Here is a 109,377-nt window from a genome sequence, read left to right as displayed (position 1 = left end):
TGAGAGCATCCACATTACACTCTGCTCGCAGGCTCACATTTTGCTGCTTTATTTGTTCGCTCTGGCGTGCTATCTGGATGGCTCTATCCAGCGTGAGGTCCTGCTCCAGCTGTAGTTTTTGTGAAACTTCACTGTCTGATATGCCGATAACAATCCGGTCTCTGATCTGTTCCTCTTTAATTTCTCCAAATTCACAATACTGTGCCAACTCGTATAGTCCTCTGACAAAAGCTTCCACGGACTCTCCTGGCTTCTGAATTCTCTTATGGAAACAAGCTCTTTCGTGTATAACGTTTCTCTTCGGCACGAAATGATTGGTAAACTTCTCCATTACCGTTTTGTAGTCGAGCTCCGGGTGAGCGTTGTCCTCCGCCTGTTCCTCGTCGTACACAAACGACTCATAGACAGCCTCCGCATCTCTGCCCAGGGCATACAGCAGCGTATTTACTTGCACCTCCCCGCTGTCCTTGTCCAGCTTCGACGCAATCCTGAAACGGTCGAACCGGCGGCGCCACATCGGCCATTCAGCTGGGCGGGTGAAGTCGAACGGTTCTGGCGGTCCGAACTTTGCCATTCTTACTCCGTAGGCTTCCTGTCGGCCACTTCTGACACCATGTCATGAGTTTTACTCATGTGCGTGGAAATGAGGACTCAGTTGATCGGCTGCGGCATTCAGTGCCATTTATTGAACTCACAATGACTCTCGAACGTGTCCACAACGGCGGCTCGGTACACGGGTGACGTCACACTCCCGCGACTACGGAAGCCCGTGATCGCGTTTCACCACAATGCTTTAATACAATTCCTTGTGATTACTTGTGATCCATATTCCCAGATATGTAAATTTTCGGGGACTGATTTCAAAAGCGATCGGGAATGAGAATTGACGCTGCATGCGAACTTAGGGTGGGAATGTCAATATTATGAAAAAATTGTCTCCAAGTTTGACTTACTGTCAGATTTAGAGGAGCTGTACAGTTTCTGATAGTATTTTAAAAATATTTTGTTTATTTCTAGATTGTCAGTACATTTTAAGCCCTGATCATTTTGAATTCCCAGGGTCATTGGGTTTGTAGTTCTCTGACGTAAATGATGAGCCAGAAGTTTCCCTGTCTTTTCCCCATGTTCATAGGAGTAACTCCATAGTTTTGAAATAAAATATTCTGCTTGTTTGGTTGATATGAGATTATATTCTGTTTGCAATAATAGACGTTGCTGGTGTGGGTGAGGAACTGCGTATTGCATCCAGATCTTGTATTTCTTCTGCTCAGTGGCAGAGCCAGGAATTTTTCAAAGGGGTGGCCATCTGAGGAGGTTGAAGAGGGGTCGGCGACGAGGGGTCAAGATCAATATATGGGCATATGGCAATAATTCACAGAATTCGGAAATGTAAATAAAGTGGTTTATTCACCCTAATTCTTTTGTACAATGGGTGGCATGTACTAAACAGCAAATACAATTCTGCAAAAGCTCAAACTGCTCAAACTCAAACTCAAAAATAAAGTGGGTTATTTACCATAATTTGTACAACTATGTAGCTCTTTCCTAAATATTTATAACCATTACAACAACAAATGAAGCACAACACTGTTACAATTAGACTGAACAAGTTTCAAGAGGATATGCAGATATGACCTATGCACATCCAGTGTAATGCAACTCAGTTGAAATGAACAGAAACATTCACAAAAGCAAAATTCTGCAGTTTTTGTGGGGCAAAGCAAATTATTTGATAAAATCCTCCATGTTAAAGATGCATGCCCTTCTTGACTCAACACTGAGAATGCCAAGGTGACTCAATCTATCATCAGCCATTGTTGTCCTGAGGTAGTTTTTGATTAATTTAAGGGCAGAGAAACTAACTGGAATTACAAGTGAAAACCTCTTTGAAAGGTTCCAAAAATACAACAAAATCAAGCAGAGTAGATGGTCTCGCCAATTTTCTCCTTTCTTGAAAGAAGCCACCTTGTTTGATGAACCTCGTGCCTGAGGTCTTCTAAATCTGACCCAAATGTTTTTTTCAAAAGCTAGCAAGGGTTCCTCCTTCAGGAATGATGGGCCTTTAGGGTTAAGAGACTGCACTCCTTCCATAATCTCACAATTTTTTGGAGGGAAAAAACGCCTCTGTACTTATATTGTGAGATTATCAAGTACCTGATTAAAAATTCTTATGCTGAACTTCTCATTATTTACAAACTCACAGTGCCGTTGTCAAACAGTACTCATGACTAATGTGTCTAGAAATTTAGAATTGGCCCTCGGCTGTCTCTTGTTTTGAGGTTCTTTGAAAGTCTTGCAACTCTCTACAAGTTTTTCAATGCCCTTCCATAGTTCGGCAGATGTAATTTAATTTCTGTAACTTTTTAACGTGTCAGTCAGGGTGCCAACAAATTCTGTAGTTCTAGCCAGGTCAAGACTGCTAGACTGGAGCATGTCAGAGAGGATTTTAACATCCCCAAACAGTTTACAAAAAGTAATCAAAAGACCAGTGAATTGTAGGTCCATTTGTGCTAGCAGACCTTTAGCTTCAATTTTCCTGTCTCCGCACCTCTCAAGTGATATGACTTGTAAAAAAACTGCTGGAAGCCTGTCTCTCAAGGTACGACAAGCTATGGCAAGCCCACCTAACAACTGAAAGTCGCTGAAGACTCGCTGGAGTGAAGCTTCAAGGTTCTGCCACAGGTTGATGTGATCATACCCTTTAAATCATCCAGGTAGCCAAGAATCTCATTTGTGTGGACTGTTTCAAACTACTGAGCCAGAGGCAGAGGGTAGAAGAGGGGTGGCTGTTGGTGTACAGCAAGATCAGACTGGATGAGGACACATGACTTTTTGTGCATCTCACAATCAGTGAGGTAGTCAATAATCCCTCTTGCCCACTCCTAGCTGTGAATCTCCTGCAACGCTTGTTTCAATAGTTGAAGCTGTTTCCTTCTGTGCATAGTCACAACACTGTGACACACTTATTGTTCATTGCCAGCTTTACTGTTAGGGCAGCTGGAAACTTGTCACGGAGAGAGGGAGCCAGCTGCTGCAGGATCTCATTACCTCAAGGGCAGACAGGGATCGTGCAATCACTGCATCTTGGGTAGTCTCCATTTACCAGATGATATCTCGAGTTGACACCAATCACCTCTCTCACGCTGTTGTATATGCCAGAGTGGTGCATCTTCTTGTTGCATTGTGTGCATTTAAGAGGGATTCCCCAGGCACTCATTGGAGTTCACAGGAACATTCGCGGCCTAAAGTAGTGGAGTGGATGTGGAGGTGAGGTGGGTCGAGAGGGGCTTGGAGGATGGTACCCATTCTGCGAGAGTTTTTGCTGAAGCTGCCCTTTTTAGTAAAGAATTTGTGGTCAATCTGTGTGATTTTTTTTTTTTAAAGAACTGCTTCTTCAGAAAACTCATCCAGTTCACTTGAGGAGGCTGCAGAGTGAGTAGGTGTCGTTGTGAGGCCGCCAGTGTTGTCTCTTGGGATGTTGGAGGGGCAGGAGGAGGAACGGGAACAACTGGTGGGTTGCAGTAGTGAAGGTGTTGTCTTGCTCTGTTGGTGCCAGAACATCTGTGGGTTCTGGTGGACAGCTCAAAAGGCAAACACTCAATGCGCTGTGACAATCCAACAGCTCCCCAGGCTATCGCACTGCACTGCTCCAGGACGTGGTAATCTAACAAGTGTTGAGTGAAGTCCTCACATGTCACCTCCCACCTTCACATCAAACACATGATAGACTTCTCCTCACTGCCCTTTGAACTGGTGGATCATCCAGCTGCTGCAGCTGCACGGGCCGGTACATGAGGAAGAGCTCTTCCTGCTGCAGCATTTGCTCCTGAGGCACTCAGCTCATCTGAACTGACTGATTCTGTGTCAGCCTTCTCTGGTGACTGGGGAGAACAAAACAAAGGTTACGTATGTAACTACGGTTCTATGAATCCTGGATGACCGCCAGAGGTGGTGCTTCATGCACTGAATGATCATTCTATGTCAAGGATAAATAACAACGTCACCTGGTGACCTCCGGTGACCTACAGGAGTCTATATAGTCACATCACACCGGAAACTCAGTCCCAAAAACCTCGCGCAGCACGAGGATTCCGAGGGAATGAACACTCTGGCGGTCATCCTGGATTCATAGAACCGTAGTTACATAACCTTCGTTCTATTTCATCCCTCCTGACCACCAGAGGTGGTGCTTCAAGCACTGGACCACATCCCCTGCACCACACAGCCCTGCCACGTCACACCCCAGCCCATAGACGATGTATCCATGTACACAACTTTGCGGCATGCCGGTAAGGCCCCCAGCTGCACGCCCCGGTTGAGCCATAGGCTGTCCCTCCATGGAACCAGGGACAGGAAACACCCCCGTGACACCAGCACCCTTGTGTGGTTGTGCGCGAGCCACGTCGGATCCAGCTGTAGGCCATTCAGCTACATCTGCAAAGGGCGCAGGTAGAGCAGTCCCAGAGGAACAAAAGACGAAACTGAAACCAGTTTCCCCAAGAGGCGCAGGTCCTGAACAAGCGGCAGCCACTGTCTCTCTTGGAACATAGCAAGGGACTCCGTGACGTCCCCCACCCGCTGAGGGGACGGCTGTCCCGTCATGGTGACAGTGTCGAGAGCAACCCTGAGAAAGACCGTGCTCTCCGTGGGGGCCAACCTGCTCTTGCCATAATTCACCCTGAGCCCCAACAGACGAATATGATTCAGGACCATCTCCTTGTCTCGTACAGCCTGCTTGCGCAATGGAGCACAAACGAGCCAGTCGTCCGGGTAGGGTAGAATTTTCAACCCTCTTTCCTGCAACGGCGCGAGGGCAGCTACCACCACTCTCGTAAACACTCGTGGGGACAGGGACAAGCCAAAGGGGAGAACCGTGAACTCGAAATGCCATCCCTGGAAAGCGAAACGCAGGAACTTCCAGTGGGGAGGAGCGATCGGCACGTGAAAGTACACATCTTTCAGGTCGATGCTGGTGAACCACTTTTCTTCGCTATTGTGTGGAGCACATCTTTTGTGCGCAACATGTGAAAGGGTAAAACTCTTAAAAACTTGTTCAGACCTTTTAGGTCCAATACCGGTCACAGAGCCCCGGTCTTTTTCAGGACCAGGAAATACCCCCCTGGATCCCGCAGAAGGTTCACAGGCACTATTGCGCCCTTGTCCAGCAAGGTCACAGATTCTTGCTGTAGTGCCCAGGACTTTGCTGGGTCCGGAATGTGAGTGACCTGGACGTGGCCCGAAACAGGAGGCCGGCGACAGAACTACAGCCTGTAACCTCCGGAAATCCTGTGTAACACCCAAAGATATTGAGTGCTGGCAGCCCAGTACTGGAGCTGCTCTGGGGTAAAACAACCCACCGCCGGCCCACCAGGCTCATTTATGACCTCCACGGTCACCACCCCCTCTGCCCCGGTTGAGACGAATGAGAAGCTGGGGCTCCAGGTAGATCGCGCTGAAACATATCCGACCTCGAAACAGGAAGCCGAGGAATGGCAAACGGGTCAGAAGAAGAGGTGAAGACCCTGGGGTTAGGCCCCTGCAAGCCTGCCGGTGAAGACCAACCAACTGTTGCCGCGTTTAGGTGGCCTGTGCCGTACACTGCTGAGCCTCCAGTGCAGCAGAGCCTAAAAGCTCCCCTGGGAGGACAGGCAGACCTCGCAGGGTTCTCCTGCAAGACTCCGTCAACCAGACCTGCCTACGAGCCTGTGCCAAAGTAGACAGAAGGCGAACTAACTCCTGGGATATGAACACAAAAGGCCTGTAGAGAAGTATCAACAAGGCCTTGTGTACGGGAGTCCACACCCACATCTTCCAGACATGAAGCCAGGCCCAGTAACAAATGGGACATGGAGTTACCAATCCGTCCCATCCGAACCCCGGCTTCATAAGCCCTGCAGAACAGCTCGTCAGTAGCTCGACAGCCTTCACAAGCCTCAGGGCTCACATCCGGTGGCCTAAAAGACTGCGAGTCAGAGTCTTGAAAATGGGAATCCGACACCGCAACAGAGATGGCATCCTCTTCACAAAGAGAGGCCGCCTCCTTAGTATAAAGTGCAGGGACCTCTTGGCGACTCCCAGCACCCTGAAGGGCCTGGAGGAGAGTCTTCATCTGAGCCAGCTCAGACGTCAAATTGTCGACCTTCACTGCTAACGCAGAAGGACGATCCCCCTTGGGCCGCTTCCTTGAAGCAGTGAAAGCGTCACCCGTAGCGGAACGTTTATGCGGAGCGAAAGAAATGTCTCCAGCAGTGGAGCGCCATACCGCCTGTGCAGAGGGGAGCGGAGCAGAGGACAACGCCGACGTCCATTCCATATGCAATGAAAGGGGCATAACGCTGCCGTGCAGACTCGCATTCTCAGTAAGGCCCTCTTGCAGGTGGGCCACCCCCAAACAGGAAGGGCACAGATTGTGCCCATCGACCTGTTGGAGAGGAGCCCAACAGTGCCGGCAACAGGATCAGAATCAAGCACAGTAAAGCTCGAACAGGAGGTCAGACCAGGCATCAACGCCACTATGACCGCAACAATAACCAACAAAAACAGCCACACGAGCGAACACACTACTCGTGGAGACCCCAATAGGGAAGAAAAAAAGATGAGCAGGCAATAAAAATGCTGCTGATATACCAAAAACGAGAAAACAATCAAAAGAACAAGCCGGACACGGCAATAACCAAAGTGTGTATCAAATATCACGAGACAACAAGCCAAAAACAGCTTTACTAAAACATAAATTCAAGCTGAAAATGACAATAGACGAACACAATTGGCTTCCAAACCGTAAACGGCAGTAGGAAAATACTCACCAAATGCTGAGACAGGATGCACCACGCTGCCAAAGGCAGCTCAAGCAGCCCAGGAGGGCGAGCCATGCTCGCAACACCGACTGCACGCACCTAGGTCACAGGGTGCTTTTAATATTACATTGAAAAAAATCAGTTCAACTCAATCCTGCTGTTCTTTCTTCAGTGTTTGGTGAAGAGTGAATTTGACTGTGTCAGTGTGAACACTGAGAAACTAAAGCCAGGTTTACACTTGCACGATTCTGTGGCCACGAATCGAGTCGCAAACGGTTGCAAACCACTCGTAAAGTGGTGTGAAGTGCACGTAAACCCGTCAGGGCTGCGTGCCATGTCGGGACGAGAATTTTGAAATGTTCAAAATTTTGGTCACGACAAAATATCGCGAACCGGCCGTGAACTATGCGCCAACTGTCCGTGAATTCCTTGTGAACGCGTCGGGACAATGCGGGAGAATGCGTGCCAGTCATGGCCACCGGCGAGTACCCGGAGAAGGGCCCCATGCGGGGGATTTTCGACCCACTGTCGTTGCAGCATCAAGTGTAACGCTTTGAATTTGTCATTGAAATTGACTGATGTCAGTCGTCCGTCAGGGCCCCCTTCAGCTCGGGGCCCTCGGCAGCGCCTTTTCTGCTGCTCTTCAACTCAGAGCAGCTGCAGGTACAGGATCTTCTCTTCTCCGCAGTGATGGAGTCTCTGGCAGTCAGCATGTTGTCTGTTCCACAGCAAATCCAAAAATGACCTGGGGTTGGGGAAGCCTATATGACGCGTGTAATTGCGCGCGCAACCACGTCGTGCGGTGCGGGAAGCTCGTAAACTATGCGTAAACTATGTGTGAATATGCCGTGAATGCGTCGTGTCAGTTCGCGACACTACCGGGCGCATTCGTGAACTGTCCGTGAACTGTGCGCCAACTGTCCGTGAACTGGTCATGAACTGTGTGTGAACTAGTTGTGAACAGTGCGGGAGCCTGCTGGTTCGTGACACCAGATTGGCACGCCTTGCCACGACAACATCGTGGCAAAAAGTCGTGCAAGTGTAAACCTGGCTTAACTAACTAACTAACTAACTAACTAACTAACTAACTTGAGATTGACTTTGAAGAAGACTTGCTCTGGTGATTCTCTTGTTAACAAGAGGATGAGGAGAAAGAGAAAGCTAACATAGGAGGAATTCATTTTTCTATGCTTCGCAAACTGGCATTCTTAGCAAGTGAATGTCCATGGATCATCACCTGGACACAGCAGAGTGGCGCAGCGGAAGCGTGCTGGGCCCATAACCCAGAGGTCAATGGATCGAAACCATCCTCTGCTAGCAATGCACAGGATTGCCTTTCAATGAAGCCAAAGTTATATTCACCTTTACTCAGATTCAAAGAGTGGATGAAAAACTTCTGGAAGAAGAATTAAAAAACTGTCTGTGATCCTGTTGGACTTGTAGGAGAACAACACTGGCTCCACAAAGAATTATCACAGAGAGCATGAGGAAAAACTTGTGTACTAGCATTGCAATTTTCTATGTTTCATAAACTTTTAGTTGCACTGCTTAAAACACATCCCCAAAAGAGAGAAAGAGAAAGAGAACACTAAAATTTTATGTCTGACAAACTTCATCAAGCAATACTTCAAACACTTCCCAGAAAAGCATTCAGATGTCTGAGTGATGTCCTCTGCCACAATATAGCTGCTTTCACCTCTGCATCACTTTGGGTTGTGACTGTTTGAAACACATTTCTCTGGGATTGCAGTCTGCGTTTTACATCTTGGACAGTTTGGTTTGTTCCCAGAAGGCTGAAATCAGCATTCTTTTCTCCATGTTCTGTATGAAAGTACAGATGTAAAGTGTACCTCTCGATCACTGACACCACCTGGTAACACAGAACACAGAGGTTTATCTAGTTGAAGCACAAGCATGTATTGTTGCTTCTTGGCTTTTCATAAACTTGTTTCCCTCATTAGTTGTTCTTGTTTTGGTTGTTTTTGCAAGATTGAGCATGAGGCAGTGTATAGTTTGAATATGACAATGGTAATTTGTATTGGCATGTGTGGTTTGAAGATGAAGTTAGTTGTTATTGAATATGTGAGCCTCTTTTCTTTGAGTCTGCTTCAACACCAGAAGTTCTTCTGGATGTGATGTGTACAATTTGGTCTCTCTGAATTTTGGAAATCCCATTAAATGTAAACATTTTTCCAGCCCCAGTGGCCTAATGGATAAGGCACTGGCCTCCTAAGCCAGGGATTGTGGGTTCGAGTCCCATCTGGGGTGGCAGACATTTAGTTGCATCAGATGGTCAACATTGCTGGCAGCATGACCAGTTTCAGTTCAGCTCCCTATTATGGACAAATCAATCCAGACAGTGGGCACGTTTACATGGACCACGTATAAGCGGATTGTAAAATGTGTCATGTAAACGACTGTGTGGATTCGCTTCACTTGGAGCGGATTGTAATTTGGAGCCGATTGTACGAGGTGGTCTACGCCGATCGACAATCCGCTCCGTGTCCCTTATAAACGAGCCTGACAGCGGAGCGGATTGAACTGCGTGTTTGTTCTGCGCATGCGTTCCCTCATAGGTGTGATGTGCCAGTAAACGGGAAGCAGCACAGTCAAAAAACCAGCAGAGAACGCCACGGTGGTGGAAAAACACTTTTTTAGTAAAAAACCCCGACAGAAAAAACATTGGTGAGGCGAGATGGAACCAAGTCGCGCAATAGCGAGTTGTATAAAGAGCTCTATAGCAGAATACAAGCGATCGCTGGCTGGTGTTATGGATTAACTGGTTCCTGTGTTAACGAATGACGGCGGAGGTCTGTGTGAACACAGGCTCATTACAGCAGTTGTTAAAGTAAGACTCACAAATAACTTTAAACGTATACACTCACTGTAACTGTTGATAACCGACGTTCGCCAGAATGACCACATGTTTCAATCATGTATTGGTCACAAGTTAACACGGGCACCAGTTAATTCGAAACATCGGCATGCGACCAGAGCTCACACCAAGACGTACCGCTCGGTGCAGCGGTGCAGCAGCCAGGGGAGCAGCCGCTCCTTCAGCAGCGTATCATGGACTTTTGGGACATTATTTGAGCAGATATCAGCAGATAAAAACTCTCTGCTCGGCGCTGAGGACTGCTGCTGCAGAGCTGAAGACCTGGAAGTTCCTCGTGAGACTTTGTGCGCATGTCACAGGACGCTGTATAATCCGCTTCACCCAGGGTCCTTGTAAACGAGGATTCATCATGGATCACTACATGAATACACTCCGTTTAATACGATTGTTTACAATCGGATTGAAAAAAACACCCATGTAAACTGGGCCAATGACTGACAGGAAAACCGCCATCAGAACCTGAAACAGTTGGAGTTGACACAAAGCAAGGAATTTGCTCTGTCGGTTCTCTGGTGTGCTGTGGTGCTTGACTATCACTGAACACAAACAAAACACTTCTCTCACCGGTATTTCAGCCGTGTTGAGGAAGTTTCGTACTTTCTATGAGGGTATTACTGTAGAAAAACTGTGTCAATGTGTATTTACAGTTGTCTGTCTGTCCAAAGATAGAGCTGTCAATTTATGAAAGAATTTGTGAACCAGAATCTTCAAAAGTTGTCTGTATGCAATTAGGTTTTTAAATATGTAAAAATCATGTTACTCTGTATTAAAATTTGCTCATGTAAAGAGAGTTGTCAATGCGTACAAAGGTACTGAAAGCCACAGTTGTCAAGGAAGCAGGCTGCAGCTGCAAGTGGAGAGAATCTGGCCTTGCTAGGATTTATAGGAAGGAGCTGAACCTTCGTTCCAGGTCGGCTTTCATTTTATCAGCCAGACCATCAAGTCTGTATGACAGGACTCCAGAGCAAGCTGGGAGAGGTGAGTTTTCAAATCCAGTAGGGCTGGTACAATCAAAGACAGCGACACTGTGTCACTCTGAAGTGTTTTTCTGTGGTCAGCAAAAGGCAACAACAGATCCCTGACAGCAGCCATCTTCATCCATTCACTTGGGAGGAGGCAATCCCATCCCATCCCATCGGTGATCTGGGCCACAGAATCCTTCACCTGAAGAAGGCGTGAAACCATTTGAAATGTGCTGGACCACCTTATCATACAGCTGGTAGTTAGTGTAAGTCCATAGAGCTGGTGAAGTTTCTCCGTTGCAACTAAAGACCTACAAAACTGTTTCACAATGGCTTTGACCTTTTCCAACAGGTGTTTAACCAAGACATCCCTTTGGATCATGTTGACGACCAGCTGGAGGGTGGGGACAAAGCAGCATGTCTGCGTCATAAAGCCTCCATACCTGAGAAACAGAGCATTTAACTAATTATTCAATGGAAAAAGTATAGACATAACTCAAAGTACAATATCAGAGTATTTTGACTGACAAAGGTATCCAAAATTTAATTAAAATAGCTGATATAGTTTGTTTAAGGTTAGCAAGAAATTCAGTGCTTTGAGCTAATAGTATGTATTACATGGAAGAATAACTTACATGACCACCCTATAAATATTGCATGAGTTGTCCTGTATTTCCGATTTTATTATGTTCTGTGTATTTTGCTGTGAAAATATTTTACCCCCATGAAACAATAAAATGAACTGAACTGATCACACAATGGCTCTTACCTCTTCTCTTCGTGCTCTCCATCACTGCTCCCCTCGTCTTCATCTGCAGAGCCAGGCTTCTCTTCCTCATCTGGTCTAAATGCAGCAACCATGTTGCTCCCATTGTCAGTGATCGCTGTAAGGATCTTGTTGTCTGGTATCCATCATCTCTCAGTGCACTTGTTAACACACGCTTTGATAGAACTAGCAGTATGTTGATGAGAGATTTGTTCAAGACTTAGTAGTATCTGCTCAGGTTTGTTCTGGACAGTGCAAAAATAAGATGCACTTATAGCACGGAAGGAGGCATTAAGTCCCTTGGTTGTCCAAATGTCAAGGCCAATTGTAATGTTACGTGCAGAGGCCAGTCTCTCTTTATACTTGTCTTTTTAATCCATGTAAATACTCAATGAGATTGCTGATTTTGTCCCCAGGCTGTTGTGTAACATTGAGCATAATGCAGTGTACTGTTTGAATGTGACCATGGTAGATTGTAGTGGCATGTGTGGTTTGAAGATGAAGTTAGTTCTTGTTGAATATGTGAGTCTTCTCTCTTTGAATCTGCATGAACAGCAGAAATTCCCAGATGTATCATGGACCCTTTGGTCTGTCCGAATTTTGGAAATGTTCTTGACAGCAACTGTTTTTCTGGCCCTTGGCCTTGGCCGCACCTTGCAGTAAATGGCCTGCCAAATGAAGTCCTAACAGTTCCTAACAAGTCCTAACAACTCCTAACAAAGTCCTAACGCTTCCTAACAAAGTCCTAACACTTCCTACCCAAGTCCTAACACATCAAAGAGATTCCGAACAAGGTCCTAACGGTGGGGCAAAGGAGCCAATCAGCTTCTGATTAGTGACGGCTGTCGTCCAATCGGATGGCGAGCTGCTGTTTGACTGACAGCTCACTGGTCCAATCAGAAGTGCAGATTGGTGCAACCACACGCGCTGACGGAACCGCTGCAGCGCTGTCAACAACTCTGCACGGAAGATTTATTTCATTCACAACGTCAGAAGTAAGTACTGAAATGAATATAAACGTGTTTCAAAGTGTATTTTTTTAAGTGGTAGTCTGTTTATGTGTGTGGATAAGTCAGTAGTCTGTACGTGTGCTGGTTCAAGTGTTTTCTTTTATCACTTCTACTAAGTGTCTATATATAGTTACTGGCGATGTGTGATCCTGTTAAAACATCCAAAACAATGTTATGATGTATAAACGGAAGAACTACTGCTGATGTCTTTGAGCTTTAATATTTATATTCCCCAATGTATTGCAATATATTGGAAACAGCAACCATTTCTATATTTTGTAATATATTACAGTATATTTTTGCAATATATTGCAATTCCAGTCCTTTATGTGTAAATGCATTTCCTGTTGACGCTACAGATTTAATTTCCCAGTTAGAGCTAACAGAGAGATCCATCAGTTTTCTTGTTGACATTTACAGTAGGACCATGTTCCAGTGTATAAACATTCAGATGATGAATGAATGAGTGGTCAGTGATGGAGGGCCAGGACATTTACAGACTGGAACCCAGGGTCATGCTGGGAAGGAGTGGTGACCCTGTCAGCTCAGGATAACGTGTATTTTTAACAGGCCAGAGACCAAGAGGCAGGAGCTGGAGCCTCCTGACTCCTGTGTTTGGTCAGCCTGTCCACAAATACGACGTTTTTGAGGGACAGATGCTCTGCAAGTGTGGACATCAGGAGGGAGGGGACATGACACTGCAGCTGGGGTCTCTGGAATGTTTCACTGGTTTCTGATTGGACATGAGATTCCCATGAACTGGAATTTCCCAGGATATTCCCACTCTGACTTTTTCATATCATAATGTGGCATTGCAAGGTGAATTTGTTCAGTGGAATTGTTGTCTAAAAGCAGTACAGGACCTGTGATCATGGACTCTGTAATGGATAGACAAGGGTCCAAACAGTGATTGTGCTGAGCTCAACAACAAATGAATGGATCGTCATATCTGAAGACAAATCGAGCATTGGACATTTGATCATCAGTTGGTCTGGAAGACGGGTCCAGACTAGTTCCCGGCTCTCTCCTCAGCAGCCTTTAACTAGTTCAAAGCAACAAGAACAGTTGCTGAACAATACTGTATCAATAACCAGACTGTCAGATCATGATGGTCGCACCTCTGTTCTCTCACTCATTCTCCTGTCTTCTTCTTTTTCCAGGTGACGACTGATGGCAGGTGAGCTTGTTGCAGTGGCTCAGTCCACCAGAGAAGATCTCCTGAGTGCACCTGATGGAACTGGAGCCGATCTGCCAGAGATGCTGGAGCCGGTTCAGGAGGATGAGTATCCTGACGTGACAATACCTCCTTATTCTCTTCCAGTCTTCATTCAGGTAACGATCTGATAGCCCAGTATTAACCCATTTTAATACATTTTTACTGTAAACCTGATCTGCAGAGGGCCTCTAACTCTGTCCTCACCAGTGAGTCCTTTGGGACGTTACAGTTGAAAGTGAAGTCCTGTCAGCTCCCCATTGGAGGACTTCAGTTCCAGTGAAGCTGCTCGTGTCTGACCATGAAACAAGCCGGTCTCTTGACTGTTTCTCTTAAATGAGCTGCATGAACTGTTCTTCTTTTCTTCTCATGTGACAGGACGGCCGATGTGATCTCAGAGACGTTCCCAGATGGGAGGCAGTCGATGCCTGACTCCACCGGATGATAACTGCTCTTTCTAACATGGAAATAGCAGAAATCCTGAGGCTGTGCTCCTGTCTGGATCCCATCAACAAGCTCCTCAGCAGGTCCTCCTGGAACCCTGAGAAGACCAGCTGGCCAGGGCCTGCAGATCCTCTATCAAGACCAGCAGCTCTGCTCCAGGCCAGCAAGCAGTGAGAGGTGTCTGCCGAGAGTCTGCTTCTAATGTGTGTGTTGCTGTGTTTTCACGTGTAACTTACACCACTTGATGGTGTGTGTGTCTGCATCTAATACACTACTGATATAGACATCTGGATGTGTTTGTACATGTGCCTGTAACATACAGGGGTGTGTTCTTTGTGTATACTTTACACACACAGTGTGTGTTATGCCTTCCTGTCTGTTCTGTTCTTGTCTAAATGATATGTGTCTCTGACAGGATTTGATGTTTCATCCATTCAACATATTTTATTCATTTTAGGTGTTAAATCAAAGTATTATTGTGTTAAAATTGCATTTTGCAGCTTTAAAGCAAAGGCTAAAATAGCTGATAAGTGGTAACAAGTCAAAATAGTGTTGATTTGTCACTGAAAACAAACAACAAAAACACAACTCTTGTGGTGTAACAGCAACACAGCCAACCTTTGGGCGGAAGATTCCAGGTGCAAATCCTGGCAAGAGTGTGCAACTTGTTGTAATTTTTTGTAATCATAGAGGATTATCAATAATATTAATAATATTAATGGATTAATACAGCAATAAATATTTAACAGAACAATAATAGAGGAATAAGTACTTTTTCTGAGCTTCAGCGTCTGATGATGTATGATTTTATGCTGAATTTTCTCATTTTTTTCTCCTTTTCTCTTCCCCCCCTTCCCCTTTTTCCTTTTTTTTCTTTCCCCCACCGTAGCAGTCCCTTTTGCCCCATCCTTGGCCGAATGGATAAGGCACTGGCCTCCTAAGCCAGGGATTGTGGGTTCGAGTCCCATCTGGGGTGGCAGACATTTAGTTGCATCAGTAAGGTCAACATTGCTGGCAGCATGACCAGTTTCAGTTCAGCTCCCTATTATGGACAAATCAATCCAGACAATGACTGGCAGGAAAACCTCCATCAGAACCTGAAACAGTTGGAGTTGACACAAAGCCAGGAATTTGCTCTGTCGGTTCTCTGGTGTGTGGTGGTGCTTGACTCTCATTGAACACAAACAAAACACTTCTCTCACTGGTATTTCAGCCATGTTGAAGAAGTTTCATACTTGCTATGAGGGTATTACTGTAGAAAAACTGTGTCAATGTGTATTTACAGTTGTCTGTCTGTCCAAAGAGAGAGCTGTCAATTTATGAAAGAATTTGTGAACCAGAATCTTCGAAAGTTGTCTGTATGTAATTAGGTTTTTAAATATGTAAAAATCATGTTACTCTGTATTAAAATTTGCTCATGTAAAGAGAGTTGTCAATGCGTACAAAGGTATTGAAAGCCACCTTTAAGTATCAAAGTATCTGGTAGTAAAATGTACTTAAGTTAAGCACCAAAAGTTGGTTTGATTTCCAAAAGAAAGTTTATTCTTTACTACTCGCTCTGTTTTCTTTACTATGTGTTGCAGGCTTGATACTTCTACTTCATCCAATTTCACAGTAGTGTTGTAAAAATAAAAAATTCTTTTAAATAAATGTCAAATAATTTACCTTTTCCTACTTCTGTAGATATCTTGCTAGTCTACTTTTAGAACCTAATCAGAGCGCTACTCTCTCTAGGGTGACCATCTGTCCCGTTTAAGGCTATTTTGTCCTGCTATTTCAGTGTTTGTCCCACGTCACGCATATCAGGACAATGTCCTGCTTTTCCATTCATTAGCAAAAAAAACCCAAAAAAAACAAAGAATACAAACAAAATGAACCAGCCCAGAGCGGGTCTATTCCTCTATCTCTATGCTCTGGTCTGCGCGAGCGGAGAGCATTTCATTTCGACCAATGGTTGCAGGAGACAACGATGACGTCCGTCTGATAGGCTGCGTTTTAAGGTACTACGTCAAATGTACACGCCCCAAACAAACACACGAGGGAGTGAGGGAAGTGAAGCGGTGGGAGTCCGAGTGATGAAAGTAGAGCGGCGGAAGAAGATGTAAATGAAATGATGAGTGGACCACAGTCAAAAAAGAGAAAGTGTTCTTTCAAAAAGGAATGGATGTCTTCACACGGCTGGGTGAGACCAACTGACGAGCCCGACAAAGCCCTGTTCAGCTACCTGTGCAGCAGCAGCTTCTCCTGGTGGAGAAAATTATGTCAAACCACATGCTGGATGTGATTCTCATCAAAAAAAAGGTCCGACAACAAGAGACATCTAAATCAATGCAGTTGTTTTCATTGAGCCCATGGAGTGAAAGAGAGGACCTACTGGAGGCTGTAAGGTCAAGCAAAAAGTATAAATTCAAGAACTCAGGTGAGAGTCATATATTTATGTATTTAAATGGTCAAATAAGCATGTTTTATTGTGTATGTATCTAATGATGCTAATATTTGTTGGCTGTTTTTCCTTCTGCGTTTCAGAAATGTGTTCTGGAGCCTCTCCACTGTGCTGCAAGAAGCTGACCTACCGAGAGAAAAGACACAGAATTCTTCTTCTTCTACCTTGTACATTACAGTTAAACATGGGTATGCAAAATATATGCAATATATATATATATATATATATATATATATATATATATATATATATATATATATATATATATATATATATATGTATATATATTTTTTTTTTTCCCACTGGTATTTTATTTAAGCCAAGATTTTCACACAGTGTGCTAGTTGAATTCTGTCAGTATGGGGTATGTTGGAAGCGCATATAGGCCTGTTGGTTATTGTCCTGCTTACTTGAAAGGCTTTATGTTCGGCCTTTTCAGTGCTTTTAGATGGATTATTAATGTCAATGTGTCAATATATGTTTTACTTAAGTAAGTAAAACTCATTTGTTACTTAATTCTGTGTGATGTTTCCTGAAAATGTATAGGCTACATATTAAATATTTTGTTTTACTGGTCTTGTGGTCTAAACTGTGAAGTGTATGGTCAGGGTTTACAGATAGTTGCGTCCATCCCACCTTGTCCCTCCAAAACATGCCAGGTGTCCCACTTTTTGTCTTTCTGGAGGTGGTCACCCTAACTCTCTCCCATTTAAGGCCTCAGTATACTTCCCCGTCGCCGCTACGTCGTTCCTACGACGTAGACGTCGTAGCCCTACGACGGGCTACGTCGGGCTACGTCGGGGCTTGACGTGCGCCTCCCGAAAATTGTGACTTCGCGTCGTTTCGACGCGTGGTGACGTGAACGTCGAGGGCTGTGATTGGTCCGCTTTCGCGTTCTTTATAGAATAAAGTAGAACTCACCCGAAATGCTTTTCTGATCCGAACAGTGCTTCGGGAGAAATTGAGATCCAAAATTGAGCGGCGCACATCCCTATACTGTTAGCAGTGTTAGCACTGTTAGCAGACGGGGCTATGTGTATAGCCGCTCCTCAAACGGCTTTAATCGTCCAAAAGCTCATTAGTTTCACCAATATTTCATTACAGTCCGCTCATGCCTCTCCTCCACGACAGCTCGGTGTTGCCAGATATGTCATATATGCAGATATATGTTCGGTAAATGCACGCGTGTCTAGATACGTACGTCTAGAAATCTATTTCTATAGATCTATGTCTAGGTAAAGCCGGAGCTACGGAAGCCGCATTGTTGTTGTGACTGCTAGCGGCTTGGCAGAGGAGGGCGTTCCCTTGACGCAGGAGCAAGATATGTTCAGTAGCGGCGTAGGGTTGTCGGCGTAGGAACGCTGTGGCGGCGACGGGGGAGTATACTGAGGCCTTTATACTCCCCCAATGTCTTTTTCTGGTCGAGATGTCAGGGCTAAAAACATTCTTATAAAATGGAAATGTGAAATCATTCAACCCGTTTCGCGTTGAGCTGAGCAACTTGTCTTACCTGTGATATGAGCACAAATCATGGCCTGTCATTATGATTGCTTGAATGTTAGCTAAACTGAAACATTAGCTGTTTGCTTGCAAGTTAATTGCTATCATATTCTCAACTGGTGTAAGCACACCCGCGAATCAAGTTTTAGTTTTAATGTTGGCTTAACAATATTTAGGTCTACATTCCATTTGATTCTAAAAGTCACTGCACATGCCGTCATATCAATCCCCATTTTCATATTTACCTTGTCAGAGACTGCGGAATGGAGTGTCTTCAGGTGCCTTTTTAAATTTGTTGTAATTTTTCCGCCAAGCTTGAATCCACAAGGCTCTCCATCCTCGTTGGGAATGATGTACTCAGTCTTTTGTTCGGCTGGAAGGTAACAGAAGTCTTCTTTTGGTGAAGACTTTCCGCTCATAACTACTGTCGTTCGGCTCTATCACACACGGGGTCTGACCAGACATGTCTCTGGTCAGGGAGGAGGGGTTCGGAGGTCGGGTCGGGGTCAGGGGCGGAGATATCCAATCAGAACGAAGACAGAGTATGAATGTGAGTGAAAATAGTCAATTGGTTGACTACCAGCAGATGGCGGTAATGTGATCAACGGGATGCAAGCTGCCGTAAAACATCACAGAAGAAGAAGAGAAGCACAACAACAATCACACACTGAGCATGGTTGTAACCCAGACTGTCCGCCGGCCAGCGTCAGCATTTTCGTCACACTTCAACTCGTCAGTTCATAATATCCAGAGATTTTGTTTTAGTTTTTTTTGCCAATACTTAATAAATTTACGTTCTCGTCACAAATCAGTCACGGAATAAAGAGTAGTCAACAAATAGTTTTTGTTTAAAGGTGCATTAAGGAGTTTTTCAACCTTAAAAATACTTATTTTCTATGATAAATATGTTACACATTTTTAATGATGTGTACAGTGTGTCCTGACATATTCATTGCAAGTACCTCTAACAGCGCTAAATTGTCACTTGAAAGTTGCAGTGCCGGTCCGGCACCAGAATTTTTTGGGGGAGAATTTGAAAGGAATGCCGTAATGCTCGCTTCGGCTGGTTAGGTTTCATTTTGTCCGCCATTACTCCGCCAGATGCTTAGTGAGCAACAACTGAGCAGGAGCTTCCAGAAAGTAAGAAAAGACTGGCTTCTAGCACTGCCACAGCTCCACACAGACTCCACCAGGTAAAAGAAACTTAAATCTTACCCGAGCGCTACAAAAAGAGCGAGGAAGGAGTTCCCCTCTTCCGTGCACGCGAGCCACAGGGACAAGTTTTTCACTAACCTACATTACGCCCAAGGCCTGCAGGGGGCGCTGTTTCGCATAAAACCTGCAAACTCCTTAATGCACCTTTAAGTTTTAGTTGACAAAAAATAAACACTGACCGTTGCTAAGTTAGTTTTCTCTTTCTCCTCATCCTCTGTGTAGTAATTCTTTCTGAAGCTGCTGTTTTCCTACAAGTCCAGCAGGGGTCGACACTGCCTATTAGTGCTTCCACCAGATGTGTTGCTACTTTCTTTGAAACTGAGTCAAGGTGGATGTTATATCAGCTGTATTGCAAGGTAGTCGGGTTTTGACTGATGAATCAGATAATAAGTCATGCAAATATCTGTAACTGAATCATTTGTCCAGTGAATTAAGCAGACATGAGAATGTTCCTGCTTAATTAAAAGCTGCTAGCAGAGGATGGTTTCGATCCATCGACCTCTGGGTTATGGGCCCAGCACGCTTCCGCTGCGCCACTCTGCTGTGTCCACCTCTTCATGAGATATCTTCTTAGGTTCTAATTCACAGTGATAAAGGTCATGAAAGCAGATTTCCAAACTGCCAGAAAATTCTCTACGAATATTTGACAAAAGTCAGCAACTCTCCCAACCGGCCGCACAGAGAAGCAGTAACTCAACCTCAAAGAGCTGCACAGCAGCAGCAGCGGTCTTTACAGAGGCCTTTATATATATCAGGTATGTTTTCACCCATCTGCAGTTTATAATGTGAAACGGTAGTAAATCCAGTGTATAAGTGAGGCCTGGGACGATCAACACTCAGCATGTCAGATCAACTTAAATGATGTGACTTAAAAAGGTAACAAACATGGATTAGATATTAAATGTAAAGTCAAATAACTCGAGCTGAAAACTGTAAAAATGAGGAGAAAGACTTCCGGCAGAGGCCCCCTAAGCACCTGGTCAGTCTTCTCTGCATCTGAAAGTAAAGGTAGCCACTCCACTGGGTCAGTTGTTGCTGATCCAGAAGAAAGAGTGGAGATTGATGAAGAAGTAGAAGTTTGATCAGCCTCAGTGACCACAGAAGAAGGCCTATAGGGAAGATACAGGAAAATCTAATTAAATTAAATTTCAAGGTCTTTCTTTTTGTCAACTTACCAGGTAAATCAGTGGAGGTTGTGAGAGGAATTGGGGCAACAGACGGCATCGTGGATTGAGGTGAGAGACTCTTGTAACGCTTATCAGGGGGTGTAACAAGGGAATTAAAGCAAATAAACGTTAGGGCTGAGTTATTGTGATGGAGGGGTGTATCTGACTTAACAAAAGAAACCAGGTTCGCTAGTGGAGCTCGGTATGTGAATGAAAACCAGTGGAAACAGGAATTGAGTTTGGAAAATGTATTGACAATGACAGACATAAACAATAATAATAATAAACAACAAAGGGCCCAACACAACAGAAAATTCACAGATGGGGGGAAAAAACCCAAAGGGAGGAAAAAAAACCTTCAACCTTAGGCACAGTTCAGGTGTCCATAGAATCTTTGGTTGGTTTGGAAAGTTTATTTCAGTTCATGCGATTCTTCGGCTGGTTCGCAGAGTTTAGTTCAGTTCATACGATCCTGAGTTTGTTCGCAAGGTTCAGTTCAGTTTTTATAATCCAGGCGAATTGGAAAAAAAAGAAGTCCTACCAGGCTTGGGCAGCTCGCCACCTCCCAGAGGAGGAATCTTTTTCAGTGTTCTTTTGGTAGGAGGGAAAAAAAAAAACCGTCGGATGTTGTAGTTTGTAAGGCACAGAATGAAGTGGATTTGAGGCAGGAGTGGATCGTGTCTCATTTGCAGGTATGATTTCTGATTTCAGCGCATTTAGTTCTGTTTTGCCGCAGCGAGGGCAATTTCTCACGGCAGAGAGGGTTCGCCGCAACAACACAGTCACAGCCTGAGAAACCGGAAGTGGGCTCGGCTCGGCCATATTTGTTTAGTGCCCTCTAGTGGCCTGGGCCAATCAGTGCGTGGTGCGTTCATGGGCAGTCAGGCGACATGGGTTACACTCTTCTGAAGATGGAAGAGTCAAAAACAAACATTGGCCATATCAGAGGTCATAGGAGACATTAAAATCTGGAAAATATTACACTAGAGTAATTTTCCTTCATAATGTATTTTACATGAACCTAAAAACAAGTCTTGTCATGTGATTATGCATGACAGTAAATCTTAATTACCTAATTTGAGTAGAGAAGAACAGTATACACCGACAGTTTTTTTTCCTCAATTGATGTTTGAGTCTCACTTGAATAAAGAGCACAGTCTGCGTCTGCAGCAAGGTGTGTAAAAACCCCACAGGTCTCAAAATCCATCAGACCAAGATGGCCTGCTTGAAGGAAGGACGAGTGAAGCAACGCACAGGTGCAAGGGCCAGCACTTCAGTCGAGGTGCTCGACACAGCCCCTGGTCAGATGGAGGAGGAGCCGGGCCCAGAGCCACCCCACAGTACCCGAAACCCTCGAGCTACACCAGACCTCCTGCAAGCTGGGACGTCGGAACAACGTCGGGTTAAATGGCCTCCCGCCAACAACAAGGAGTGACTTCAGCTGGACGTGGACATTGACAAGATTATGGAGACAGCAGCGAATTACGACGTGGACCACAAACTCCAGGCCATGTGCACCCTCATAACAAACATTGGTGCAGAACGGTTTGGGGTAATAGAAAGACCTGTGAGTAGGCAAGTAGTGAGACCTAACCGGGAGCTCAGGATCCCTCAGCTGAGGCATCTGTTGTTTACTCACTTGTCTAGGGTTCAAGCTCCTTCCAGATGGTCACGTTCCTCCATTTTTCATCAGATCACTGTGACATTTGCTTCCTGGTCACTGGTACTTTGGCTCCATCTAGCGGTGCAGATATGTAACAACAATCTAGCCCTTCATTATAGTACGACCACATTTTGAAAAATACAGTTTCTGAAAAAAAGTTTCGTCTTATATTCGGGCCAATACGGTAATATTGTTGAGCAGCGACTCATAATTTCAGCAAATGTAAATTCTGCTGGACTTTACAAGAGGTAACAAGAGAATATATATGTGTTTATTTTGCACAGACAGAGAACCATATACTTCTGTCAACATATGAGGGTTTTAGCACAGCTGTGTTAATTTACTTCACAGAACTTTATCTATAATTAGAGTGATGATGGAATCATTGGAAACATGAGGAGAGGGAGATGGGGGAAACAGAGACACTGACAGCAGGTGAGGATGGGAGACACACAGAGACCACAGGCAGGGAAGGGAGGATCAGAGGGAATCTCAACAACTGCAGTGCGATCTAGAAATAATTGCTATATATTTATCTATCTGTGTTGTTCACATACCTGTTCATGTTGTCTGAGCTCTCCGTCCACCACGGACACAAAAGGATAATGATGTGCGTATTCACCCATTGAATGTCTGTTGGCAGCATGGACACAGCAGAGTGGCGCAGCGGAAGCGTGCTGGGCCCATAACCCAGAGGTCGATGGATCGAAACCATCCTCTGCTAGCACGATTTATGATCCTCCATGTGATCATGTGATGTGATTCACCCATCAAAACCCTCCTCCCTCAGCATCACTGCCTTGCAATGCAGCTGATACTATATCCCCTGGACTCAAGGAAAGAAGCAAAGACTTCTGAAAGACAAATTTAAGAACTCTGCCGGCCCCTGCTGGACCTGAAGGAAAACAACAGTGGCTCCCGAAAGTCACAGAGAAATTCCAGGAAATCACATAGAGGATGAGGAGAAAGAGAAAACTAATGTAGTAGCATTTAAATTTTCTATGCTTGGCAAACTTTCAGCATGCTCTGCTTGAAAATGTTCCCAGAAAAGTATTTGGATATTTGTCTGAATGATGTCCTCTGCCACAATATAACTGCCTTCACCTCTGCACCACCGCACGACGTGGACATTGCTGATTTTGTCCCCAGGCTGTTGTGACATTGAGCATAATGCAGTGTACTGTTTGAATGTGACCATGGTAGATTGGAGGGGCATGTGTGGTTTGAAGATGAAGTTAGTTCTTGTTGAATATGTGAGCCTTCTCTCTTTGAATCTGCATGAACAGCAGAAATTCCCAGATGTATCGTGGACCCTTTGGTCTGTCAGAATTTTGGACATTTCTTTGAAGAAAAGCTATTTTTCAGGCCCCAGTGGCCTAATGGATAAGGCACTGGCCTCCTAAGCCAGGGATTGTGGGTTCGAGTCCCATCTGGGGTGGCAGACATTTAGTTGCATCAGAAAGGTCAACATTGCTGGCAGCATGGACAGTTGTTGTTGGGTTGTTCAGTGTCTCTCCTCACTTCCCATGTCTCCTCTGGCGTATGATAGGAGCCTGGGATTAAGTAAGCCGCTTGTACCCGCTGGGTCTGGGTTGTCACATTTGATCAGTGGATCAGCCAGGACTGATGTTCTGTTTGCGATCCCTCAATCACGGCTCTAGTCCCCCTAAGAGACAACCTCTTCCTCTGACCTTTTTGGTGTTCTGACTTTTTAGTGTCCCATAGTAGGGCTGCACGATTATGGCCAAAATGATAATCACGATTATTTTTGTCAATATTGTAATCACGATTATTCATCACGATTATTCATTATGTTATGTAAAACATACCTTTTTATTGCACTTTTTTTTTTAAACAAACAAGTGTCAAATTGAAGATGTGCGTCTTCAGCACTTCAGCGAAGTCTGGTGTGCATACGCACATAATTGAAGATGTTTTAATTAGAATCTAAACAACGATTAAGAACCATGTCAATGTTGTGAACGATCGCTTTCCCTTAGAAACGAACATATAGACGCGCCGACTGTGAGTTTTTACAAACGTTTGACCAGACCTCTGTTCTGAAAAGAGCCGGATTATGACTTTGGAACCTGAACGCCTCACAGCTGAGCGACTGTCACTTGCTGCATTCTAACCCCTGAGAGCAACACAAGATCACTGAACAACAAGATGAAGATAAAACAACAAGAGAACAGTAAACAGCCACGCTAAACCCAGAAATGAAACCTACCAGAACAATGATTCCCTCTTTCTCTCCAAGCCGCTGCTACGCCACTCACATCCTGAACTGTCCGTCAATAACAGCTTTTCCCGTTCTGTCCGAGACGCTCAGCGTTTACATCTTCTTTCCACCGGTACAGAAGTTGAGATGCGTTCCATCGACTGATGTTTGAGCATGAAGGAATCGTTCAAAGCCAGCTAGTTCATCGGTGGCTAACAGCTAAGCTAACAGCTGACTGAGACACCGCAGTGGCGTCCATCAGCAGCTACTTTTACGGAGTGTCCCTGAAGGCAGCAGGAGCTACACGGCTCAGGTCGCCCCCTGGTGGTTGGCTGATTGTTGGATTAAAAAAGTGCTTGATTTGACACGCAACAGAGCCCGTTTTTTCAATTTAAAAATCGCGACGATCATCTAAATTTAATTGCAGCTGCCAAAATCGTGATCATGATCAAAATTCGATTAATTGTGCAGCCCTATCCCATAGTGGAATGAACTGTCAATCCCAGGGAGAGAGAGAGAGAGAGAGAGAGAGAGAGAGAGAGCGAGAGAGAGAGAGAGAGAGAGAGAGAGAGAGAGAGAGAGAGAGAGAGAGAGAGAGTTCCAGGCCGACAGTAACACCCCTTAGAAAAAGGTCCAGGAAAGCCTGAACCAGCTCAAATTGTAGGCTTTATTAAAGAGAAAGGTCTTAACCTGTAGAAGCAGAGACTGTATTAGCCTCCCTAACAGAGCTCTGCCTCATTTTCTACTTTTAGAGAACCTAGGAACCTCCAGCAGACCAGCACTCTGAGAATGAAGCGTTCTCCTAGAACAGTATGGGACTAATAGCTGTGATGTGATGGGGCCTGGTTGTTCAGGGCTTTATAGGTTAAGACAAGGATTTTGAATTCTTTTCTAGATTTAACAGGAAGCCAGTGAAGAGACGCTAATAATGGGGTGATATGATCTCTCCTACTGGTTCTTGTGAGAACTCTGGCTGCAACATTTTGAACCAGTTGAAGACTTTTTAGGCAGTTGTTGGAGTAGTCTAGTCTGGAGGTAAAAAATGCTGTTTTTCAACAGCTCCCTCGCTGTGTGCGCTGTTTGTGCATAGGATGAACTGAGACAAATCAAAAATGAAAACTTCATTGCTTTTTGGTAATTTAGTTCATTTTTGAAGATTTGAGGCAGGGTTCTCTTTTCTTTATCTATCATCTGATTATAATATGAACAACCCATTAGTTTGTTTTTATGTAAGTGATGATTTTTCACCCTTTTTGTTTCATTATTACTTTTCTCTTTTTATTATTTCTTTCTCCTTATTCTCATTTCAATCTTTTTCCACTCCTCATTCTAGTCAGGGTGATCGGTATCACTGGAACCACTTTCAAGTGGTTCCAATCCTACCTCACAGACAGAACAGAATATGTGCAACTCGGTAAATCCAAGTCTTTCCCTCATTCTGTAAGCTGTGGTGTACCACAAGGCTCAGTTCTTGGTCCTACCCTCTTTTCAATATACATGCTTCCCCTTGGTCACATCATTCAAAAGCATAATGTCTCATTTCACTGCTACGCCGACGACACTCAATTCTACATAAAAATGGACTCCACACTCCCCTCAACTCTGCCGTCAGCACTTTGTGTTTGCCTGGAGGAGATAAGGGCATGGATGTGTGAAAATTTTCGTCAACTAAACAGCAATACAACAGAAGCCATCCTGGTTGGTACCACACATCAAACTCAGTCCCTCACCCTCAGCAGTCTTCCCATTTTTGGTCATAACATTTCCCTGTCATCCTCCGTTAAAAATCTTGGAGTTATTTTTGACCCTCAGCTCACGTTCGAAACCCACATTCGCCACCTCTGTAAAATCTCTTTCTTCCACCTCAAAAACATCGCCAAACTCCGCCCCTCCCTCTCCCAACCAGATGCTGAAAGGCTGATCCATGCCTTTGTCTCCTCCAGGTTGGATTACTGCAATGCCCTCCTCGTCGGGATCCCTGGCAAGAGTCTGCAAAAGCTGCAGCACATTCAGAACTGTGCTGCCCGGATCCTGACGAGGAGGCGCAAATTTGATCATATCACGCCCATACTGAAAACTCCACTGGCTGCCAGTTAAATACAGAATCCATTACAAAGTCTGCCTCCTCACTCACCAGTGCCTACATGGAACTGCCCCTGCCTATCTCCGCGAACCACTTACATTCCACACCGCCACACGAAGTCTCCGCTTCTCCTCCTCCACCTACTGCCTCCATCAACCCAGGACTAAACTCTCCACCATGGGAGACAGGGCCTTCCAGGCAGTGGCCCCTCGGCTGTGGAACGCTCTCCCCGAGACCCTGAGGGCTCCACTAAGTGTGGAAACCTTCAAAAAAGGCCTCAAGACATTTCTATTTAAAATGGCCTATTAGATACACCTTGTTTCCATTTTAGTGACTTTGAAGTTTTAATGTCATTTTGTTTTTGTTTGCTTTTGCTTTGTATTTTTGCCTCTGACTATTGTTTTTAATCTCACCCTGTAGCACTTTGAGATTTCTTTGAAATGTAAAGTGCATTACAAATAAAATTAATTATTATTATTATTATTATCAGGGGCAACCGCCTCTCATAAAGGAAAGTTCCCTGTCAAACAGAGAAATGATCTGTCCCGAATGCCACACCCCATTCATTGAGTTTCTTTTTCTTCAGATGAAAGGAGGAGAAAGCTCACATCCATTATGTATCTTTTCATCTGCCTCTTACAGAGACGATGCTGCAGAACGTTTCAGAGGGAAAAACAAATGTCCCACCTACTGCTCAGCCCGGCGCACCACCAGTTAAAGAGGAGCCTAAAGAGCCAACGGGACCCGTTGTGGAACCATCAACCTCATGCGAGGTTTCACCCAAATCAGCCGGCACTTTGGCACTCGAGCCTCTGTCGCCCCCAAAACCAGAACCAGGACTGCGGCGGGAACAAGATCTCCAGCCATCGGGAAAACCACACCAGGAGGGAGCAGATGAGGAGAGACAGGCCGATGTCGAGGCTGGCGGTCAGGACACTCGCATCAACAACAAAGAACCCGTGAGCGAGGCAGAAAGGCAGCTGTGGAGGAGACCACCGCAGAGGCTGGAGCGGAAACAGGGATGGAAAGTAGTGCGAGCGCTGAAGAGAAGGGGGAGAAGCAGAAAGACGAGACGGAGGGTGAGTCAGTGATGGTTCCTCTGCTGCACGGCGAGACGACGACACGCACTGACGGTAATCTGTGGAGCTGCAGTCTAACCAGTACCGACTTATTCACCGCAGTTAACCCCTTCTGACGCTGTCGGCTGCGTTTCTGGAGGACACACGATGAGGGCGTTTACATGACAGTATGTCTGTGTGTTGGTGTGTTTGCGTGTGCAGACAGGTGCAGGTGTGTGTGTTGCAGGGCAGCAGGAGGAGGCGCCTGCTGCTTCGTGTCAGCCGTAGACGGGTGTTGCATGGAGGGTGAGTGTCTCACTGTGTGGATGAAGCATCATGAAATATCTTCAGTGGCTTGAACGTCAGCTCAGCAGACCCACGATGCAATGGAATCATTTAATGATCTTCCACCCAAAACTGGCGCAAGAGTTATGAGCTGTCATAAAAACCTGATGTTCGCACCAAGTGAATAAAATTGTGATTTAAATATTATATTTTTTTCTCTTTTTGATTGGCTGTCTGCACTTTCAGCTGCGTGTCGTCGGAAGATGTGTTATTCTTCTTAATTGTGCCAGAGGCCATAGTTATTTCAGTAAGATGCAGCTTGGATGTTAATGTATCAACCACTCCGTGTTTCATTTGTGTGTTTTCACATGACCCTCTGGACAAGCACCAAAACAAAGTCTGTGAAGGATCTATTTAATCAAGCATGTCGTCTAGCTTTCAGTCGCAGCGCTCAGCGCCTTCTGTGGTCCCGTTGTGGGTCATTTCAGGGTGAGTCCGGTCTCACAGTGTCTCCGTCCCTCATGTCTGCCCCATAGCTGTGAGACAGTGACCTCCAACCCGGCAGATCGTCCACACGGCTCCGCACACCAACATTTCCAACTGGGAGATCATGAAAATGAGTCATGTCCAGATGGGGTAGAGGCAGAGAACCTTTCCCAGAATCAGAAGAGGAACCCCTGATTTCCCCCAGTGTTGGCATTTCACCACCCACAGCCTTCTCTGACCCCGCACCAAGTCAGGTAACCACTGACGAAAAGGTTAACATCTCCAACACATCTTCAAAGGAGGCACAAGGTCTGAGTCTGGTGGCAAGTCTGAGACGGCTGCCTGTTTGCTTCAGTGAAGAAGATTTTAACTCATATCTGTTAAAACAAAACAAAACAAAAAAAAAAAACAACAAAAAAACAACAAAGCTTTTACTTAATCATTTTACTCTTGACTTACTGAGCATTTGACCTTGGTGTGTATGTATATATATATATATATATATATATATATATATATATATATATATATATATATATATATATATATATATACACACACATTTGCCTTTGTCCTGCAGTGGTGCATGTGAGACATGCATGTTAACTCCCAAAGAAGTCACAATCATAGCACTTCTGGAGACATCCCGTGGATTTTCTTTGCATTTTTTTTTTTTACATGAATTGAATTGAAAGCCTTTGTGTTTTAATATGAATATTATTTTCTTAATGTATTGCTATTATACGTGATAACCCATCAATCTCCCGTCCCAATTGTACTTTGCTATTACGCTCATAGACAGTTCAATTACCAGTATCAATATGAGCTTCAATACAGGTTATAGTTATGGTACGTATGAACAGAATTTTATTGAAGTGTTTTTTTTTTTCAGTATCAGAGTGATTTTGTATCTAATCCATAGATAAATTAGAAATGCAAAGTTCTTATTTCCATTGGTTGAGGAAATACATATTTAACATTTGCATAGAGTAAGAGTGGAAATAAAAACTGTGGTTCAGTTTCTTCTAAGTTATCTCAGTGGTGCTGCACGGAAAATATGCATGTGATGCTGGCATGTATGTCTGCTCTGCCTTTGCCCCTGATTGCTGACATATATTCACCCCTATGGTCATTTAGCAGAGCTTGTAGCAATGCAGCATGCCGAGGCTTATTAGTGGATGGATAGATTTCTGCACCACTTCAGCCAACATGTTTCTACTTTTTTTTTTTTTTTTTTTTTTTTTTTTTTTTTAGAAGGAGGTGTTTCTTGTGGCAAGTTTCTGTAGTTGGTAGTGCAATCTCACATCGCCAGACCTCTGCTCCAGGTGTACTCTGGGTGTCATGGGATGAATGGTTTTCAGTAAACCCAGATGTCACGGCCTTGACACAGCCATGAAATAAGCTGAGCCAGAATCTCGCGCCACACTGATTTCAGATGATGATGACAGAGGGATACGCAGCATAGAGTATCTAAAGACGTTGATTTGAACATTCAGTCCTGTATCAGCCCAGGCGATCCGTCCCCCGCTGTGGCCCAGACCCTTTACTCCCTTTCGGTGAGCAAATTCCCTACGAGAGCCCGGCTGTTACTGAAAACCAGCAAACCTGAACTTCCCGAATCCTTAACCAATCAGACAGACAGTCCACATCTGAAACCTCCTCTGGCTCCTCAGCAGAAGGAAGCATTTAGTCACGCAGTGCAGCCAGAGTCTGCACCTCAACACAACGAGCCACAAGAACAGTCACAGGAAGGACAAAGAGCTGACGCAGCCAGCAGAACTGGTCACAGCCTGGAGGTAGCAGCCCAGTCTTCTCTGGTGCCTTGGCCTCTTCCTACCAACACAAACAGCAGCAGCATGGAGTCGGACTCAAAACACACCAAGACAGTACAGTACATGAGGAGAACTGAACAGCCACGTGTTTGGAAACAGGTCTTGAAAAAGACACGAAAAGTCTCTCCAATGACAAGAAGCTTCAAGGAGAAGAAAGGTTCCTGTTGGCTAAAATTCCACAGATGTCAGGCGGTGCGTCCCCTGACGCTGCTCCCCGCGGCATGAAGCGGCTGGTTCCAGTCCCTGGTGACACTGGCGGTGATATCTTGGACTCGGAGAGTGGAGGATGTGTAAGTCGGGGTCGGCTGGACACCAGAGCTGCTCTCTGCAAATGACATGCAAAGGGTTCCTTGTATTTAACCTCGCCTCCTCTGCATCAAATTGCTTCTATTTTAATGATTTTTTTGCAATATTTACACAGTTTCCCATTAAAATCATGAAGATGTGACATTTTATTGCCTGTTTTAGCAGATGAAGCTTTAGTGGAAACGTGAGTCAAGTAAAAACCAGCCCAATCCTGAGGTTTGTTTCCACAAGAAAAGATAAAACATGCATGACAGACACAGAAAGGCCTTGTTTCTCTCCACAGCTGGAATGTTTCAGTATTTGTCCTGCTGGCTTGGAAAGCCCAGTGTTCAAGCACCGTCTCATGTTTGAGATTTAACTTTGCCTTTCCTTGGCTGACACAAGGCTTGTGTTGAACTTACTCCAAACAAAGCAGCTCTGGTATTTGTGTGTGTGTGTGTGTGTGTGTGTGTGTGGCCGTGCTGCTCCAGTGTTTCACCACTGTTTGGTGCAGGACTCAGCCAAACAGCACAGACCTGCGTTGAAGCTCTCCTGCTACATGAGTCAGAGCTGTGTGTCCCTCGAACATCCAGTCAGCACTGAGAAGTGTCCGCTTGTTTCTATCACGTAACAAAGCCTGCATGCCGCTTGCTGGAAACACAGCTTGGATATTTTTCAAACCAGATCGCTTTATAATCTTATTTTACCAACTCTTATCTGTCCGTCTTTATTCTCGCCTTCTCTCAGGCGAAAACACCAGCAGAGTAAGGTCGACGAGGACAGAGAGAAGAAAGCATGGCCTGAGCCTGGGAACAGCTCCATGTCTCCTTATCGCTGTGAAACGAAGTCATCTCGACTCCCTAACTTCAACAGAAGAAGAAACTCCGGCTTCGTCCAGGAGGAGGCCGATGGGAAGGAAAACACCAGGGAGGTAAAGGTTTACAAACTGACACCAATTCCTCCATGTTTTTAAATAATACACCGTATAAAAAAAATGCAAACACACTTTCCTCTCACCTGCTGACTGAGGATGTGGTGAACTCCAGCCTGTCGCTGCTCCAGTGGTGTCAGAAGGGAGTGAAGGTCAGCAGCTTCAGCAGGTCCTGGAGAAACGGCCTGGCTTTTGTTTCTGAGCCATCCTCCACCACTCCCATCCAGAATAAACGTACTTTATCTGTTTTCATTGATGATGCGTGACAGTATTTTACATGGATTTTGTGTGTTGAAATATCTAAATTGATAATATCAGCTCTGTTTAAGTTTAGATTGTGATGCAAATTCAGCATTTTTCTTTCTTTTTGCGCCTCCAGACACTTTGACAAGATGGAGTCTCATGAAATCAAACTCAATAATTAAAAGGTGAAGACTAAGTTTGCTTTGACTTTTTCCAGGAGTGGTGAAATAAATAAATAAATAAATAAATAAATAAATACAAATAGTTCACATAGTGTAGAAGCATTGTTTTGTTCTGAGATTTTTTTTCTTCATTTTTTCTGTGTTCTTTCAGGCATTTGATGGTTTTGAAAGATGACTATAAGAAAGTTTTTCAAGAAATTAAGTATTGATCACTGCTGGTAGTGACAGCTAGTTAGCTCCAGTTACCAGCAGAAAGTCCCATGTTGTTAATAAACCAAATGCTTCTTGTCTGACAAATAAAAAGCTGGATTTAACATTATGTACCAGAGTTCTCAAACATTTAGGATCCATGAACAAGGGGAGAATAATTTTCAAGGACTCCTCATAATCCTCATGTTAATTAAATTCAATCTGCCATTTTGAACTACAAATGCCAAATAAGTTATCTATTTTTGAACGTTCATATCTAGATATTTAAGATCTGTGGAGTAGAAAAGAACTGAACTAAATTAAATGTCAATACAATTTCTATAGTTCTAAACAGGCAAAGTCTTACTGAAGCTGCAATTTCACTTCACAACATTCAGAATTTTAAATTTACAGCTTTTAAGCTGTCAGACCATGAGCAGTGCTGTAATGTGGATGTTGCGTTCTAGTCAGGCAGGTCAGAGGTCAGCTCACATGTTCCAGTGGGGTCCTGGAGTTACAGCGGGCTGCTGGAAGTTGTTAATAGTTCTTAATAGGAGGCTGTTAATAAGGTGTGTAGTTCTGAGGCTTCATAGCAGAGAGTTTCCTTCATCTTCAGTTTACTCCAGACAGTAAGAACACTGACTCAGGCCTGATGAACCCTGTTTGTTGAACAAACAGCTCAAAACTTATTGAAGTGGTTCAACGCGTCTTTGAATCATTGGCAGAAAACTGATAAACATGTAACAGCTGCTCCACTGATTAAAGGTGCTGTAGGCAGGATTTTGCTAGTCAATGCTAATTTTTCTGTGTTTTCTTTGGATTAAATGTTAGAGTATCCATTGATAATCCTTTAGGAGTGTAGCATAACTGCACTACCGTGAGGGCGCAGCGTTTCCATCTGTCTCTGTTCTGAGCTGAAAAGGAATCTCGACAGCTCCAGGTATCTTTGACCAATCAGAAGAGCCCCTGAGGCTCTAACCGTGATTGGTCGAGGGGCGTTCGTCACACGTTCTTGTGGGAGGGGCTTAACTTGTGTAAGGGCGTGATGTCAGAGAAAACAGGACAGGATTGGCTGTGCTGGGTTTCAAATCGCCATCTTAGATGGGTCAAATCGCCATCTTGCTTAGGTAACCCTAAGCAAGATGGCGGAGATGCCGAATCCTGCCTACAGCACCTTTAACTGAGGTAACCCGGACCCAGTGGGTGTAAGCGTTTACTTAACCCTGGACTTTACTTTTACTTTTTACTTAACCCTGGAACCGGTTCCCAGCTCTGCTCCTTTCTCTCGTTTCAATGTAATTTCATTCTATTACTACATGTCATTGATGATTGTTCCTCTTGTAGCCTATGTTCTCTCTGTTTATATATGAAATGTATGTAGATACAAGAAGCTATCTGTACTGTCTCCTTCTCTTTCTGTCCCCTGACCCCAACCGGAACAGCAGAAAGCCGCCACCTCTGAGCCTGGTTCTGCAGGTTTCTTCCGGTTAAAACTGAGTTTTTTCTTTCCACAGTCGCTTATGCTTGTTCATGTGGATCTGTTGGGTTTTCTCTGTAAAGAGTCTAGAAATGACCATGTTGTAATCGGCACTTAATAAATAAAGCTGAATTGAATTGAATTGAATAACAGTTGTAGACATCCAATAAATATATAGTCTTATCACACACATCTCAGTCATTCACATCACTAACAGGTTAAATTAGGAAGAAGGTGAGCCTGGTTCTCACAACACAGTTTCTATTTTCTGGAGTGATGGAGGACAAACAGACTCTAAGATCCTCCTCCACCCCTCTGGGCTTTTTCTGAAGTTGCAGCCAAATTCAGTATTCTGATTTTCTCCTCACTCTTTCCTCTGTTTAGTCTCTGAACTCTGGTTGTTTCTGTGATGCAGAAGCTGCTTTCACTTTACAGTTTCGCTTATCAAACACTTTTGTCCAAAGTGACGTACAACACACACACATTCACTCACCAGGAGAGGCAGCTGCCCTGCAACGCACTCAGTCCGTCCACTGGGGGCAATTCCTGTGCATCTCCTTGGGGCTTAGCCCCCCCCCCCCCGGACCTAAAACCGAGTGACGCCCCTGCTGCTCATCATAACAGACTCCACCTATAAGGTTAGAAACCCTGTTTGTTAATTAACTGCTTTCACCAGAAACAAACAAAAAAACTGAGGCAGAGAAAAAAATGTTCAATAAAAACAAAACAGAGGGTTGAAAAGAGGAGGTTAACCTTTAATGCGCCTCAGGGGCAATCAGGAATCTGAAGTAGCAGAGTTCCAGCTCTAAGCACAGATAAACACGCCATAAAACCAAGTTCACGACACCTCAGGTACAGATTGAGCTGATTCCCCCAGAGCTTCTAAAGATGCCAGATGTGTGCGCTGAAGAGGAGTGTGAGACTCTGGTCTGACGCTGATCGACCACTGTCTGTGTTGAGTAATGTGATATTTAAAGGAATGTAAATATTTCTCGCAGCATGTGGCCGTAATGCGTTTCGCTCCAGTACAAATCCTCTGAAACGCCCTCAGCTTCCTCACATGGAAACAGCACTGTCTGAAGGAAAGACCAACTGTCATGATGTTAGATAATAGTTTGCTCTTTTTTCACCCAACGGTTACGGTAAATCACATTTTCTCTCCAATGAAACTTAGAGTTAGTCATTATGAAATCCACATCTCCAATGAAAGCAGTGTTAATGTTAATCTGTCTCCTGTGGCTTCAGTTGATGAGTCTGTAGCTCGAGCCCCGCCTCCGCGGTCAGCTGCCAAGACGTCAAATCTGGTACTACTCAGGTAAAAAATGCTTTATTTTCCTTCTTTTCTCCGGCTGTGCAAACAATGTTAACACAATAATCTATAAATCATGTTAGCTTCAAGGGAAACACTTCCTGCTTTCACCTTTGTTTAACCTCAAGTTTAAATACTTATATGATTTTTCCAGGATGAAGACACAATGACTTCCTTTAAAACTTAAAAGGTCGACACACCAAAGCTTTCCAAGAGCTACACATTTGTAACTGTTCTTGATTCACCCTCTTTTTCACTTCGATGACTTGATTTGCCCCTCGTTTGTTCACACTTCCAGAATCACAGACTTCGGGAAACGATGGTCAGCGTCAGTTTCTCATCCCTGCTGCTTTTCTCCGTCGCTGCCGCAGAAATGGAATCACATGTCAGTCAGTATTCTGGGTTCCTTTTGAAGGAATCATGCGTTTTCTCCTCCTTTTATGCATTTCTCTAATCTGTTGACCCTCTTCCTCTGCTTGTGCTCTTGTTTCCCCTTCCCTCAACGCCGCCTGTGTGTGTTCATGCGTGGTGGCTGAACGTGTTTGGATTCATGTCTCTGTAGGACGGAGGCTGCGGTCGGCGTCTGCAGGACTCCAGCCTGCCGAGTGAGCCGGCGGCTCTGGAGACGGAGCAGAAGCAGAGCCTCATGGGAACGGGCGAGTCGTGCACGGCAGCAGGCGCAGCCGTGCAGAATTCAGCCAAACAAAGTGGAACCTTTATGAGGCACTCATTAAAATGCTTCAAGTGGAGTGTATTCACCTCTGGGTGTTGTTAAAAGCTATTCTAGGACTTGCTTTTTTTTTGATTTTGTAACATTTTAATTTCAATAGAATAACCAGTCTGTACTATTTTTATATATTGCAAAAAATATGATGGTGATGAATATATATGATGTTTAAAGTTTTACAGTTCAAGAAAAATCCCACAGTGTTGCAGAATCCCGAGCTGGATGTCTTCAGGTCTGGTTTTCACATCCTAACACTGCTGGGCAACAGTGTGCTGCCAAGAATGTGTTATTTTGAGAAAGTGATGTTTTGTCATCGTCTCTAGTTTATATTGGTGACTTTTCTACCCAAATAAGAGAGAAGACTGTAATGACCGTGTATGGTCGCTGGCTCAGACTCTTCTTTCTTACATTCCGTCTTCAAACTGAGGTCCGTTCATTTTATGTGACGTTACTTGTGTGGTCATAAAATATCTCCGGTCCTTAATGTGTATGAAGCTCTATTGTCATGTGGCCCTTTAAAAACATACTAATAAACACATATGGATCAAAAACTTCAAAAATGCATCTAAGTAAATCCAGTAGTTCAGGCTGTGCTGTGTCCTGCAGGCTGGCAGCAGAGGTCCGCTCAGCAGCAGAGGGAGCAGCTGCTCCTCCAGGAGCCGGAGTCTCCGCTCAACCACGGGACGAGACCATCGGAGACGTCCACGTCGGTGTGTGTGTGTGTCTGTTTCAGCGCCAACATTTATCACATGACTATCATGAATTTCTCATTATTATAAAAAAAAAACCATGTAAATTCCACATCAGAGTCACTTTGCCGTTCCGGGGTTGATGCACTGTCGGTTAATAAAATGGCAAAAACTGGCTCTGAGCTGTTTGTAATAATGTGTGTATGTGCGTGTGTGTTTCAGTGCACTGGAGCATCTGGAGCGAGGTTTAAAGGAAATACAGCAATAAACTGTAGCAACGTGAGCTACAGTGAGAAGACTGAAAAGTACTTTCAGGACTCCCATTTTTTTAAGAGCTTTTGTTTTTCCAGAGAACTCTGAGAATCGCTGCGAAGAGCGATTTTCATTCTGTCTTAATATATTATTAAAATTGAAATCCTGTTGTCTTATTTATTTAAATGTGTCAGATTGTTATTTATCTATTGCACCGTTGATATTTTGATAGTGTGTTATGTGAGTTTTTTCACTATTCAAACCCCGGCGTTCATCTTCCTGTGTTTCTGTTTTTGGTGGTGATGTAGGTAAAGCCGCAGCATCGTGACATTAGTGTCTCACCGTTAAAGCCAAAGCCTGCCTTCTGACTTTTCTAGTGAATACTTTATGGTGCTTTATGATTGGAATTGTTTTGCTGAGGGTCATTTCGCACCTTGAAAAATTTTTATTGACAAGCCAAGACATATCAGATATAGGAATATGATGGACTCAAACCCTCTGTGTTATTAACGCAGATTATGTGTAAACAAAAAAAAAAAAACTAGCTGCACAATTCACCGACTCGATGCTACGATGCTCCGCCTCACACCTCACACCCCTGCTGTGTACCTGTCACACACTGGCTGTCTATTTATGAGCTGATGTTGATAAATGTCACGAGAAAGAATAAATATCAGTTGCTTTCATTTGTCATGAATAAATTCTGCACGTTTTCGTTAAGTGAAATAAAATGCATATTTGTTATCAAATATCAACACCATCGGCTGTTACCAGCATGTGTTTACCCAGAAATCTGTCACTCATTAACAAGGGAACCAGTTAATCCATAACACTGGCTGTGTGGCACGCTAGTTTTCTGCTATGAAGCTCTTCGATCAACTTGCTGTTGAGCGATTTGCAGCCATTTCTCCTCTCCAGTGTTTTTTTTTTTTAATTAAAAAAGTGTTTCTCAACCACCGTCGAGTTCTTCTGCTTGTTGTTTTGATTGTTGCGCTTTCAGTTTACTGCACACTTCATCACGTCACTACGTACGCGACACAAATAATCCCCCGTTTAATCCGCTCCCCTGTCAAGGACCGTGTATATGACCATGGAGCGGATTATCCATCTGTGTAGACGACCTCGTACGATCAGGTCCGAAATACAATCCGCTCCGAGTGAAGCGGATCCACTCGGGCGTTTACATGACACATTTTACAATCCGCTCCATCCCACAATTCCATTATACAGGGCCCGTGTAAACGAGGCCAGTGTGGTGTGGCGGCAGCTCATCATTCATACTACGAACAGCTGAAAGTCCAACGTTCAGATGGAACGCTCCCTGGTGGTCTGATGTAAGGATTCAGTGCTCCAGAGGAGCAGGAGGGGAGGAGGGAGGATGGTGGGGGTCATATTCTCAGAGGTCAGAGGTCATATTGGCATGATCACGGACAGCTTTAATCAGTCTGTGCTCTTCATATTGTGGATCTGCATTGCATTAGGGTGCCCATGTGGCTCCCTGGTGGTCTAGTGGTTAGGATTCGGCGCTCTCACCGCCGCGGCCCGGGTTCGATTCCCGGTCAGGGAACAGGTGCTTTTCCTCCACTAACAGCATGTGCACTGATGAGCATCCATTCTCACCTCTGACTGTACTCTCTCATCAACTTGTCCAACAAGTGAAATTCCTCAACTTTACATAAAGCTCCCAAAGTTTACAACACACAAGAATACTGTCAGTCATGGAATGTTTACACTGTATGTATAGTCCACCCTGTCGATATGAAGTATATCCCTAACAACTGTATATATGGACAGACCAAGTTCTGACAAAAGAAGAGTTCTTTAAAAACCTGTCTCATGTTTTAAATTCTTGCTTTTCGTGTCTACGGCATCAAACTTTGCGTCTCTGAGCTTTGGCTTTGGCATTGATGGTTTTTACTGCTCTCCGCCAGAATGCAAACTATATTTGTCAAATGTAGAAAAGCATAATATTTCCACTAGATCACAATGTCACAATCCCTCCCATCTTCTCCGTCAAAATCTTTAATCCAGAGAGCGTTATGTCGTTATGTCCATGTGGTTGTGAGTGCCTGTGTGTGTGTGTTTGCATGTCCCTGCTACGAGGAAACAGATAATGGTTCTCAAGGTTCATTCATTGTTTTCTATGTGTAGTTTTTGTGTAGAAATGTGCAAACCCCCCCCTCCCCCCCCCTCCAGGTTTGCTCCGTATAAATGCACACCACACAGACACACACACACACACACACACACACACACACACACACACACACACACACACACACACACACACACACACACACACACACACACACACACACACACACACACACACACACACACAGAACAGCAAGTAATGCTGCGAAGAAACAGAAACATGAATCTTCATCAAGGATCCAGTTGTCAATAAATGCATGACTGACCGGCTTTTTGTTGCTTTGTTCACACAGATGAGGTTTCTGCGTATTCATCAGTGGAAATACTGTTTTCTTGCCTGGGAAGATGGAGGGAATCTTTACACAAGAAGAAAAGTTTGGACAAATTAATGAAGTCTTACTTCCCGGGGCGTCACGAGGCTTTGAGGACTGGGGGTTTTAGCTTCCAGGAGATGCCAGGATGTGAGTGAATATAGTGCAAGAGCACAAAACTTCATGAACACCTAACAAAGACCGAGTGATAATGAAAAAAAACATTTCTTCCATTCTTTCTTTTAATACAGTACACCAACAAATAAAGGTTTGTACATCAACACTATATTTCCAGCATCAGTTCTTGAAGTTGGGGTCCCTGGACCCCCAGGAGTCCACGAGCCATAGCTTGGGGGTCCCTGAATTTTTATAATGTCTTTAAAACAAATTAATAACCACATAGTGTCGACAGAAAAGTGCATGTGGGGTAGCAGCGCACCAAGAAGAAAAACTGAGATACACATCACATGCCGGTGTACATGCAGCTCCCTGGTGGTCTAGTGGTGCGGATTTGGTGCTTCGGAGGAGGGCAGGATGGGAGGAGGGAGGATGGTGGGGGTCATATTCCCAAAGGTCAGAGGTCATATTGGCATGATCGCGTTCATCTTTAAGCACTCTGGACTCTTAATATCTGCATTGCATTGTCAACTGTGCAGCTCCCTGGTGGTCTAGTGGTTAGGATTCGGCGCTCTCACCGCCGCGGCCCGGGTTCGATTCCCGGTCAGGGAACAGGTGCTTTTCCTCCACTAACAGCTTTCACACTTATGAAACTGCATTCTCACATAAACTGTGAAAGGAAAAAAAGAAAACTTGTCCAACATGGTGAAATCAGAACTTCACAGCTTCACATGAAGCTCCCAAAGTGGTTGGGGAAGGGGGGGGGGGTGCTTGACTGTGGCGGGTAGCCGGTTCTCCTGGGTAAGGTCAGGGCCCTCTACCTGAGTTGGGGGGCTGGCTCTTGGGCCCTGGGCTCTCGGCTCTGCCTGCCCCAGGCGTCCGATGCCGGGGGGGGGGGGGTCCTGCTGGTCTTGACTCCCTGGGACCGAGGCCCCTTGGCCGCTGAAGAGCCACGCAGGGGCTTTCCTGTTCCCCCCTCTGGGCCGGTGTGTGGACGTCTGCCTGGGGGAGCGGCTCAGATCTGGGCTCTGGGATGGCCGCTGGTTATCTGGGCCCTGAGGGCCTCTCTGGCCTGCTTTTGGTCTTCTCAGAGGTCAGAGGTGATATACATGAACACTATTACTATCACTATTATCTGTTCACGTGTTTGTTTCTTTCACTTCCTCCCCCCGTCAGGTCCAGCAATATCATGTATCAGTACTCAAAATAAGTAAAATAAAGTAGGAAAGCATGTTAACAAGAGGAGCTCGACACTTGAAAGCTCCTCTTGGAAGAGCAAATCTGTCAGAGACAAAAAAGCAGCCAGACCTCCATTCTGCTGCTTCCATGCTGGACGGGACAGGTTAAAATAAATAAATAAATAAATAAATGAATAAAATGTTTACACTCTGCGTGACTAGCAGAAAAAAGACACATTCAGTAAATGTAGCGTCATCCACCCTATACACTGATGGTGCTTTGTATGAAAGTGGCCATTCGGTGTGTCTTGTCTTTCAACTCCTCCACACCTCTGTTTCCTGTTTCCTGTTTCCTGTTGCCGCCTGGTGTGGATGGAGGACACAGTCTCCTGGGGTCTGGGCCAGGGCCGGGGAGCGACTGCTGGCTTCAGCTGACCCCATATGCATGTGGTGGGGTCGGGGTGGCAGTTCTGGGCGGTGGTGGTAGTGCTGGCCCAGATGTGGGGCTCCTGGTGGGGCGGGGGGGGGGGGGGGGGGGGGGGGGGGGGGGGGGTCTCCCACGAGACATAACAGGTGAGTGGTGCAGGAATGTGAGGCTGAGTGAGTTAAAGCTGGTGACTGGTGGTGTGATGTGGGGGAGGGGGAGGCAGGATGGTGGGGGTCATATTCTCAAAGGTCAGAGGTCATATTGGCATGATCGCATTCATCTTTAATCACTCTGTAGTCTTCATATTCTGCATGTGCATTGCATTAAGGAGCACATGCAGCTCCCTGGTGGTCTAGTGGTTAGGATTCGGCGCTCTCACCGCCGCGGCCCGGGTTCGATTCCCGGTCAGGGAACAGGTGCTTTTCCTCCACTAACAGCATGTACACATATGAACATCCATTCACTTTCACATGTTGACTCAATGAAAGAAAATGCTCCAACATGCTGAAAATGGGATTTCACAACTTTACACAAGGCCTTCAAACTTTAGAACTCTCAAAAATCAATCATAAAATGTTTACACTCTGTGTGACTAGTGGAGAAAAGATATCCATTAAATGTAGCATCGTCCACCCTATACGCTGGCGGTGCTTTGTTTTAAAGTGGCCATTCAGTGTCTTGCAGTGGAGTATTAGAGCTAATCAGCTTCCTCCTGCAGCTCTGCTAATCTGAGCTGACAGGCAGGATCAAGACGGCCCAACGCAGGAACCTGTGCAGCTTTCATAGCTCTCTCGCACCCGAGCAACCTCCTGAATCTTTTGCAGCGAGTTGCGTGGCGTTACCATGCAGGGAGAGCACACCCACACCAGGTGCTGGGTGTGTGTGCTGAGCTGCCTCCTGCTGGCTTGTTGCTATGTCGGGAGTCTGTACGTCTGGAAAGGAAACCTTCCAAGGTAGACAATCTCTCAGCAACCTCAGTGACAGAGCTGCAAGACCCCCCTGTGGACCTGTGTGTGTGTGTGTGTGTGTGTGTGTGTGTGTGTGTGTGTGTGTGTGTGTGTGTGTGTGTGTGTGTGTGTGTGTGTGTGTGTGTGTGTGTGTGTGTCTGTGTGTGTGTGTGTGTGTGTGTGTGTGTCTCCAGGGACCATCCCAGTGTGATAAAGCGCCGCTGTGTCAGTGTGCTGCTGGTCGCTGCTCTGTCGCCTGCAGCGGTGAAGACGTGGACGCACTGGGCTGAAGTCAGAGTGAGTTCATGTTACTGCAGAACCGCGCCAAAATCTATTCTGGTAGCAGGAGGAGGCGTCGCATGTCATTATGGAAAAGTGCTGAGAGAAACAGGAACAGGTACTCCACTAAATTAGAGACAGGAGCAATAACAAAGACTCCACTCTTCATCATTTGCATGTCGGTCACATCTGAAGCTGTACAGGAACTCCATGAGAGCATCAGTTGTGTGATAAGGATCAATTAGAGTACATTTATTTCAGACTAGTCAATATCAGAAAACTACATCTGAGGAACATTTCCTCCACAATAACAAACCTCCAGACAGGAAAAGAAAAGGTTTCAGGCTTTAAAACTCACATTTTACATGAAGAAAAAGGGCTGATCAAGATGAGCGGATTCAGTGTCTCATTCATAATACGACCCCTGACCTCACAAATGAAAGGATATGTCTGTGTTCACACTCATTTTGGAATGGTAAAAATTCACATTTCCCCTGCAGGTGGATGTTTCTGTGTTGGAGCTGATGGGGGTTCGTATGAAAGGTTTGCTTCCTGCACTCATACTGCCGTTACTGCTAACAGTGGTAAGTCAGGCAGTCCAGAATCACCCTCGAAATGAAATGAAATGAAGCTTACAAAAACAAAAAAAGAAATCCCCATTGTATAATTAAATCAGCCCGATATCTCTGAAATTAAAGGATAGACGAGCAGAGATTTCACACGACTCTCAAACCGTTGATGCAAAAGGGAAAAAGTGTCATTATCCCAGTCAGACGAACACCCAGAATTAATGTGGTCAGAAATGAAAGTGATCACAGCCAATCAGCCTTTCGGGCGCTCCAGGAGCGACCACAGAGCCAGAGTCGTTTCACTCTTACAGCACTTTTTAAAACGCTGCTTCAAGTCAGGTCTGACTCTTCTGAGATTCAGTTTCAATTCCCACCATGAGGCTTTCCAGTTTCCATCACCCGCTGCAGCGCCGTCCCGCAGGAATGTTTAAACCGCACACAAAGAAATGACCCCACAGCTTCCACCTCCACAACTGCAATCGTTTTATTTACTTCCTCTGGGTGTTTTAAACAGCGGATTTCGTTCCCTGCTCCAGGTTTTTTATCTGGGCCCGCTGGTTCATTCTGCCGTGGACAATCCGGACGGCTTCACCGGAGAGCTGAACTCAGCACTGGGTGTGTTTCTCTCCTTAACACTGAAGTGTTGTGATGAAAGAAACGGGGGGGGAAGGAGACTTTTACAAGTGTGCCTCCATATAATGTCATCATGAGGTTTATTTTCCCAGATGGTGGGTCGTGGAGGTTATGCGTGAGGGACGCAGTGTGGCTCAGGAACCAGGTGGTGGCGCCACTGACAGAGGAGCTGGTGTTCAGGGGAGCCATGCTGCCCATGCTGGTGCCCTGCACTGGACCCACAGCGGCCATCTTCACAGCTCCACTGCTGTTTGGTGTCGGTACGACTTCTCAAAAACTACTTAAACTTGCAAGCAACTTCGTTTAAACTGTTCAGTGTTCAATATTCGGGCTGAATTACAGTTTCAACAATGATTTTTGGTGGTATTTTGCCCAAGTTACATGTCAGTTGCTGTTAGATGAGATGTTTTCTGGTATTTCTGTGCAGTTCATAGCTACTTCACTATGTTCTCACAGCTCATTTTCACCACATCATAGAGCAAAGGCGTCTCGGCAAGGATAGCATGCAGGTCATCCTCCTGGTATCAGGTCAGTTTGCTTCAAAGTCTGTTTAACAATACTAAACAGTCTAATTATAATGAATCTGTAAAACCTTTTGTTATCACAACATCAAGATGTACTTGACAAATATTACATAAAGCTGACTGCACTGACTTTTTTTTCCTGATACACTGCGATTTTGCGCTGGTTGTTAACACTTTTGGACAATCAATGGGAGCACTGCCCTAGAAACCAGCGCACTGGCTCACACTGTGGAAATTCAAAATGACTTCAGACAAGTCTCACTGAATACAGGCGCTAACTCGACTGAAGCATTTGTATTTACTGGAAACCATATCTGTTTTCTTCCCTTCCAAAACAACACGACATCTCCTTCAGTCGGTCACTCCTGCATTTATAGTAGAAGAAGATTTCATTTGGATTTGTTGTTTTTGTTGCTGTTTTATTCCAGGAATGCAGTTCCTTTACACATCCGTGTTTGGTGCTTTTACTTCCTTCATATTCATGAGAACAGGTGGGATGAGTGCAGCGCTCAGTACATATCTAATCTCTTCCCGCGCCTCATGAAATGTGTGTTTTGTTCTGCTGAAGGTCACGTGGCGGGTCCAGTGTTGTGCCACTCCTTCTGTAACAGTCGGGGCCTACCGGACATCGGCGCTGCCCTGCAACACCCGCAACATTCGCTTCTGCTTTTCCTGTATGTCCTGGGCGTAGTGATGTTCCTGGTGCTGCTCTTCCCGCTGACCGATCCCTTCTTCTATGGTGCCATTCCCGTCTGCAGCCTCGCTCCGCCGTCAGCGTCTGTATGCTAAGTTACACGAAATAAAATACATGTTCATGTCTGCACAGGATTAAACACGGATAGACTTTTAAGTGTCTTCGTCGTGTCTGAATGCATGTGTGTGTGTGTGTGTGTGTGTGTGTGTGTGGGTCGGCGAGCGCGAGAAGAGAATGGCTCTAGCAGCTTAGACATTTCCTGCATGGTCGAAAATATTTCCTACTGTATTGAAACTCAACACCGGTACCAGAAGGAGGTGTGTGTGCGCGCGCGTGTGTGTGTGTGTGTGTGTGTGTGTGCAAGTGAGAAAAACAGATGAGCTGTGAGAGTGAATGAGTGAGAAGGAACGGCGACGGAGGAGACGGAGAAGGGCATTTAACTCGAAGGAGAGAGACGCAACATCGGCAAATCATATGCAAAAGACAAATATGGTGCAAAAAAATGAAACGAGTGAGAGGAGAGGCAGAAACCACCCGAAGCAACGACCAGAACAATGCCGAGAGAGAGAGAGAGAGAGAGAGAGAGAGAGAGAGAGAGAGAGAGAGAGAGAGAGAGAGAGAGAGAGAGAGAGAGAGAGAGAGAGAGGAAAGGCAGAAGGGGAGCATGAGGAAAAGGTTTGTGTCTCCCCAGGGAAATTGAAAATGTGGAGTAGCAGAGCAGAGAGAGAGGACAGGAGGTTATTTAGGGTGCATGGAAATGATCGAGAGGTGAAAGGTTACGTAGGACAATTAAGATTTATGAGACAGCCCAATGAGTTACTGACGAAAACCGTGTTTACACCCCGTAAGCAGAGAAGGGAAAGAAAATCCATGTATACTTCAGTAGCAAACAAATCAGGAATGAAACTAGAATCTACATATCTCCTCAATTTATTTGGCTAAATTCACCATTCACTCCCTGTTTTTTTACGTTTTTTACACTCAGACAACAGGTTTCAGTCGCCCCAGGCTGGTTTGGAAGCTGAATGGAAGAGTCCTCCAACAGAGTCACAGAAAAAAAAAATCAGACACGCCGAGCGATGCCGAGAAGTGCGGCGCTCACAAGGACCGCCAGAGCGGCGCAGAGCGGTGTCACACGGAGCGTCGGGGCGCGCCTTCTACGACCAAGGTGCCCCCCCCCCCCCCCCCCCCCCAGTACGTGGCGCCCAAGGCAGGAAACTGCTTCGCCAGTAGGACGGACATTAACATGGTAATAGTTTATTTTTGGCGCTAAGGAAAAGTCATTTTGTGTGACATAAAAGATTTTCTGGTGCTAATTCTGAAACCCGGAAGAGAAAACGCTCTGTTTCACTGAAATCCCGCCTCTCCCCCTGTGGACTTTAACTGACAGCGAACTTCAACCAATCAGCGCTTCAAAACAAATACGTGACGCGTTAGCTTCTCTAAGGGTTAGCTTTAGCTCTTTAGCTTTAGCTTCTCTACACGCAAAGACACGCAAAAACATCTTTTCCTGTGAGAAACTCACCAAGCGCAGACCCTTCAGACCCTTCAGACCCTTCAGATTCTTGCTCTTGCTTGATTGTTGCTTTCAGATGGTTGTGGGGAGGGGGGCTCAGGGGAGCCATCTTCTCCGTGTGACGTCAATATGGGAAAACAGACCGTTTTCACGGGAGGGGCTGCCTCTGTGAGCAGCAGAAAAACGAGGGAAGCTCAAACACACAGGCACGAAGGGAAAAAACGCTTTGGGGGTGTTTTTGGTGAGTACATAACTATATAACAAGGTTAAAACATTCAAAAAGTGAATTTTGCATGATACAGCCCCTTTAAGGTTTGTGGTGTATTTCTAATATTTATTTTAACTGCGAAAAACTCTCAGAAATGTCCTTTAAGTCAAATCAACAACAAGCTCAATATACTTCCTGATCATATTACTTTCTGCTTTTTTTTCATTGAACTTGTGTTTTCCTCTCTGTTGCCTCCATGGACGCTTTATCCCTGGAAAAAAAAAAGATACCAGACCATAAAAACCTGTTCAAAGACCTCACTATTCACAGGCGCTATAAGAGACTAAACATGATTGTGCTAAATGTGTGATCAATTCAGTGTATAGAGAAAAGACTGTGATGACATACTGCTTGAATATCAGCATGTTTTCCAGCCTCGTCATCAGTTATTCTAAGTTGTTCCTCTAGTTAATCTCGGCCTAACAGTTTGCACTCCCCTTAGCTTTCTTTATCCTCCAACAAAGACAAAATGTGGTTTTAATCCCTGACATCCATCTCTATTTGTCTGTTTACTGTTTGTTGAAGAGCAAATAGTTTATAATGGAGGCGAATCCTCGTGGCGTTCCATGTCAGTGAAGTTTCAGTGAGACGGTCGGACTTACTGACTGGTCTCCATCTGATTTCTATCACTGAAATGCTGCCGTGTAACAATATAATATCCTCCATATTTACCATATAAAGTCATCGCTGATGTCAAAGAAGAATCCATCTCCTGCTTCGCACTGCTGCACTTTGAAAAATGTAACTTTTAACAGGATTAAAGAGGCTGTTTGTGTAATCTTTATTTACTGAAGGGCAGACGACTGATTTGTCATCGTGCTCCAGCCCCACTTCACACCGCAGACTCACCTGGACTCTTTCCAGCGACTCTTCAGCTTCTGGCTGCTGAGAGTTTAGAGTTTGAGAGACATTACTGCACTGGATCAGCGCTGACAGCTGCTTAGACAAAGGCCACTGTATTTACTACTTAGACTGTGTGTGTGTGTGTGTGTTTTTTGTTGTTGCTAGAATCTAACAGCTTTTGGCAGCCTGTAGTCACTGCCTAATGAGACACTTTTTTGGAGCTGATACTTCACAGTTGGGAGTTTGATTTGAAGACAGGCGAGTGAAAGAAAGGAAGAGAAGAGGTTGTGTTTGGACTTCTCTACCGACAACAAATCTGGAGGAGGTTTTTAACGTTCCCCTTTGGGAGCAATTCACCTTCTTCTGTATACGCTGAGTCAGACACTGCTTTTAGTTTCAGAAATGCAGTGAAAACCGAGTCCAGGGCCCGTGAGGGATGTGCGTGTGCGTTAGAACCAAGGGGGAAACAGGAGCAGGGATGAGGAAATGCTGCCGAGATAAATCAGGCCAGTCGGTTTATCCTAAAGGTCCGACGCGTCAGACGCCGGTCTGTCTCTGCCGCTGAGCTCAACCTTTGTGTCCTGTCGACTTTTTGTGAGCCGTCGTCATCCTTTCTGCTCACTGTTAATGCCTTTACCATCACGGACACACACACACACACACACACACACACCAGACACACACACACACACACACACACACGGGTCCATCTCCAGAGAAAGATGACTGTAGCTTGAAAGAAACTACAAAGCAGTGTAACGTGTCCGTGTGTGCACACACATCGCTGTGCCCATGGAAAAGCTGAGCCTATCATCTGGTAAAGGAATAATCTGTCAGGAATGATCCTCTCCCACTTCTCTCCGCTCACTCTTCCTGCCTCTCAGCAGTTTTTAAACCTTGACTTTGTTTGCCTAAGGCTTGTTTATACACGTGTGATTCTTTATGTGGTCCGTCCTGCCGGCTACTCGATCGCACATGCATCGCCGTCACCCGAGCCTCCTGCTTGTCCCGTCGCTTTAGTCACTGTTTCTCTAAACCAAACTGAGTTTTTCAGGCAGACAAAGAGCGAGTTATCTAGCTTTTGGGGTAAGTAAATGAAAGGACTTATTAGATTTTCTGAACTATGCTGGTGCTTATCCAGAGATCTCTTTCCACTGGGTAATGGCAGTAGCCTGTGTTTGCACTGGGCTTTTCCCAGGTCAAACTGAGCAGAAAGGAAGCTGGACGAGGATCAGTGACCTGCTCTCTTGGTAAATAGCGCTCAACTAATGCTATCTAGCGATCAGTGATCACGGCGCTGTGATGGAGCGCTAACTATCTTCCAGCTGCCACTGAAACCCTCCAAACATTTCTAGCTGATGGAGTCAGTAACTGTAGACTTCAGCTGGCAGGCGTTTATGCCCTCTGGATTTTACAACTGGATTGCGACCCCGGCTTGCTCAGATGTTTGTGGTCAAGATTTGTTGACAGTTTGGGCGTGGAAGGACGGCATTGATGTCTGCTATGAAAGATGAAACGTACGGGCTTCGGAGAAGAAATGGACAGAAGTATCATCTTTTTCCCTCCAAAGAAATCACCAGGAATGCCTACCGTCCAATCTTCAACCACAAGGCTGCTGCTGCTAATTGCTTCAGTGTGTGTGCGTGCATGTGACTGAGGACACCAGTGGTCGGGGAAAAGGAACAGCTGACGTGTCCGTCTGACTTTGATGGGATGAAAAATTGCTGCAGTAGGCCTGAATGGTTTGAGTCTGCTCCCAACTGACACAACACAAGAGGAAATAACAGTTTCCTTTACATCAGTGGAGGGTTCAGTCTTAATTTGTTTGAGAAATGCTGTCTTTAAATTGCTGCGATTTGTTTTGACGTGTAATTACAGGAAGTATGACTTGTACTTGAGTTTCAGCTCCATGAAACTGAAGAATCCCTTTTTTTTCTGTGTACTTTCCTTGTTGCACATTATCATAACTTTAAAAAGTGATCATCATGAGGATTGCCAATATGCTGCATGAAATAACAGCTGCACAATATTCTGGCATTGCACCAAAAACACATCCATACATACATTTCATTCATAGAGCTCCTTCCTTTTCCAGTCATGGCTGATAGAAACTCACACAGTCACATTTATAATGCAGCCACATGCTGGTCGAAGAGGTGAAGAGGTCAGGGCACATCAGTGGTTGCAGTGACGTCAAACTCATCCACTACCGAGTCCGATTCTTTCACTGCACCCACCCTGACAATGAGGCAAATATTGTCTGTTAAAAAAAAAAAAAAAATCACAATGAATAGTTCAAGGAAACCGTGACTTAAATAAACGCCTGTGACATTTCAGTGCAGCAAAGTAAAGTTTTTTTTTTTACCAAAGTAAATATCAAACCCTCAGTCAGTGTGATCTGATGAGCTCATCTAGTTTAATGTTACAGTTGGAGTCTCTTTCAGCCGGCGTCAGGTGGCTGCTGAGCCCGTCCAAACAGCTCATCTCTGAGCAGAACTGCCAGGATGATTTTCTTTATTTTTCACTTGATTAAAAGTGTTAGCAGTTGCTCCAGCTGCTCTTCCTGCGCAGGCACAGGCAATGAACTCGCTTTGGCTCCCTAACTGGAAAATATGTCAGAACTACACAACAACTTATTCAAAATCAGCATCACTTACTGATTTCTATTTAAAATGTGGTGGGAGGTACTTTACAATTTACTTTAACAAACAAACAAGCTCCTATTCGGGGCCCATCAGCCATCAGTTTGATCTTGAGTGCGTCCGCACTGTAAAATGAGAGCATGAGAGATCATAAATCTATATACAACCACAACTCCAAGTGTTTCCCTTCTACTTCATACCAACAGCATACACGTATTTGAAAATGACACAAGGTTAAACTCACAAAGAGAAATGAAATGTCAGCTTTATGTAGATTCCAACAGCGCTTCCTGGTAAGACGTGGTTTTGGTTTCCTTGCAGCTGATAATATAACAAGAGTGTTTTGCCGTCCAAATCATCAACAGCTGTGGCCTTAGAGTAACAATACTCACCATTTACGTGTCAGTTCCATTAGAACGGTTGATAATGTTTGATCAGAAACACCAGTATCTGTTTGTTATGAGAGATAATTTCATTAAAACACTTTGTATTTGCTACTCATTCAGTAAAGTGTTTGATAAAACACTCAGATTGACCGTCTGTGGCTTAAACACTGACAGGATGGATGACTGTGGTGTTTTGTTCAGACTTTTTTGAACCTCAGATGATTTAAAAGCGCTGAAGTGGCTGCCCTCCTCTCCACTGTCACCCCCTGCAGGGTTCCACTCGCTCATTGAAATATCTCATTAAGTGCTGAATGGATTGGCGCAGGCTGAGCCATGCGGGTTCCCGTCCTGAGCTTGGCTGTGCGTACACTTCTGTGTCAACACCATCGAAAAGTTCACATTTTTTTGATGCCAAATAAAAACAATACTTGGGTGGTTAGCAGCAGGATTTCGTGCAGACATTCATTTTCCCCCACAGTATGAATTCTAACTTTTCCATCTGATCCTCCTTTATTTTGTGAGGCAGATTGATTTTGACCAGACTGAATACAAACAAAAATAGTGTTTGACAGACTGTCTGTCTGCTATTAAAAAAAAGAAAACTGATTAATTTCATGTGTTTTCTCAATAAACAAGGGTAAATGATACAACTTCTTTTTTCCAAATGCAGATTTTTGTCACTTTTTTGACTGTATTGACTGTATCACCAGGATTTCCTCCGTTTCTTCCAAGATAATAATTATAAATGCATGACACTGATGGGAAACTTCACTGGAACAAGCGTTTCTTATTGAGGTTTTTGTCTGTGTGTGTGTGTGTGTGTGTGTGTGTGTGTGTGTGTGTGTGTGGGCCTGTTTCCAATTCACATATACGTATATTAAGACAGATATCGTCATTAGTCTGCTGTCAATCTTTCGATCATTTATCAGAATCTGGTCATTAATATATGCAATCCAGGGGATTTCTGCTCTTGAAAAATCAGGATTTTATGTAATTTTGGTCATCTTCATTGTATTTTATTCTATGTGAGTTACTCATGAGTGTGTTTAATCTCACATTTTGTTCCAGTAACATCTGAGTTCGACATTCTCGGTTTCCAAGTATTTCCATGAGTGCAGTATTCGGGGTTGAGCGTTGAATGGAGAACAAGCTATTGGGTTGCTAAAAACAGGATTAGTGACTGAAGTGGAACCGGTTCAGCCGCTTGGAAGCAAGAAAGTGAGAATGTGTCGGAGCCAGAGAGGACATGTGGCGAAGGGGCCGCGACCTCGGAGGCCGCGGTGGAGACGTCTGGGAGTCCCATCAGAGGACCGAGGCCTGGGAGATGCAGCAGTCTGGATGTATTGTGTGTAGATTAATGTGAACGAGGGGAATTGGGGTGCAGGAGAATGGAAAGAATTGGTTTTCTCTGTTCTATCAATTATGCTTCAGGAATGCGCCTCTCGGGGCGTGGCAGTCTGAGCAGGAGGAGGAAGCAGCCCGGCCGAATAATAGAAGAAACTGGCCGAGAGTGGGAGGATTAGGATGAAAAGAAGGAGATTCTGGAGGAAAGTTTGTAAAAGTTGAAGCTGGAAAAAAAAAGGTGAATCTGAAAGAGAAGAGTGGGAGAGAAGTGGGGAGGAGAAGATAAGGTGAGGGTGGAGAACGGGAGGATGAGAGGCAGGAGAGGAGGGACGAGGGGATGGAAGAATAACAGGGAGAGGGAAAGAGCTGAGGATGGGGTAATCCAAGAAAAGCAGGGAAAGATAGAATGAGGGATGCGGAGGAGGAGGAGGAGGAGGAGGAGGAGGAGGAGGAGGAGGAAGAGAGAGGGAGCGGGAGGAGGGGGAACAAGACCAAAAGGCTCTTTAGGTTCTGCTGGATCCTGAGGTTTGATGTTTGCTCCCCTCTAGTTTCAGTGATTGTTACATAACGGGAAAAGACTGCTGAATAGTAGATTGTGTATGTCTTTTCTGCCAAAACCAACAAACCACAGCCAGTCGACTCGTCCGCTGTGCAGAGAGAGAGAGCGAGCGCAGGCCCAGACGCTCTCTGACTGGCTGATCACTGATACAGCCGCACATGGGACAGCACGACTTTTCCATGTCTTCATCCTTTGTTAAAAAGCTACAGCGGGTGAAATCATCCTGCCGTTTGTGAATTAGCGTTAAACAGCCCCTTGGAGGAACGCTGCAGACCATAATGACGACATGAAGTCGTGATGTGGCAGATCACACTGACTGAAACGAGATCAGCTTTTATGTGAGGTTAAATTGAGCAGCAGTTATTTGCAGACTATTTTTTTTTCTTTTTTTTTGCTGAATGAATCAGTCATTTGTCCTCAAGCACATTTAAATTTACAATTTTCCTTTCAGGATTTCATTCTTCGAATCACAAACCATCGCCTTTATTTGATATACATTGGCTTTACTCGCTACATAAACACAAGGATGATAAAAAAACGATCATATTTTTCTTTGGAAAACTTGAACTCAGCTCCTGACCGTGCGCCAGCATTGTGGCTGTGGAGGACAGAGCGGCGGAGGTGGAGGTACCCCCCAGTTACTCCCCGCTCCCCAGTTACCGAAAGGTCAGGCTGATGCACATCTGGCATTTCCTGTTTCCTCTCCTCCATATGCCCTCAAGTGGTGGCCACTCACACACACACACACACACACATATACGTACAGACTTGCACACACACACCAAAGGCCACTTACTCACACACTTAAACATCTGGGCCCATATGAAGCTATTTAATAACAGCGTGAGAGCGAACCTAACACACATGTACACACAGAAAGTGCACGTGCCAACAGGTATTCCATACTCAAACCTTTCCGCCGGACTGTAAAAACTTCCAGCTGCACGGCCTTGGTAGAGGGGCCAGAAAAAAAGAGACGGAATTAATATGAGTGGTAGAAAAAAAAAATGAGCATAGAGCTAAAAAGATGACAAAGAAAGAGATTAACAGAAAGAAAAGCAGTGAAAGGCAGAGAAAGAGATTTGGAGGATCATTAGAAAGGCAGATGTGGAGACAGAGAAGGAAAGGGAGAAGAAAAGAAGGGGGAGACAATCTCTGCATCTCACAGGGCTGACAAACACTTTCCACTCCTGTGGATGCTATGCAGCATGCACGACTTAAAGTGGGTATGTGTGTGCGTGTGTGTGTGCGTGTGTGTGTGTGTGTGTGTGTGTGAGTGTGCATGAAAGTGCATTTGTGTGTGTGAAGCCATGGGCGAGATGAGGGACAGAATGGTGCCGTATGGTTTTCATAACTCTCTGAGGGTTTTCAATTCTCCGACCGACCGCCCCCCCCCCCCCCCACCCCCCCAACCCCTCAGCCCCTCCAGCCGTCCCCTATACACTCACACACTTCACCAGCCCCCTCTTCCAAAAACACACAATTCTTTTTCCTCTACGTAGACTCCCCCCTTTTCACCCTCCCCCATCTTTCTCTCATTCTGAGATTCAGTCAGAAAGCCAACTTTACAGAGGCAAGAAAGACACAGCAGGATTAGATGCAACGCAGGGATTCTGCCCCTGGTTTTTAAAAATTCATTAATGGACTTTATTTTACCTTTCTGGACTTCAGTTGAAGTGCAGACCCTTTCTGGATCTGGATCTATTGGTACCTCACTGGACTGTACAGGACTCTCTGGGGACACTTCACTGGTTGCAGTTTTATTTAGGGTAGATCTGCTTTGCTGTGGCGGCAGGACTGACAGTTTGAATGGAGTTTGATCTCCTCTGAACAGTAGGGCTTTCTGTCTGAGGACTTGGGCCATTCAAGGTAAAGTACACAGATGTCAGCTCTGAATTCAGCTCACCCTAAATTGAGTAAAAGATCACTGAGGCAAACTTATTTATTTATCAAATTCATCTGAAAAGGGAAACAACAGAATATTCTCAATCTGAAACAGGTTTGGCAAAAGAGGCACTGTTCTGTTATTAAGTAATTTATTTTGACCATTAAGTTTGGAAACTCATTTGAATGTTGGAATAGTTGTGAGCTGCAGTTCAAGCGGAGGATGAGGAAGATGAACAGGAGCAGTAGCAGCAGCTGCAGCAGCAGAACGAGCCTCCTGTGCATCCTGTGGCTGCTGGCCGTCTGTCTGGCTCCTGGGAGCCGGGGCCAGAGGCCGAGGGAGGCCGACGGAGACCAGGAGGCAGGCCGAGCCCAGCTGGAGGAGAAAGACGCCATCTGCCACCAGGACGGATGCTACGCTGTTTTCCTCCAGAAGAGAAGCTTCAGGGAAGCGGGGCGGAGCTGCCGGGAGCGAGGTGGGACCCTGGCAACCATGCACACCCTGGAAGCAGCGGGTGTGGTCCACGAGCTGCTGTGGGCCACTGAGGCGCAGGGGTCCAGGTTGAGGCTTCGGCTTTGGATCGGGCTGCACAGACCTCCACGGCAGTGTTCGACCACCAGGCCCCTCAGAGGATTCGTCTGGGTCACAGGTCTCACCTCTTTGATATTCGACCTTTCTTTGTTATTGACCGTGATCCTTACAGCCACCTCAGCCCAGCATCCTCCAACGAATTCATCACACCTTATTGTCAGATTATGGAGCCGAACTGTCATCCTACTCCTTGACTTCTTCCACTGTGGTGTGGAAAGTTAAATTCCATTTTGACCACATTGCTAAACCTAATTCTGATTGAGTCACACAGATCTCCCTCACACTCCATCGGATGGACAGGACACAGTGGAGCTTCTCAAACATTGTTTAAAAGATAGATTTAACTAAATTCCAAATGCTTATTACTCTCTTATCCGTAGTGCTGACTGGTCACACAAATATTACTGTTTCTTATGTTCACGGTTTGTAAGTGAAGATTAGATTTTTTTCACCATAGAAAGTGTGGATGTGAATGGAAATATCAAAGTTACCTGGATTTAATATTTCAGGGTGAATTAACAAACAGTTCTTTGGATTAAGTAAACTAATACAGTAAACTTGCTGTCATAATGATTGTAAACTGCAGAACTTACTAAAGTTGTTTGTGGTCATTCACACACATAATGCGGCAAAAGAAAAAAAAGTGTCTTTTGCTTACAAAGGAGTAAGTACAGCTGTAGCATTTTTAACAGACCATAAACACATTACTTGCAGATATACAGCTGCTGACCGTCTGTGCAGAAGATGCTACATTTCTTTAGGGAGGGAAACCTCAGCCCATCAATAAAGACAAGAGACGGGACACATGGTGCAGCGGCCACTAAAACAACTGGCATTTTACAGCCCAGGCTTATTGGTTTCGGATATTTCTGACTTTAGTGACTCCTAGTGGTAATGTCAATAAACAGCAGCACCAATGAGCCTCATCAAGCATAAATCCACCAGAAAAACTTTAAACACCATACAACACACTGACACACATATACCTGCTTCAGTCATTAGTCCAACCGTGTTGGTGTGTTATCTCAGCTTGAACAAACATTCTAACATAAACCTAAACTTGTGCCAATACTTACTGGTTTTTATGCTCAACAGGTGACCAGGATGGCCAGTTCACTAACTGGCTCCGTGAAGACACCCCGGGAACTTGTGCTGCTCCCCGCTGCGTGGCCATGACGGTCCACACGTCTGAGAGCGGCCGTGAGAGTAAAGACAATTTCCGGTGGGTTGACGGCTCATGCGCTGTGCCTTTGGACGGATATGTTTGCCAGTACAACTACAAAGGAATGTGTTCGCCTCTGGGGGACGAGGGTGAAGGCCCGGCTGTTTACACGACCCCGTTTCACCTCGTCAGCACTCAGCTGACTCACGTTCCCTACGGGTCTGTTGCCACTATTCCATGTTCCACAGACGTCTCAGACCCAGAAGCTCCCACCGAGCAGACAGTTCTGTGTATGGAGAGAGATGACAGTACAGTGGGCTGGTCCAGGGATGCCCCCCTCTGCTCATCCGCTTCTGCAACGCAGAGCCAGGACTGGTGCAGCAGGGACCATGGATGTGAGCATTTCTGCCAGAACACGGACACCGATTACTACTGTTACTGCTCTGAGGGCTTCACGATAGACGAGGACGGGTACAGCTGCAAGCCTGACCCCTTAAGCCAAACCGATCAGCCGCTGTCCTCTGATGCCGCCAGTCCCACTGAGGAACCACAGGTCAAGGAGGTCTGTGTGGAGATGGGCTGCGAGCACAACTGCATGGAGACGTCCCGGGGCATCCGCTGCACGTGTCCCCCGGGATACCAGATCAGTCCCGACGGCCGTAAATGCTCCGACGTGGACGAATGTCAAATGCAACCTTGTCCACAACTTTGTGTCAACATCCCGGGAACCTTCCACTGCACCTGCCACTCGGGGTACCAGCCGGACGACGAGGGCGAGTGTGTGGACGTCGACGAGTGCCTGGACGAAGGCAGTTGTGAAGGCACTTGTGAGAACACGGTGGGATCTTTCACATGCCTGTGCAGCCCCGGCTACGAGCTGGGGAGCGGGGGAGAGTGTGTCGATGTCGACGAGTGTGTGGGGGAGTCGCCCTGCCAGCAGCAGTGCCTCAACTACAGGGGAGGGTACCAGTGTTACTGTGACAACGGCTACGACCTGCAGTCCGACGGACTCACCTGCCAGCCCTCTCCTGATGATGAAGAATACTCCACGTTGACCCCTGACCCCAGTGACGCAGCTCATATATTTGAATTTGACCCAACCCGCAATGTTCCCTGGTTTTCGTCTTTCACCCCCGATCCAAACTTTGAAGTTGACACCAACTTTGATGTTAACTGGCTGACAGCAGCCCCTGAAGGAATCTCCCCTGAAATGTCTCATCGGTCGGACAACGACCTCAACCAGTGGGATGCCCTATCGCCGCGGCGCTATCACACAACCCCATGCCCGACACAAAAACACAACACAGGCAACGAAATTGACAATGAGGCCGAAGCTAAATCTGGTGGTAGAGCAGCTAGTGGCGGGGTCGGAGGTAAAAGCTCTCATGGGTCACGTGCTGGTACTAGGGAGGCAGAGGAGCCCAAGCTGGACAGTACAGAGGAGACACCAGGGGAAGGAGCTGGATCTACGGCAGGTAAAAAGAAGCATGACAAGAGCTGGCTACTTGTGGCCCTGCTCGTTCCTCTCTGCGTCTTCCTTGTGGTGATGCTGGCTCTGGGCATTGTTTACTGCACCAGCTGTGCAGTGGACAAGAGCCTCAGCTTTTCAAACTGCTATCGCTGGATACTCCCTACAACGCCTCCCGACAGAAGGGACGGCAAAGCCCAAGCATGAACCCTAACATACACAAACACGCTCACAGATGTGTTTAATGCTCGGATGTCTGTTAACATTTTTCTCGTGGAGCTGGACTGCTCATTAAAACATACAGTTTGGATATAGTACAGCTGACTGCTTCTCTCACCCGTCAAGGAAAGCTTCACTCTCTCTGGTGCACACATCGTCTTTGTAAATAATTCACTCTCTTGTCATGTTTTTAAAATTCAATAAAACCTTTAAAATGATCAATGCTGTGTGGTCCATAAACCAGTCTTGGCTCTAGCGAAAATGAATCCGCAGTGAACAGAATGAAGAGATGAGTGTGCGCGTGCATAAGGGAAGGGTACAGCAGGCGGGTGTCCATGGACTGTCTGCAACAGTTTATTGAAAATGAAAGAAATTTAGACATTAAAGCAATGAGAACACGTATATTCAAATCCCACCAAGAACCACATCCAATGCTATTTTTTTTCTTCTTGCCTCTTTCTCCCCAGCTTGGAGGCCAGGGCCTCATCGTTTAGGCCGCTGGGGCTTGTGAACGCAGTACTAACAAACACATTTCAACAGAGCGTGGGCCTTTGTGCCAAAAGCAGCGATAAAGCAGGACTGTCAAATTCAGAGTCACAAGGATGTGGAGCTGATAGCAGTTAATGAGGGAGAGTGGGGGTGAGGGGAGGGGTCTCCAACCCTGTTCCTGGAGAGCCCCTATCCAGCATGTTTTAGTTCTCTCCCCGCTTCAACACACCTGAATCTATTTATTCTCTAATCACCAAGCAAAGAGCAAAGTCCAGTAACAAACCTGCTGATGCCAGCAGGTGTGTTGAAACAGGGAACGAAGGAAAACATGCTGGATAGAGACTCTCCAGGAACAGGGTTGGGAACCCCTGCTATAGAGTCAGAATCCGTCTATGCATTTAATCTAATGCTAATCCTGTTCAGAGGCTCAGTCTAGTGCTCAGCATTTCCATGTGTGTGCCGCTCATACCCCTCCATACACATGCTGTTTGATCACTTCCTGCACCATGGATACGAGGAATAATGGACCTTACTGAAGCAGCGGAAGCGTGCTGGGCCCATAACCCAGAGGTTGATGGATTGAAACCATCCTCTGCTTGCAGCTTTTACCAGATAATTTAATTTGGTATTCTCACTCCTTGTAATGCATCAGCTGCAGTTGTTTGTACGGCTTACTATGGAATTGTGCAGTCAAGGTCATACTGTCAGCATTAAAGTATTAAAAAGCTTGTGGCACAATTGTTATTATACACAGAGTCAGGCCTTTTCAGTCCATTCAGCGCACGAGCAAAAACATCTGGAGGAAGTACCTAAGACCCGTAGCGACCCCTGCTGGACTTTTAGGAAAATGACAGCACACGCTACACAATAACAACACTGTCTGTGGGTGAGGAGGAACGAGACAACTAATGTAATAACATTGCAGTTTCCTATATGTCACAAATATTTAGCTTGTACAGCTTCAGAAATGCTTCTGAGAAAAACATTTGGGTGCTTGAGTGATGTCCTCAGCCACAGCATAGCTGCTTCCCCCCCACATCACTCTGAGTCAGGATTTATGTAAACACATTTCTCTGGGGTTTCAGTTTGCCCTTTAAATATTGGACAGCTTGATTTATTTCCATCAGGTTAAAATCAACACAGTTAGCTCTGTGTTACATATCAAAGTGCAGATGTAAATTGTACTCTTCCATCACTGACGCCACCTCGCAGCACAGAAGACAAACTGGTTTTATCCTTCACAAACATGGATTGGGCTTCACCGTTTTCCTTAAATCCCCTTCCTTTTGGACCAGTCTCTCTGTTTTTGGTCATTTCTAGACAATTTTAAAAGTATTTTTAATATAGTCTCTCGCACCAGGATTTCATGAGCCTCCTCTTGTTCAGTCTGCATGAAAACTGTAATTCATGCCTTTGAAACACTTGTACAGCCCCTGTGCTCTGCTAAAATATGTGAAAGTACTCTGTTAGTAGACTCCTTCCAAGCCCCAGTGGACTAATGGATAAGACACTGCTCTCTGAAGCCGGGGATTATGGGTGCAAGTCCCACCTCGGGTGTGCTTCCTTTAGGCCAGCTTTGTTCTTCGCCATACTAACTAAATTCTGCTACTGAGCATGAAGGTCATTGACGGCAGGGACTCCACAGTTGTTCAGTTCCCTGTTCTGGCTCAGCGATTGGCAGGAAGAACATCTGCTGTGCCATTACAGCAAACAGCATTTCTGTCGCTGCTGTTTCAGCCACATGGATTCACTTTTCATAAGCCGTTTCCTTCAGCCATATTTTTATGGAACATCAGGGAAACATTTTACCACTGACTAAACATTCATGGATTAATTTGTTTCATTTGTCTTAACAAAGAGTTTGAACAATCGTGAAACACCAGTCCTGCTGCTTCACTACTGTATATCTCAGCTTGTCTCTTGTCACCAGTGTCCAGCATTCCTGTGTCTGCCCTACTCATGTCCCTCCACCACTGATCTGAACAGTGAAGACCTGGCCTGTTAAACCAGTCCTTGTCATTTTATGTTATAATAGACATAGCAGAGTGGGACAGCGCGCCATCGTGGCAGTGGTTTCAATGGATTCTCTCGTTCAGGTATTCTCACTATTTGATGTCCTTAACTGGTCATGATCTATGAACTCTTTCTTTATCAGCAGAAAGTGGTGGGTTCTGGGTCCTGGCCTTTCTGTGTGGAATTTTCTCTGGATTCTGTTGTGTTTCTTTCCAACAGTTCAGAAAAATAATCAGTGTTCGAGGTAAACTGACCCTGAATTTGATAAAGTACCATGTCTGGTTTCAAGCTAAACTTGGTATTTCTTGAAGCTGTGTGTCTTTCAGACTGTAAGAAAACTGGTATTTTTGCTTTTAAACACCGAGATAAGCATTTTGACCCTGATGAAGAGTGAAACATCTTTTTTATTAAAGCCCTATTGGCCGTTGGAGCTTGTAAAATCATAATTAACAAAGACAATTCCAAAACTTAGACAGACCAAAGGGCCTGTATCAAAACCAGTAACACCAGTGTTCATGCAGACTGAAAGACTGGAGGTTCACATATTCTCTTGAAACCAGACATGCCACTACAAATTACTATTGTGAAGCGAAACTATCACTGCAATATGCGATATTTTACAGAAACGACCAAAACAAGAAAGACTGATGCAGAGGGAAAGACATTTATGCAAAGACAAGAAGTCGAAGTCATGATTGTGCTTCGAGGAGGAGATAAAAAAAAAAAACGGTGTTCTGTTGAAGGGGCTGGTGTCAGTGATCGAGGAGCACAGCTGACATCTGCACTTCCATATGGAACACAGAGAAAAGGATGCTGATTTTGCTCTTCTTGGAAGAAACCAAACTGTACAACATTTAAAAGGCAGATTACAATCCCAGAAAAATCTGTTTTAAACAGTGACAACCCAAAGTGATGCAGTGGTGAAAGCAGCTGCATTGTGGCAGAGGACATCACTCAGACATCCAGATGCTTTTCTGAGAAGTGTTTGAAGTATTGCTTGATGAAGTTTGTCAGACATAGAATTTTAGTTTTCTCTTTTTCCTCAGCCACTGTGTGATGATTGTTTCTGGAGCCACTGTGGTTTTCCTAAAAGTCCAGCAGAGGCAGACAGAGTCTTTAAATGCTTCTCCCAGATGTTTTTTCTTTCTCTGAAACCAAGTCAAGGTGGATACGAGGGGGTACCCAAAAAAAACCGGAATTTGGTCAGAAAACAATAATAATAATGAGTTCCGACTTCTGGCCGTCAGATGTGCTGCAGATAAGCCTCATGCACATCTGTGAGAATTTTGAGCTCCGAGAGTTACACTGACGCCTGTCAGGAGCTATTTATAGCAACAGAGTGCAGAGGCGGTCTGCGATTTTTTCCGAAATGGCGACATTGACTGGGAAGCCAGAGCAGCGTAAACATTAAATTCTGCTTTTTGCTGGGAAAAAACAGCAGCAGAAACACTCACCTTGTTGCAGCAAGCCTACAAGGATGATGCTCTGGGGAAGAATCAGGTCCATGAGTGGTTCGGGTGGTTTAAAAAGGGCCAGATGTCCGCGCGTCAGGTGCGCTCAGCCGTGAAAACAATGCTGAGCTGCTTTTCCGCTGTCCAGGGTCTCGTCCACAGCGAGTCTGTCCCTCCAGGTCAGACTGTAAATCAGGACTACTACAGGAAGTCCTCAGACGCTCCGTGAGGATGTGAGGAGGAAGCGGTCCGCGTAGTGGCGGAGTGGAGCCGGTTGATCCACCACCACAGAGCGCCAGCGGACACGGCGCCGCGCGTCACGCAGTTTCTGGAGAAGAATGAGATGAATCTCCTCTCCCATCCGCCTTATTCACTAGATGAAGCCTCGAGTGACTTTTTCTTGTTCCCCAAGTTGAAGAAGCAGCTGAAGGGACAGCGGTTTGCAGATGTGGAGGAGGGGACAGAAAAATCGCAGCCGGCAAAAAACGGCACTTTTACGCGCGGGTCTGACGACGCATTCGTGAAGTGGGAGACACGGCTGAAGCGCTGCATTAATGCAGATGGGGATTATTTTGAAGGCGACGGTGGTGTTTTATTTTGAAATGTCATAAATAAAAAGTTATAATCAAATTCCGGTTTTTTTTTTTTTGGGCACACCCTCGTATAATATCAGCTGCATTGTATAATAATGCCAAGAGAGGAGGGTTTTGACCAATCAACCACATGGTAAGTCATATAAAGACACGTCATTGATGTATTAGCCCAGTACTTAATGGAGAAGTGTCAATGTTCCTTTACTGAATTAATTCCTTTAAAACCTTCTAGCAGAGGATGGTTTCGATCCATCGACCTCTGGGTTATGGGCCCAGCACGCTTCCGCTGCGCCACTCTGCTGTGCTGCTGTATATCTGAATGGATATTTCTATGGAGGACGGAGTGCTCACAGGACAAAAAGAGACAGAGCTGCACAGTTACAGAATACTGAACTCTGGTAACTACAGACAAGATGAGATCTAGTGAAACAGAACCAGTGTTTCACACTTGTACAGCCTGTTCACAGTCTCTGTTAAACCAAACGCTGCAGAAAGTCCCATGATTTACTCAATGGGTGGAAAAGTGTCAATGCTGCTCTGATGTTCAGTAAATTCAGATGGCTGTTTGGAAAGCTGCTTACTGTCCACTTCTACAGCTCAATTACTCTTTACTTGCAGTTTGAATGGAGGAAATAAGCAGCACAAACTGAAATTCTTCTTGTATGTGTGCAATGAAAGCAGTGCATCAATGTGTACAAGAGAACCACCAGAGAGAACTCCTTGTTTCTTGTCAACTATACCTGGTGGTTCAAATGTTTCTGGTTCTGATGAAAGTTTTCCTGACACTCACTGTCTGCTTTCTATAATAGAGAGCTCAACCACAACTGTTAATGTTGCTGACAATGTTGACGTGACTGATGCAGCTGAATGTCTGCCACCCCAGATGGGATTCAACCCACAATCCCTCACTCAGGAAGCCAGTGCCTTATCCATTATGCAAACATTTTGTTTCTTCTCCGACATTGTTAAACAACTGCTGTGAATTCACATTAGTAATTGATGGGTCTGTCATCCAACAGACAGGTCCGGCTGATCAGTCAGTACTCTCCAGTCGTAGCTCCTCTGTGCCATGCTCTTCATTTGTTCGCAGCAAATGTGTCTTTCTATGTTTTCTATTTTATTGATGCACCAACCACCACAACAGATTCCCAGTGTTGTAAAAACTGCATTTGGCAATAAACCTGTTTTTGATTCTGATCAATACGTTCAAGTTCAACTTTTAACTGGGCAACAGTTGTTCACTCACTTTTTCACAGCCTAAAGTTTTTCACACTGCAGTTCACGCTCACCCAACCATATGCAAGGCACTCTGTACATCCACTGGGAGCAGGTAGGGGGTCAGCTATTTGGTGGAGGACGCTTCAGCATGTGGAGAATCGAACCAACAAGCTTCTGAATGTGAAAGGACCATTCTACTAACCGAGCCACATGTGTATTTCATCTACGGCAGATTAAAGTGAATTAGGAGAGAAGCAGCAAAGCTGGAGAAACATTTTCCAGATAAAACTGATCCACAGTGTCATGGACAGATCTGAGCTTCATCAACCAAACCACAACTTCACACAGGCTGCAGTTTACATGTTGGACCACTAGGGGGTGCTGTGAGTTTGTAATACAACCACAGCTGTACACAGAGAACAGGTCCATGGAACTCTGAAACTCCTTTCACTGTCTTTCTTTAAAGTATAGCTCCACTCAGTATCTGCTCCATGGAAGAAATGTCTCCACATGAACAGCTGGAGGGGCAGAAAATGTGGACTTTGTTGTTTGTAAATCGAAAGTTAATCGTGTGTAACAAAGACACTGAATCAAAGACATTTATTGGAAGTTACCTATCCTATTCCAATATAAGGTAAACATCAGACGAAGTTTATATAATAATAACACTGTGTTTCCGCCCGGTTTCGAACCGGGGACCTTTCGCGTGTGAGGCGAACGTGATAACCACTACACTACGGAAACGCTGTACACAGTATCTATAAGGGGCGAGTGTCGACTGCCCACTGCACCAATTTCCTCCTGGGTAACGGACACGAAGAGTGAGAGCCGTTGCAAGTGACGTCACTCTTGTCCGCTGCGTAATGACGTATGGCTGTTTCCGTAGTGTAGTGGTTATCACGTTCGCCTAACACGCGAAAGGTCCCCGGTTCGAGACCGGGCGGAAACAAATACTGTTTTTCTTCTACAACATCGCATGACTGTGTCACTCTGCACAGATCCTTTGAAAGACTTTAGTTTTTGCTGTTTTATCAGACAGACAGACGGACAGACTTGTCTGCTACAAAATATTTTACTGCTATGACAGAGGGACCTCCTGCCTTGTTCAGTTTCTCTCACTATCATTCAAGTTTCACCATTTCAGCTTAAATTAATTATTTACGACTGCAGGAGAAACAGTAACAAATAAAGTTCAAATGAAAATGCATAAATGTTCAAAAATTGGAATTCAGACTACTTCAGACATTTTTCAGAAAAAGACACAAAAGACTGACACATTAATAAGAAAATACTACACTGAGAACTTGTCAAAGAAATTCTCAATCCTATCTTTCCACAGAAACTCAATCAGAGAATTGAAAAGAGCCTGATTACCTGAGCTCCAGCCTCTAGTCTCATCCAGTGAACTTCATCAACCAGCAAAGTCTTTTATGATGAGTTGATGATCAGTCAGTGGTCTGAGGATGTGTGAGGAGGAGATGTAGCCTCATAAACCAGCCCCGCCCACTCCACATTTGGATTGTGGAGCTAGGGTGGGTCTGGGGACAAGGCAATAATAACAGAATATGATGGAGCGATGGAGCAGTGTGAGTAACGAGCCAATCAGTGTTGCCGCTTTTTTTTTTTTCAAATTTGTTTGGCGAATTCCAGTGGAAATGAGCATTAACCATCGTCTGAAAGCTGCAATAAGTAAAATTATAGCCAAAATACCAAGTATTACAACAATCAAGCAAGAGGAGGAGTCTTGCGCTGGTTGAGTTTCTAACAGGAAAGGACTTTTTCCTGTGTCCTGTTTTGTTTTTCGTCTTTCTTATGTCTTTCGTGTGACTTTATGTCGTATTTGTTTTGAAGCACTGATTGGCTGATGTGCGCTGTCGAGGTGTAGAATCTTCAGGCCGTCTCCATGAGGCCGCTCCAGCCGAGGCTTCCCCTCCAATCACGCCTCGATCCCACAGAGCCTTTTTGGATCCCAATATCAAGGTGTACAATAAGGACCTGACAACTTCTGGCTGTTTAGTGTGTGAATTTATTACAAAAAGATGTTGTTTCCCTGACAAGGAATTCTAGTCTTTGAGTCCCTGGTCTACCCGAAAGTAGCGTCCAGCAGGCAAAAAGGGCGATGTCTAAACTGTGTGTGTGTATTTCTGATCCCTCGCTCGCAGGCGGGGTTCTCAAACAGTGGTTCTCGGTAGTTTTCCATCGTCCGCCCCGTCCTCTCTCCCAGGCACGTGGATCTCCCAGGTTCCGCATCCCGGGTTATCTCGCCCCGACAGTCTCCGTCCTTCACTCCCTCAAGTGTTATCTGCAAGAGCTCAGACGAGAAAAACTTCCCGGGACCTCATGTGCTTTTTTCATGGCTAAGGTTACAAATCATTAAGAAATACAAAGAAATACAAAAGCAGCTGCAAAACAAAGTTAAATGCATATTATATTGGGATATTTTTCCCTGAGTATCATATGTGAGCAAGCAAGTATTAAAATAAGGATATTGAAACTAAAATAAATTCCCACAGCGCTGTCAGTCAAAGGAGTAACCAACACCCCCTACACAATGTTTGTATTGCCTTGGCCTCAGACGTACCCTAGCTCCACAATCCAAATGTCAATGGAGTGGAGTGGATGATCGCCATGCCCCCAGCAGTTACGGTGTAATTACATGCACGTTATAGTGTAATTACATGTGATTCACGCAGGGGTGAAAGTAAGATAAGATTCTTGCAGGAACTGTGCAACTCAAAAAAATGTTTTAGTTTGTGCGCAAAGCCTGCGAGCATCGTACAAGACAGATATTGATAAATCCTGCTCTTTTTTGACATCCTTGAAAGCATAATGCTTTTTTAATTGTTTGAATGTTGTTTAGAATGTTTAAACATAATACATATTGTGACAGCGGTGACCTCTTCATGACAGAGGCAACAGCCTCTTCAGACTGCTGCTGTTTTGCTCATCCAAAGCTTTAACTGTTGTAACAACTAATATACACTGGGAGCATATCACTCACACCAAACAATGCTGGCACAGAGGCCAAATCACTCTCACATCGACCCTTCTCACTGTTGGTCCAACATAACGTAAATGAAACTTAACATAAAAACACCGGAAAAACGGCATCAACACATAGAAAAACAATAACTTAACACACCTACAACAAAACGAAGTACATTTTAACACATTTTAACACAAAATACATCTTGAAACGACCCGAACAATCCCCTCCCATGATGCCTTGCGGCACCAAACAGTATGGCGGCCCCCAGTGGCGCCTGCCGCCGCAACAATATATATATATATATACACAGTATATATATATATATATATATATATATATATATATATATATATATATATATATATATATATATACAGTATATATATATATATACTGTGTGTGTATATATATATATATATATACACAGTATATATATATATATATATATATATATATATATATATATATATATATATGTTGTTTTTAGTTAAATGTTTTTTTAATTTTTCTTTGCATTTTTGACCTGTCCTGGTTGTCTCTTGAGACGGGGACGGGGGGGAGTGTCCTTACATCACCTAGGCAACCAGCCATCCAATGAAAAGAACGCATTGAGTTTACCTCACTTCCACGTGTGCTTGTTTGTGGAAGGAGTGATGCTGCTCGCATGACAGAGAGATGGAGAATATTTTACAACACGTGAACCCTCACAATTTATTACTTGTGGAATTATGTTTTGTTTATTTTGCAAAAATGACTACTCTGTTGTCTGCAAGAAACACACAACAGTGGACTTTGGATTAACGTTACGCTACAGCGAGAGACTGCCGCTACAAGCTGCAACCTGTCACGGTAAGCGAGTGCTCCAGTGCTCGTCAGGCGCATTAACCTTGTTCAACACGTCACAGAAGATGTAGTCTGGAGATGAGTTTTATGTATTCATCAATTTTACACTTATTTCGGTAAAATTTGCTTGAAAAAAGAAAGGGCTCGCTTTGTATGCATGAGTGAAAGTTGCTTTTCAGAGGCGTTCCGGGGCATTCCAGTAGAAGAGGCCAGTATATTTCTGACCGGCACGGCGTTCCGGTGCGTTCCGACTTACTTTCACCTATGGATTTACGGTGTAAGTACATGTGCGTTAGTGTAATTATATGCACATTACAGTGTAATTACATGTGAGTTACAGTGTAATTACATGCACATTATGGTGTAATTACATGCAATTTACGGTGTAATTACATGCAAGTTGTAGTGTAATTATATACAAGTTATGGTGTAATTACATGCAACGCGCATACAGCGTCAATTTACGTCACATCCCCACGATTGCGCGGGAAATTCGGACCCCGAACAGCAACAAATTATTTGGCACACAGCCTGTGTAAGACAACAGACAGATACGCGGATTGGCCTGTTATTTTAGGTTTCCAATGCTTCACGACCCATTAGCATTGAATAAAGTGGAATTGCATGTGTAGTTTTTCACAAATCTTGCCTTAAGTCCCTTTAAGTCTTCAGAATGGGATTACGGAAGGCTATGGGTGACATCACAAAAGGTCCATCCATTGTACTTACTATCTATGGGACAACCAGGTTGCTCTGTGTCGTGGATGCGGTGCAGACGCCGGATCACCGTAGTGGTACAGGCTGATGTCATTATTCAGATTGGAGGTGGTGAAAACAAGCAGCTGGAGACAAAACAACTGAAGACAAAGCAGCAGTGGCTCAGCAAGCCGATTACACCTGGATCAAAGAAAATACCATTAATGCTGCTGGACAAACTAGCATTGATTTGGCTGCAACACTTCACCTCAGTTAATGTTGTTTTTCAAAGGGGGGCAGTGTCAAAACTGGCAACCAGCCCGTTTACGGCACTGCCACACTTGACAGCAGCACATGCTTGTGGGTCACTGTAGCTCAGTGACGACAATAACGCAAAATTGATCGGTTTGTAATTAAAAAGGGACAAAAACCAGGACAAAAACCAGACGGACAGACGCACGGCGTTGCATGGAATAATGAGGATAACGAGGCTGAGGAAGCAGCAAATTAAAATCAACATGAAGACGCAGGTGAGGGGATGAGTGGACAAATGTCAGGTGTCCCGAGTGAAAAACGAAAGGTACGAGGCATACATGATGAGCACAGGAAATTTCAAGAGAAATGGACTGACAAATTTTTATTTGTTCTTCATGGCATGAACCCTCTGTGCTTAATATGCAAACAAACCCACATTGGTTTCAAACGGAGCAACTTGGAGCGTCATTTCAAAACTGCGCTTCCAAAATTCAATGAAAGTTATCAGCGTCACAGTGAACTCAGAAAGAGGAAAATAACACAGCTCACCAATTCACTCTGTGAGCAGTAAAATCTTATCCACAGGACAACCTCTGCTGCAGAGCGTTTAACAGAGGCATCTTTTGAGATCGCATGGATTTTGGTGCGAGCCAAAAAACCTTTCTCAGACTCAGAAACAGTAAAAGACTGCTTTTTGGCTTCAGCAGAAATACTGTTCACAGACAACAAGGATGCGATCCTTAAACAAATAAAACGATTACAGTTGTCTGATTCAACAATAATGAGAAGGATGAAGGACATCGGAAAGGACATACGTGACCAGGTGTTGGCTGACCTGCGTGCAGCACCTTGCTTTTGGAGGAGCCGAAGGGCGAGTTTGAATCCAGATTCAAAGATGTGGCTGAACACAAGGAGATTTTCCATGTGGATGTATCCTCTCTCACTCCAACCAACACACAACTCTGCTCTGATAATCGTGCTGGTCTGGAGAATGAAATAATTGAGCTGCAAACAAATGACATTCTCCAAGTTGAACTCAGATCAGGTGTTGACCACTTCTGGAGCTTGGTTTCTCAAGCAGACTTTCCCACTTTGAAACCACTTTTACAGAAAGTGATGTCTTTCTTCATCAGCATCAACATTTTCAAGCATGAATACCATCAAGAGGAAACAGAGAAACAGACTGACCCATGCTCATCTTGAATGCCTCACCATGATTGCAACAACAAACTACAAATACAACATCAAGAAAGTCAAGGACTTGCATGCCAGCTTCTGCTCATCCCAGTATTAAGGTAAATGTCTGAATTGAAAATTTATTGGCTGTGTTGTTTATTTTTTGTGGGATGACCAATTTATATGTGGGAAATGCTCAGCTGTGACTTGATATGTTGTTGGCTGTCGCAAGAGTGGCTCTCCTCTTGACTTTGCTTTACCAATGTGGTTTTTGTGAAAAAAATAGTGAGTGTCACTGGTTTGGTGTGAAAGGTTAAAATACAGATAAGACAAAGAAATTTGGGAAAGAAGGCTGAACCCTTGAAGCAAGTGTCCTCTCTTGAGTGACCAGTTCAGAAACTTGTACAACATGAGTATGACATGAGTATGCAGGGCATGAAATTCGTCAAAATTTCAACAGGCCCTCCACATTTTTTCAGCAGGTCCTCAGAAAATTTTAACAGGTCCTCACAAGTTTTAACAGGTGCAAAATTTTCAATTTTGTAAAATGCTGATCAAAAACAGAATCCAACAATAATTTTTAAATTAAACTGTTGTGTTTTGTTGTGCTTCGTTAGTTCTGTTTATATCTATTTGCTGCACTGTGTCTGGGATCTTCTTATGCTATATGGCCCACCCTAAGTTGCAAATTTATAAAATGATTTTTATTTATTTTGTTGCAGGTATGCATGTAGGGCTGCAGCTATCGATTATTTTAGTAATCGATTAATCTATCGATTCATTTGGTCAATTAATCGGATTATATACATATACACACACACACACACACACACACACACACACACACACACACACATATATATATATATATATATATATATATATATATATATATATATATATATATAATTTCTTTTTATTTTATTTTGGCACTGCACAGGAACACTCATTGCTAGGAGGAACATTGCACTTTAAATTCACAAATTATGTAAATAAAAAATAAATAAAATACCGGAGAGAGGGCTAAGGACTTACCTTCATTATAAAAAAAAAAATGCACATGAAAGCTGATTACTAAAGAACACTTCAAATACGGCAGGCAATATTCAGTATTATCACACAATTCCGATTTATATTAATTTGCCATCTGTCTTGTGCAAAAAACAAACAAAAATAATAATACTCAGGCTGAGTCCAAAACAGCACATTCACCTTTTTAAAGTGACAGCTGCCCTAAAATTTAAAGTGCAGTCAAAGGAGTGCAAAACAACATTTTCAGAATGGAGTCACTTATTTTTTTTTTTTTAGCATCGATGTGGTGCTGTTATAATACGCCAGCTCCGCTTGGCAGTGCAAACTTTGCACCGAGCTCTTCCCTTTTTTTCATTTAAAGCTGTCCCAAACTTTTGACATTTTCTGGTGTTTTCTTTGTTGTCCTTCCTCCTTTTCACCGGCATTTTCTTCATTTAACACCCCGCGAAAACGCGTCTGCGTCGCAACAACGTGCCGCGTCCGACACGTCCGCGTCTTGCCACTGGTGGAACGCACGTTCCCATTTGTTTTCAATTATATTGTGACGCAAAATCACGGAAAGCATTTGGCAGTGTGAACGCAGCTTGCATCGTTTCACTGTGCTGTGCTCCATCTGCTTGCTCCGACATGTCCGTGCGGCTTACGCCGGGAACGCACTGGACGCGGAAGCGTAGCGGAGGCGCCGCGTACGCCGCGCGCGTCTCCGCGCCGGCGCTTGGCTGTTCGCACTGGAGGCGTATCTGCTGCCTGCGCTCTCCGCACCGGCCACACATCGGCTGCACTCGGCTGGATTCGTCTGCTCTCGGTTTTCACGTTTTCCCCCCTGTCTCGCTCTGACAGTGTGGATGTGTGTGTTTTGATGACCTGTGGAGAGACTTTTTCTCCTCCTGTCCTCTTTTTTTCTGCATCACGTGAATGTCTGTCACTGTGTGTGTGTGTGTGTGTGTGTGTGTGTGTGTGTGTGTGTGTGTGTATGCGGTTGTTTAATTGGGTGCGTACGTGCGTATTTCTGTTTGTATGTCCATCTCTCTTGTGATTAGACCCAAGTGACAAATTATAGACGGACGAGCAACACCGTCCGTAACTAATCGTCATTTCATTTATTTTATTTTGAAAATTGACCGGATTCTCTTGTCTTTTCTGTTTCCGACTTCCTGTCTGGTCCGATCTGCTTGATCTAGCTTGACATATGGCGCTCCTGGCGCTCGCGGCTCGCGTGAAAAATAGAACGAAGCGGAGCGGGCGCGCTGCAGAGCGCGAGCCGCGGCGCGCGCAGCGTTCCGCTGCGCGTTGTGTGCGGCCGGTCAGATAGGTTAACATGGAAGGCGATCAGAAGCGCCGTGCGCGGCGCTACGCTTCCGCGTCCAGTGCGTTCGGGCCGTTACTCTCTTGTGCGGAAACATGCTGCGCTTTAATTCCGGGTGCTACACGCTAGTGGTTTCACGGTAGTTTGTTTCTTCAAAATTTCTTTATGTCATGATAAAAAAAGCCACCAAGCGGTAAGGACCTACTTATATGGCACCTAAACCGGTGGAGATTCGATCTCAATCGCCATTTTATAGGGAATTTTGCGCCTTGGTATGACATGAAGGTCAACAGTTAAGAGGTTGATTTTTGGTTACTTTTTCCCCCCCTTTTTTTATTGAGCAATTCAAATTAAACATACATTTTCAACAAACATAGAAGGCTCAGTTTTATTATTATTCCCATCCCTACCATAAAGAACACAAAACACACATGCACAAAAACAACTTTCTTTTTTGCCTTCATTTGTGAATATTATCTGTATTTTAGGTTTAAAGAGATGTAAACTCTGTTACACCACTCACCTCTTGTGGCTTAAGAGAGAATGATGTGTGCACACTGTCAGCATGTTCGTAATGCAAAGTGTGGGGATATATACTTCCATGGCGAAAAAGAGGAAGGAGAGAATGAGACTGCAGAGACACGGGAAAACCTCTCTGGAGAAAACACTGTAAAAATGGACCAACCACTCCTGAATGTTTGGCCAGAAAGAACACGGTAAATGTATTTTAATTGTATATTTTGGTTTCATGTGAGTTTGTTCACTGATAGAAATGTGTATTTGTGCAATAGAGATATAGGATTAGGGGAGTTTCTTTCAGGATGATTCAGCATCCACGATGGGTATCAGTCAGGACACAAGGAGGGAGGACCGTTGCTCCTCAGGAAGTGTGTTTATTATGATACACCTGTTTTCACAAATCAGTTTTGAGACAATGACAAAAATAAACAAAATTAACTTCACAGTCTCCTTGTTTTCACTTAACAGAGACATGAAATATGCACAACTAATATTCGTTAAGCACCTGAACAAAGGATACGAGAGCAGTACAAATAACACAAGCAACTCTTAGAGCAACTCTTTAAAGTTAGGGGTTGTTCTATCTTTGATTTCAGTTCATAAAAAATCATTAAAATGAGTACATTTAAAAACTTTAGTTGATGTAAAGTGTAAAACTCAGAGAAAACTGTTTTATCTTGCACTTTATTTAATTTATAAAATGTAAAAATAAGTTAATTTAAAAAAGTGTATAATTTAGAGTTGTTTGTTTACATCTTGCACGACAGTTCATTTAAAAAAACTTAAAACACAGAAATTGTTTTCTCTCGCACTTAATTTCATTTAAAAAAGTATAAAACTCAAAGAATTGTTTGTTTTATTTTCCAGACTATTATTGTGGACTGTGACATAACATAGTGGCTTTGCTGCCTTTTCTTTAGAAATAAGTCATTTTTCAAAAATGATCTGTCATTGCATTATTTTAAATCTTATGTATCAAAAGTATCAGAATGAGTATCGGTATTGTGAGTACTGAAGATGAAGTACTTGTACTTGGTATTGGTCTGAAAAAAAGTGGTATTGAACATCCCTAATTGAAACCCATTCGAAAATTACGATATTCAGAGTGAAAATAAACATAAAACGCCCGGTTCCAGAACATGTTCTGGTCTCCATTACTAGTTTGTACAACTGTGTTGACTTGACCAGACTCTGACATTTCACATAAATCCATCCATCCATCCATTTTCCACTACTTATCCCGGACCAGGTCATGGGAGCAGCAGTCTAAGCAGAGATGCCCAGACTTCCCTGTCCCCAGACACTTCCTCCAGCTCTTCCGGGAGGATCTCAAGGTGTTCCCAGGACAGCCGAGAGACATAGTCTCTCCAGCGTGTCCTAGGTGTTCCCCGGGGTCTCCTCCCGGTGGGACATGCCCAGAACACCTCCCCAGGGAGGCATCCAGGAGGCTTCCTAAAGAGGTGGGCAAGCCACCTCAGCTGACTCCTCTCGATGTGGAGGAGTAGTGGCTCGACTCCGAGCTCCTCTCTAGTGACTGATCTCTTCACCCTATCTCTAAGGGAGCGCCCAGCCACCCTACGGAGGAAGCTCATTTCGGCTGCTTGTATCCGGGATCTTGTCCTTTCGGTCATGACCCAAAGCTCATGACCATAGGTGAGGGTGGGAACGTAGACTGACCGGTAAATCCCTCTTCACCACAACGGAGTGATACAACGATCGCATCACTGCAGACGCTGCACCGATCTGCCTTTCAATTGCACGCTCCATCCATCCCCCACTCCTGAACAAGACCCCAAGATACTTAAACTCCTCCACTTGGGCCAGAGTCTCGCCACCAACCTGGAGGGGGAAAGCCACCTTCTTCCGGTCAAGGACCTTTGCCTCAGATTTGGAGGTGCTGATCCTCATCCCTGTCGCTTCACATTCGGCTGCAAACCGCCCCAGTGCATGCTGCAGGTCCGTGTTCGATGAAGCCAACAGGACAACATCATATGCAAAAAGCAGAGATGAAATCCTGTGGTTCCCGAACCGGACCCCCTCCGGCCCCTGGCTGCACCTAGGAATTCTGTCCATAAAGATTATGAAGAGAACCGGTGACAAAGGGCAGCCCTGCCGGAGTCCAAAATGCACGGGGAACAGGTCCGACTTACTGCCGGCAATGCAGACCAGACTCCTACTCCGGTCATACAGAGACCGGGCGGCCCTTAACAGGGGGCCCCGGACTCCGTATTCCCTGAGCACCCCCCACAAGACACCATGAGGGACACGGTCGAATGCCTTCTCCAAGTCCACAAAACACATGTGGACTGGTTGGGCAAACTCCCACGAACCCTCGAGCACCCTATGGAGGATATAGAACTGGTCCAGTGTTTTGCGACCAGGACGAAAACCGCATTGTTCCTCCTGAATCTGAGGTTCAACTATTGGTTGAACCCTCCTCTCCAGTACCCTGGAATAGACTTTCCCAGGAAGGCTGAGGAGTGTGATCCCCCTATAGTAGGAGCACATCCTCCGGTCCCCCTTTTTGAAAAGGGGAACCACCAACCCGGTCTGCCAATCCAGAGGCACTGTCCCCGACCAACACGTGATGTTGCAGAGACGTGTCAACCAAGACAGTCCCTGCACATCCAGAGACTTAAGGTACTCGGGGCAAATCTCATCCACCCCCGGTGCCTTGCCACCGAGGAGCTTACCGACTACCTCAGTGACTTCAGCTTGGGTGATGGACGAGTCCACCTCTTGGACCTCAGCCTCTGCTTACTCCACAGAAGACTTGGTGACGGGATCGAGGAGGTCCTCGGAGTATTCCTTCCACTGTCCTATAATATCCCCAGTTGAGGTCAGCAGCTCCCCACCTCCACTGTAAAGAGCGTTGGCGGAGACCTGCTTTCCCCTCCTGAGGCGCCGGACGGTTTGCCAGAATTTCTTCGAGGTCGACCGATAGTCCTCCTCCATGTCCTCCCCGAACTCCTCCCAGACCTGAGTTTTTGCCTCCACAACCGCTCGGGCTGCAGTTCGCTTGGCCTGCCGGTACCTGTCAGCTGCTTCTAGAGTCCCACGAGCCAACAAGGCTCGATAGGACTCCTTCTTCAGCTTGACAGCATCCCTTACTTCCAGTGTCCACCACCGGGTTCGGGGGTTGCTGCCACGACAGGCACTTGAGACCTTATGACCACAGCTACAGGCAGCTGCTTCGACAATGGAGGTAGAGAACATGGTCCACTCGGACTCAATGTCCCCAACCTCCCTCGGGACATGAGAAAAGCTCTCCCGGAGGTGGGAGTTGAAATCCCTGCTCACAGAGGGTTCCACCAGACGTTCCCAGCAGACCCTCACAACGCGTTTGGGTCTGCCAAGTCTGTCCGGTTTCCTCCTCTGCCAGTGAATCCAACTCACCAACAGGTGGTGATCGGTCGACAGCTCTGCCCCTCTCTTCACCCGAGTGTCCAAAACAGGCAGCTGGAGGTCAGATGACACAACAACAAAGTTGATCATCGACCTGCGAGTCGAGCCCCCCCCCGAGAGGTTGAGTTCCAGAGCCCAGGCTATGTGTGGAGGTGAGCCCAACTATATCTAGCCAGTGCCTCTCAACCTCCCTCACAAGCTCGGGCTCCTTCCCCCACAACGAGATGACATCTCATGTCCCTAGAGCCAGTCTCTGTGTAAGGGGAATTGGGTCGCCGGGCACCCTGCCGTCGACTGCCACCCAATCCACATTGCACCCTGCACATCTGCTGATTTTATATTATGAGTTAAATTTTTTCCTAAATTGCCCTATCACAGCGCCTCCTTTGTCCATGTAATGCCATCATGTGACAGGCTGGTCCAATCACATTTACATCCGGTTTCAAATGTTCCAGGTGGAGATGTCCTGCTGAACTCATTCGAACGGGATTTTAGAACAAAATAGGTGACATCACGAAGGATCATCCATTGTATTTACTATCTATGATCTGATACAACTGATGTCATTTCCAGTGGCAAACTACACAGATGCTCTACAAACAATACCCTTTAATACAATTAGTCTTTTCTTTAGTTTTTCATGGTGTTGGTTGTTGGTCATGTCCGGTGATTTGAGAAGATTTCTCTAATTGCTGTGATGGAATAAATAAAAGCCAAACCATCAGTTGGAGCGTGGCTTTCTCTGGTCCAAATGAGAAACTTTGGGAACAGTTATACAGTTGGATGTGGATCAGTTGTCAATCAAAAAATCTTGTCAGAGCAGTCTTTGAAAAACAAGGATCTGTTCCCGTGTCAGATGTATGTATGGTTCCACAGAGTCACATTCAATGAGGTGAAAAGTTCTGAGTGAAGAACATTTGCCAGTAAGACAGCATTTCAAATTCTAATACTGTCATGGACATCTATTGATGATACAATCTGAGGAGAGGAGGAGGAGGAGGAAGAGGAGTCATGAAGAGGATCTTCAGGACAAACAGCCTCCTCTCTGCTCTCAGCTCCACCTGCAGAGAGATGAGAGGTGATGGTCAGAGAGTGTGAAGCAGTGAGGACTTCAGTGCTGTTCAGAGCAGCAGTCAGCAGCTCAGAGCTCATGAAGGACCACCACTGTCAGACCAACTCAACCAGCCTGTGGCTCCTCTGACTGGCTGACTGTGTGTCCTCTGCTGTCCAATCTTGAAGCTGCTCAGTGTTCTCCTCTCACAGCCTCACTGAGAGTCAAACACTGGATCTTTGTTCTCACACTGACTGTGTTTAGTCCAAACCTGCTGAAAGCAGCATGGACTCACTCCAACCATCTACTGACCTCAGAGTCTGCAGGCTGCAGTCTGGACTCTGCTGGAGATCAACCAGCTGCTGCACATCTGGAGCCTGCAGATGGTTGAAAGTCAGGTAGAGCTCTTTCAGGTGGGAGGGGTTGGACTTCAGAGCTGAGGCCAGAGAAGAACAGCTGATCTTTGACAAACTGCATCTCCTTAATCTGAATAAAGAGAAAGCAGCAGAATCAGCGAGGACGAACCAGTCAGATGTATTGATGGAGAAATGAGCAGCTCCACATTACTGAGTCCTGATCAATGAGCTGTTCTGTTGTTGTGGATCTTCATCACACACAACATTCACACTCCTCCTCATGTCCACACACACCAGTCAGCTGCTGCTGAGCTCAGTCCACTCTCTCACTGCAGGATCAGAGTCTCAGATCAGCTGCTGGCAAACATTTCTCCTTCTACAACAGGAACAGACAGTTAACTGACCTCAGAGTCTGCAGAACACAGAGCGGACTCTGCAGAAAACCACACAGCTGAGAAACTCCTGAATCCTGCAGAGGGTTCTCACTCAGGTCCAGATGTTCCAGATGTTTCAGGAGGGAGGGGTTGGACTTCAGAGCTGAGGCCAGAGAAGAACAGCTGATCTCTGACAAACTGCATCGCCACAACCTGAATAAAGTGAGAAAAAGTGAGATTAGAGGACAAAGTTTGATGTTGAAGTGATTGCGAGCTGAAGAAGGTTCAGACTGGAAGTGTCCAAACAGCAGATCAGGCCAATCCTTGGTGTCCATTTCTTCTTCTTAAGAAGGTTGGATCTCTGACGAAGTGAAAGAAGAACTGGGGTTGTTCTTCTCCCTGCCTTGACCTTTGATCTTTTGGAGAGCTGAATTGATGTGAAGACCAAACAGAAGCAGATTCCAGTGGAGGACATGTCAACAGCCAAGCTTACTGGACAGAAAGCCAACAAGTCCAGAGTCTGCAGTTTCTGAGAGTTTGGAGCTAAAGCTGGGAGATCAGTGACGGCTTGATCGAGGAGAGATCTATGGAGTGAAATTAATGCCAAAACCTCACCAACACAAAAAATGTGTTTTATTCATAGCCAATGATTCACAAACAAACTCGGTGTGTTTTGCAAAAGCAAAATGTCATTCACAACTAATGACAAGCCTATAGTGCCGTGCTGCTGCAATGCTTTGATGGACATTTCACTTCCAGGCAGCCTTTTCCACAACAGGAACAGTAAGTGAGTACAATCGGATATGAACAGGGTCCAGCTGGTCTCTCCGTCGTCTTTCTGTTTCGGTCCATTTTTCCTCGTGTTCAATTCTGTCTGTCGCAGCACGGTATGTGATCATACCACTCAGTCCAGCTCTCTCACTGCAGGATCAGAGTCTCAGATCACAGCTGCTGACAAACATTTTTCCTTCTACAACAGGAACAGACAGTCAACTGACCTCAGAGTCTGCAGACCACAGAGTGGACTCTGCAGAAAACCACACAGCTGCTCAACTGCTGAATCCTGCAGACGGTTTCCACTCAGGTCAAGATGTTTCAGATGTTTCTGGAGGGAGGGGTTGAACTTTAGATCTGAGGCCACAGAAGAACAGCTGATCTCTGACAAACTGCAGCTCATCAACCTGAATAATGAGAGAAATAAGTGAGATTAGAGGACAAGGTTTGATGTTGAAGTGATTGAGAGCTGAAGAAGGTTCAGCCTGGAAGAGTTTAGAAATGTAAAGTCCAAACAGCTGAAGCCACCAGGAGGAGAAGAGCTCTCATCAACATGCTGCAGAGCTCAGTCCACTCTCTGTCCAAACAACATCTGGAATCCTCCTAAACTCCTCTCAGTCCTTTGACTCCCAACAGATTCTACCTTCAGACAGTGAACTGACCTCAGAGTCTCCAGTTTACAGTTTGGACTCTCCAGTCCAGCACTCAGAATCTTCACTGATGAATCCTTCAGGTTGTTGTAACTGAGGTCCAGATGTTTCAGATGGGAGGGGTCACAGGTCAGAGCTGAGGAGATCACTTCACAGTGAGAATCAGAGAGTCTACAGCCAGAACGTCTGTAATGAGACCCAGAGAGGACAGGACATTATGAGAGAGGACACTTTGTTGGACTGATGGTTTCTTCATGACAGATCATTGAGGATCATCTCCACAGAGGAACTACAGGAACTACTTTCTACAGTCATCACTGGGACATTGATTATGATGACTTGTGGACTCACACAGCCTTCTTGCAGTTCTTCACAGCTGGGATCAGTCTCCGTCGTCCCTCCCATGATGTGTTGTAGTTCTTCAAGTTCAACTCCTCCAGGACCTGGTCTGACATCTGCAGCATGTAGGCCAGAGCTGAGCAGTGGATCTCAGAGAGTTCCTTCTCCAATCTGTTCTCTGATTTCAGGAACTCTTGGATCTCCTGATGTACTGAGAGGTCCTTCATCTCTGTCAGACAGTGGAAGATGTTGATGCTTCTGTCAGGAGACACTTCTTTACTGTTGATCTCCTTCAGGTTCTGGATGACTCTCTGGATGGTTTCTGGACTGATCTCTGTCCGACTTAGCAGACCTTCTAAGAGTCTCTGGTTGGATTCCAGAGAGAGGCCATGAAGGAAGCGGACGAACAGGTCCAGGTGGCCGTTCTGACTTCTGAGGGATTTCTGAAGGACGACCTTCAGGAAAACATCGAGAGATATGAAAGTATGAACCTCTACAATGAAGGTCTTCAGCTCGTCTGTCTTCCTGTTGGTGAAACAGTGGAACATGAAGACCGCAGCCAGAAACTCCTGAACACTTAGATGGACGAAGCTGTAGACGGCTTTCTGGAAGATCACAGACTCTCTTCTGAAGATTTGAGTACAGATTCCAGAGAACAGCGAGGTCTCAGTCACATCCAGACTACACTGCTCCAGGTCTTCTTGGTAGAACACCATGTTTCCTTTGCCCAGATGTTCCAAGGCCATCCTGCCAAGCTTCAGAAGAATCTCCCTGTCAGCCTCCGTCAGCTCCTGTGGACCCGTCTCAGGTCCTTCATGGTACTTGAGCTTCTTCCTGTGTGTCTGAACCAGCACAAAGTGGGAGTACATGTCAGTCAGGGTCTGGGGCAGCTCTCCTCTCTGCTCGCTGCTCAACATGTGCTCCAGAACTGTAGCAGTGATCCAGCAGAAGACTGGGATTCCACACATGATGTGGAGGCTCCTGGAGGTCTGGATGTGGGAGATGATCCTGCTGCTCAGCTCCTCATCACTCAGCCTCCTCCTGAAGTACTCCTCCTTCTGGGCGTCAGTGAAGCCTCGCACTTCTGTCAGTCTGTCCACACATGTTGGAGGGATCTGATGGGCCGCCGCCGGTCGGGAAGTGATCCAGACCCGAGCCGAGGGCAGCAGATCCCCCCGGATGAGGTTAGTGAGCAGCTCGCTGACTGAAGACTGCTGGGAGACGTCCAGCAGCCGCCGGCTGCTGCTGAAGTCCAGAGAAAGTCTGCTTTCATCCAGGCCGTCAAAGATGAAGAGCAGCCTGCAGACAGCCAGCTCCTCTGCCGTCAGCTTCTGGAGCGTGGGATGGAAAACAGCCAGCAGCGAGAGGAGGCTGTACGGCCGCTCTCCCAGCAGGTTCAGCTCCCTGAAGGAGAGCACCACCAGCACACTGACATCCTGGTTCTCCAGGCCCTCGGCCCAGTCCAGAGTGAACTTGAGCACCGAGAAGGTTTTTCCACTGCCGGCCACGCCACTGGTCAGAACCACTCGGATGTGTGTGTGCTGCTGGGCCGAGGCTTTGAAGATGTCCTGAATCCTGATGGCAGTGTGATGGAGGCTCTCCTTCCTGGAAGCTGTCTCCAGCTGCTGCAGCTCAGGTTCCCTCTGAAGCTCCTCACTGAGTCCCTCTGTGATGTGGAGCTCAGTGTAGATCCTGTTGAGGAGGCTTCCTCCTCCTGCTTCATCACTTCCTTCAGTCACACGTTCACATCTCTCCTTCAGACTCTTCTTATGTTCTTCTAGAAGTTGCTGCAGACCCACACCTGCTCAGAGACAACAACAACAATCACACTGCACACAAACAACAAGCTTTCATGTCTCTACAACACAAGTCCCAGTTCCTCAGCAGGCACTGAGGCGGAAGCATCCGGCATTGAGGTGGCAGCACATGGCTGGGGGATGGCAGCTTACTCATGGCGAGGTGGTAAGGCGGCGATGGCGAGGCGGCAATGACGAGGCAGTAAGGCAGCAGCACAGCTACATCGGTTGTGAACCCGGGCACCAAAGACCAGAGGTGTTTGCCCGTGGGTACCGGTGTAGACAATAGCGAGGCTGTGCTATCAGCCCCTTCATGGTCGCAGCGATGCACCACAGACCACACCTGCACCTCCTGGTCACTAAAGCAGGCAAAACCATTGCTGTCCTGAGGGAGGACTTTCGCCGGCTGTCGGAGGAGCTCAGGGAAAAAGATGCTCTGCTGAATAAGAACCAGGCAATGGCCCACCGACAATCATTGGTCTTCACGTCATTCACGGCCGCCACTGCCCCATCAACATGGGCTCCCTCCTGCTCCACACTGGACCAACAACACTCATTGGCAGAGGTGGTAGGGCGGGGCAATCACAATCCTAAGGTCTCCACGGTTACAACCCCAGGTAGGGGGTTGGGGGGGGGGTGGGGCTCTGCCGCAGTTTTTCAAGCCGGACCGTTGCTCCTCGGTCCCGGACCAGCAGCAACCATACCAGGCTCCAACCTCTGTGGCTCAATGGAAGCTGATCAAGGAGGCAGTACAGAGGCACTCCAGTAGCCACTACTGCCCAGGAGAGAACCAGGGCCACCTCCCCAGCAATGTGGTTGCTGGAATCAGTGCTGCTGCACCTGCAGAGCGCTCCCCGGACCCGGACACCCATGACGCTGACCCACCCCCCCTTCGTCCCATCCCCGCCTCGTCCCCTCTTCTGTCCCTCGTCACTTCTCTTTCGGCATAGTTACATAAGGAATCTTCCCTCCTTTAAAAGCCATACCACGATGTATACCTGGAGCTACTATTCCCACAATCCTCCACAGACTCCTGGAGCTCCTGCAGTCCGTCCCCTCCACTGTTTGCTGGGTGATCGTCCATGTCGGGACTAATGACATGGCCCGGCGACAGTCGGAGGTCACCAAGCAGGATTTTAAAGACCTTTTTAAAACCTGTTGGAGAGCTGAAGGAAGTTGGTTTTCATCAGTGGACTGATACCGTCCTTCTAATGCAGTGCTGAGCATTTTTCCAGACTGCTCAGCCTCAACACCTGGCTCCAGCACTCCTGTACAGCTCACAACTTTTATTTAATTATCAATTTTAAAGGAGTCATATTATGCGAAATTCACTTTAAAAAGGAGTCTTTACAGTCATATTGCCTCCCAGAGCCTCTGTACGATCCCCCAGAAGTGAAAAATTCAGTCACCTCCCTCAATTGTGCACTCCACTTTTAAGAAAATATACACTCAAACACGCGGTTCTAAAATCTCCCTCTTCTCGACGTCATGAAAAGGAACGCCACTCCCCCCACCCGGAAGAGAATCCAGCCTTTGGCCGGCCCCCGAATCGGTCGCTCATTTCGGCTGTATTGTCTCATCCATCGCCAGTGTTTTCATAAAGTCAGCTCATCCACCGTCTTCAAGTGGGTCAGCTGACGAGCGGACAGTTTTCGCTAACTTAGCCACAATTAGCTCGGATGGGAACGTAGCGGAGCTCCTCTCCCCAGCAGAGAGGCACTTTGAGTCGGCCGCGGCTGTGACGGCGCCCGGGCGTCTGACTTCCAGAGGCTGAGTTGGGGCCGATTGGGTAAACGGCCCGGAGCTGCTCCGCGGAAGCTGCTCACGAAGCCGGCGGAGACGCACGGCTCGCGCGCGGCCGCTGGGCCGATCCTCTCCTCGCCGGGACACTGCGAAGCTGCGGAGCCCAGCGGAGGCGCACTGCCCGGGGCGCAAAGTCACCACACACCGGCAGAGGGCTGCTCCTCTGAGAGGCTCTCTGCTCTCGATATCACACGAACAAACCATGATATAAACAGAAAATAAAAAAAAACACACCTCATTTCGCTTCTGCGAGGTCGCTCTGCTCGTCCAGCCACATTGATCTGTAATTTATAGTACTTCCAGCAAGGATGAGTACATGGCTTATGTTTTGATCTCAAATGAGTGCTTTTCTTTATCCAATAGTTCCTGTTGTATGGTTCATTCTATATAAAAACGGTAGTTTCCGCGTTTGCTGCTGTCTGGGACCCTGTTGAGCTGATTCTCGTGCCTCCCGAGGCGGCGTAACAACAACATATAGGAAAAAGTTTACGTCCGTGAGGTCGTGCATTGTGTTTTATTTTGAAACTTCCGGGGTAACTTCCTGTAAGGTGCTTTCTTAACGACAGTGAATGGGCCATTTTCACAGCTCCACTACTTCCTGAAAATAGCTGTGCACATTCATTTCCTGTCTTACTTTATTGGCCAAAATGATTAATCCAGGTGTGTCTTGTTGCAGCAGTCTAAACCAGACACACCTGAATTAATCAGTTTGGCCAATAATGCAAGACAGGAAATCAATGTGAACAGCTATTTTCAGGAAGTAGTGAAGCTGTGAAAATACCCCATTTACGAGGTGGGCGTGGGCAGATGCGTTCAAGTTCATCACGGAAAATAGGCTGTCAAAAACAGGCTGTTCTGAAGAAGGCTCCTCAGAGCCACTTTTTAGAATGCTCAAACTCCGAAAATAGGACGAATTTGGGGCAAAAAAAACTTATATACTATGTTTTTAGGTGTCTGTGACCTATATGACATGACTGAAAAATAGCATAATAGGTCCACTTTAACCTTTTTTAGAACCGCCCAGCTTTTTATCGACAGGACAGACTTCACCTATGCACGCTGGGCAGCTCCATTTTTGCAGGCAATATTCAGCATGCAGTGCAAACATCCCCAGCTGACTGACTACCTGGGAGCCCAACCCATAAACCACACACCGCACACACACTTCCTTGGCCCTCAGAAACACCAGACACTGTCCACAGTATCCCAGTCATCACTTCCTTCAGACACCACATCCCCCGGACTGTTTTTAAACAACAAAGGACTTTTTAACAGTGAAGCTCCACAGAGAGCCACAGCCAGCCTGTCCACAACTATTAACGTGGCACTGCTCAATGCGTGCTCTCTTTGAAACAAATCTTTTATCATGAATGGTTTTGTTTTGATAATAATTTGGACAGTCTTATTTTAACTGAGACATGGTGGCACCGATGCACCTGTTATCCTCACTGAGGCTCCCCCACCAAGTTTTAACTTTCTATTTTCAATCAGACAGGGTAAGAGTGGTGGAGGGACTGCTTCTATTAAAAAAAGCAAAAAAACAAAAACAAAACAAAACAAAAAACCTCATTGAGTTGTGCTGTGGTTTTTAACAGTTTTACTTCATTTGAGTGCCACGCCTTTCCTTTTAGCATTCCCCCAATCCTCTGTTTAACAGTGTATAGACCGCCTCACTACTGTAGTCTTCTCATTAGTGAATTGTCAGAACTTTTATCAATAATGTCCTCTGTTGTTGACCTGGCTGTGTTTGACCACTGTTGTGTGTTTTTTAACATCACCAGTTTTAACCAGCAGGAAGCCCTGGTGAGAACGGTGAGAATACGTGACCTAACTTCTGAAGTGGCTGCAGATTTTTTTTAGAAATTTTAGAACACTGCTGCTGTGATTTTACCTGCACCATGTGATTTTATCATTGATGATTTTAACCTGGTGCTGGTGTCCCAGTCTGGGCCCATGACTTCTCCCGGTGTGGACATCCCCATTGGTGGTGTTTCCCATGATGCTCAGTGCCATGCCATGTCTCCCAAATGTATATGACAAGAGTGGGGGTGTGTGTTTGTGTGTGTCTGCAATTCTGTGCGTGTGTGTGTGTGTGGAATTTTGGTGAAGGTGTGGCTGTTGTTATTTCATTATATATTGATTTTTGTTTTATTTTAATATTTTAGTGCACTTTGAATTGTCTTTGTAAAATGAAAAGAGCGTTATAAACATAAATTGATTTGATTTGATTGGAGCAGACCACTCTTACTTCTAGATCGTTCTGGCTGCTCCTCACAGACATCACTCCTCCTCTTTTTTCTGTGGACACCAAGCAACATTTACTCTGAGCAACACAAAACGCATTAAAGACACAAAGATCTGAAAGTGAGTTCAACATCTCTCACTCTGGTTTGGAGGGAATAAAAGAAAAACACTTTCTTACTTTGTGTCTGAAGGTCCAGGTTCAACACTGAACTCTGGTGGAAGATCTTTGGACAGGTCACTCTTCAGAGACAACCTGCTGGAACCTGAAGACTCTGCTGTGTGTCTGAGCTGCTGATATCTACACACACACGCGCGCGCACGCACGCACGCACGCACACACACACAGAGAGGGAGAGAGAGAGAGAGTTTGGTAAACACAGCTCATGCTAATGTTAATCAATAACTGTTTATGGTTCATATCAGTGCTGTAGCAACACAACATCCACCCCCATCACCACCACCATCAGGTTAGTCACAGTGAATCAATCAAGAAAATGTTCTTTTAAACACATCTGGTGGTGCGGTCAGTCTACTTGTCCTTTTTTTTTCCTTTGAACTAGGGCTCTCAAAAATAATGTGTTAATGGCGTTAATTAATTTATGTAATTAATCTAATTAAAATTTTTAACGCAGTTTAACACATGCGCATCATGAGAAGCAGGCCAGCTGACAGCTTTGCCTGGGGGAGGGGTTGAGCGGCGTGCAGAGCGCGGAGCGTTGCAGCACGGTGCCTGCATGCTGCGTCGGGAGCCTTGAGTGGGGTATTTCTTTACTTTTCTTTACGTTTTACTTTTCTTGTGGTACTACATTTGTTACAGACCTGAAAATGTAACTCCTGCTAAAAGCCAACTTTAGAGGGCCTGCAGAGGGAGCACTGTACACACACAGACATCATGTTATGGTGTGCATGTTTTAGTTTTTTGAATATTTATTTTATTTGGAGCCTTAAATAAAAAAACACATCACGTGTTAAATATATATAATCATGTCCTGTTGTTTTTTTGTTAATGCAATACAGGAAAAAAGGGCATATTTCATATTGCATATTGCCTGCCCCGGGCACCGGACACCCAGGGCAGGCAGAGTCGAAAGCCCAGAGCCCAAGAGCTGACCCCAACCACCCAGGTAGAGGGCCATAACCATACCCAGGAGAACCGGCCCACACGGGTAGCTCCCTGCCCCAGGCCAGTGGCACCCCCAATGCTCCAGCCCCGTACCCCAAGATCAAGGTTGTCACAACCCTCCAAGGAATCTCTGCATTAGTGTGCAGGACCACAGGGCATGGAGGGATCTGTCAGTCATGTTATCATTGCAATGCGAACAGATACCAGATTACAACAGACCCATCTTGAACCTCATTTGTCCTGTATAATGAATTCTATGTAGGATTTTGAATTGTATTAGTTGTATACTTGAGTTCTTTGTCATGTCAAAAGTACTTAAACATATCTGTGAACATGAATTTTGATCGGAGTTATTGGATAGGTTAGCTTCCCATTTTAAAGTTGGAGGAAAGAAGGAAATATTGTTTCTTCTATCTTTGATAATATTCAATATATCTTTGATAACAATGTTGGGGAACTAAGGTTTAAGAATTCTTCGACCCTGAGAGGTCAGTGCAACTGGTTGAGGGTATACGCATACTTGAGCGGCGCTGGACGGCGGTGTTGACGGATGTCAGAATCATGGGAATTGCCTTTAGCTGCGACTGTGGGTGGAGATCACTCCCTGATGAGGGCGTCCATTTAAGTCGACCTCTGACTCCACTTCGGCGCTGGAGCTTTGGACCTACTACTGTTAGTGGTGACATGCAAGAGTTTGTGGCTGGCCACCAGTTTCTTTATTGACTTGGTGTTTTTGTCTCAGTGTGAAAACCTGCTCAGCTAACCTCCGTGACTCGCTGCTCCCTGCCTGCCTTCCAGCTGCCGCCTGCATCTGTTCGACCCCTGAACCTCCAGGCGTCAATATCGGACAAATGACCTGGCTTCGGATACACTTGCTCTGTTGTCTTCGCCTAACCCAGTCCTTGTGCCCCTGTGGATTCCTGAGAACTCTGATCTCCGTTGGGAAATTAATAAATTTGTTTTCCACTCTGCCTTATTGTGATCAGCTCTTTTGAGCCTATGGCACACACCGTAACACCACATTCTTACTGCATCAAAATCTATCGTCACACATTGAACTGTGTCAACTGCATCAGAGACAATTTCCTGCACAATCACAGTCAATACACACTGGAATAGATGAAATGAAATATGTGACTGTCTATAGGACATTTTTTTTCTATCATTTAATAAGTGTGTTTTCCATTGTCTTTAAGGTATAATGGACGATGTTTTAGCCAATGAATGGCGTGATGACAGCGTCAACTATTGGTCTTCCAACATGTCAATCAGGCTGAAGAAATGCTTGCGTCACGCCATCAAGCGCGCTCGTAGGAGCAGCAGAGCAGGTAGGACGGTCTGGCGCATGCGCGTTTCCAAAAAGCGAGTAACAGACGTTTGGCTTCGACTTTTTTGAGAAAATTGTCCATTATACCTTTAATTTAGTTGTTTTAATTCATGGTTTATTAAAAAGTGATTTTTAAGATATGTTACTTTTAGAAAATGTGTGTTGAATAAAGAGTGTATTTTCTATGTAAAGTTTAATTAATTTATTTTACCGTAGTCCGAGTCACATGGTTAGAGTCAGAGGTCATACGTGCAGCGTCAGTGGCAGAGGCTGCATGGCAGAGAACACCAAGTTGGCGGCTCAGCCGAACACCAACATGATCAGAAAGTAAGCGCACACGGCTGCAAAACTAACATTCTACACAGTCCAGGAGGCGCACACGGTAACTTGCATTTTATACTTTCATGTTGTTCTGTGTGTTTAAAAAAGTTTCCTGTCGTTTCGCGATTGTGTTTGTAGCTGTCTAAATGCTGACATTCTTTGCTGGATGTTGTGAGAGACTTGATGAAAGAGGACAAAATCGATATTTTGTAAATATGTTTTATTTATTTATCTTATTTTTTTTTGTAGTTTTCATGGTGTCTGTTGAGGAAGAGATATTGAACAAACTTGGAAAAAGACATCAGTATGAAACATCACCATTGGACCGGTGCAGCTATAAAATATAAACACTTTCTTACTTTGTTTCTGAAGGTCCAGGTTCACCACTGAAGTCTGGTGGAAGATATCTGGACCAGTTACTCTTCAGAGAAAACCTGCGAGTGAAATAAGATCCAGAAGCAGCTTTCATGGTTCAGTCAGTTCACTGTAAACACAGCGGTTGTAAATAAATGACCTGTGACAGAGGTCAAAGGTCACACCCACACAGCCCAATCAGGAGTTTGACGGCAGGTCCAAATGTTCTGTTCGCTCATTGACAGATCAGGGAGGTTCTGACAGTTTACACACATTCATTCAACATGTGAGCCAATGAGTACGTTTACATGCAGCCAATAACCCTTTTAAAGGGATACTTCAACATTTTGGCAAATTGGCCCATTTAGCGCAATTCCTTAGTCATGTCGAACAGCATACTTACTGTTTTTGTGAGGGCGAGCTGTTGTTTATTCAGAGGTGAGTCAGGGAAGGTTTTCGGGACGGACACAATGGAAGTGTTTTTGCTTCCCCTCATCAAACTCATCAAATACACAATCCAACAACGCCAAAACACTTTGGTGGGCACGTTATAATCCGCACATTCACTACGCTGTGGAACACCAACAAATAATATTGTAGTGTTACGACACTGAAGCAAATACTGGGAACTACTTTTTATGTTGAAAACACTACGCCCAGACGCCATGTTTAGTAAGTAGTTCCGTCTTAGCAATCTTCACATAAACAACTCAATCTCGTAATGTTGCATTAATATTTCACAGTGTGCCCTGGAATGTCCCGTCTGCAGCACTCTCTGCAGCATTAAGGAGCTTCAAGTCTGCCGTGTTTTCTGCAGCATGTCCCAGAGCATGCCGTCTGCAGCTCTCTCTGCAGCGTATCCTGGAGCGCCCCATCTGCAGCTCTCTCTGCAGCTCGCCTCCAGATTTCCAGCTCCTGGTGACCTGGTCCCTGCTCCTCCTCTCCTGGATGGCCTTGGGGAGGGAGGAGGTCCAGCCTTTTCAGTTGAGGAACCTTTTGAGTTTTTGCAAACCCCACTGAGAGACTTGTGTTTTTGGATACCAATGATAGACTTGTGTTTTTTGGATCCCCCCTGAGAGACTTGTGTTTTTTGGATTCTCCCCTGAGAGACTTGAGTTCCTGTTCCCTGTCCCTGTCCTGTTCCTGTTCCGTCCTGGCTGCTGAGGTGCAGTTCCGACCCGTCCGAGTTCTGAGTCCTGCCCCCGTCCGAGTCTGTTTCCCGTCCTGTCCTGTCTGCCCCCCTCTGCCCGGGATGGTTGCCTTGTTGTGCGCCAGGAGGCACACATTGAGAGGGGGGTACTGTCACGCCCTGTACCCCTGCGACCTCGTGGGGGCGCTGGGGTCCTGTTTTGTTTGTCTGCCCTCTTGTTCTCCTGTCAAGTCACCTGCCCTCATGTTCTCCCGCCTCGTTAACTCCCTAATGTGCCTCACCTGCGTCTACCCCTATTTAAGTCTAGCTCTCCTGGTGTGTCTTGTCAGTTCGTTGTGGGTTGTCCGTGTGTTCTGTGTCCCTGCCTGCACCTCAGCTCAGCTTGCCCTGCGTTTGTTTCCCTGGGATCCTGCAATAAACCACCTGAACTCTGCCTGACTGCCTGCGCTTGGGTCCTTCCATCCCGCACCGGGAGAGAGAGAGAGGCCTCCGAGCCCTCCTTCCTGGCTCCTCCTGAAGGGCGGACAGCAGGAGGCGTGGGAGCGAAGGGGGGAATGGGGGAATCTGGTGATGTCGCGCCTGTGCAGGAGAGGAGGGGAGAGAGGAAGAGAGAGGGGGAGAATCTAGCGGGCAGGCGAGCGACGCGCATGCGTGCTTCCGACACGAGGTCTATCCGCTGCGTTTTGAATTTACTAAGCTCGGGTTAGTAAGAGAGGAGAGGTTGAAAGGCGAGCCTGTCTTCCTATCTCAAACGCAGCGGCGGCGTGGCTCTAGCCGGCTGTCTTGCGGGTCTGATGTGAGAAGGAAGCGCATGCTCATGAGCATGCGCACGAGGAGAAGAGAGAAATGAATAAAGAACAACAGTCACACAATATAATGAACACGCTTCAGTCCGTTCAATAATAAAAGAAGCACCAGCATAAAATTAACACTTCTTATCTAACTACCTGCCCTGGTCTCACCTATGGTGTTCCAACGACGAGTGTTTGGCCGCCAGGTGTGTGGTGGAAGCTTGGCGCTGCTGCAGCTAAAGCCTGTGTTGCAGTTGGCGAAATATAGTGATTTCGGTGGGGAGATCAGAGCCGTCGCTCTGATCGGTCGGGTTCAGCTGCGTCCAGCAGAACTTTGGCTCTTTGGAGGATTCACGTGAAGGGGTTCCGGTCCGCTTTGGTCCGGAGGCTGCTGAGGAGGAGGAGGAGAGACGAGAAGCTGCTGCAGCGCGGCGGTGCGTGCGCTCTGCAGGTCCTGCTGATGTCTGGGGCAGCTTTTACCCGTCTACTCCGCTGAGGAAAAGTTTCACCGGTGAAAAAGAGGAGGATGGTCCCAAAAAGTCCCGGCCAGCGGGGTCAGTTTGGTACAGGCCCTGGTAATTCCATTAAGCAGACGGTGTGTCTACTTGGAAAAAATCAGGAAGACTGAAGATGGCGGGGCAGGGACGTCTGCTTGAGTGGCAGGTGAAGCTCCGCTCCCGGGGTCCGCTTGGCCAATCAGACGGTGATCTGAGTCCACCCCTCCCTGACCTGAAATGGGTCTCACGAGCGTCCTCGTGAGGTGGGACGGTGGTATTGCACTCAAGTCATGCTTTCCTCCCGCTATGAGGGGAGATGGGCGGCCATTACAAGATGGAGGTCTTTTTGTTCTCTGAGCACATGGTGGAGGACAGCGACCATTTCAGGTTTGTGAAACAAGATGGCGGTGGCATCCTGCTGGGGCCAAAGACACCTCTTTGTTCCCTGCCATGTGGCCAAGGTGGGGTGGTGGGGGGGGGGGGGGGGGGGGGGGGGGGGCTCCCTTTGGCGGGGGCTCCCTTTGGTGGGGGCTCCCTTTGTTCTACTCTCTGATGAGCATACAGTCATCACAGGAACAATGACTCCAAGTCCTGTTGGATTTAATATTCCTTGGTGGAATATTTCCATTGGACAGTCCCCAACACCGGTTTCTGAAACTTTTGGAATAACCCGTTTACATGCTTAAATAGACAGAGTTACTCCTGTTTATATGATCAGGGATATCCCCATTCAAACCACGGACAACGTCATGACTGCATTTGCACTTCATGCCACTACGTGTGCTGTTTGCATGTTCAAACTTATTTTACACGGACACCACAGAAGAAGGGCGCTGCAGGCTCTCTCGGCATTTTGTTAGAAAAAGTGTTAGCGACAAGACATGGTAATGATGGTTGAATGATGCTATGCACCGTTTTTTCAGTAAAAGGGAAGAACTAAAAGTTCGTCTCTGCACATTTTATATACTTGGTAGCAGTTACACTGTATCACAAGTAGTTTCTATACTCAAAAGACCAAGATTCCTTGCGGATAGAACATGCGCAGAACAGTAATTCATATCCCTTTCGACCGGGATATTCCAATGCGCGTTTATATGACCAGAAATTCGGGTTAGAAAAGGAGAAACCCAGGGGTAATATTCAGGTTTTTAACCCTATAAGCCCTAGGCTATTTTTCAGAGCCTCTTCTCGAAAATGACATACTAAACTAAAAAGAGTATAACACTGCAATAACTAGGCCTATTTGAGTGGTTACACTCTCCTCATAAAGTGAACACTTGTAAGATTTGTCCAGATGTGTAAATATCAGTATATATGTTACTGGTTAAGTGTGACTGAAGATGGAACACAGCACAAATGAAAAATTTTCAGTCTCGCCTAAAAAAAAAGCACTTTCAATGTGATCATCTCTTTGGAAAAGTCCAGTTGCAGCTCTAAACCTCCATCAGATCATAGACAAATATGTGAACACTCTCTCTGCAAAAGTTGACTCTGTGAAAGTGAAGCAGAACAAAATTTGATAGGTTTTAGTACAGACAGGTCAGGCGATGGCACACTTTGGCACACTATGGTGCCATCTGTGTAATCTGAATTTTCTAATGTTCCAAATCATATTTTTCACTTTTATATCACTGCTGAGGTTCAATACATCCAAACAGAGCAGTCTTTGGCGTGACTGCAGTGGAAATTCACACAGAGCGTCTGTTTACGCTCAGCAGGACGCTCCGTGCGTAAAGCCTCCTCTGTATACAGGCTCCCAGCTCCGCAGCGGCTTCATGAATACAGACACCCCGTACGTCGCTAGATTCGTCTGAGCCAATAGAATGCAGCGGGGGTCACCGACTTGTGATTGACAGCTCTGTTAGCCAATCAAAACAAGCAAAACACCGTCATGGCGCACACAAACCTGTATGGCGCTGACCAATCACAGAGCTCCTTCAGGCTAACTAGGGGTCAGTTTTACGCCCGGATTGACGTCAGATGTGGCTAGGTGGCTAAGCTACACGATCCCGATGGATAATAAACGCATAATTCGGACTCTATATGGCCAAAAGTCCAGGTAAGAGGCGATTTTTTTTACCGCAGTTTGAAAACGCGATCTTGCGGTTGGCTGTTTTAGTGGCATTTTCTGGCAGATTCTGTGGTTTTAGAGGCTTTGAGTGGTATGGTTGTAATCAGCGGAGTCTCAGCTCTCGTCTGAGAGGCTGTTTGTGTGAATTGCATCACTTTTCACAGCGCTACAATCAATATTTCGGCGAGTGGGTTGACACGGTCACGAACATGGTTCATAATTCATTTAGTTCGTGTTTGAGCTGTGTTTGTAGTGTGTAATAATGGCTGATATATTCGGTTAGCTCAGGTTCTGCTGATTAATTTGAGGGTAAACATCACGACATTCTGTCAGAAATAATGCATCTTTTAGGCTGCTGTTGACGGGTAACAGTCACGAGGACCCTAATTCGGGTTTTTGCGGGTGTTTACATGGCCATGCGCAACCGGGTTATTGTCAATATTCGGGTTAAGAAATGGTTATTGCCAGCGTTCTACTTCATTCCGTCTCTTTCGTGGCACACGGCAGGGGTGTCCACTATCTCCGTTATTATTCGCATTAGCAATAGAACCCCTGTCGGCTGCTCTAAAAAGGGAGACAGGATTCAAGGGAATCGAAAGATGGGGTATGGAACATTGTGTCTCATTATATGCGGACGACTTACTTCTTTACGTGAGGGAACCTCAGACGAGTATCCCACACATTTTGACACTGTTAAATTTATTTGGAAATCTATCTGGATACAAATTAAATATTTCTAAAAGCAAATGTTTCCCAATCAACCAATTGGCCTTAGACATACCACCATCGTCTATTCCTTTTGATTTAGACAGCAAAGGATTCAAATACCTTGGTATAACAATTACACGTTCTATGCGAACAATGCGGGAACAAAATTTGAACTCGTTGACAACAGCAGTGAAATCAGATTTACAAAAATGGAATTATCTACCGTTGTCTTTGGCAGGTAGAATACAAATTATAAAAATGAACGTTTTACCAAGATACTTGTATGTCTTTCAGTGTCTTCCAATATTTCTTCCCAAATCCTTTTTCACAACTATAAATGAAAGTGTCTCTTCATTTATCTGGGCTGGTAAACGCCCAAGGGCGAATCGGCTGTTATTATGCAGAGATAAGACAGAGGGAGGTCTAGGTCTACCGAATCTTATAAATTACTACTGGGCTGCCAACGTGCACAAAATGTTATCATGGTTTGCTTCTCCTCAATCTGTTTGGTGCCAAAGTGAGTCAACCTCCTGCTCTTCATCATTATTAGCTTTAACATGTAGTACGTTACCCATCTCTCCGTCAAATTTCACTTCCAATCCGGTAGTATCTGCAACTCTAAAAATTTGGGCACAAATAAGACGTCATTTCGGATGGCTTACTCTTCCTCTTGTAACTCCCATCTGTCGTAATCACTTATTTAATCCAGCAAAGATAGATCCACGATTTATTACCTTAGAACATAAAGGACTGCGCAGTTTGGGAGATCTTTACATTCATGGGTCGTTCGCTAGCTTTGATCAATTAATTCCCGCCTTTAATCTTCACAGATCAGATTTTTTTCGGTATCTTCAGCTGCGGGACTTTGCAAAAACGCACGTTACATCATTCCCACATATTCCAGCACCCAGTGGAATAGATCTGGTTCTTAAAGCGAAAACTTTAACAAAAGGTCATATTTCCTATTTGTATAAGCTGTTTTCTTCAATTAATGACAATACTGTCAATAAGATAAAATCAAAGTGGGAATCAGAACTTCAGTTGAGCCTGTCCGAGACTCTATGGAACGGGGCTATAAAAAATGTTAACTCATCATCTAGCTGCGCGAGACTCTCTTTAATACAATTCAAAGTTCTTCATAGATTACATTATAGTAAGGAAAAACTCTCTAGATTTTACCCGGGTGAAATTGATGATAAGTGTAATAGATGCGAACAGACTCCATGCAATCTTACTCATATGTTTTGGTCTTGCCCCAAACTGTCTAAATTTTGGCAATATTTCTTTAAAACAATTTCAGAAGTACTGGGTATAAACATAATCCCTTCTCCATGCATCGCTATTTTTGGCAGACCTCCAGATAATCTTCATACTACGACCATTCAGAATAATGTTATGGCTTTTGTTTCTTTGGTTGCTCGTAAAAGAATTCTGCTATTATGGAAATCCTCTCAGCCACCGTCTATTAAAGTTTGGTTACATGACATTTTATCTCTTTTGAAACTCGAGAAGATCAAGTTTTCACTCAGAGGTTCATTAGACAGATTTTACATTCATTGGAGACCACTACTCAACTACTTTGATAAACTACCAGCACGAGAATTTTTTTTGCGAAGACCGACTACATGATCATGCTCTTTATAGATGCCCTCTGAAGCGGGCCACCAGCAGCAGATAACGCTCTCTAAGAACTCTTCATCCTGTAACACTCCAGCAAAGTTGGTTTATTTTCATACCAAGGAGTAGGCGGCCCTCATTAACAGTACACGTTTTGTTTCAGTCAGCACATCTAACATTCCTCCTTCCCCTCTTCTTCCCTTTTCCTTTATTTTCTCCTGTTTTGTTGTTTTGATGTTTTGTTTTGTTCTGTTTTATGTAATGTGATGTTTTATCCTGTTTTGTCTAGATTTGTTTTGTTCTGTGTTTTTTTTTTTTTTTTTTTCCTTTCTCTTTTATCTAATTATTTGGTCTCCCTTCCTTAAGGTTACACTTTAATTATCTACGTAAAAGGATTATCTTGTGGGGTAGGGAGAGGGTTTGTTTATTGTTTGTCTGATTATGTTCACTTAACTTTGTAAAAAGAAAAGATGTCATATTTTTCTGAACAGTTTCTTTGTGACTTGCATTTCATAAATAAAAACATTAAAAAAAAAAAAAAAAAAAAGAAATGGTTATTGCCTGCATGTAAACGCACTGATACATGTCAAACCTGGAGAAGAACGTTCACACACCTTCCACACACACACGCACGCACACACACATGCACGCACACACACACACACACACACACACACACACACACACACACACACACACACACGACAGCTCACATTAGAAGAGTCAGTTTCCTCTGTAGTGGCAGGAGCAAACACTGAGACACAGACTGAAGAGAAGAGAGACTCTGCAGGAGCAGCTGACGTCTCTTACCTGTCCACACCTGATCTGTCCTCCTCTTCATCCACACCAGACATCTTCAGTCACTGAGAGAGGAAGCAGCAACACACACACACACACACACACACACACACACACACACACACACACACACACACACACACACACACACACACACACACACAATACTTTGTTAAAATCAATATTCAGATCAATAATCACCATTCAGAGAAACAGAAAATCACATCAATCAGCCCCCCATTGTTTGGACCTCCCACTGCCCCCGGGGCCCCCTTGCCCCTGGTGTGACTGTCCACAGTGGCCCCCAGCCACATGGCCTCCCCAGCACGGAGACCAGCCCACGTCCCCGAAGGCCCAAGGGCTTTGCAGCAATGTGAGTGACGCACCACACCCGTCTGGAAACACGGACCGAGGAGTCGAATGCACACAAGTCTCATTCAACTAGAAGTATTTCGTACTGCCTGGAAAGAAAGTCTGTTAACCTATATAAAAAAAAACTTTACGTAAAACTGGAACTACTTATTATTCCTCCTTAATAGAATGTTGGGATGCCAAACTTGACCAGAAATATTTCAGTCAGTTTCGGCCTGCTCAGCACAGCAGGCCCTTCAAGGCATGACCCGGAGTCATGTTGTCTGCGAATACTGTCCCCCATCATGAAGGAGACATGACCCCCGCCGTGGTGGAGACGCAGCAGACTTTGAAGCTCTCTAGAACAAAGAGAGAAACTTCTACCTCTCAGCAGGAGGCCACCGCCATCTTGTCCCCCAGAACCTGAAATGGCTGCCCAGCTCCTCCACCATGTGCTCAGAACAAAGAAACCCTCATGTAATGGCCGCTCATCTCTCCTCACAGCGCAAGAAAACCAGATAAGGGTGCAATACCACCGCCCACCTGATGAGGGCGCTCGTGAGGCTCCTCCCCAGAGCAGAGGAGGGAGGACCCAGATCACCGTCTGATTGGCCAAGAAGACCCTGGGGGCGGGCGCTCCACCCGCCAGTCAAACAGAGTCACAAGACATCTTTAGTTGAACAGTACTATGCAAGATTTGCTTTAGCGCTTCACCTACTGGTCTCCTGTGAAAGCTCACTGTCGTTAACCCCCCCCCCCGCATGCAGAGAGCGTCCCACTCCAGTTTCCTTTTTTTCCGCTCGTTAGACAAAGTTTTTTTTCTGTCTTTTTGGTTCTGCCATCCGTGAGCACCTATGGGTGGCGTTGCTAACGCTAGCGAGGGTTTCATGTTTGTTTTACGCGCTTTTTTTAAATCTTCTGCAGCAGCAGTTCCTCGCGCTGCCTCCTCCGGTTGCTCCCTCTGTCGCGGATATGCCTGCCTCGCACGCTCAAACTTATTGGAAAACAAACACAATATGCTGCTTTCGCTGGGTGCAGCGAACTTACTGGCGCTCACGTCTACGAGAGGAGGTGCCACTCCTCTGTATTTTTCAGTCACCAAACAGAAATTAGAACCAATCAACACATCATGCAAAGATCGTCTATTGCAACACAATGACAGATCTCGCACTCCAACAGCTCTTATACTTGTAATCCCGTATGAGTGCCATAAAGCAGGTTTGTTCTCGCGAGATGTTGTCGGGTCCGCTCCTCTGAAATTGCAAGCGCTGTTTTCAGGACACAGACCCCGGGGGGAGTGAAGGGACAGGCGAATCACCATGACAAGTCTTTGTTTACCCCCACAGGGATTCTGAAACACATTTATTGAGGTAAAAAAGTTGCAAAGTCTTCTTTAAGTTTCTGTCTAGGAAGGACGTGCGCAGTGCGTCTCTCCCACGGACTAAACCCGGTACCGAACTGACCCGCTGGTCGGGACGTTTTGGTTTCGGGACCATCTCCCCTCCTTCACCGGTGAACCCCTTTTCCAGCGGAGCAGGACAGCAGGAACTCCCCTGGAGCGGACCGAAGACACCAGCGGAACCGCACCGCTTCAGCTCCGCTCCTCCTGCTGAGCCACGGCTCAGTAGCCTGGCATGCCAGACTGACCTCATATGTTACATACAGAGACAGTCTGGTACCGCGCCATTGGGGCTTCATTTCAAACAGGCTGACAAAAGGCGGGACTATTGAGCGGAGAGAACCAATCCAAGAAACGAGGCTGTGAGGCAACGACAATGCAACGTACACAGCGCTCCGTTGTAGTAGTTTTGTAGTCCAAAACATGGGATCATGGTATGGAGTTTTACAAGTTTTACTCCCAAATTCCACCGGATGCTTAAGCGCCGCGTCACGCCGGCGTCACGCCGGCGTCTTGTTCCTGAAGTCAATGCACACCCGGAGCGCAGCGCTGTGCCGTTTAGAAGCGGCGACCTGAAGCGAATCACCAGCGCCGTGGCGCGCGCCTCCGTTCTGGTGATCTGTCGTAACACCGGTGCTTCTGGGACGCGGCGTGGCGCTTTGGCGTCCGGTGGAATTTGGGGTTACAGAAAAGCCTTCAGAGCAGATTCCTGCTGTGGTTTCAGCGCCAAATTCAGTTCGTACAAAACTTCAAACAGAGCCGTGGTAAAGCCTCGTTGCGGCCGCCACCATGATCCTTCACGTGTAGCCATTTTAACCCCGGTTATTTTCAGTACTATATAACATTCCGATGCTCCTGAACGCACCATCCGCAAGCATCAGAGACGCAAACAGACGTTCAGAGGATTAAAAAAACAAAACAAAAAAGTGCGGCTGTTCTAAATGTGCGTCTGTTCCAGTGGAAACTCCGCACAGAGCAGCTCTGTCTTCTGCAGCACCTGTGGTGAGTTTGAAAACTTGGTTGCTAGTTTAACCCTGTGATTATCCCATGTTATAGACTTTATGCAAGAGGCGGTAGTCTGTTTTGAAATGTGGATATGCCCTGAAGAACTTTACTGTCAACATGCTAACAGCAACATTTTGAGGCTGTTTGGCCTCATTCTCGTCTCAGCTAATGTTCATCATCAACATACTTTTCGTCCCCGGGGGACCTGCTGCTTTTGATTAAAAAGAAATGCGAGTTTTATTGAAAGTGTGAATAGGGATGAATTTCATATTTTTATTTTTGAACTGTAATGAAGAAGAATGCATCAAATATGCTTTATTTCATTAAGGAAACACAATTTATTTTAAGATAGGTTTAAATGTGCACACTTCAGTGAAGACTGATTTTTTAAATCTGCCCCTTGGTTCACAGCTCACTGGACATTTAACACTGAACATAGAAAACAGAGCTAAACAGACTCAGACACTGTCTTTTGTCCCCAACAGAACTGCAGCTGTGAGGACTGGAAGTCCTACAGGTCACCACCAGTCATCTTTTTTATAAAGACACCAGCAGAAAGGAGAACACTCGGGCAACAATAGCTGAAGTTATTGGCGTGAGTGGTGAGTAAATTGTAACGATATAAAGTGCCTGATCAAACATTTTTACATGGAGATAGTCATGGAAACATAACCCCACACATGCGCTGAGCGCATGTCTGGTCAAAAGGCAGAGTGCTGTGGCGCAGCCGCACCGCACCAGGTGGGCGCTCTAGGCTGCGTGAGTGCTGCGACCTGCGTGGCGCGGCGCAGCGGAGCCGTTCCGCAGTATGTGGGCGCTCGGCGTCACACTGCTGAGCCTCTCCTGGGACTTCGTGGAGCAGAGCCTCGTTTTCAGACGCCGCAGAGAACTGAGGCTGCTCTCCACTTCACAAGAGAACACTGAACCACCAGCAGGAGCCGGACCAGGGTCTCCACTGGGACCTCCAGCAAGAACCAGGGTCTCCTGATCAAATAAGTACACTTTGCACTTCCATTGTAACTAGTAATCTGTAACCTGGGAGATAACCGGACTATTATTTTATTGTTTCTTTCTTTCTTTGTGCAGACGTCACCTCTTCAGTCACCAGTTCTGTCAGCTTTGTTCATTTCTGTTGAACTCTGCTCCTGGACAAATAAAATAATGGAAAACACTCCTGAGACTGATGGTTCTCTGTGTCTAACACACCTTGGATGTTCAGTAATGTTTGTTGTTGTGTCGATGGTGCAGTTAGTATTTTAATATATTTCTTTAATGGTGGCAGAGCATCTTTACCAGGGCAGAGACATGTCAGTATGTGTAGATCTGGTTCATTAGCTTGATCAGTCTAAAGCTCTGATGGTGATTCTTTGGATTAACAGACTGCCTCTTCTGATGTCGGTTGCTTTTCTTTTTGAAATGTTGGAATGTTGATTTGTGATTAGGTCTTTCCTCAGATTTTATAAATGAAAGAAGGAAACAGAATGACTGGCCGTACGCAGGTTGTACAGGAGGCAGTAAACAGCACAGCAGAATTAAAACTTCCATGAAACACCAGAGAGCAGGAGAGGAAGAGGTCATACCATAACCTGGAATATCCACTCATGACAGAGTTTTGCTCCAATAATTAAAGCTAATAATAATAATGAGGATAATAAATGTTTCCAGCCTCCCAGCAACAAAGGTAAGACAATAAGGCTTCATGTTGTTCTTCCTCTGCTGATTCACCAGGTTTTTGTGACAAAGTTGACAGAGTCATCAGACAGACTGATCATTGGTGTTTCTGTTGTGGGCTGCCTAACTGTGTTTTTGTAATTTTTGCATTTACTCCTGGAGTTGCTTTGTGTAAAATGTTCGATTTGAGTGGAAATGGATAGTTAGGCTGAATCCCATTTCATCCCTTAGCCCTTCCCCTTGGCCCTACCCCTCGTTTTGCGCGTTCACGTGGAGGAGTAGGAGTGTCCCAATTGTCATTATGACGGAGGGGTAGGGCCAAGAAAGAGGGCCAGTCACCCCTCCAAAAGGAGATTCTCGAGAGGCACACTCCAAACGGAGGGGTATCGGCAGATGGCGAGGGGCGCTTGTTCTTTCAGCCTAGATCATGCCTGGCGGGCGGGGTGAATTCACTTCCGCATTGACTGGAGTGATCGTTTCCACACCCGCGCATTCCAGGCGCATTCCAAACACAACAGATAGACGATTATTTTCAATAAACTGGTTTCTTCAACACGGCCCGCCTGGAATGCGCGGGTGGGAAACGAGCGCCCCCGCCAATGCGGAAGTGAACTAACCCCACGGTCCAGGTGAACAAAACAAGCGCCCCTCGCCACCATCGCCACTGGATGACAGATTTCTCAGAAAGCCTTCCAAGATCGGCAAGATGGCGGCGTCCGCAACGAAAGACGTTCATAAATGTCAGTATTTTGTCAATTAATAAAGTTTTAAAATGTAAGAAAAACATTCTTCTTCGGCAGATAATTGTCGCATCTGCCTACTTCATCGGCAGCGGCGACTACTGATGACGTACGCGATTGTCGGAGGGGTGTCCCAATTCGGAGGGGTTGACTTTCTCCCCTACCCCTTAGCACTCCGTTTCATAGGCGGAGGGCTAAGGGGAAGGGCCAAGGGGAAGGGCTAAGGGGTGAAATGGGATTCAGCCTTAGGCTTGAAGCCAAGATTGGTCCAGTCACAGATATAATGTTCTGGTAACAGCCTGTGTTCTAATGTAACTCCAACTGTCCTCCCGAGGTTTATTCTTTTATTCTGGAAATGCTTTGACCTTATTCCTATTTGTGATGAATATAGTTACGTGGTTTGTTTCTGTGCTGTCCCTGAGCTGTAAATCCTGTTGACAAGTAGCTTATGTATCTGACATGTAGCTGATTTCAACATGAAGTTCAGCATTGTTGGGTTTGTAACTCATATAAAAGTTTGAGGCCAGAGGATTTTATTAAAAACATGACAATCACCTACAATGTGAAATAATTCTCTAAGCATCTCAATCAATCAATCAATTTATTTTTGTATAGCCCAGTATCACAACAACAGTTGCCTCAGAGGGCTTCAAGGCAGCCACACCAAAAGTAAAATCAGTTATAGTCATCATCTCAAGCACTTCTCAAAAGCAGTGGTGACTGGTCATTGGGGGCAGGTGGAGCACAGCACCTTTTTGTTGTGTTTGACAGATATGGTGAAAATACCCAATCTACAAGCTCGCTTCTCAAAAAGTATCGATATCTCAGTCCAAAATTTCCTTAACAGTGCCTCCCCAGTTTTTTTTTTTTTTTTTTTAATGACTTGTTTAGGACTCGAGGAAAAAAGTTTAGGACTTGGACTCGACTCGGGACTTGACTGTCAGGACTCGGGACTTGACTCGGGACTCGAGTGCAAAGACTTGAGACTCGACTTTGACTTGCAAAACAAGGACTTGGTCCCACCTCTGCTTTGAGGTATCCTCAATCGTGGCCTCATCTAAAACTACAACTTGTACATTGAATCCAATCCCAGCGAGACTGTTTAAAGACATTTTCCCCCTGATCAGAACATCAATATTAGATCTGATCAAATTATCTTTCGTAACAGGCAAGGTTGGGAGGGTTACTTTAAAATTGTAATCTGGTACAATTACAAGTTACTTGTCAAAAAAATGTAATCACTAACTTACTCTAATTACTTCAATTAAAAAGTAACATACCAGATTACTTTTAGTTACAACTCTACACAGTAAACAGTAATGGTGTGTTCCCACCGGACGCGTTGCAAGCTTCACCAGTGTTGCTTTTACATTCAAAGTCTATGGTGGACGAGCTTCAACGGACCTAACATGCATGAGGCGCTTTTTGAGCGTCGCTTTTCGAGTGTTGGCGACGCGCGTCACACGCGTCACGTGTTGCAGGCGTCAACGCCTGAAGTTGGGAAAATTGAACTTTGGAAGCGTCAACGCAGAGCGTCGTCCAATCACAGACGAGCACTCTGGGGAAGACGTCCCTCCTTGTGACACACTTAAGCTCCTCCCACTCCCGCCAATGAGTTGCCGAGCGTTGCGAGCGTTGCAAGCATCGTGTGGAGATTTGAACAAGCGTCGAATTCCAAACTTTACATGCGTCAACATTGAGGCGTCAGTGAAGCCCGTGAAGCTTGCAACACGTCCGGTGGGAACGCACCATAAATGTTCTTAGTGTTCTGAACTCTGCTGAACTCTGTGTGTTCAGCCGCAATTAATACCAACAACATGACCTTTAACCTCTAAACCTACTGAGAATCTGACTTTCTTTCTTTCTGACTCAGGATCAGCTCCATCAGTTCAGACTGTGTTCCTCCAGTAGCTCTACAGTCCAGCAGCAGCACCAGGAGCCACATTGACAGTGTTAACACACATTTATATTCTATCCTCAGTCTGCTGTTTGGCTGTACTGCTGCAGTGAGGAGCAGTGTTTTGTCTTCAGGTCGGCCATGCAAAGTGTTTTTTCAAGAGTTCAGAGTTGATTCATTCCTCAGTGACAGAAGGAAACATGCAGTCTCTAATAAATCCTCCATCCAGGCTGAAGGTATTATTGCCTCCATCAGATTCTTCTGAGTTCAGCCTGGTGAGGCTGTGGTTCTCAGCAGCAGGTTACTGACAGGTTAGCAGGCTAATAACTAGGGATGAGCCGAATACTCGTTTTAAATGAGTACTCGTTACGGATAATGCATTTTTTCCGAATCCGAGTACAGCCCGAGCATTGTCTGTCATTATTCGTACTCGTGCTGATGGGAGATTCTCATTGGTCCTTCATTCTGCTCCGTGCTCCACCGAGACGACAGGATCCTTGTGAGAGAAGCCAGTCGGACCTGATAAATTAAAAATGCGGTATTTTATTTCTTTGTAGCGTGCATTGTGCCTGAGGAAAACCTTATAAGGTCGAAACGTTGGGCGATTGTGCATGCTCGGGGGTTTTTTTTCGGGGGTTTTTAAGTTTCGTTTTCCCTCACGTTTTTTTTTTTTCTTTTTTCTCTTCTTTTTTTATAATAATTTGGGCTTGTGCTCCACTGGGAGGGTGTGATCTGTGGGAGAGAGATGATAACTGGACCGAGGTCCACGTCCTGGTCATGTCCATGGCGCTGCAGCCGCGGACATGACCAGGAAGCTCAGCAGGGGTGTATGAGAGGTTTCGCTGGAAGCCAGGGAGATTCCGGTGGGGGTCATGGGGGGAGGCATTCATACAATTAAAATCTTCATGTTCTGACTCAATAAAAAATACTTTTTCTGTAAATAGTTCCTTTACTATTGTGACCAAAAATATTCAAATTTTATTTCTGAGGGTTTTGTGTGAATAAATAATCATTTATATAACTTTAAAAATATTCAGGTTCTGACGAAAATAAAAAAAACAAAAATCTGTACATTGTATCATTGAGACTGTTATGTAAATAGTTTTCAAATGAAGAATCAATATAGCAACTTCTGAGCAATCCATATCAATTTCAGACTTAAAATAGTGCACCAATTTCTGCCCCAGGCCGTTTCTAGTTAAACCACGCCCACTTCCGGTTTAGACCACGCCCCCTCCGAGTACAGATAGGGATACAGATAATTTGGATGAGTAAACAGATACAGATACAGATGCAGATAGTGGTGTACTCGCTCATCCCTACTAATAACACTTTAGCTTCACTGTGAGTTCAGGTGTGTTTCATACCTGTAGATCTGTCTTCAGGTTTGATGAGTCCCTGGATGCTGAGAGCATTTTCACAGCTGGAGGCAGAGTTTACATCATACAGAGAAGTTCTGGGCCTCATCTGACTTAAATGCAATATGTCTATGTTTCCAGCCAAAGAATGAGTTTCTCTCTGTGGAGCAGTCATGACTCCAGCAGCAGGGGGTAAAATTCACGGCTAGACCAGTTGTTTATTCACGGTTAAACATATCAGTAGAGCGGGAGGCTGGTCCAAGACAGCGGTCGATGTGTCATCTATCATTTATATATCTACGGTGTCTATTATTTATACATCTATGATGTGGCGGTTTGTGCCGTAAAGTGCTGAAAAGTGCCGTAAAGTATCACAATGTCTATACGGCGCATATCTGTTGTTGCTGGTATATTCCGTCTGATTTTCAAAAGTAATCCCGCTCAGTAATCCGTGTTTTTATCAGATATACTTGTAATGAGATTACATATTTTTTGCGTGTACTATAACGGATTACAGTTACAATTTTTTTGTATCCTGATTACTAGGGGTGTAACAATACATGTATTTGTATTGAACCGTTTTGGTACGGGCCGTTCGGTTCGGTACAGGACTGTGCACGGGTGAGTTCACGGACCAAAGTTTGGTTTTTTTTCCGGCTCATGGGCCGGATGGTGCGTGTGTTTACGTTCTGCCGCTAGCTTGTGCAGCTACACCTGCAGCCATGATTGCTACTGCTAGCAGCTTCGTCCATGCTTCACATGTCCGTGTGGCGCATTGGTCCCTGGGACGTAATATCATGAATTTCTGTCCACGGACGTCCGCCCGCAGGACAGATTTTGTGACCGCGTTGCGCGTATGCGCACGTCGCGCCGGTACACGCACGCGCCAGAGTGCCGCAGCAAACAAACCATGACAGCCATGATAACTTTGAAAAGTGAGTCTGTGAAGCGAACAGGCTGCAACTCTGTCTGAAGAAACTCAGAGAAAAGCTGGAGGACGGAGAGAGCAGACTCTGTCAGGAGGAAGGAGAAGGTCTGTCACAGAAGTGAAAGCAGTGTGCGAACTAGGGGTGTGCGATATGACGATATAAGATCGTTAAGGATTATAACGTCGGGACGAGCTCATAAATCAGAAAGATCGTTAAACCGTCTATAGGGCACGTACTCCTCGTTGTTTTTTCAGCTATATATAATATTTTTTGGTGTGATGATGTTACCTGAAAGCTTCAGATAAAATCAACTAAACATTCCCTCTAGTGCAGTTATCCACACACATAATAGATACATGCGGAGCAACATTAACGATGATTAAAAAAAACAAAACAAAACAGAAAAAAAAAAACAGGCAGCCACAGCCAGTGCTGCATTCGGGGACGCAAAGGCAGCTAACAACGAGCGGAGCGCTGTGGAGCTTTTCTGACTGGAGCTACTGCTGGGTGGAGGCTGTGTCAGGCAGAGCTGGTTTACAACAGCAGTACAGGATCTACAAGAGATCAGCCGCCATAGAAACACCTGAACAAGCTGGAGAGAGAGACGCTGAAGCTATCACCGATGCTAACGCTAGCTAGCGAGCTACCGCTAGCAGTTCACAAGCTAGCATGAGGGATTTTATATACAACAAATCACAGAAATGTGAAAAGACTCTTAGTGAACATACCATCAAGTTAACAGCTGAAATGACCCCTTTGTCTAATAACTAGTGGAAAGTCTTTGATTTAATGGGATGATGAGGGGCTGTGTTTCAATGGAGACAGAGCCCTCTAGTGGTCATATCGCGCAACTATTAAAACTATATCCCATTAAAACTGTGCTAAAAAGCTATTTGATGTGTTTAGTTTTTTGTGTTACAAAAGTGTACTTTATTGTTCATTACCTTTTACCTCATTTTTAAAAGGAGATAAAAGCTTAGATCTCTGAACAAAAAATTCTTCTCATGCAGCTGTATTATTCACTCAGGTTATAGATATTAAAGTTAAATTGTTTTTGTTCTAAATTGTTGCCCTTTAAGAGGTAACCAGCTAAGTTTGCATTTTTATTGACCCTTTTTAATAATCTGTTTGGTGTGTTTAGTTTTTGTGTTTCAAAAGTGCTCTCTATTGCTGTTCATTACTTTTTATGTTTGTGTTCATTGCACATTTTGATTAGAAAAAAACCTGTATACTATTCAAATTAAAGCCAGTTTCTTTAGCTTAAATTATCTTTTTTTTTTCTTTTAGGGTTTTACATTTTTAAATAGATTTTATACGTTTTATATGTTTAACATTGGGGGAAAATGGTCAAACTTGCAAATTAGTCTAGAAAAATCAATATAAAAAAGAATCGTGATAAAATCGTGATCGTGATATTATTTTTAAAAAAATCGTGATATGACATTTTTGCCATATCACCCACCCCTAGTGCAAACTATACCGCGGCTTTCGGGGGGCTCACTTATTGGGGGGGATGCGTGTGCCTCGGAGGGAATATGTCTGCTTTAAGTGACGTTTAAGGCATAGCGCCCCCACGCTTCAATGGTGAGGACAAGTACTGCATGCGGGTCGGCATCTTTATTAAAGTGAAATAGTGATGCGCAAATCATCCATTAAAATTGGCCTAATTCTGCATATAATCCATGATTATGATCATACAAAATCAATAATAATAAATTAAAGGAAATACATGGGGGAAACAGCATTTTTCCAATATTTAGCCCCCCCCCCCCCCCCCCCCCCAAATTTCACAAATCATGTTTTCAGGGGGGCCCATGTCTCATCAAGGGGGGCTGAGACCCCCCTGGCCCCCTGAGTGAAAGTATCTAATCGCTCGGGCGCCACCCCAAGATTCAGAAACAGAAAAAAAAAGGCTAAATAAACTCTGATACTAAATGATAAAGTACTGAAAATGTATGTGCCTCATTTCCTATAAATAATCTGAAATAAAGGAGCAGATAAACAATCTAGAGAGCCGGAAAAGCTTCTCGAGGATGTGTGGATCAGTGCGCCTGCATGGAACGTACACAGCTGAGCCCAAATGCAGCAGGAAAGAAGAGCGTTCGCATCGGTGATGTGCCGCAAAGCGGACACAGACACGCGGACATGGGAAGCATGGATAACAACAAGAAAATATAGGTTTTGCATTTTGTTCCCGACTGTATCAAAACCAAACCGAACCGTGACCTCAGAACCGAGGTACGTATCGAACCGAGATTTTTGTGTATCGTTACACCCCTACTGATTACGTAGCGCCGTTACAAGTAATCCTTTACTCCCAAACCCTGGTAACAGGTTATGTACCACAGGTCTTCTATAATCTGGGCATGGTTTGGATTCAAAGTAACTTGACTTATGTTATTTAATAGTTTAAAAACTACTTCCTGCTTCCATGCTTTCACCATGTGCTATGGTAACCATTAAAAGACTGTTATGCTGAAATTTATATATGAAATTATTATATACCTTCCACCATGTAAGTTTCAAATTATACCGTGGTATAAATTTTAGGCCATATCGCCCAGTCCTACCCAGAAGCATGACAAAAGAAGAATACCAAACAAATTAAATATGACATTATGACATTTGGAGCCTGAATTACCTAAGCGTAGACTAGTTTGAAGAGTGGATTCTGTTTGGCTGAGAAAGGTGGTGGAGCAGCATGTTTAGAACAGTCTGCTGCTCATGTTTTCCAAACAACACGGCTCTTGATAAGGTTCTCACAAAGTCCTTCGAAGGTCTGAGCACGGTGTCAGAGGGATTGGCTGAACACTCTGGTGTTAATGATCTTCCAAGCAGAAGGGGTGGGGGGAGAAAATATTTGGAAAGTGGAATTATATATCCTACTTCTGTAGGTGCCGCTCACTGTAGTCACAGTGGTGGAGACTCTCTGCAGGTGGTGCTATATCCCTCATATCAAAGCACTCTTAGATACATTGATTTGGCCATGAACTAAAATTATACATACGCAAAATTCATCACCACCTTATCAAATGACTGAAAGGATCCATGGATCTACTCGATCACCTCCCCGCCCATCCCTATTCGATTAAAACACTTGCTTTGCTACTGCTAATACATATCCATATATATTCTCGCTGCACACACAAAAACTTTTATTATGCTTTATGACCGAAATAAAATCTATCTATCTATCCATCTATTACACTCCGGAACACTGACTTCAACTTTGAGAAGGATTGTGATGATGATTCATAGATTGATCAAAAAGTGGGTTGATTGAGTTACATTTTGTTTTATCTTTTTAATTAGATATAGGTTGATTTTGTGATTTATAGATTGATTTACACAACACAATAGAATCATTTAAGAAGACAGCCAGCAGAATTGTAGTTTTTTCCATAAATAATGATAACGCCAGATGTATTCCCTTATTTTTTCTTTTAAAAACTAATGAATAGTAGAAAGATTGTGGAAAGACTCCTATAGCAAATCTGAAATAAATAAATTAATTAATTAATAATAACTAACTAAATAAATAAATACATAAATAAATAATATATGAAATTGTGTAGTTATCTTAGATCACCTTCAATTGGAATGATTGAAAAAAACATTATTATGAGACTGAAATGATTTTTCATAGTTACTTCAGAAAAAAAGACTGCATGCTTATTATGTTATACGAACAAAAATTGTGCAAATTTGCTGGAGTTGTAATCTGTAGTATTTAAAGCAACACTAAGGAACTTTCAGTTTTCGTTCATTTTGGCGGCACCAGTGGACAAAAGCGGTAGTGTTTTGCCTGAACGAATACTACAGTTCCCATGAGGACTAGCGTGTGGCATCAAATTGCTGCTCCCGGTGGCGTGCTGTCGGACTGAACTCGCCTTCATTTGTTTCCAGTGGCTGTGTGAAGGACGGATAGCGACGAGGTAATGAATCTAAATGAATCTAATGGTAGCTAAACAATGTTATATCATGATGTGAGCATGCCGTAAAGCAGTCCGCACATTTGTAGTTTTTTAGTGTGCAGGGTTCCTACCACCCTCCTCACAGCTGCTTAGTCCAAGTGAAAGCAATACTGACGCCCTCAGGCTGTGACAGAGGGGTCATTCAACTAGTTGTAAGTCGAAGTATCATCACAAAAGATATTAAAATGTTTTATTAAGGTTGAAAAGTTCCTTAGTGTAGGTTTAAGGGTTCAGAGCTCCTGAAGGAAAGGTTTTCCGTCAGTACACAGGGTGACAGGCCCAGATCAGTGAAAGAACGCTTGCTAATTTTTCTTTCTTTTTCTCTTCTTCGGTATGCACACTGCAATGAAGAATGCTTGCTATCTTATCTCACCATGATCTTTACTTCTGTTCTACCCACTCAGACTTAGACACGCTACCGGCAATGACAAATGCTTGCTGCTCTTAGCTGGATTTTCAACATACTTACACATAGTCACATGTGCCTCGGGACTGGTGAAGGATCCTGTCTGAGACAGGATGTACCCAGTCGGGGCGGTACTACGCCATGGAGGATTGATGACAGGCTAGTTTACCTACTTTGGCATACACATCAACACACACATTCACACACATTCATTTTTGGTGATATGATTAAATCATCAAATCACAGTGCGGTCCTGACAGTGCTGTCTCCGGTGCTGCAAACATATATTATTGACTGTATTTGATCAGAAAATGATGAATCTCTGTTTCTGTTCCACTGTTCCACTGATGTGTTCAGGTGCTGGACAAGAACAAACCAGAGATTGGAAACCATTCAGAGCAAACTGACTAAAGAAAGAACTGAAGTGCTTTAAAGGAGTCTTTTACTGTCACTTTCATCAGGAGTCTCAGTTCTCAGT

General features: G+C 45.2%; 2 protein-coding genes, 1 long non-coding RNA gene and 10 other non-coding genes across 14 annotated transcripts; 9 read left to right on the top strand and 4 right to left on the bottom strand.

The window, feature by feature from the left end:
* Nucleotides 1-8,992: 8,992 nt before the first annotated feature.
* On the top strand, nt 8,993-9,065 carry trnar-ccu (transfer RNA arginine (anticodon CCU)). Its single transcript has one exon. It is a non-coding gene; the product is annotated as a tRNA-Arg (tRNA).
* A 10,652-nt stretch (nt 9,066-19,717) lies between these two features.
* trnam-cau (transfer RNA methionine (anticodon CAU)) lies at nt 19,718-19,789 on the bottom strand. Its single transcript has one exon. It is a non-coding gene; the product is annotated as a tRNA-Met (tRNA).
* A 2,938-nt stretch (nt 19,790-22,727) lies between these two features.
* trnam-cau (transfer RNA methionine (anticodon CAU)) lies at nt 22,728-22,799 on the top strand. The gene has a single exon. It is a non-coding gene; the product is annotated as a tRNA-Met (tRNA).
* Nucleotides 22,800-23,440: 641 nt separating this feature from the next.
* Nucleotides 23,441-23,513, top strand: trnar-ccu (transfer RNA arginine (anticodon CCU)). The gene has a single exon. It is a non-coding gene; the product is annotated as a tRNA-Arg (tRNA).
* Nucleotides 23,514-37,819: 14,306 nt separating this feature from the next.
* trnae-cuc (transfer RNA glutamic acid (anticodon CUC)) lies at nt 37,820-37,891 on the top strand. Its single transcript has one exon. It is a non-coding gene; the product is annotated as a tRNA-Glu (tRNA).
* A 1,555-nt stretch (nt 37,892-39,446) lies between these two features.
* Nucleotides 39,447-39,518, top strand: trnae-cuc (transfer RNA glutamic acid (anticodon CUC)). The gene has a single exon. It is a non-coding gene; the product is annotated as a tRNA-Glu (tRNA).
* Nucleotides 39,519-40,852: 1,334 nt separating this feature from the next.
* trnae-cuc (transfer RNA glutamic acid (anticodon CUC)) lies at nt 40,853-40,924 on the top strand. The gene has a single exon. It is a non-coding gene; the product is annotated as a tRNA-Glu (tRNA).
* A 430-nt stretch (nt 40,925-41,354) lies between these two features.
* On the top strand, nt 41,355-45,449 carry LOC115395540 (CAAX prenyl protease 2-like). The gene is made up of 9 exons (XM_030101116.1): nt 41,355-41,464; nt 41,653-41,755; nt 42,238-42,321; nt 42,843-42,921; nt 43,032-43,199; nt 43,396-43,467; nt 43,892-43,954; nt 44,032-44,273; nt 45,438-45,449. The coding sequence occupies exons 1-8, from the start codon at nt 41,355-41,357 to the stop codon at nt 44,250-44,252; spliced, it is 900 nt and encodes a 299-aa protein (XP_029956976.1). The 3' UTR covers nt 44,253-44,273; nt 45,438-45,449.
* Nucleotides 45,450-53,213: 7,764 nt separating this feature from the next.
* LOC115395460 (endosialin-like) lies at nt 53,214-57,243 on the top strand. The gene is made up of 2 exons (XM_030101021.1): nt 53,214-54,249; nt 55,287-57,243. The coding sequence occupies exons 1-2, from the start codon at nt 53,823-53,825 to the stop codon at nt 57,026-57,028; spliced, it is 2,169 nt and encodes a 722-aa protein (XP_029956881.1). The 5' UTR covers nt 53,214-53,822; the 3' UTR covers nt 57,029-57,243.
* A 4,572-nt stretch (nt 57,244-61,815) lies between these two features.
* Nucleotides 61,816-61,887, bottom strand: trnam-cau (transfer RNA methionine (anticodon CAU)). The gene has a single exon. It is a non-coding gene; the product is annotated as a tRNA-Met (tRNA).
* Nucleotides 61,888-63,475: 1,588 nt separating this feature from the next.
* trnav-cac (transfer RNA valine (anticodon CAC)) lies at nt 63,476-63,548 on the bottom strand. The gene has a single exon. It is a non-coding gene; the product is annotated as a tRNA-Val (tRNA).
* Nucleotides 63,549-63,680: 132 nt separating this feature from the next.
* trnav-aac (transfer RNA valine (anticodon AAC)) lies at nt 63,681-63,753 on the top strand. The gene has a single exon. It is a non-coding gene; the product is annotated as a tRNA-Val (tRNA).
* Nucleotides 63,754-74,986: 11,233 nt separating this feature from the next.
* On the bottom strand, nt 74,987-77,855 carry LOC115395837 (uncharacterized). Of its 2 annotated transcripts, none has more exons than XR_003932319.1 (3): nt 77,805-77,855; nt 76,389-76,562; nt 74,987-76,086 (listed from the first exon to the last, which is right to left on the bottom strand). It is a non-coding gene; the product is annotated as an uncharacterized LOC115395837 (long non-coding RNA). The 2 variants fall into 2 exon arrangements; XR_003932320.1 differs by lacking the exon at nt 77,805-77,855 and adding an exon at nt 76,837-76,863.
* Nucleotides 77,856-109,377: the final 31,522 nt, after the last annotated feature.

Source organism: Salarias fasciatus, chromosome 10, assembly GCF_902148845.1.
Source record: "Salarias fasciatus chromosome 10, fSalaFa1.1, whole genome shotgun sequence".
In the NCBI taxonomy this organism is placed as follows: domain Eukaryota; kingdom Metazoa; phylum Chordata; class Actinopteri; order Blenniiformes; family Blenniidae; genus Salarias; species Salarias fasciatus.
The sequence above is the reverse complement of the archived record's forward strand: the minus strand, read 5'-3'. Positions and strand labels throughout refer to the sequence as shown.

What these genes read in the sequence shown, in the direction of transcription:
- LOC115395460 (XM_030101021.1), top strand. Translation starts at nt 53,823, where the DNA reads ATGAGGAAGATGAACAGGAGCAGTAGCAGCAGCTGCAGCAGCAGAACG. An exon ending in AGGATTCGTCTGGGTCACAG is followed by an intron (nt 54,250 to 55,286) that starts GTCTCACCTCTT and finishes TATGCTCAACAG; the next exon opens with GTGACCAGGATGGCCAGTTC.
- LOC115395540 (XM_030101116.1), top strand. Translation starts at nt 41,355, where the DNA reads ATGCAGGGAGAGCACACCCACACCAGGTGCTGGGTGTGTGTGCTGAGC. An exon ending in TCCACTGCTGTTTGGTGTCG is followed by an intron (nt 43,200 to 43,395) that starts GTACGACTTCTC and finishes ATGTTCTCACAG; the next exon opens with CTCATTTTCACCACATCATA. An exon ending in GGTCATCCTCCTGGTATCAG is followed by an intron (nt 43,468 to 43,891) that starts GTCAGTTTGCTT and finishes GTTTTATTCCAG; the next exon opens with GAATGCAGTTCCTTTACACA.